The sequence below is a fragment of the Ailuropoda melanoleuca genome, chromosome 1 (genome assembly GCF_002007445.2).
Source record: "Ailuropoda melanoleuca isolate Jingjing chromosome 1, ASM200744v2, whole genome shotgun sequence".
In the NCBI taxonomy this organism is placed as follows: Eukaryota; Metazoa; Chordata; class Mammalia; order Carnivora; family Ursidae; genus Ailuropoda; species Ailuropoda melanoleuca.
In genome coordinates this window covers 171476024-171620202 of record NC_048218.1, presented here as the reverse complement: position 1 = coordinate 171620202, position 144179 = coordinate 171476024, and the positions used below count along the sequence as shown (strand labels likewise).

At 39.9% G+C, this 144179-nt stretch overlaps 2 protein-coding genes and 1 long non-coding RNA gene across 6 annotated transcripts in view; 1 reads left to right on the top strand and 2 right to left on the bottom strand.

Annotated features, from left to right (window-relative positions):
• The window catches only part of SEPTIN7 (septin 7), a 116302-nt gene extending 105691 nt beyond the window's left edge, over positions 1–10611 (bottom strand). Inside the window, exons 1-2 of one of the 3 annotated variants that reach the window (XM_011224199.3) lie at positions 10399–10611; positions 8964–8965 (exon numbers count right to left, since the gene is read on the bottom strand). In XM_011224199.3, the coding sequence (XP_011222501.1) occupies positions 8964–8965; positions 10399–10459 (63 nt within the window). In that variant the 5' untranslated portion in view covers positions 10460–10611. Of the gene's footprint in view, positions 1–8963; positions 8966–10270; positions 10311–10398 lie in introns of those variants that run through there. The other 2 variants (XM_034670436.1, XM_002918653.4) reach the window with 2 other exon arrangements.
• Positions 10612–66476: 55865 nt separating this feature from the next.
• On the bottom strand, positions 66477–96138 carry LOC117804179. Its single transcript, XR_004628506.1, has 3 exons — positions 95850–96138; positions 94443–94577; positions 66477–66760 (listed from the first exon to the last, which is right to left on the bottom strand). It is a non-coding gene; the product is annotated as an uncharacterized LOC117804179 (long non-coding RNA).
• A 223-nt stretch (positions 96139–96361) lies between these two features.
• On the top strand, positions 96362–125466 carry HERPUD2 (HERPUD family member 2). 2 transcript variants are annotated; one of them, XM_034670404.1, is made up of 9 exons: positions 96362–96505; positions 96682–97081; positions 106823–106900; positions 109923–110036; positions 112096–112250; positions 120109–120231; positions 122764–123087; positions 123811–123928; positions 124602–125466. In XM_034670404.1, the coding sequence occupies exons 2-9, from the start codon at positions 96935–96937 to the stop codon at positions 124761–124763; spliced, it is 1221 nt and encodes a 406-aa protein (XP_034526295.1). In that variant the 5' UTR covers positions 96362–96505; positions 96682–96934; the 3' UTR covers positions 124764–125466. The 2 variants fall into 2 exon arrangements, with proteins under 2 accessions (XP_034526295.1, XP_034526299.1); XM_034670408.1 differs by having other exon boundaries at positions 124575–124709.
• The last annotated feature ends 18713 nt before the right edge of the window (positions 125467–144179 follow it).

Below are 144179 nucleotides of genomic sequence, written 5' to 3'. Positions count from 1 at the left end.
AACTTTTGCAGTTCTTTTCTATTTGCACATTATTTTATATATCCACGGAAAAGGAATCATTTCCACTTAAATTTCTTTCCTTTTCACTCAGCATATCAATTCTACAGACTATAGATGGGAACCAGAAATGGAAATCTAACTCAATGTTTAACAGAATGCAGACCTTCAATAAAGAAATGAGCCAAGAAATAAAAACTGAGCAACTACAACACAGAGAATTTTAACAGTAAACTAGATAGCTACAGACTTCAAGGACAGAAGAAGGTAAGTACATCCATGAGAGCAGAAATATGTGAAAAGTTATACATTGTTAAAAAACAAGAACTACTCGCATTTGCGTTATTTAATAGCCCCATAACTCACAACATAAAATCAAATGTTCCTGATGGTGCGTTTAATAAGTTCAGTATATTCCACTGGAAGTAGGAAAGCTAATCAGTTTACACATAACAAATATCTCTCTCCAATAATGTAAGAAGTGTAAATTAAAACCAGTTTAAGGTACTAAATTAACAAATACCCTAGGAAAATAACGGGAAGGCAGAAGAGGTTTGTTTAAAAATATTATTTCAGGGGGCGCCTGGGTGGCACAGCGGTTAAGCATCTGCCTTCGGCTCAGGGCATGATCCCGACGTTATGGGATCGAGCCCCACATCAGGCTCCTCCGCTATGAGCCTGCTTCTTCCTCTCCCACTCCCCCTGCTTGTGTTCCCTCTCTCGCTGGCTGTCTCTATCTCTGTCGAATAAATAAATAAAATCTTTAAAAAAATAAAAAAATAAAAAAATAAAAATATTACTTCAAATACTACTTAAAATTCTAAAATATTGAAACTACACAATGTCTCAAAATAATAAAATGGCTACACAAATCAGCATATCAACATTAGAACACTATATACATATTAAAATAATCTGCATATAGACTAATATGCCAAAAACTATTTTAAATATTAAGTGAATAATACCCTGGTTTTGTATAAAATTTAAGAGTTTACAGAGTACTTTTACTTATATTACCTCATAACGTATAATTCACATCAGAGGTTATCAACTCTGGTTGTTCACCAAAATTATCTAAAATACTTAAAATGCAAATTTTTTTTTAAAGATTTATTTATTTATTTATTTGACAGAGAGACAGCCAGAGAGAGAAGGAACACAAGCAGGGGGAGTAGGAGAGAAAGAAGCAGGCTCCCAGCGGAGGTGCCCGATGCATCCCATAATGCCGGGACCACGCCCTTAGCCGAAGGCAGACACTCAAGGACTGAGCCACCCAGGCGTCCCTAAAATGCAAATTTCTGAGGCCCGCTTCACACCTAGTGAACTAATAAGCTTCCAAGGGTGTTAAGCATTGAAAGTGCTTTCAATGTCTGACCAGGGGTAAGAACCACTAACCACTAATATACCTCTAATTACAACCATGAAAAAATATGTAATTAAGAAAGAACACAAATTAACCTTCAGCAACTGAAATAATTTAATGCCTTTTTTTCCTCCTGGTTAATCTGTTTAAATTCATCATAAAAGCAACTAAGCATATCTATTAAAACTTTTTTAAAATTAAAAATGGTTCATTCATTACTGAAAAAAATTTCCTCATATAGATCACCTCACATCCCAGAATGCTACATGTAACAAATTTTTACAACGCTACATGTACTACCCTGGTTACCTTAATAATAGCACAAACAGAAAGCACTAAGAAAATTGCTATGAAAATTCTGCCTCCCCTTACACAAATAATGATCTCACGCAAAGTATTTACAGCACTCTCTAAAATTAACAGTACATACCAAAATATTCCTCAAGAAGAAAAGAACTCTAATTACAATCTGTATGAACAATTTGAACATTAAGGATACAACATGTTATTCATGTAAAGAAACACTAGCATGGCCCTTAGTGTGAAAGAGCTACTGCTATGAAATGTATCAGTAGAAATTTTAAGTAAACATCTCAGTATTACCTAAGAAATTGGTGACCTCAGTCTGTTTAACTTTGAAGGACACTGAAGTTTCACACAAATAATTTTATTCCAATTTCCTTCAACTCTGCTCACCAAGCCACAAATACCAAGTCTTAAAAAAACAGTATCAACAGGAGCGCCTGGGTGGCTCAATCGGTTAAGCGTCCAACTCTTGATTTCGGCTCAGGTCATGATCTCAGGGTTTTAAGATCCAGCCCTGCAATAGCTCTCCACTGGCTGTGGAGCCTGCTTAAGATTCTCTCTCTCCCTTTCCCTCTGTCCCTCTCCCTAACTCTAAAAAAAAAAAGTACCAACAAATTTACTGACCAAATTACAGTACAGCTTTTAATCAATATGGTAGATTCAGTTAGTAAATGTAAAAATTCAAAGCACAGATGAATAAATTCACAATCTTAAAATTTTTATTTTCCATCCTAAAGGTCTCTCCTAGTATTAAGACTACCAGCCATGCATACTTAGATGTTCTCTGGGCCTCTCAATTTCATGTTTTAAATTACCTATTTCAGTACCTACTAATCACCCATTTACTCAGGTTCAGATACTCTGGATTCAATTATCCCCCACCTACATCCCCTCACAACCATCCCCTACACTTCATGTCCTTTGCCACTACCCTAGTTCTGTCCTTCCTCTTTTTTTAAAAAAAAATTTTTTTAAAGATTGTATTTGTCCATTTAAGAGAGAGTGAGCATGAGCGGGGTGGGGGGAGGTCAGAGGGAGAAGCAGACCCCCCACTGAGCAGGGAGCCCAACATGGGGCTTGATCCCAGGACCCTGGGATCATGACCCAAGACAAAGGCAGACGCTTAACCGACTGAGTCACCCAGGTGCCCCTGTCCTTCATCTTTCAGTCCTAAGACTGCTATGTTAATGTCCCTCAATTCACTGGCCCCACCTTGGTGTTCTAGCTATCCCTACTGGAATTATCATCATGATGTTCACGGTTACCATCCTTCTCCTTTTAAAATACTTCAATAAAGATCTTTTTAAAAATCCTCAGCACAGGACACCAGATCTCTACTTAGCTGTCTAGCCTCATAAACTACCATGAGTTCTCAGCCTAGAATAAGTATCCTTCCTCCTCCTCTGCCTAATCACTCCTATCTACCTTTAAAAATTTACCTTTTCCAATTTAGAAAAGGTATCCTGCTCTGTATTTCCACTATATACACTACATACCTTTAAATCGTATCACAAATCATTCACTAAGTAAATGCCAGGTAGGGAAAAGTGAACAACAAACAGTTCTTGACTTCAAGAAACTTCAAAATGAAGGCAGAAAAGTAAATAGTCAATTGCCATATAGTCTGATAACTTTTTTTTTTTAAGGTTTATTCAGGAAGAGAGAGAAAAGGAGCACAAGTGGGAGGGGCAGAGAGAGGGAGAGAAAATCTCAAGTAGACTTGGAGATCAGCACAGAGCCCAACACAGGGCCGAATCCCATGACCCCGAGACCATGACCAGAGCGGAAACCAAGAGTAAGATGCTCAACTGAATAGGCCACCTAGGCACCTCATGATAACTTTTTTTTTTAAAGCTAACATCTGCTGATACGTGAGGCTAAAAACTTGCCACATTATCATCTAATTCTCACTTAATTATCCAATAACTTTATGATTCCCACTTTACAGAGAAGGAAGCAAAATTCTGTTATTTGCCCAAGATTCAGTTAAGATTTAGACATGGGAATCCAGGTCTAACTCCAGAACCTAAGCTTTTAATCACCTTCTATTTCGACTGTCACAGCATTTAACTCAGTATCCCCAGTGCCCACCACACAGCACAAGGCAAAAGACATGTTTGTTAAATGAATGAAATTGAGTGTTGAAGTCCTAAGCTAGTAATGACTTAACATCAATACTACAACTTCAGCTGATAATGTCTTAATGCTCAAGAGCTCTGATATACTAAGACATGGGAAATAATCAATGTTCCAAGATACTCACCATGTTATGGTTTATAATAGCAAAATCCTGAAAATGAATGTCTTACCAGAAAAGGACATGTTAAATCACAGACTACCTATAATGGAATTATACAGCTGTATAAAAGAGTAAGAATACTCTTCATGTACTGATATGGAATAACCTAAGATACACTAAGTGGGAAAAATTAAAAGGTGAGGAAGAATGTGCGTCTGATGCTACCATGAGTGGGGACAGGAGGAATATATGTTTTTCGCTTGTATATGTAGAAATCACTTCCACCTGGGGCTCCTGGGTGGCACAGTGGTTAAGCGTCTGCCTTCGGCTCAGGGCGTGATCCTGGCGTTATGGGATCGAGCCCCACATCAGGCTCCTCTGCTATGAGCCTGCTTCTTCCTCTCCCACTCCCCCTGCTTGTGTTCCCTCTCTCGCTGGCTGTCTCTATCTCTGTTGAATAAATAAAAATTAAAAAAAAAAAAAAGAAAGAAATCACTTCCACCAGAAAACATAAAAGAAACTGTTAAATAGGTTGCCCGAAGAGGAAATTGGGTTACTTGAGGATAGGAGTAGAAAGATTTCACTACATACCTCTTTTTAACCTTTAAGATTTCACTACATATCTCTTTTTAACCTTTTAAATTCTGAACCAAGTGACTGTATTACCTATTGGACAAATATAAACTCCCCCATAGAATAAAAAGCATTTTCAGAAATGAAAACACAAACACTATGTAACATCCATAGGGCCATGGGCCATAGCTTTCTTGATTGCTACTATTTTGCAGTGTCTGACACTTTGTTGGTAGTCAAGTATTTGTTACATTTACAAAAATCTTAAATTGCCACTGCAGGAATATTTCAAATATATTTTACAAAGTAAAACTGGAAAAAATGGTTTTAATCATTCTGAGAAACAATCAGGGCCTATCCCAAGCCTACTGTTTATGAAACTCTGGAAGACTACTACAATCTGTATGCTTTTAGAAGTACCAAGATGATCATTTTATTATTATTTCATGTTTTCTTCACATTTCAAATCTTTCACAATAAAGAAGTTAGGGGGAAAAGACTTTAAAAAGCTACCAGAAAAACCACTTTAAATGAGTTGACTGCATATGTATTATATCTCAATGAAGCTGTTTCTTTAAAAAAATTTTTTTTAAAAAAAACTCATCTATGGACATAAGAAATCAGACCAGTGGTTACCTGCAGCAGTAGAGGGATAACTGCACAGGGGCACAAGAAACTCTAGGGTGATGGAAATGTTACTTATCTTTTTAAAAAAAAGAAAAGAAAAGATTTATTTATTTATCTAAGAGAGAGAGAGAGCACGTGGGGTGGGGCGTGGGGGCAGACGCAGAGAATCTCAAGCAGACTCCCTGCTGAGCACAAAGCCCTATTCAGGGCTTGATCTCACAACCCTGTGATCATGACCTGAGCTGAAACCAAGAGTCAGACACTTAAAGGACTAAGGCACCCAGGAGCCCCAAAAATATTCTTTATCTTGATTGGAATAAAAGCTACAAGGTATATGTATTTGTCAAAATTTATTGAACTGAGCACTTAAACCCTGTGCATTTTATTGTATGAAGGCTATACCTTAATAAAGTTACTTAATTTGGAAAGCATTTAAAAGTGCAGATTCCTCGGCCCCTCTCACAGACTGTGAATCACCGCATGTGTGGTGGGAACTAATTAATGTGCATTTTTAACAAGAGGCTGTGGTTGACCCTCATGTATAAGGTTTATCAATTATACTTTGGAAAATATTAACCTAGCATGTTATGAATCCAGCAACTACTGGTCACGTTTTACAAAAATTCATGAATTAAATGATAAACTTACATACACATACACACACACACACACACACACACACACACACACACGCTACCTAGGTGATTCTGATTCCCAATTTTGGGAAGTATGGTGAGAGCTCTAAGAGGAAGAATTATGGACTAGATGGTTAAGAAAGACTTCTTTCTTCTCCATCTCCTATGATCCTTCAAAGGATTCTCCATCACCTGGCACAGTGGTTCTCAATCTGGGGTGATTCTCTCCCCCCGCAACCCCATGACATTTGGCAAGGTCTGCAAACATTTTTTTCTCACAACTGGCAAAGTGCTATTGGCATCTAGTAGGTAGAGGCCAGAGATGCTGGTAAACATTGTACAACGCAAAGGAAAGCCTCCCAAACAATTATAAAACTCCAAATTACAATAGTGCTAAGTTTGAGAAATTCTGACCTGGAGCCTCACCTCTCAAATGAAGCTACCAAAAGTACTCAGTTGTGGCCCCAGAGGTAAACAGAACAGAATTAATGTGTCACCTCTTCAGGGGAGTCAATTTTTACTTCCAGACTGGTGGGGTGCCTTACACCGCATATAAGGCAAATAAATAAAATGCAAATGTCACATGAATAACTACGATTTTTTTTTAATTCAAAATAATGTGAACAGGAGCAACTTCAGGCTTTACTCCCCAACCTCAGGGGATACTTATTTACTCTCCTCAGCCTACAAGTACTTTTGAAGTTAAGAAACACTTGCCTAAATAAAGTACATAAACTTTAGAATGACAGGCAAAACCTCATCTTTAGCTACCTTCACTTAGACTTTTAGGGCTATTACTTACTGCAGCATAGTCTAATACAATGCTATTTAAAGTGTGATGTGTGGACCAGTGAGCCAGTCTGAACTGTTTTATCTGTTTAAAGCAGTGAAGTATAGAAACTGAGGACACAGAAATGGAAATTTTTACAGCAAAATAAGTTTATGTCTGTTGGATTGAATAAAAAACTGGTACTATATTTCCCCTTCTTTAAATTCATCTTCATTTCTTAAAATTTTGCAGTACTTTTCGCAACAGTATCAGTCAACAGTGGATTGGAAATTTTAAAAGAAAAAGGAAAGAAAGAAAAGGTCCTTCATCAGTTTGAAAAGCAGTATTTGAAAAGCAGTAACCTAACTGTATCCTTACTGATACAACTAGTAAGTGGTAACACCAGGATTTAAACCCACGTCTGCCTGACACCAAAGCCCATATTCTTAATCAGTATACAATATTTGCTTGTTATCATTTTGAACTCAAATCCCTATATGTAATCCTACCTCTGGAGAGCTGGACTGCACCAGGCACAAATCAAAAGGACTTTCTGTATGTCTGGCCTAAAGCCTTCAACACTGAAACCAAACGAAGTTACCTCCTTGGCCCCCTTCCCCCAGGCACATGCCCAAAATTTGGCTCTCTTGATTTCTGACGATACAAATGGAGAAGACCAAAATAAAAAATAAAAAATAAAAAATAAAGGCCTAGAGCAGAGTCACTAAACAATACTATCTTCTTTTGGGATACATCCTGGTTTCTCTGGCTTTTAGAGATGATGACCTCCTCTCTCAAGGAGTAGGTCCCAGGTCTAACTACACTCCATGTATGGCATACAGAATAAATAAATTCAAGGTAAGAAAAAGCCACATGGACTTAATAGCTTTTAAAGTCCTCCCTTATCACACCCGGGTGGCTCAGTCAGTTAAGCGTCTGCTTTCAGCTCAGGTCATGATCCCAAGGTCCTGGGATCAAGCCCCCTGACAGGCTCCCTGCTCAGGGAGGAGTCGGCTTCTCCCTCTCCTCCCCTCTCATGCTCTCTGTCACTATCTTCTGTCTCTCTCAAATACATACATACATACATAAAATCTTAAAGTCCTCCTTTCTCAGACCAAGATCTCCACACTATACCATAATGTTTAAAGACCTCTGACTTGACCCATCCATACTGCACATCCCCGTGTTTTCCTATTTTTGACAATTCTTAATAAAAATATTATAACTCAACCCAATACACAATACATATAAAACCAAATTTAACCCCCCCCAAAATTCATGCTAAGTGCAATGTACTGCTATGTTCTCCTTCTTTCCTACGTTTTAAAAATTATTAGAAGTCCACAAAATTGATTTCAAGATCCACTAGTAGGCCTCAACCTGCAGTCTGCAAAACACTGCTGTAGAGACCAACAGTCTACATTTAACACTATTCTCTCATGTGGCAAACCTAACCCATAATCATGCTACCTTAAAATTCTACTCCTCAAAAACACATTTTTTTCTACATCATTTTCATGGCACAATAAACCTAGTGTCATTTACAGTCCAAAATTAGTTACAAGGAAAACACACACACACAAAAAAAAAAGTTAGTTTTGCCTCAAAATTCAGTAAAATACATAAATGTTAAATTTAAAATCTTTCAACCTCTAATAAAAAATTGAAGAGAGCTTATTAGCTCAAAATTTAAGACATGGTTCTCAGCTGGTGATTTAGTCATAGAACAGAACTCTACTGGCAATTCCCAGAATAGAATCTATAGTGGGTATGTGTATCATCAAATTAGAATAAGTCTGAAACCAACCTGCTTTACCATGATCTTCACTCTGACTAGTCTAGGTCATCTGATCACCCCCCATTATTGAGACCTTGGAAACCACAGATCTAACTCTTCCTCCTACCCAAGCTAGTGTGTGTGTGTGTGTGTGTGTGTGTGTGTTATTGTTGTCATTAACCCTCTACAATTGCTCTAGCTTCTGTCAGGAGTCCTACCTTGTGTTAGACTAGCTCAGAAGTTCTAGCATAGACTATTTTAAGATTATTTCTATGGGGAAATGCATAAAGGCAAACAACCAATTTTAAAACAAACTTCTGAAACAATCTATTGATAACACTACCTTTCATGTAGTTAACAGACTGAAAACCTTATCTACCAATCAAAACCGGAAACCAAAAATTCTTAACTAAATTACGAAAATATCCTTTTTGTAAATTAAAATCTACTTGACATAAACACAAAATAAATTTCTATTATCAGTTATGATCTTCAGTTTTGTAAGCCTAACAGTGTGTGTGGTATTTTTAATAATTGTATTAAGAAGAGTTGGCTCCACCATGTTGTCCCATCACAGAATGACACAATGCTACCACATAAACCATCTTATGTGACTTCCACATTTATTTCAGAGTTCCACTCAACCCTATCTCCTCTAGCCCCACCCACTGAACAGCTGGGTGGGATGAAAGATTGTTTCCTGCCCTCCCCCTGCCCCTTCACTTGCTATTTGGAGGAATAGGGATCCAGGAGCAGTAACTAGCTTAATAACTGTTTTTATCCTGCTAAGGCACCATCCTTCAGTCTATCAGGATTCCATAAATTTCATCCGTACCTGTACACCTAATGCCTAAAAAGTTTCCTCCTCAGCTTGCTTTTATATACTTGGGGAGAGGGAGACGACGATGACTGACTGACTATACTCATCACGTAAGTATGTAAAATAAGTAAAATGCTTTTCAATCTAGATTATCTGTTCATTTAGAATCTCAAGGGCACTCAAGAAGGTATTCTTCCATCAAAATAACAAAGCCAAAAGAAATCTTAAAGTTTAACTATAACCATAAACTCGCCAAGTTACTTCAGTAACTAAGCAAACACCTGGACGTCACAAATTCTTTCCCTACACTATATTAAAAAAAAAGAGAGAGAGATTTGAAACAGTGCACTCTCAAAATGTAACTTAGCAAATGGAAATGCGTTAGAAAAATCTCAGTTGCTTATTTCCTACTATACACACAGTATGAAATGGAACTCAGGAGTGGAAAATGTGAATGAAATGGCCTTATTCTTTTTCCAATACGTGGGGGAGGAAAGGAAATGAAAAGGTTTCTGAAGAGAATAACTGAGAATACTGAAATATTTTCAAAAACTAATCTCCTTAAACATCTCCAGTATTTCCAACTCCCTCCCTTTTCCAGCGACCCTTCCCACCCTTCGGAGAGGGGTGGGAGCGCCCTTCCCAGGCGTTCTCTTTCCCCTTTTTCCTAAAAATTAAGCCCAAACCAGCTCCTTAGCCTCCGCACTCAAGCCTCGCCCGCCATCCACCGGTCTTCGGGGCCGCGCCTGGGGAAAGGAAACCCCGAAAGGCTGGGAGGCGGAGCGAGGAGGCGACGCGGCTGCTGGAGTCTCTGCAGCCGCCGCCGCCTCCACCGCAGCTTCAGCCTGGTGCATCCTTCTTCCTCCCTCCCCGCCGCCGCCCTCCGGGGCTGGCCCACACAGCACCCTCACCCGGGCGCGCACACACGTCCCCACCCTCTTTGCCAGGCCCACTCCCCACGAGGGGAGCTCCACCGCGGATGCAGCTGCCGCCGACCGGAGGAAACAGGGCCTCGGAAGCCGACGGGCCGGGCGAAGACAACCCCGCTCAGGCCGCTTCGGCGGGGCGGGTGAGGCCTCGGCTCACGTCTCCCCGGCTCCCCCCCCCCCCCAAAAAAAAAAAAAAAAAAAAAGCCCCGGGCCCGCCGCCGGCCCACCCCACCTCCTTCGGCCGCAGCTCCCCGCATCGCCTGAGGGCGTTCCCCCAGCTTGGTCTGGCGGCCGCAGAGCCCCCCCCCCCAAGTCCGGAGCCGCCGACCTGAGCCGCAGCGGCCCAAAGCTGAGACTCACCCATGGTGCTGCTGTTGACGCTCCTCTCCTCAGCAGCAGCGGATCTCGCACTGACCGACATCCCCTCCCCCCTCCGCGACCAGCCCGGGCGCAGCGCAGCCCGCCGATTCTCCAAAGCCGCCTACGCCGGTTCCGCGGCGTAGCCGCCCGGCGTCGCTGCCCTGCTTACGCAGGCGACAGCAGGCGGACTCCTCCACTGGCTCTCGCCCGACTCCCGCTCCCTCCTCCGCCCCCGCCCCCTCAGACAAGGCTTCCGGGCCTAGCCGACACCAGCTTCGATCTCGCGAGATTACTCCCTCCCTGCCCCGCCGCCTCTCTCCATTTCGAACATGATTTCATTGGCATCAGCGCTCTTTTGCTACCCTGCTTTAGCCGCCATGTTTAAATTGGCGGAATTTGTCGCCTCTGGGGTCATGGATAGTCAGGCCTTTATGCGTGTTTCTTTAGCACTGCCTCTAAAGTTAAGCCGTGTTACATTTGTCGGTGAAAAGCCTGGGGACGATGAGAGGGAGTGGCCGGTGGGCTCCGAGGGTGGGGTTTTGCCCGAATTAAAGATGGCCTCTGTCAGTGCCTCCCCGCGCAATTTCACGTCAGGATTTTGGAGCTGCGGAAGCCGCCGGGTTGGCCTTAGCGCCTTCTTACGGAGTTGGCGTAAAGCGGAGAGGCGCGGTTAGCCGAGGCCAGAATGTGAAGCTGCGCTCTGGGCGGGGGCCTCGTCCAAGCCTCTATTCCCAGTTACTGACCTGGCGGCATGTGGATTCTAGTGGAGAGACACTTCGGGCAGGTGTCTATGCCTGCATCCATCCTCGTGTCCTCCTCAGCTTCCAGGACTCTCGGGGTGGAAAGTGAGATTAGGTCCTGGTTGCCCCGACATTCGCCTGGCGCTGTCACTTTCTGGTGGCCTGGCACAGCCAAGAGTTCGCCTGCTGCAGCTTCTACTGCGGACTCTTCGCGGTCACACTCGTGTTAACTCACCTTGTTGGTCCCTGGTTCCCTCCTGGTGGAGCTATACTCTAGTTGAGAAAATGAATGAACACACGTGAAACTATTGGACAACAGTGAAAGAGTAATTAAGGACTGAAATTATGTGGTGTCATATTGTAGCAATGAATGTCGCTTGGTCCTTGAGCCTCGCTCCAAATGCTTAGTAGACAAAGTAGCCTCACTTTGCTCAGAATAACCCATAGTCTTTGAACCTTTCTTGAAAACTAATGCCTGTCTTTGGTGTGTATAGTTGATGCACGTTATTATCTTTCGTGTTAAACTGCATGTTAATTAATTAAATATATTTAATATAGAATATTACATAATATATGTAATGTATAAATAATTATCATGAGTCTGTGCAAGAATATTCATAGCACCATTACTTATATTAGTGAAACAATCTAAATGTCCTCTTAGAGGAGAATGGATGAATAAGTTACACTATTGGTCAAATTGACATATACGGAATACCAAACAAGGGAAATTAATGAGCTAAATCTACTAGTATTGATTTAGCTAAAGTTCATTAACATGTTGAACAAAAAAAAGCAAGCTGCAAAACGATGTATGTGTTACATCATAAATAAAGGTTTAAAAACAAAAAACTGAGATCAAATTGGGAAAATCATGTAAGGAAATGATAGATAAATTCAGAATAGTGGTTACTTCCAGAGAAGAAGAAAAGGGAAAGTAATAGAGAGGGTTCATAAGTATCTATAATACTTTATTTTCTGCCAAAAGTGATCTGTTGAAAATGTGGCAAACCTTAAAGGTTAGGTGGAGGATACTTGGGTATTAAATTGTAATTATTTTCAACACTCTATTGTATACTTGAAATGTTTCCAAGTATTTTTTTTTTTTTTAACGAAGGAAATTTTATCTGAGGAAACAGCTTATTTTGTGTCTTGGTATCTACTGTTTCCTTAGTCTCCACTTGTACTGAATTACTCATAATGTCTTTTAACAACTCATCTGTCCAACCAATTGTTGTGTTAATTTTCTGAAACTTCGAAAGGGTTTATTTTAGGAAATTTCATTATATTTCTACCTTGAGAAGGCAATATAGGCGGGAATTTAAAAATGTGAGCTCTGAAATCAGACTGCCTGGGTTCTAATCTCAGCTCTACCATTTATGATGGATATATCCAAGGACGAGTTACTCAACCTTTCTGTAATCCAGTTCTTTCAGTTATAAATGGGAATAATACTTACCTAATGGAGTTTTTGTGAAAGTTGAATGTGCCCAGTCCATAATAAGTATGTAATGAATGTTACCTACATACAGCACATTTTAAAATATAAAATTATCCTGAATACTATTATTGTTTAATGTAATCTAATAGTCTGTAATGAAGAAAATCTTTGCCACCCATCTCTACTGATATATCTCTTTGAGGGGGATCTTTCAGTGGATATGAAAGAGGTGAATTTTGTTATTTTGCTCTCTGAAAATGGATAAATTCTTTTTATAAAAAATTCTCGTTTGCCTCAGGTTTGTTCATGCTCTCCAACAAACTGCCCCCCACACAGTAATAGCTTCACTCCTTTCCATTGAAAATTATGTGGAAGGTTGTAGGCAACGAGATGATGACAACCTATAGAACTTTCTCCATAAAGAGTTCTAACAGTGTTATATAATTGTGTGTGCACGTGCATGCATGCACATGTACACATGTGTATTATAAATTTTATGTTGGGGTGGAAAGAGTAAGAGAATTATTGTATTATTTTATGATCTCTACTGCACTGTCTGCAGTATTATATTTGCTAATAAAATATAATCTAGACCTTAACCTTAATTCAAAAACAGATTTTTAAAAAACTGATCTGGAATCCTAGATAGACAGTACAAATTGTTTTCTCTACATATTTACAGTGTCCAACCTTCAACAAGCCTTCAGCTTTGCCAAACAATACTTTCTTCCCCTAATTGGCTCTCTTTTTCACAACAGCCACTTCAGATTTTCTCCATTGTTTTCAAACCATTTCCCTCATTATGTGCAAAAAATAAAACCAGAGAGGAACTCCAGCAGCTTCCTACTTCCATATTCATAAGCCTACCTGCATCCACATTTATCCTTTCAAACATCACAATGAATCAGGTGTCCCCCCCAAATCTGAGGCACACATTTCTACATGTATCCCCTCTCTTTGTGCCTAGTCTCTGGATTCTGTCTCCTGCCTTCCCAGGAACTTTACTCAGTGGATTATTTATTCAATAAGCTTCTGGGTTCTGTCCCTACCACTCCACTGAAATTCTCAACAGGGTCACTAACAATCTCTTTGTTCAATTTAGTGGACCCATTTTCTTTTTATTTTCCCCACACAATTTTTAAAAATTTTAGTTCCAGTGTAGTTAACATACAATGTTATATTAGTTTCATGTGTACAATATAGTGATCCAACAATTCTATACATTATTCAGTGCTGATCATAAGTGTACTCTTAAGCTCCTTCACCTATTTTTTTCTAAGATTTTATTTGAGACAGAGAGAGAGAGAGAGACAGAGCACAAGCAGAGGGAGCAGCAGGCAGAGGCAGAAGCAGGCTCCTTGGTGAGCAAGGAGCCCTATGTAGGACTCGATCCCAGGACCCTGGGATCACGACCTGAGCCGAAGACAGATGCTTAACCGACTGAGCCACCCAGGCATCCCTACTTCACCTATTTCAGCCATTTCCCCACTCACCACCCCTCTGGTAACCATCAGTTTGTTAAAGAGTCCATTTTTTGTTTTGTCTCTTTTTTCTTCATTTGCTTTGTTTCTTTAATTCCACATATGAGTGAAATCATATGGTGCTTGTCTTTCTCCAACTTGTTTCACTTTGCATTATACTCCATAGATCCATCCATGTTGTTGCAAATGGCAAGATCTCATTCTTTTTATGGCTGAGTAATATTCCATTGTATATAGATACCACATCTCTTTGTCCATTCATCTGTTGATGGGCACTTGGGCTGCTTCCATACTTGGTTATTGTAAATAGTGGTGCAATAAACAGGGGTGTATAACTCTTTTTGAGTTAGCGTTTTCATATTCTTTGAACAAATACCCAGTAGTGGAATTACTGGATCATATCGTAGTTCTATTTTTAATATTTTGAGGAACGTCCATACTGTCTACTACAGGTGGCTGCCCCAGTTTACATTTCCACCAACAATGCATGAGGGTTCTTTTTTCTAGTGGACCCTTTTTCTTATTTTACTTGACATCTCTGTAGCATTTGATACTCCTGACCACAGCCTGCCACATTTACATTCTTCGATTTCTGAAACCCACTTACCTAGTCTTCCTTCTGGATCTCTGGCTTCTTTATTTTACCTTCCGGGACCTCCATCTTCTGTCGCTTAAATGTCCATGTACCTCAGCATTGTGTCCTGGTCAGTTCATTCCTATCTCACTTTTTATACTGTGGTGATCTCATTCACTTTCATGGCTTCAGTGACCATATATATGCTAATAACTCCTAAATATAAATTCTAGTCCAGTTCTCTCTCCTTACTACAAACCTGCATTTTGACTGCCTTCATAATGTCCTGATAGACAATGTATTGTACTTGGCATGTAACAAATGTCCTTCTAAATTCAGGAAGTCTACACAGTTGTCTTATGTCTCCATTGAGAGAAGGGAAATATGTGTCCTTGAAACATGTATCCTTAAAATTTCTTTATAAATGCAATTTTGTATTTATATTGATATTCCAAGATATCTCAAAACAATATAGCCCAAATTAAACTCCTCGTTTTCATTATACTTACTTTTATGTTCCCTATCTCTAAATGGTACCTGCATCAACTCAATTGCCTAACCCAGAAATGTGAGTATTATACTCAGCCCCACTGTCTCTCCCTCTCATCTCAGCCATCAGAAAGTCCTGTCCGTTTTTCCTTCTCATATGCCTCCAATCTCTCCATTTCTCTCCATTTCCACTACTACTGTTCTGGCTAGGCCAACATCATCTCCTGCCTCAATTCTCTGCAATAGCCTTTCTGCCCCATGCCTTGTTCAACTCCAGCCCATTCTTCATATTGTATCCAAAGTAATCTTTCTAAATGGTACCTATGTCAATCCCCTGTTTAAAGTCTTCAAACTTTCCCTCAGGAAACTTAAGTGATACAGTGTCTCATTTCTGGCCAGCCTACCATCCCTTGCTCTCTAAACTCTAGCAAGCCTTGCTGTTTTCTCTGTGGGGAACACTTTGTTCTCATTTTGCACTCGCTTTCCTCACCTGGCTTCTTAAAATCTCAGAATAGCCATCATTTTCTCTAAAAGCCTTTCCTGGTCTCCCAAGATTGAACAAGGTGCCCCCCTACCCCCATAGTATCTTGTATTTACCCCTAGGGTGGTACTAATAGCAAAGTACTGTAAATACATGTTTCTTCTATTGGAGTCAAAGGTCCTTAAGGGCAGGGACTCTTGTCTTAGTTCGTCCACGTATTCCCAGCACTTGTCACAGGGTATGGTATTCATTACCTCATTCAGCAAATATTTCCTGAGTCAAAACTGAGTACAAGGCTCTAGCACAGCGGTTGATATATGGAATGGGAAGCCCTTAGGGAGGTCTCTGAGATGCAAGGGTATCCATGAGGTCAAAATTATTTTAATTCGAGTACTAGGATTTTTTTTATCTTTTTCATTCTCATTCTCTCACAAGCATATAGTGGAGTTTTCCAGGGACTACGTGAAGTATGATAATTGTCACAAATCGAAAGCAAAAACACATAAATAATCCAGTACTGTCTAATATTAAGCCAGACATTTTGCAAAAGAGATTTGCAAAAATGTAAAACAACGATACTCTTCAAATTAATTTTTTGAAGGATACAGTAATTTTTCATAAAAACGTCTTAATTTATGTTAACATGTAATGAGTTTATTGTCATTTTTAAATGAATAAATAAATAATATTTTTAAACTTTCTGAATTTTAATTTCTAGTAGAGTAAGTATCGATAGATATATTCCACATAAAAACTTTCTGGGGTCCTCAATAATTTGTAAGAATGTAATGAGGTCCTTCTTAGGAGTCCTTAAAGTTTGGGATTGCTGCACTAACACATATTATATGTGTTCAATGTAGATGTGCTGAATAATTTATGAATGTCAGTTTGCCAAAATTCTGGCACACAGCTGCTTAATGTTTCTTAATCAAAGCTTCCCCCAAATGCCCAGAATTAATGTCTAAATAGGCACTCACACACACACACACACACACACATACACACAACACACACACATACACACAAACCAGGCTTAATATCTGAATATCTATAAGTGAAAGTATTCTTTAGGTGATTGTGCTTTGTAAACTAGGAAAATACCATTGTTTTGGTAATTGTCTATGATAAATATAGGCCAATTTTCTAGCTTTGGTGGTAGAACAAGGACTACTTTTAATATTCTGATGGTTGACTTGAAGATGAGAATATTTATAACCTGCCATTTCACGTCAATCTAATTTAATCTATATAACGGCTTTGTGAAATAGATACTACCTCCATTTCTTAAAGGAGGAAACCTATGTTTGGAGAATCGAGGTGATTTACTCAAGGTGTCAGAATTTGTGATAGCCTGAGGCACCTGGGTGGCTCAGTCGGTTGCACATGTGCCTTTGGCTCAGGTCATGATCCCGGGGTCCTGGGATCCAGCCCCACATCAGTCTCCCTACTCAGCCTGGAGTCTGCTTGTCCCTCTGCTCCTCCCTCTGTCCTACATCAGGCTCCCTGCAGAGAAAGAGTGGGGGGGAGGGTCAAAGGGAGAGGGAGAAGCAGGCTCCCTTGCTCCCCACAGCCTGCTTCTGCCTCTGCCCCTCTCCCCTCTCTCTCCCATTCTCTCAAATAAATGAATAAATAATCTTAAAAAGAAAGAATTTGTGAGAACCTGAGACATGGTTCAAAGGCTCATGCTTTTCCAATACACAAGACCTCGGGTAAAGAGATTTGTTCCTCTGTTGTCCTGAACCCTATCCTCATTTGCTAGACATTTGGTCTGGTGAAAGGGTTAGACGTTTTCTTTTTTCTTTCTTTTTTTTTTTTTTTAAGATTTTATTTATTTATTTGACAGAGAGAGAGAGACAGCCAGCGAGAGAGGGAACACAAGCAGGGGGAGTGGGAGAGGAAGAAGCAGGCTCCCAGTAGGGAGCCCAATGTGGGGCTCTGATCCCAGGACCCCGGGATCACGCCCTGAGCGGAAGGCAGCCGCTTAACGACTGAGCCACCCAGGTGCCCCAGGGTTAGATGTTTTCTTACAATTTCAGGTACTTCTACCTTTAATGCAAGAAGAAGGAGAAGTCAATGGTATTAGGTCTATATATGAAGGGTTTTCTTGAGGGCAAACTCAGAACATGACAGTAAAAATGAGATAGCACTTCTCATTATCGCCAAAACTTAGCAAACATGTCAGCTTAGATGGTAAGGTGGAGCTTGAGAGTTCAGTTGTATGTTTTGTGAAGTGGGTTAGGCAATTTGCAATATTCCCCATTAACAGTAATGTCCAAATATCCAAAAACACATGAGAGCTTTTTATTCCTCTCTTGAAGTTCAGTACAGGAGAACTGAGAAATGATTTGGAAAATATAGAGCCTTAACTAACTGAAACTTTATTTCTTGTGAAAATTACAGACATATAACTTATTCACAAAAGTTGAAACTAGTTTCATATGAATGATTATGGGAGTATATTTTGTTCAAATCAAACATAGAATATGAAACCTCATAATTCAAGATAGTCCTCAAAAGAAATATTCTGCCATCAACAAAACCCCATTTAAGTATCATGAAATACAAACACAGGGAATCAGGGTAAGTATGGTTTAAAATTTTGTACTTAACTTTTAAATATATGAAAACTAATATCCCCGTGTATTCTAGTGTTAAATGCTTGATTAAACAGCATAGATATTAGAGAAAAGTTCTGTTGAGATCAGCCTAACTAAAATAATTGACAATGTTAATGTTCTGCAAATCAAAGAGAATAGATATTGACAAGCCCTTTTATAGACTTAAGAATCCATATTGCACAGGAAGTCAAGTGACACTTGCAAGGTTATACAACTAATGAACACAAATTAGAAAACATCAAGCCTCATACTTCCTCTTCCTTTGTGAAAATCAAACTTCACCCCACAGAGGAAGAGAAGCCAAAAGACACAGTGGTAATAAAAAAACGAAAGAAGATAAAATGAAAGAACCATGCAACTTGAAGACCAGAGATTTAAACAAGCAGCAAAATAGCTGTTTAAACAGCAACTAGCTCCCATTCTTAAAATCTTTACCTTAGAAGGAGGAGTTTTTCTTTCTCCCACCAGCCAAGGAGGGAGTGGAGGAGAAAGCACAGAAATAAGATGTCTGAATCCAGACTGCCCCGGGAGGCCTAATTTATCTCCACTTATCAGCGGAGCCTCAAGGAATTTTCAGATTCCAGGGCTCTCCTGGAAGCTTCATTCCAATGCAGATGGGAGCCCCACTTCCCTCTGGGGAAGTCCCTGGGAAAAGACTGGCAGCACAGTTGCCTCTCGGTCTGCGAGAAGAGAGGAAACCATTTACCTGGAGGTTTTCTTGCCAATCAGCACCTTGTAGAGCCAATCGGTCTGATTACCATTGAAATACCATTGAGCACAATACTGGAGGAAAAATCCAAAGTGCATAAAAGAAAATCTATTGTGAGTGGAAAGAGCCATTGTTGCCAGCTCCCTTTGGCATTTCCCATCACTGAATCACAACCTGACTGATACAGGAAGTAAGGAAACAAGGTTCTATGAGAAACCAGTGCCANGAGTGGAAAGAGCCATTGTTGCCAGCTCCCTTTGGCATTTCCCATCACTGAATCACAACCTGACTGATACAGAAGTAAGGAAACAAGGTTCTATGAGAAACCAGTGCCATCAACAACTAGACTTAACACTCTGACTTTGGCAATGATTGAATGCCTCCTGCTGTATTAGAGGTTAGTGAAAGTGAATTGAATTGAACTTAAGTTCATGTAGATGGAACGGGGTAGGTTAGAACAAAGCTAACGTTTTAGCAAGCAGTAGGAACCTATTCTCTCCAAACCACTCTTCCTAGCAGAACGCTGAGTGAGTGACTATTTCCTGAAGGCGCACCTCAGAGACCTCATATCTAGGAAAACAGGAAATTCAGAGAGGAAGCAAATGCCTGTGCCAGACTAATGTGCTTACTTTATGTGGTGCAATTGCACTGGATTACCATGGAGACTGACCGGCGGTGGACAAATGCTCAGTAATAGTAAAAATAGTATGTCATTACTTCCTTCCTTTGTGAGACTCCCGACAGCTTAGACTCTTTCTACATTATACCTCTAATCATTTGACATTGTTTGGATCTTATTTTAGGGAAACACTTCGGCATCTGATAAAAAAAAATAGCATCTGTTTATGATTGTTGCCCATGATTGGATCCATTTCATGGGAGGAATCATGACTGAGATTGATTTATGGTTTTTAGTTAATACTCTTTTTTTCCCTGATTTGCTTCCAGAAATTTGGCAGCAAATGATAAAATTTTGCCAGTCAACCACTATAAACAGATAAACAGATTTTATGAAACCAAAATAATGGCCATCTTGAGCATCCAAAATGATAGTAATACAGCATTAAACTAGTGTTGAACTATGGATATTTCCCTCTGGAGTTCTATTCTAAAGGCTACATTTGTGTTCTAATAGAATCTAATACCTTAAGAGTTGGAAGTGACATTGTAACTCTAAACTGCTACCTACCAAATTCAAGTACTTGTTCAAATATTATTTTTTTCATGTCATGTATAAGATCATAGTACCAACTATTGAAATTATAAATGTTAGAATTTGAGTTACATGAAGCAGATGTATTATAGATGACAAAGTACTTTATAGCCCCATAGTTCACATATGGCATGGGTGTAACTCTTTCTTTCCCTCTTACAATTTATAACACATTAGTAAGCCAACCCTTCTGAAGTCCTTGTTTGTGATGAAAGTGTTCATTTAGGGGCGTCTGAGTGGCTCAGTCCTTGGGCGTCTGCCTTTGGCTCAGGTCATGAACCCAGGGTCCTGGGATCAAGCCCCATGCGTGTCAGGGCTCCCTGCAGGGAGCCTGCTTCTCCCTCTCCCACTCCCCCTGCTTGTGTTCCCTCTCTTGCTAGCTGTCTCTCTCTCTGTCAAATAAACAAATAAAATCTTAAAAAAAGAAAGTGTTCATTTAATTGCTTATTATTTCAAACTATGTTTTTGGTTTGAGCTAAATGTCAATGACATTTAAATGCTATCGACAAATGCAAGACCATTAAAATGGTTTCTCTTGTAAAAGTTAGCTGTTTTTGCAAATCTGTAAGCAAACATAATTATGAATTACTTTTGTTATGAAACTGCAGAGCCTGAGGATAGACTAAATCTTAGCCACCTTTTCGACTTGTACAAACCTAGCATAATGCCTTGCCCATTGTAGGCACCCAAATATTTTTCGGAAATAATTGCACATACCTGTAGGGATCATATGTGGCTTAGGAAATGGAATAGAATAGAAAAAAACAGCACCAAAAAAAGGGGGGACAAAAATAAAATAGAACTTGAGTGTTGCAATTAGGAAGCGATTATTATATTATCTTCATATTTGCTCCTTAATTTATCCCCAACGTCCACTGCACACACATACAAACACATTGCCGGGGGGACCCTTTTTTATACAATTTTCCTCCAGATTGCAAATGGCAGAGATTTCTGTGTTTGTTTGGTTGGTTTGGGGTTTTTTGTGCGTGTATTTTGTTTTTAGCATCACCATGAGGCTTTTGTGTTGGTTTGGTTTGGGTTGGGGTTTTTTGGCATTTCCCTGTCAAACGAGAGGCACATTTGACACTGCCATTGGCAAGGTTGGGCAGAGGGCAGGCCCACCTTTACTTCTCCCAGCCCAGCTCCTTCTTGCCCTTCTAGTTCCTTCTTGATTAGTGCTAGAAAAGAGGCAGGCCTGACTCGTGGCTTCCCAAGATGTACTAAACTCTTAGGCAAACGTAAGCACAAGCTTTCCGGAGCTATGGTGCTTAGGCAACCCACGTGAACATTGAAAAGAAACCAGGGAAGGAAGAGTGCCCAAAATAAAGTCCTCTTTTTCAATCACGGGCAGATCCTCTCCCTCTGCCTTTCCTCTTGACACCGACATGCAGCAGTCTCCTGCAAGAGGATCATTCCCTTTACAAGTAAAGAGAATTGCCGAAGGAAGAAAGAAATATTAGGAGACCTTGAGACCAATTATTCCATCTACTGCGGCTCTGTGATTCTGGGTGAGTCACTCTTCTTCGGGAAATCAAAGGAATGTCAAGTATGCGGAGGTTACTGAGGATGGCCGCGGAGCAGAATGCAGATCTTCCAGTAACTTCAAGCGGCCTTCCTGCTTCCTTCTTGCAGAAGCACACACCCCACATATAATGAAGGTTGAGGGAGGACAGCTGGTCAGGGAGAGGGAATGTGTTTCATGGAGTGCGATAACTACCCGGCCACTAAGTTGATGTAGAGTGATTTCATTATCTTCATCTAAAGATTTGACTAATGAATTTGAAGTAATCTACAAAGGGTGAGCTATTGACTGTCATCAATCAGAGGAAGAAATGTGAGAGAAAGGATATGGGAAAATTTTTCTTCTCAATATTTCCTAGTTCATATAATAAAAACCAAGGATAATTCAGTGGGGAAATACTTCAATCATTACTTCCTGTTATCTTAATGCCATGAGAATGAGGCACATCAACAACCAAATTATTCACAAACATCCCCAAATCCTAGAAATTCCTCAAGGTTCATATTAAGTGCCTCCTTATTAAATAAACTGCAATGAGCAAGGAGGGTAAGGGCAACGAAGGAAGAGACAGCGAGAGCATGGGATCAGGAAAGTAGGGAGCAGTGGCTGGAACAGCTTGCTTACACCACCTGGACCTCACCTCAAGCAGAAGGGCCACCAACGCTTTGAGAATAACGCCGCTGTATTAGCTTGCTGGGGCTGCCATAACCAAATACCACAGCTTGGGTAGCTTAACAACAGAAATGTATTTTCTCTCGGTTCTCTGGCTAGAAGTCCAAGATCCAGGTGTCAGCAGGCTTGGGTTCTCTCAAGATCTCTCTCCTCGGATTGTGGATAACTGCCTTCTCTCTGTGTCTTCACATCGTCCTTCCTCTGTGCGTTTTACATCCCCCGTGTCTTTTTGTGTGTCCAAACTCCCTCTTCTTATGAGGACACTAATCAGATTGGATTAGGGCCCACCCGAACGGCCTCATAAATTTCAGCACCCCCTTTAATGGCCCTATCTCCAAATATAGTCACATGCTGATGTACTAGGGGTTAGGGCTTCAACACAGGAATTTTGTGGGGACACAATTCAACCCATAACACTTTCTCTGCAACATGGCAGAGTTTAGTTAATATATGAACCCTTTAATGTGGCTATTCCTCACGAAGGTTATCCTAGAAAAATAACTAGTATATATGCCAAGATGGTATTTACGTAAGGATGTTCATTGCAGCACAGTTGAAACCACAAAAAATAGTAAATAACCTAATTTTCCATGGATAGGGTATTTGTATCATAAATTAAAGTCTGACTATACAAATAGAATACTAGATCTGGCAAGATGTCCAATACGTTACGTCAAAAACTCAAGTAACAGAATCCTGTGTATAGGGCAAGCTCTTGTTTAGAAATTTTATATTTGCACAGGCCTAGAAAAAGGTCTGGAAGGATATATTTTGAACTGTTAACAGTGGTTACCTCTAAGGTATGGGCTTTGGAGTAGGGGCTTTCACCTTTTATTTATACACTTACATCATTTCAATTTTTGCAGCAGATGTGTTTGCTCTTGTAATTAAAAATGAAATCATTAATTTTTTCATTATTCCTGAGGAATATGGGGTAGACAGGTTTAAAGCCTACAAAGTTTGATGAACATTGTGATAGATAATAAAAACTACCTACCTTTACTGAGCATCTATTATTTATGTGTTCAACAAATATTTCTGAGCCCCTGTGTCCCAGACATTGTTAGGCACTTTGCGTACATTACACCTAATTCTCACAAAACCTTTTCAAGGCAAGTGTTACTAATTTGATCTTATCAGTACAGAAAACAAGGCTCAAAGATGTCAAGTAATTTGTAAAAGCTGCAAAGTTGATCAGTAACAAGCCAGGTCTTTGGTCTACTTTATCATGCTGCCTTGTAAAATTACTTTCTTCAGTTGTGTACATAGGATACAGAAAATTACAAACCAGCTTGATGTTATCTTAGAACCACATTTCCAGGTCATCACTGTTTTCACTTAGCAAATAAATTACCACCTCTAAATCTAAGCTAAATCAATATCTATCTATATATCTATAACTATCTATCCATCCATCCATCCATCCATATTTCGTAACCACTAATCTCAAGTATTTGCCAGAACAATTTTGAACTTACAAGTGATTTTGATAAGTAGAGGAAAATTCCATGATTTGAGCTCTCGCTGTATAATGATCAGGGGGGTGGACCAGGAGGGCCACTCTTGTTTGTTTTGTTTATTGTAGGGTAGGGCAGGACCGGTGTGTGGAGTGCTAATAAAGCAGCTCCTAGCTCTATAACTTCAGTTATCAAAAGAAAGAGGCTCTGATGGATTATGCCCATTGATTACCGGCTCTGGGAGAAGCACACACATACGTATTGTTCCCTGTGAAAATGAGGACTTTGTACAGATAGGCTGGTACAGTGGTGTGAAAAGTACTTCAAGAGAATCTCTGAAGCGACGGGGCTCTTGATGACCTCATCTCCTGAAATTCCTATTATTTCTCTTCAGATAGCAATGGGATCAATTTGAATGTGCTACATACAGCCCATCTGCAAGTGTGATTAAGGAGAATTCAGCGTGTCTCCAAATCCTTCCTAGCTCCTGCCTCTGATACTAACTTCATTCCTCTAAACTCCTGCTCTTTGTTTAAAAGCAGTAGGTCCCCAAAGCACCATGCTTTCGTCTATCAGACATTACTTGGTGGGAATGCTGGTGAAGAGTCTGAGGACAATAGGCCCCTCCTCGGGGACTGGGGAAGAAACAAGTAAAATTGGGGGGCTTGGGGCGCAAAGACAAACCTGCCAATTTCCCTTTGTTTCCTGAGATGATGTAATTCTGGGAATAACCAGAACGTCAGTCACTGGAAGTTCATTTTACCCACTAATGAGTGGAGTGTAGTAATAGCAGCCTGATGCCTTCTGTGAGCGGAGCCTTATACTCACACGGTCTTCTGAGCTATCGCCCTCAGTGAGCCTGACAAGACTTTGCCCCAGTCCCTGTAAGTACCGCGGAGGGACAGAAAGAATATAGGCTTTCAGTCAGAATAGAGTTAGGTTCAACTACCACTCATCCACTTACCGGTCATCTGACCTAGGGCAAATCGACCTGTCTCCAAGGGCTGTCACGAGGATGAAATGAGATTATATAAGTAAAGAGCTTTGCACAGTGCCAGCTACACAACAAGGATCGACTGTGCAATCAGTCCTTTCTAGGCCCCTGTTGAGAACTCCACCAGGACCAGGGCCCAGGCTTGAACCTAAGCCCAGCGAGCCAAGTACTTCTCGATTTCCCAAATCCTGCCGAATCCTTTCTCTAGGCTTGCACCCTGTTTTCACATCCTTTCTGGCATCAGGATGCAACTTCAAACACACATCCTGTCTTCCTTACACTCACCAACTGCACTCCATGGATGGCAGTGCCAGCTTCAGTCAGCCTAGAGTCCGCTCTGGTCCCCTTAGATCCGTGATGAAGACCAGTGCTTCTCAATCCTTCCTGAGAGCTGCCCAGACCGGAACTCCTTAGTATGCAGAGCCTGGGGATCTGCATTTTTAAAAAGTTCCCCTCCCCTCACCTCAAGGGCCACATCACAAATTTTCAGCCATTCTTGCCTACGTGCAAACAAGTGTTTGCAGGATGCTGAGTTACTGAGACCTTGGCATCTACTCTGCAGACAGTGGGTGCTTAATAAATGTTTTTTAAGCAAACGAAGGCTTTTTGTCGAGTGTTACTTTTTTCCTTACAAAGATATTTAGCCATGGAGTTTTAAAATAACTTTAAAGTAACGGCACATGCTAGTTGTTCGATAAAGATTGGCTCCTGAATGATTAAAGCCTGTTTTCTTTTGGGATGGATTTTGGGAAGGCAGCTATTTGGGAGAATGTCCATGAGTACAGAAATTCCACGGAAGTAAATGAAATGACAGCGCATGAAAGAGTTTTATGAAGTGTGAAGGAGTATGTGGAATAATAATGATGGTGTATCATCTGAATCTCAGTGCCAGTACATTCTGATTTGTTCTGGAGTAAAAGAAACTAGGGTAAGCCACTTCTTGAAGGTTGTAGTGTATGTCAGCTGGAAGGAGAAAAGCAAGAAAGGTGTCTCATTACTCCCAGCTATATATGCACACTAAAGACACTTATCTCTCCTTTTTTTTTCTTATTCTCCCTTTTACTTTTTTATTATGAGAAATTTCAAACATATACCAAGTAGAGAGAAGTGTATAATAAATTCTCATTTCTGTCACAGAACTTAAACAACGATTAACATTTTGTCTATATTGGACTAACCTATGTGATACAACATAGTGCTTCCGAATTTACTTTAAAGATTGTTTGAAAAGAATGTGTAAATAAATGCTTTAGGACTAGGTCAACATTCTTTGGGAAGATGTAGAGATAGCATGTACTCCCAGAGCCCATTTACATATATTTTTCAACATCTGGCTAACAATTCCTCTTTGAGTTAGAGGATTACAACATCCTAAACTCTGCACAATCTCCTGGTGAGTGTATATAATAGAGTCACTGTACTTGTCTCTAAAAAAACAACTTATTTATTTTTAGAACTTTAGAAAATTGTGGCTGTGTCCCCATCTGGGGTACAAAGGCCCAGTGAGCCCAGTTTGCTGCTGTTCTTGAATTCGATGGCTCCAAATGTGCCACCACCAAGCTAGTCTAGGGACAATCCAGAGGGAGATGCGGTGAGATGGGCTGCAGGTCTGCAGGATTGTAGAAAGCACTTCTGGAGAAAGGATTATGACCAGGTTGGCTGGATGCTCTAAACTGTATTTCTTCCAATTGGGGAATTCAGCAACACTGGGGATTCTTTTTCTCGCATCTCATCAATTCACTCTTAAATACACAGAGCTGTTGTTCCAGACTTCTGCATGTCTGTTGGGTTTCTACACCTACCTCTGCCCTCTTTGCTACCTGCTTACAAGGAGCTGGAGGTCATGAATCCTATATAAATGAACCCTATATAAATTCCATTTTGTCGAAATTATTACCCATTCCCTTTATCTTCTTTCTAGTCTCTGAAGAATTTTCCTGATTTCCTTCTAAAGCCAGTGTTTGCATCTGTCCTTTCCTTGCTTCCCTCCCCCATGTCCTTCTTGACTTTACTCCCCGTCATCTTTCCTCTTCCATTTTCTGGGTCTCCTCCTTTCGCATTTCACCCCTTCACCCCCTTGATATGTAACACATCCTTTTCTCTCCTGGCCTACTACTCTCTCTTGATTCTAATTTTCTAATTTCTGGTTATGGTATTTCTGTCTCTCCTGCTTCTTCATCTACAGACTTTATCCACCTTGGTTTCTCCTTCTTGATGCTCAGCATCAGCCTATGCAAAGTCCTAAATTCAAAATCTCTTTGTAGACCTTCTGCTCAAACTGTTTTCAGCAGAATTTGATATTACTAGCCTTTCCTTACTAGAACTTTCATTTCCACCAGAGCCCATGGGACATTCTTCTGGCTTTCCTCCCTCTTGGACGGCTTCTGTTCGGTTTCCTTCCAGGGTTTTTTTTTTACCCCTTTCCTTTTCTCTTGAAACAAACTCTTCAAATATAAGCTTTCTGAAGATTCAGTTTCCAGCCCTCTGTTTTAATTCTTGACAATCTCTTGGTAATCTCATCCTACCTTACAGCTCTGTCTATCTAGCTCTCCCTTTTATGAGAATGACTCCCAGCCCTGCACCTTTACCCTCATCTCTCTTCCCCTAATCAGACCCTGTCCCTTACTATACTCTGAGCATCCCACACCGATGTGTTGCAGACACCTTAAACTCTGATCTAAATTAAACTCATTGCTTTTCACTCCTATGTCTTTGATCTTGGCTAATCAATCCAATGGTCTCCTTCCACCATTATCTTTCAAAATCAATCTTCTGTTCACTACCCTTCCTCAGAACTCATTAACTCTTGCTTGGACCACTCCTAAATGGTCTCCCTGCTTTCAGTTTGCTTTTCCTCTGTTTAGTGAGAAAATAGCAAATCAAATTTGTTACTTCACGTCTTAAAACTTTTGCATTTTGAAAGACTCTGTCCCATTCTTTGGCTCATTTAATGGTCTTTCCCCACCAATATCTTTAATATTGGCTTTTTGGACACTGCTAGAGTCATCTTCCAAAGGTTTAGATCTGGGAGTGTCCCTTTGGGCTCAAAGACTTTCCTTTGCTAACATTGCCTTCTATAGTCAAAGCCCTACATGATTTCGTCCAAATCCATTACTCTAGACTTATCACCAACTCAACTCTTGCAGCCTGGTCTGTGACGAGTCCTCCTGTGCTCAGTTGCTTTTTCTTAAACTATGTATTACCTCTGTCGGGTGCCCTTCCTTCCATATCAGCTTTTGTAAGTTACCTGTTCTTTAAAGCCCACTTCAAATCATTCTCCAAAATACTGTCTCCCCATCACCAAAGTCAGAACAAGAGCTTCCCCGTGTTATTAAATACTTGGTTGATATCTGTAACACAGAATTGTCCACGATCTTTCTTGTCCACACAGAATTGTCCACGATCCTCTCCGTTAGACCATACACTTAGATGAGAGGGACAGTCTAATTCATTTTTGTATCCAACCCAATGACCAAGGAGCACTCGCATGGTAGGTGATTTCTCATTTATTGAATTGTTGAGTTCTATAGCAAGAGTTGCCTTGATTTAATCCGTAGAATTAAGAATAAAATTTAGCTTATTTGGGAAAGCAAAATTTTGATCTTGTTTTCCTCAATGATTTGGTGTTTATTATAATTTTCCCATGTATATAGAACTTCTATAGTAGGAATTAGTCAATGGACAAAAAATTCATGATATTCATCATATAAAAGCAAGCCACTGACCAATACAACAAATAATCAGATGCTATAAGAATCACAGTGCAGATAAAAGAATGTATGCAAATAGCAGGGGAGTTTCTGATTGTAGTTAAAAGAAAGAATGTATGTGAAGTGCTCACTCTTTTCCTGGGACAGAGTAAGCACCAGGTAAATGTTACCTAATATTATTATACAGCAAATAAAGTAGCTGGGGGAAAAAATTTCCTTTATCCCATGTAGTCCACAATTTTATGTGATAGCTGATATTAACTTTGAAATGCATTCAGTTTTAAGTCAGTCAGAGATGTGTTTTTAGGATATTTCCAAAAGCAAGTAGCAAAAGAACAAGGCATGTGAGGAGATAGCATGATGTAATTAACCACGTGCACTATTGATGAGGACTTGGCTTCCCTCTGTACCACTTGATATTCAGTGAAATAAATAATGGTGATAATTGTCACATTCCTAACAAAGACATCTGCTAAACCAGGCAACTCAAGCAAAGCTGTTTGCTACTGACAGCTTGCTTCAAATTGTGAATGTTGCCATTAAGAAAAAATAGAGTTTCTGTATTTATCACATTACCTAATATGTTGTGTTGGCAATGCTTCATCTGGGGACCAAAAGACTTAGGCCTGATGATTAAATTCAACATTCAAACTTCTATATTTGCTTAGGAGACTATTACAAGATCTTTATTTTTTTGTTGTTGTTCAAATGTAAATGCAATATATCTACTTGATAAAAATTAAAAATCCAACAGTTAAGAATGGTATCAACTGAAGAGTAAAAGTCTACTCCGTTCTCCCTATCCCCCATTCCTCTTCTCTGGAGATGGTCTCTTGAATCACATACTATGTAAAAACTGTACTAAATCATACAAAATCAACCAACTCCATTTTATTTTATACATGACCTTGAATTTCAGAAAATCCCAGGGTTGCATGACGCCCAAAGACAAATCATTAACATCTTTTGATTTTTCTCTGTTTGTCAGTATCATCATAACAAAAAGCTCCATTTCAAGGTGATATTTTGAAGGGCCCAGAAGAATGAGAGCTTTACTGTTTATTCCCTCATCTGATGATTAATCACTAAGAAATATCTGAAACAGTTTCACTCTTAGACCAGGATGAGAAAAGTCTCTGACTCTGGACCCCCAAACTTCTGAGGGCCCTATTCTTGCCTTCCTGTGGCCATGCCCCTCCCCATGTGGTGAGGGGTCTGTGCTGCCAAGGCGACATGCCTTCTCAGAGCCTATACGCCCTCTACCAGACCATACTTGGGGCAGTCTGGACACAGGAATTCCAAGTTCACATGGGCCAAAGAACATCCGTGGCTTCTTCCCGATCTCTATCCTCACAAGACTGGGTAGGCCATGGGTTGGGACTACAAACCAGCTCTCCTCTTCCTTCCTGCTATTTTCTGGCACGGAACTCTGAACATCAGTCTGAGAAATCTAAACTCAGACCTAATCGTTCAGGTTGTTATGAAGATGCCAAGGTAGAAGGATTTAAATATTTGTTTAACAATTTGCTAGCTTGATTTATAACTTTAAAATATTTAGATATATACATGGTCACTTTATTATGTGCTTTTGCCCTGGACCCCCTCATATGTTAGAAGGCAGACCTGATTTAAGGATATTGTCATTGTGAACCTCGTTTAATTAAATGCCTTTCCATTTGGATTGGGTTTCTAACAGCTCTTTGAAATAAATGCAAAATGAATCTTACTCTTCAAATCACTATTTTTAAATGAATAATTTCCAATTTCCAATTATTCTGCCCCTCATATACCTGTTGTTGGAATATTCAGCGAAGAACTTCACTTTGTTAATCTCTCACTAGAGGTAGAACTTCACTTTGCTAATTTCTTTAGAAAAAACAAATTTTCATAGCTCACTCTTCACTTTATGGATTTGCCATTCTGCACTCCCCTCTATTTTTTCCTATCCATAAATTATCTCTCTTCCAATCAATCACACAAGTTTTTCAAAATAGAAACTTTGACTTAAATTTACCCTCACTTTCCAGAAAAAGGAACTGAGGATACTACAGAAGAAGGTGACATGATCTTTTAGGCAAAGCCATTCAGGAGTTTTGGTTCATCGAAGTTTGGTAGGCTCAAATCAGTTGGGTTTCCATTTTGTACTTTTTTTTTTTTTTAACGAATCCACAGAAACACAGGGTGTAGAAAGATTCATCATTCAGGAGGGGAGGTGGCTTCTCAACAATGATCACAGTTTACTCAGGAGTCCATCTCACTGTTTAGTCATCGAATGTCCTATAGGCAGCAGCTGACAAAATTAGTTAAATAGGGTATTCCAGTTCACGTCATTAACGTGTGTGCGTGTGCACATGTGTGTCTGTATTTTTTCTTTCCATTTTATTCTCCATCCCCTCTGCTTTTCCCACTCCACTCCTGACAGATGACCACTGTTATTAGGTACTTGTCTGTGCATGCAGGGTTTCTTAGACAAATACAAGTTCTTATACAACTAACTGCTTTTCTCACTAACAACCTTGGATGGAGATCTCTCCTTATTAGAGCTTCTCTGTGTTGCATAGAAAGCCAAACATTGTACGGCTATCCTATAAATTATTTTTATCAATAACTTTCATTTCTTAACAAGTCACATATTTTTTAAAAATTGTGAAGATGGCACAGAGAATTCCCTTATGCCCGTCTATTATAAACATTCTACTTTAGCTTGGTATAGCTGTTACAATTATTGAACCAGTACTGATACATTATTAACTAAAGTCTATACTTTGTTCGGATTTCTTTAGTTTTACTGTTTCTGTCTCAGGAGATCATATTACATTTAGTCATTATGTCTTCTGATGCTCCTTTTGGCTATGACAGTTTCTTAGACTTTCCTTGGTTTTGTTGACCTTGACAGTTTTGAGGAACACTGGTTAGGTATTTTGCAAAATGTCTTTCAACTGAGATTTATGTAATTTATTTTTGTACAAATACATTTTGTACTAAAAAGTCTTTTGATGAATGCTTGATTCCTTCCCCCCTCGCCGAAACATTGGCCACTACAAACAATGCTGCAGTGAGTGACAGTGCATGTCAGCCACTTCCTGTGGCTAGAATAAATCTCTAGAAGTGTCATTGGCAGGTTAAAGAGTAAATGTATTTGTAATTTTGACACTATTGGCAAATGCTTTCCACAAGGACTGTGTCAGTTTATACTGTATATATGGGAGTACATGTTTCTGGACAGCTTTGCCAACATGGTGTGTTCTAAAACTTTTCGGATTTTTTACCTGTCTGATAGAAGAAAATTGGTACCAGCATGGTTTAAAAGTTTTAATAACATTTATTATGACTGAAGGTGGAGAATTTTATGTACGTTATTGCTTATGAAAAAAAGATTCTTCCCTTTCATTGTATTTCCTAAGCATTTTTTTCATGTATATGAAAGCTATTGACTTCTGTACAATAATTTGATAAGGTACAGATAATTTCAGCTCAGTATCTCAGGGATGCTTGCCATGCACTTCCATGGTAGATCTATGCATATATCAACTCCTGTTCTCAAATGCCATAGTGGACAGCAGGTTGGTTTCTATTTAGACATAGTTACGTACTCCTAAGAAGCTGCTGTTAACCATCTCAAGGGTCGTCCAAGGAAGGTTCATTTCTGACTTCTTGTAAGAAGGTTGTTCTTAGTGTGCTTCCTTTGCATCCTATACTTTTTCTTTTTTTTAAATGTAGGCTCCACCCCTAGTGTCAAGAGTCGGATGCCCAACCCACTGAGCCACCCAGATGCCTCTGCCATCCTGTAATTTTTAAACTTATTGTCAGCAAGGAGCTGTGTTGGCCCATCATCCTTCCTGGAGAGCAGAGATCATCACCCAGGTGTAGAAAACTGACCTCAGCACTACCCCCATCTTTATCAGCAAGCCACAAAAATGTAGCTGTAATGTCTAAATGGAGGCATCCTCCAGGTTTTGCATTCATTCTGCAAACAAAGAGTGACACTTTATGATTGCTCTAGGAAGTAAACTAATTCTGAAAGATTTTCAAAGAAAGGATTGCTATCTACTTTTTCATTTTCATAGGGAACCCTCATATGTTTGGTAAGATCTTATTAAAGATCTCAAGAATAAGTTTTTCAAGCATAGGTGATAACAAAAATCACAGCTTCCAGGATCGGAGAAAATCACACAGTTCTTTCTTTTCTTCTGACTTCTGTAATTTCCTTCATTTCATAATTCAGCCATTTATTATAGGCCTACCGTGTTGTTAGATCCTGGGGAGAGCTCTGGGGATATAAACATGCTATGACACAGTCCTTATGTCCTCTATGTTTATAATTTAAATGAGAGAGACAGATTTGAAGAAAAATAATCATGAACTTATGTTTTAAGTGTTAAAAGAGGTATGCGCAATGGAGCATTACAGAGACTATAGATAATTCTATAGGGAGCTGGAGATGGGAGTGATAGGTAAGCAAGGAGGTAGGAGATTATAAGAGAAGAGATGACACTTAAGAAATGAGAAGACTGAGAGAGACTGAGCTATCTCTTCCTACCAGAGCCCTGATTCAGTTGATTCTTTTAGAATAGAGCCATCTTCCCCAGAGAATGACACCTTACTTTGGTCATTTGTGGGATGATTTTGGGTGGCATACTGATACGCCTTTAAATTGATTACTCAGAAAATTATTCTCTTTGAATCCTTCTGATTAAATTAAGGAAAAGGTCTGTTTGTTAACTGGTATCCTCTTTTACATCTTCTAACACTTGTATTACTTTTAAAATATAGAGATACTGGGCCTCAGGTTCAAAGCGTTCAGGAAGCAACAGCATTTAATAATTCTGTGTTATTTACATTGTATTTATTTTGAAGATTACTTTCTATTCCTGGCAAATGATGCTGGCTTTCCATTTGCACTTGCAATGTAAAGGTTTCAATTTATTCATTCGACCAATGCTTATTGAGTACTTTCTGTGTGCCAGGCACTGTTCAATGAACTTGTAGTACATCGGTGGATAAAACAAAAATCCCTGTCCTGAGGACCCTGTAGAATAGCTTGCTATTTTCTTTAATTATTGTTTTTTAAGTTTAAAATAAATGGGGTCAATTTTAAAGAAGCAGTAAGTAAATAACGATACAGGTGATAGCGTTAGGTACAAGGGGAAGGTAGTACGGAGGAGAGAGAGAGAGCGTGATCATGCGGGGCTGGGGAGGTGGGAGAGGGAGAGGGAGAATCTGAAGCCCAGCACAGAGCCCCACGCGGGGCTCGAGCTCATCACCCCAACAGCATGACCTGAGCCAAAATCAAGAGACAGAAGCTTCACTGACTGAGCCGCCCAGGCGCCCCAACATTAACATTTTACGTGACCATGGTACAATGTTCAAAACTAAGAAATGAACACCGGCATAATGCCATTATTAACTAATCTACAGACCTTACTTGGATTACCCTGTTTTCCCTAACATCCTTTTCTATGGTTTCATCCAGGCTCTCACATTGCATTTAACTGTCGGGTCTCCTTATTCTCCAATAATGTGGACCGTTCCCCAGTCTCTCTTTGTCTTTTGTGACTTCGGTACTTTTGAAGAGTACGAGTTAGCTTTTTGCAGAATGTGCTTCAAGTTTGCTACATCTGCTGTTTTCTCATGATTAAATTAAGTTTACGCATTTTTTTTAAAAACCAGAATACACAGAAGTGACATGGCCTTTGCAGGACATCATAATCCAGGGGTTCATGATGCTGACATCTTATTACTAGTGATGTTCACTCCCATCACTTGGTTAGGGGGCTATTTGTCAGGTTTCTCTACTGTAAAGTTGATGTTTTTACCTTTGTAATTAATAAATATTTGGGGAGATGCTTGGAAATTATGAAAATTTCTGTTTTTCTATTCCACTGATTTTAGCATCCACTGATGATCTTGCCTGCCACGAATATTACTGTGGTGTTCTGTTTTCAGTTTTCTATTTTTCTCATTTCTTCCATATTTATTAATTGGGATTTTTATGTGAGATAGACTGTCTCTTCTTTCCAATCTATTTTTAAATGTAATTATTTGTTCATATCAGTATGATTCATGGATATTTTTTTTATTCTATAGATTATAATCCAATGTTATTGTTATTTATTTTTTTGCTCAGATGTCTCAGCTTTGGCCAACTGGAGCTCTTTCTGGTTGGCCCCTATGTCCTTTTGACATGCTTCCATCGTTTTTTGAGTACTTCCTTACTTTTTTGGTGTCACAAGATGCTCCAGATTCACTTTGTATTTCCTGCCTCAGCCCTGGAGTTAACCGCTTCTCTAAAAAAACCTTAAGTAAAATCAAATCAAATCAAATCAAATCAAATCTTACAGTATGAACATTAAACATAGAAAAAATTTTAAACATAAAATTTTAATTCAAAAATTCAAAATTGTGTATATGTGTAGTTTTTTTCCTGGGAAAAGTGTCCACATGTTTCATCAGCTACTCATGAAGTTTGTAAACCAGAAGAGTTAAGAACTTTGACTGCACTTCCTGAATTCTCTGACAACCTGTTTACTCGGGAGTGGTTATTATTTGGATGTTTATTTGAAGGGCCATATTGGGGCAATTCTTACCTTGATGGAAAGAGAGCTGGGGCGCCTGGGTGGCACAGCGGTTGAGCGTCTGCCTTCGGCTTAGGGCGTGGTCCCAGCGTTGTGGGATCGAGCCCCACATCGGGCTCCTCCGCTGTGAGCCTGCTTCTTCCTCTCCCACTCCCCCTTTGTGTTCCCTCTCTCGCTGGCTGTCTCTCTCTCTGTCAAATAAATAAATAAAATCTTTAAAAAAAAAAAAAAGAGAGCTAAAAAATTTTTCTTATCATTTTTCAAACATTCACAAAAGTGCAACCCCTCTATGCCTATCACTCAGCTTTGAAAATGTTCAACATAAAGCCAATCTCATTTTATTAATAATCCCCAAACACACACATTCCCCTTTCAGTTACTTTAACAAAACCCAGCATCATTTCATTTCATTTGAGAATACTCGAGATTGCCATGTAACTAAATCTCAGTGTAATCCCAGTGTACCCTAGAGAACCAATTGTAAAGTCTATTATTCATTCAATTGTTTATTCATCAAAATTTTATGACATACTGAATATTGTATATTGTAAGGCACTATAAATAAGATTTTTAGTAACCTTAAGAAATTAAAATTTCACATCATTTGGTACCTTTTGAAGTTTTAAGATTTGGGCCATTAGATGCCTTGAAAATTGCTGAGGACCCAAAGTCAGGAGTCACTCTCAATTTCTCACCTCCTCCCTGTCAAAGCCATCATCAAGCCTAATCAGTCCAATCTTCAAAACATACCAAATCTCTCCATTTCTCTTCACCTCATCCAGCAGCTAGCTACCACTGGCTTTCTGTTGTGCTACCAATGAATCTTCCAAATGGTTTTTGTATTTCCACTCTTGTCTCTCTATATTCCAATGCCTGTCCAGGGAGATGTGAACAGAAACATTGAAAACAACAGAAATGCCCATTAACATAAGAATGGATAAATTGTGGGGTTTTTTTTAATATAAGAAAACACTAAACAGTCATTAAAAATTAATGAATAAGAACTCTCCATATCAGCCTGGATAAATCTCAAAAAAATATCATAGAGCAGGAAAAAAGCAAATTGTAGAAGAATATGTACAGTTTGGTACCATTCATGTCAAGTGTTTAAAATATGCAATGTCAATTAAAACTCAATAAAAAAATGTAAGGCTGTGTCACATATATTATTCATGGATATGTATGAGTGTGTGTGTGTTAAAAGCACAAAAAACATGTGGGAATTATAAACGTAAAATTCAGAATAGTGGTTATTTATTTTATTTTATTTTTTCTTTTTCAAGAGAGAGAGAGAGAGAGCATGTGAGTATGTGGTGGAGGGAAGGGGAAGGGCAGAGGGAGAAGGAGAGAGAGAATCTCAAGCAGGCTCCCCTCCCAGCACAGAGCCTAATGGAGGGCTCCATCTCCCGACCCTGAGATCAAGACCTGAACGAAATCAAGAGTCAGTGGCTTTACCGACTGAGCCACCCACACGCCCCAGAATAGGGGTTGGCTTTAAAGAGGAAAGGGAATAGGATAGATAGAGAAGGGTAACATGAGGATTTCAAGAATGCAATTTCTCGAGGTATTCATTTTATTGTTATCTATACATTCTTGTATGCCTGAAGTATTTTATAAATAAAAGAACATAAAAATCAGATCAAAGTCACATAAAATTCTCCAATGACTTCTCATTATTCTTTCAAAGAAATCCAAACCTCTTACCAAGACACAACAAGTTCTACATGATCTGGCCCTCACTGCCTCTCTAACCGCATCTCCTCCCCTCTCCCCATCAATCACCATGTTCTGACCTCACTGGCTTTTTTTCTGTTTCTTGAAGAAGTCAAGCTTGTTCCAACTGCAGGACCTTTGCACCAGCTGTCACTTCCACCCTTAGTATATTCTCCTGTATATCCATCCATTTGGCTTCTTCTCGTTATTCAAGTCTCAGCTTAAGCAAACTTTTCCTTGGCCATCTTATTTAAAGTGGTTCCCGCCTATTCGCTTTTCTCTACCCATCACGTGTCATTCCCTTAATGGCATTAATTACCCTCAAAGTTCTCTTCTTTATGTATTTATTGACTGACATTCCTATTAGAACGTAAGTTCCTTGTCTATTTTTCCCACTGCCGTATCCCTGGCAATTAAAAACAGTGCTTCATGCATAGGAGACACTTAATAAATACTTGTTGAATGAGTGAACTTTTTATTTTGAATAACAAGAAAAATCTCCCTTGCTTTCTGTTTGTAAAGGAAGAGAGCCTAGAAACTAAACTACTTTTTTGATTTCTTTTCCAGATGTTACAAGTTTTCCTTACAATCACTGTGTCAAGGGATAACAAATCCAATTTGTATATTGATGATAGGCACAGATATCAGCTCCTTTTCATTGTCCCTGATGTGGACTATAAAATTGGGAGGTGTGATTAGTCCGTCTGGACTTTAATGTACTGTCATGGACCCAATGCTGAGCCGTGTTGCACTATCTGATCCTTGCTCTAAAACACTAATCTGGAAGCACATAAATCATCAGTTCCTTCCTAGAACATAAAAGTAATCTCAAGGGCATTTTGTCACATTTCTACTGGTCATAAGTAGAATGAGGAATAATTATTAATATTGTAGAATGGTCTTAAGACATACAGTGCTGAGTGAATTCAACTTTGACCTTTTACAGCCCATGGAGATTCTTTTATCAGGAATGTTCCCTGGATTAGCACTGACTTCTCTGGGGAGTGGCTCTGCCCGGCAGAGGCTGCCCTGAGACAACACAGCTCACTCAATTAACTTTCCTCTGCAGGTTACTTCAAATTTTAATTTTTCTAATAAAGGTAATTTTTTTTCCTCGCTTGAATCCACGCTGCACATTTCTTGACTTCATCGCTTAATTCAATAGGAATCTTTAAAAAATCTTCCGAGGTGGATAAGTTTGATCTTTGGGTTCATATACGAACCCAAAACATATATGCTTTTTTTCTTCTTTCTGCCTCGGCCTAGCTCTCCAGCTAAGAAACAGAGCGTATGTCTTACATTAGAGAATCTTATCGGGCTCAGAAGATGTGCTCCCATTTCCTGTTCATACCACGCTTATGTGCTGCAGAGCTAAATTATAATCATCGCTGCTGTGCTATTTTTAAAATGCAGTTACAATTTGAGTTCCTGGCTCCCTTTTAGAACCAGGACCATACTGCCACTTTCTTCTCATTGGCGCTATTTTACAGTATTTATGGGGCTGAAAGAAGAAACATCTTTATGTTAACGTCCTTCTGGAAACTGATAAACCGGCTACCTTGCTGAGAAATTTATTCGGTAAAAGAGATGTACAAGAACTTTCTTTGAAAGCTGAATAAAGTGATTTGCTGGCCAAATTGCATTCATTTGTTTAATCGCAAAACGGGGGTGGTGGTGGGAGTTAATCTTTCAAGCTAATGAAGAAACAACCTTGTTTTGGATTTGAACAACCTTGATATAGCCTTCAAACCAAGTAAAGAGGGATTTGGCATATGTTACCTATTTACTCTGGGGAAAAAAGTGACTTGTAAAGTGCAGTTTGCTTATCTATTGTCTGTGGGAGTTGGTATTGGTTGGTTTTTTCTTGCTCGAAATATCTGATTTGGCTGCTTACAAGGACGGCATTAGCTAGGTAATTCTGCACCGTGTAGGTTCAAACATTACATGTTACTCGTTTTCACATGTGAACGTTTAGGGATAAGTAATGCTCAGAAGGGTCCTCCTCCTGGTTTCATAATTCAATTTAGAGGCAGAGTGCTCAAAGGAGAGAGGAGATCCAAGTCAGACCTAGAAAAGAAGCTTGCATTTCAGTTATTAATATTTCCATTTGACAGAAATTTTTATCGCTGAGAATATAAATGGGCGTAGATAAAAGGGTAGGGTCAGCAAGCCACGGAATAAATCTCTTTCAACTGTTGCCTGGAGAAGAGTTACTGACGTTGTTCTTCATATGTTACAATTCTAAGTTGCTCTTCAGAGCCCTAATTTTGGCATCAAGAAGTTGGATCATTTGGGTTCAAACATCTGTTGTTTCTGGATGGCTTTAAAATTCCATTGCAAGCTCAAAAATGCTCAAATTGCAAAGCATGTCCTTATGAGAAGCATCTACTTGGTGTATGTTTGTCCTTCTCGCTCACGAATCTTCCACAAACACTTCCTCCGGGCCTACAATTTCGGCTCTGCTTCTCTACATGCAGTAGTAACATAAAGTGTTTCTTTGACTAAGATTCAATTTGGGGCACGGAATGCCTTTCCCTGTTCAGTTTATTCTTTATGTGCTTGGAATGTGCTGGAATGTATGTAAAATACTTTTCAAAGTCCGGACTCGCTGTTTTTTTTTCCCCTCCTGGACTTGCCATTGCCTTACAGTTTCATTCCAATTTCTGTTAGAACTTTGCAAGTTCCAGCAAGATTTTTTTTTTTTTGGAGAAAGATAATTGCAATCAGATAACCCTTAAAGGGCGAAGGTGGTAGAAACAAACAGATTTTTTTCTGAGGAATGGTTGGATTACAGCTTTTTTTTTTTTTTACCACTCCATGCAGCACCCCAACTAAGAGATAGGATTGCAGGCAGAAAATGAGTTAGTAGAATAAATGCCTTCATATTGAAAAAACAGAGTCCCTGATGAACATGTGTTGAAGAGGGTCACATTATTGTGATGCTCCCACCAAATTACTGAACTCCTTACCTCTGCCATCTTCCAAAACGTTTAAATACGTTTTAAAGTCAAGATGGATAGACATTATGAAAAGTAGAATTTTAGTGGGGGAGACCACTCCCTTGCCAACGTGACTGGGGTTTGGAATCATTTTAAAACTTTTGGAGTTTAGACAATGCTTCAAAAACGAGTCTTGGCATTGATTTCCCCCCACACAGCCATGCATCTAAAGAAAACAATTTGGGGAATTTTTTTTTTTTATACAAACTCTGTGTTTTCTCTCAACTTGATAATGGTCACAAATTAATGCAGGGTGTACTACCCTGAGAACTACAGTATATGAAGTAAATGATTTATAGCAAACTAAAATAAACAAGAACAAGTCTTGGCCTTCAAAGGCCTTCCAGGATTAGCGGCTAATTCCTAAATTCTCAGTGTCTGTGCTATTCTGATAGTAAGAGCCACTGGGCCAGGATCAGGGCGCGGCTGCCATGTGGGTCATTAACTCTCATCTCTCCTGGCTCTTCTGACTCCTTTATCTCCAGATGCACAGAAGTTTTAAACCCACTCCGGCCACTGGCTTTCTGGACTTTAAACCCCTGAGTCTTAGCTCTGCTTTTCCACAGAAGTAATTGTGATGCTTGGAAGGCGGCCCGTCTCAGAGCATGATCTGTGGTTTCCTCTTTTCTCCAAGCTCTTTAAAAAAGCATCGCACGCAAATGAAAGGTTTGTTCTTTTTCAGAAATCCTTACTGCTCCTTACCTGTTGGACTGAGAAGACGATAGTAGACTGTGTTCTGCTCTTTATTATTCTATTTGTGAAGCTTTAAAAATCTTTGCTAGTAGATGCCAAGTGCCTTGCTGGGCTGTTTTCATCTTTTTCTTCTGCTGAGACGGCCCAGTGCTTGTCACTGGGAGCAGAAGGGTTGAGGCCCACTTCTGTTGGAAAGCTGGCTCTGCCATATACTACGAAGTGACAATTGGACTATTGTTTTAACCCCACTAAGCCTTGATGAAATAAACCTCTTAGCATGTGTTCTTTTTGCACGGAGGCATTACTCAAAATGTGAGCTATTAGAAGTACGTATATATGTGTTGCATCCAAGGAAGAATTTTAACTGCTGCTTGGCTAATCTTTTGATCTTCACAATTTCTGGAGCATGAGGAGTGTGTCTACAGAAGAACCCAAGCAAATCTCTGATGCAAATTATTTATATCGATTGCACATGTTTATACAAATTAGTCGACAAAATTTAAGTGACAGCCACTTCTAAACACTGCTTCTAAAATTAATAATTACCATTTTCCAATACAAGTACAAAATGCATGGACAACCCCAGCCCAAGCAGAGTCTGTGAGTCTGGGATGTGCTTAGCAGCTGGGCCGTGACCTTAGGCAATGGCCTGGTGGATGGAATATCAGACATCCTGCTTGGCCTTTAAAGCCGGGACTGGCAAGGCACTCTGGCATGACACTTCTCTAAATTATGGGCCTCTTGGAGAATGTGAGGAAAGCTATGCATAGATAAACATACGTGGTAGAAAAGGGAGAGAAAGACAGAGAGACACAGACAGAGAGAAGGAGGGAGAGAGAGGGAGAGAGAGAAGGGGAAAAAAAGAGAGAGAGAAGACAGAGTAGGAGGAGAGGAGTCAAGAAGCCAAAGTAGGAGCACGAACCAGAGAGAGGTAGTAAGATATCAGGCTCTGGATCCAAACTGAATAGGTTTTAAAATCCTCATTTGCAAACTGTGTGATTCTGGGTAAGTTACTCAACTTTTCTAAAAAAGAAGTTTCCTTATCTATAAAAAGGGGGGGGGAAGACCACTTATCTCAAAAAGCTTCTGTGAAGATAAACCAGATAATGCATTTAAAAGCAGGTAGTCGGGTGTTGGCTGGCTCAGTTGGTTGGGTGTCTGCCTTTGGCTCAGGTCATGATCCCGGGGTCCTCGAATCGAGCCCCACGTTGGGATCTCTGCATGGTGGGGAGCCTGCTTCTCTCTCTCCCCCTGCCTGCTGTTCCCCCTGTTTGTGCTCTCCCGCTCTGTCAAAGAAATAAATAGAATCTTTAAAAAAAGCAGGTAGTCCAGTGGCTGTACTTAGAGCTTTCTCACTTTATAACATACTGTAGACCCTTCCTCATATATGGTATTTGTGTTTATTTATTTACTTAGGTATTTGTTTAGTTAGAAAACGGCATCGCTAGAACCAAATGCATTCGGTCCCTTGTCAACCTGGAGAGACTGTCACTGCTATTTTTGTAAGAATAATTGCAGATAAGTGATCAGGGGAGGGGAGTGCTTTTTTCCTCTTCTAAAGGGGCCGACCATACCATTTTAAGAAATATTGAATTAATGGTTCAAACACCAAAATGAGAGTGGCAAATTTCATTCATTCTTTCATTCAACCAGATTTCACTAGGGTCCAGCTGAGCGCTGAGTTAGGTAGGCTCTGGAGTGTGCGGGGTGGAGGGGGACACATAGTGGGGGGACTAAATGGAGTCCCTGTCCTGGCCAACTCCAGGGATCTGCCTCCTTGCTCTGCCCTTCTGATTGGTAGGGGCAAGTTTCTTCTGTTGTACCAGAGTGCAATGCCAGGGCTTCCTAACTTGTTATATAGGCAGAGGGGGCAAGGAGATAGAAAAGGAGCCCCAAAGAAGATTCTGGGCTGCATTCCTGTCTCTTCTGTTCCAGTCCCACATGCTGACTCTGACTCACTGACATGCTTTATCCTTCAGTTCCCACGTCTGTAAAATGGAAGGATACTGATTGTGACTCCTTTTCTCCAGGGACTGTTAGGACTGGTAAAAATCAACAAGTTAGACTTGGTAAGCATTTTAATCTCACAATTGAAAAGCAAAGAAGGGGTTCAAAGTGTAATTCATATGTTCATTACATTTGGTAATTTGCTTTCAGATTATATTCTTCAAAACGGGCATGGATGTTTTCAATTTAATGATTAAACTCAACTACATATATTGACACCTATACAAAAAAGATAGAAAGACAATGAAGACTTCACCTTTGCCCCTCAGTTGGTAAACTGAACTACTTTCAGATTGTATTTGTGTGCTCCCAAAGGGACCTGTTTGTCTGATAGAATATATGAACATTTGTATCACGAATTGGATCCTTACCTCCTCTCCCGTGTACGCCCCAAAGAGGAGTTAGAAATAAATTCAATTCTCAGTGTCTGATTTTAGTCTAGTAAAAACTTCTGAATACAGGGTATATCCGACAGGAATATCATAGCCTATTTGCTAGCCAATAACTGGAGGAAAATGAGAGAGGGGAGAAAGGAGTGTGTAGAGAGGATGGTCTGTTGAGTCTTGGAGAACTACATTATCAGCAAGAACTCAGTAATATTTCCTTTTGTCATAGGCTCATCCAAGCTTTTACTGGGATTTGAAGCCTATGCTATTATTTATTATTTATTATTTTTTTAATTTTTAATTTTTTTTTTTTATTTTTAAAGACTATTTGAGAGAGAGCGAGAGAGACAGAGCACCAGCAGGGGGAAGAGGTAGAGAGGGAGGGACAAGCAGACTCCCCGCTGGGCTGGGAGCCCGACATGGGGCTGGATCCCAGGACCCGGACACTTACCTGACTGAACCACCCAGGCACCCCGGCCTACCCTATTATTTAAAGGTTGAAATCAGGATAGGAGGATAGAGCATTGTGTTTACTTTTAGCTCCAGTCTCTAATAAGGTTTAAACTGTTTAACTAGAGATAGTCTCCAGTGCGATACTTTCCCAACATTGCACTGGTGTGTTCCGAACCTCCGTGCGGGGTTACAGACCTAGTCCAGCTGGCTCCACGTTCCTCTGGGGCAGAGAAAGCTGAGATTGCAACATCACAAGCAGTTCAACCAATCATGATGTATAAACCTCAGCCCATTTATAGAATGAAAGCCTTCTGGTAGTAATGACACAAAAGATCCAAATAGGGAAGATCGCAAGGCTGCCAACTTCCCAAATCATCCGTGGCAACAGGGCCGCAGAACCTCTCTCTCCTTAGAAGTAAAATAGTTGCTCTAATGGTAACCAAATGCCCTCCTTCGGGACAGTATTTCAGGAAGGTGGAGTATACATGTATTGTACAAACACAGACCAGCCCTTCTTAGAAGACAATTATCAATAGCATGCTGGGAAGCGGGAACACAAAAAGATTTGAGTATTGTCTAGAAGACGATGTGACGAATCTCAGGAAAAGCAGTCAGGGTCCTGGCCTGGGATCCCTTATCCTGGCCACGAGATAGCACAGCCCATGTGAAGAGAGGACTGGTGAGCTTTCCAGCATAACATGGTATTTTATTTCACCATAGCAGACTGCTGGGAAATCTCTGGAGACCCTGGCAGCTGTGTCTCATCTTTAATATGAAGCCTGGGGGGAAGAGAAAAAGGGAGAGACTCATAATTCACCAGAGGCTCAGCCATAAGAAAGCCATTCTGAGTAACTGAATCAGACACAGAGGGGGAGCTGCTATTCCGTTCCTGAGTCAAGAATGCTTTTTGTCTCTCCTTCTCTCCTTATCGGCTGTGTCCTCATGAAAAGATCATTGATGGGTGGTGGAATGAGTGCATGAGAGCAAGCTTCTGTTTCTTTCCTTTTCTTCCCCCATTGCTGCTGTCCCGTAAAAAAGACACTTTGTTAAAGACTGAAACAGCAGATGCAGCTCAGATATTATCTGAAATAATTGGGGGGGGGTATTTTATCTTGACTTGGTCCAACACGTTTTAGTGTTGGAAATAGCTCTACTATGATGCAAATATCCTAGAAAGTGGAGAGACTCATACCAAAGAAGTACTTTATGTGTATCTTTAAAATAATGTAAGGTATGCAGATAATGTAAATGGAATGATTTCATGGAAAAAATGGACATAAAATGGCATCATGGGGGTTGCCTGGGTGGCTCAGCCGGTTAAGCTTCTGCCTTTGGCTCTGGTCATGATCCCAGGGTCCTGGGATCCAGTCCCACATCGGGCTCCCTGCTCAGCAGGGAGTCTGCTTCTCCTTTTCCATCTGCCCCTCTCCACCACTGGTGCTCTCTCTCTCTTAAATAAATAAATAAAAATATTTTTTAAAAAATGGCATCATGGGCTGGAGGGAAATAGGGGAGGCCTCCTGGAAGTGGTAGGATTAATAAAAAGTGCCCAGTAAAGTATGAGTGAAGGCCCGGAGCTAGGGATGGACTCAGCGGGTGTGAAAGTTAGAGTGAGAAGTAGATAGAAGACAAAGGTGGTGAGGTCCTGCAGAGACTAAAAACCAGGCTTAAGATTTTAGACTATTTCCATAACAATTAATTGCTATCCATGTTCATATCTGTGGAAAATGTTTTAAGTACAGATAGTAAACAAGAAAATCATTTACAGTCCCACTAGTCATAGAATAATGATGGTGAACATTCTAGTGCATTTTCTTTCCTTTTTTTGGGGGGGGGGATTTATTGTCTTAGTTGAGGTTCCCTAGAGGCAGGTCCTGAGACAAGGATTCAAGTGTAAGTAGTGTATTTAGGTGGGGATTCCAGGAAACGCTGACAGGGGAGCAGAAGTAGTAAGACAGGGAAGGAAAGGAAGCCCAAAAAAGGGCATGTTTCCAAGTCGAGTCTGTTGGAATGCAGTCATGCTGGGGACCTCGGAGCTGCCCTACGGAGGGATAAGGAGGCTAGGCACTTGGCCAGTAACTCTTGTTGGTTGAGAGTTGATTTGGGGGCCTTAACTCTCTACCTGGGTCGCCCTGGGCCTAAGCAGAGAGTTGCAGGTATCTGCAGTAAGAAGCCCTCAGTATCTAGTAAGAATAGGAGCGCTACAGGAATACATACAAATTGTATTTTTATTTATAAGATAGATTTCTGTGCATCGGGCTTTGTACTACATGTTTTGCTTGCATTAACTCATATAATTCTCACAGAAGCCCTGTAAAGTAGGTGATACTTTTATCCCCTGAGGGCTGGAGACTGGAATTTGGGGCTGATGGAAGTAGACACGAGAGTCATACTCCTGGAGATCAAATACATGAAGTCACAGAGATGATGCACTCTTCCAATGAGTTTTTTGGGTTTGTTTGTTGGCTTGTGTTGAGAGAGCACACATGCACAGGCTCGATCTCACCACCCTGAGATCATGACCTGAGCTGAAATCAAGAGTCAGACGCTAAACCAACTGAGCCATCCAGGCGCCCCTCTTCCAAAGACTTTTAATGACAGCCTATTTACTTGTCTCCTGTCTTCTGCCTATTTTCTCCTCTTTCTGTCAACAAAACTTTTTCTTTGCAATTATAAAAGTCTCCGTTTTCTGAAACGTTCGTTGGAAAACAAAGCAAGACCTTGAGACAGAAAGGATCTGTAATGGACACCTGTCAGCTGCGCCTGTCAGCATCCCCTCCCCCATCTTCTTTTGAAATGATGCCTTATCTGGTTTGGGGTAAGATGATCCACACCCTCTCCTTGTAGTTTTAAATGGGCTGCCAAACCAGTTCAGGGGTTCGAGATTCAGAGTGGCCAACCATAGTCTTCATCTACCCGGCCACAGTGATTGGCTAGAAATGTGTTTAGTTAGGCCTTGGGCTGAGCCAGTTAGTCTTTCCCTGGGACTTCACATCCAGCCTTGTAGAGGGAAGCTGGTGTCACTAGACTGAGATGGTACAACCAAGAACCGTCTGAACCATGCTCCATTTCCTCTCTGCAGCAAGGGAGAGCAGGCCCATCTGCAGCGCAGAGAGATGAAAAGAAAAGGAGAGTGAGCAAGCTGCTTGCATTGCTAAATGCCTGTAATCCTCCGAGGTCGGCTTCTCCTGGACTTCCCATTGCAAGAAGCAAATAAATAACACATCAATAAACAATAAGCCCACTCCTTCCCTCCACCCTCCCTTCTTTTTTTCTTTCATTTGTGTCTAGTTGTTTGTTTATGGCTAGTTTGAATTGGGTTTCAGTTTCTTGCAACCACAGAGTCTTGACTAATTCAGGACCAAGTACATTTTGACCAGGAAGTGTGTTTGTGACCCTTCATTCGTATGTTGGTGTAAGAGAGCAGGGGATGGAGAGAATCAAGTTATGACTGGACAGAGTGACCTTTTTCCATCCTTCACAACTTTACTTGCCTCCCTGATTCCCAGGTTGATTCCAACTCTCTGAGGCATGAAGGAGGCATCTGCCTTCAGGAAATATTGAATTGCAACAGCAACATAGAACCCGGTTTCCTATTGACTCCTGCCTTTGCCTGCAGCTATTGATGACATTCTTCAATCGGCAGTTAACTGATGGGGATGATCTGGTTTTTCCCTCCTACTCCTGCAACTCAAGGACATGGAGAACTCTGGTTTCAGGGGAACTAAACTGATGGTTCTGTGAATTCTAACCGTGGCTTGAGCAGATTTGGCTTGTGTGATCCTCCAAAGACTCAACGGATCTAAAATCTCAACATGCTATTATTAAACTGGAAGCTATAAGACAGCCTTGAAATCACAGCTGCCATTTATTAAACACCAAATGCTGGCATCGTACACTTGGGCTTTGTGTATTCTACCGTAATATAATCCTCACAGAATCCTGCAAGCCAGTTTGGTTCTCCAGGAAGAGGATGCTGAGAGTTATGAGGGCAAGCAAATGTTTTATTGGGGGGCGACATTTGTGAAAGAGAAAGGGGGAAAGCAGGGTTGGGCTGCTGGAGCTGCCAGGTGATGCAGCTGACAGAGACAATGTCTCCGTCGGATCAATGGCAGAGCTTCAGAGCCAGGACTGCCTCTTCAGAGTTCTCGTATTGGGTGAAAATGGCCGAGGCTTTGTACACCAGCTTTGCTCACTCCCTGGCTGGGGCTTGTCTGGAGAAGAGTGTGACCTCCGCTGGAAAGCTGAGGGAGGGTCTGAGGTGTCTCAGCTAGCCACATTCCTCCCATTTGGACAGGGAGTCCTTTCTTCAAGGGGGTATCCAAGCAGGACATTTCCATATCCGCCACGTCATACATCCCAAATCTTACAGTGGGGCATTGCTCTGGGCTATAAACTCCCCCCTCCCCNAAACCCCCCCCCCCCCCCCCCCCCCGTGAACCAACCAGGGAGTACCCTGAGATATTGGTTTGCAGGCCTCATCCGTCTGTCATTGCCATAAAATGGAGAATGCTCTAGAACAGCATCTCTCAGCCTTTTTTTTTCTATTATTGCTCATCTCCTCTCCCCATTCCTCATTTTTTAGACATTTTTTCCTAATTGCCCCCTCCACCATGAAAATTTAATAACATGGGTATACTGTCTATATGTTTATGTACATAAACATATGTATACCTTTACTTTGCACACAAAAAAGTAAGATTTTTTTTCATACCCCAAGAATTAATTTTCACTCCCTTGGGGACAATATCACCCCCACTAAAATGCATGCTCTATTAGAAGAGACAAGGGACATAACAACTAACTGGAATACATGGTCTAGGATTGAATCTTGGGTTGGATAAATCAGCAATAAAGGGTATTTGGGGGGCATGTGAGAAATTTTAATATGGACCAAACGGTTTTGTTAGGGGTAACAGTGCAGGAAAATGGTCTTATTTTTTGTAGATGTGTATAGAGGTAAAAAGCAAGAAAGAAATATTGGTTTGGTGAAGTGAAAAAACAAGAAAGAAATATTGGTGACATCTTCATTATTAATCAAATTTTCTTATATGCATAGGGCTTCCCTTCTTTGCCTGTCTTATATGTATCTCTGTTAAGAGTGCAGTTTGGCAATGGACATGGAATAACTGGCCTTTGTGGGGAAGCTCTGGCTTTGGAGCAGCTGGACAGTGTACCTTAGTGATGCTGATTCTCCTAAAAGTTAACTAAAATAACCTTAAAAGACAGCAGATTTTCTGAGAAGCATTGGATGAAACTGGTTTATAAAATTTTATATGATTTCTTTAAGATAAAATTTTATATGATTTCTTTAAGATGTGTTTCATTCATTGGGGAGTTAAAACCTATTTTGTCAAGTAGTGTCGTGGAATATTTCTCCCAGTTACAATCTACCATCATCTTATGATGAAAAATTTTAGATGACAACTGAAAATATGCAGGAAGTTACACAGTTTTAAGCAATTCTTTTGGGGGTTATGTAAGCAATATATTTACAGATTCCTGGGCTAAGATAATACATTTCAAGGAAAGGAGGCCCTCTCTTCTGAATCTCTTTGGTCTCTTTTCTTCCCAGAAGCCAGTGGCTAATTAGAGGCACAGGGTATCCCCAATAGGCTTCCAGGCAAGACGGCAGTCCTTTGCTTTTCTCAGTGAGAACCAAGCTTATTTTGATAATGTTTTCTTTTCTTTTTTCTCAGTGGTAGATTTCCACTGTCACACAGCCGTGAGCACATCAGTAGGACTCAAGAATCTTATATAAAGTTACAACTGCTTCCTGCAACTCTTCTCCCTGTGGTTTACCAACCCCACTCCTCAGGTTCCACAGACTCCCTTACTGCTTGTTGGTGGGTGAATGAGAAATCATTCCAAATGGCACAGAGATCACTTTTGTTATTTCCAATCAGTGTTAGATTAAAAAGTCCAACGTGAGGGGCTGTATGTTTTTTCAGACAGGATGAATCATTGGCATGTTGCTTTTTTGAAGGGTGTCTAAGTCACTTCACATAGCACGCCTTTAAACAAAAGCCCTCCCATAAGGCCGAAGCATCTGGCATAATATATGTTCTTCCAGATTTCTCGAGACTCTGAGCTTCCCAAGGCATGTTGTGCCCCACCTTTCAGGGTTTTTTTCCTACTTAATTTGCTGGCATGTCTCCCCGTCAGGTCCTGCATATCATTCTCATTACTGCTGACTCTGATTGTCTAGTCTTGGCCTAAGCTTGGAAAATTCCAAAGAGGAATGTTCTACTCGTTTTCAGGCCAGAAGTAAAATTCTAACAAGATCTGTTTGTTGCTCTCAGATGGAGTCTGGGACACTCGGGAGATGATGACAATCAGCTGTCGGGATTTAGACGGCTCCGTGCCTCAAATCTCAAGCCCTCACCTCACTCTTAACTCTAAGCCTACATTTCCAACTGTTCACTGAGCATGCTCTGAAAACCCACCGTAAAGTCAAACTCAAGATGTCCGAGCTGAGACTCCTATCTCTTCCCTATAATACTCCCTGCATGGGTTGCTGTACCTGAGTAAGCTTCCTGTAGGGCTATTTTGATCCTTTCACACCCACTTGCTCCACAGCGTTCAGTGGCTCACCATTGTCCCCTACATAAAATACAAATTCTTTTCCTGATGGCCTAGGTCCTGATACTCCAGGTAGATTGGTCCGTTTAGTACTGCCCAAGGAAGGCTTCTACTTGATTCTATCGGGTTTTTGGTCAAATGTTCCCACATTCTGGAATGTTTTGTCTACTTCTTTTCATTTATTTTTCCTACTGATATTTATATTGCTCTTCAAATTTAAACCAGAGGTCTGCGTGATTTTCCCCTCGTTTCCTTCCAGTCTCTGTTCCAATGTCACCATAAGGCTTTTCTTTAACACTCAAATTAATGTCACGAGTCACTCCCCCCACCCCCACCCCAACTTCTAATTCCCATTCCCTGCTTTATTTTTCTCTATAGCACTTAACACCAAGCATTATTTATTCATGCATTGTCCATCTGCCTCCACGGGGACAGGGATTTTGGTTAGTTTTGTTCATTGTTGTATCGTCAGCAACTAGATCAAGGACTGGCACATTAACAGGCACACGATAAATATTTATAGATTCAACCCGTGAATGAAGGAACTCTGAAACTACCTGAGGTTACATTGAAGCTTTACAGCGAGACAGTCTGGAAAGTTCTATCATTCCCAGTTTTGCAGATAAGAACACTGAAGCTCCAGGAAGTTAAGTAATTTCTCCCAAAATTTTATGCTAATAGGTGGTTAAAAATCAGAAGGGACTTAAACCCAGATCTTCTCATGTGAAAATCAGTACACTTTGCCCAATACTAGATTGCTTCTCCGGGTATTAGGGAGCAAATATATTTAGCTTAATCTGATTTAGGCATCATGAAGTAGGTACTGTTTGAGTGATTAATGAGAAGTACATCAAAGTGGAGAGAGGATGGCAGGATGGTGACCTTCCATATAAACTTCCCAGCCTACTACAGCCACAGGCTCTTTCCCTTGTGACCACTCATTCCCTTCTGTAATATTAATTTATTCAATAAACACTTACTAAATACCTGCTATGTGCCAAGCAACGTTTTGTACTCTGGAGCTGTAGTAGTGACTAAAACAGATTCCCTGTTTCCATGGAGCTTCCATTCCCTAAATATTTTGTGTGATATTGGGAGAAAACAGGGTATTTCAAATTTAGACAGTTCAGATTAGAGTTATGGCTTCATCATAGTCTAGCCAAGGGCCTTGGAAAGGTCATTTAAACTTTCTGAATCTCAATTTCCATATTTGGAATAGGAATACCCTCTCTCACCAAAATATGTCATGAGACTCAAATAAGACGAAAATATTTTGAACCATGAAGTAGTCGATGTGTTTTTGTTAAATCGAACATATACCGCTGAATGAAGACACACTATTATTTTGTGTATCATTAAGAAAGGAAAAAATCAGGCGCCTGGGTGGCTCAGTCCATTAAGCGTCTGCCTTCGGCTCAGGTCATGATCCCAGGGTCCAGGGCTCCCTGCTCAGTGAGGAGTCTGCTTCCCCCTCTACCCGCCCCCCTGCTCGTGCTCTCTCTATCTCTCATGCTCACTCTCATGCTCTCAAATAAATAAATAAAATCTTAAAAAGAGAGAGAAAGAAAAAAAAATCCCACCAATTATGACATGCCATTGATTGTAAGATCCGTCCCGATTTCAGAGGTGCCAAAATTTGGGGAAAAAATTATGCATCTTGGAATTGTTGAAATATGGCACAAAGAAGTTATTATTATCATTCTCTGTGGTACATGGCATATGGTACATGTTCAGAGAGAAATGGATTTAGCAAGATACATTGGAGTAGATCAATGAGACAAGTGTTAGAATATTTCCTAGAGATTTTCAAGGGTTTTTACATCTTTGGATGCTATTTTTTTTTTCCTGGATAAAATCATCACAGCCATTTCCTAAGTTACCAAATTTTGGATCCACAATCACCTATTTTCCCTTGAACAGAGCCACCATACTAGTCCCAGAACACTGCCTATAGACTATTATACATGAGAGAGAAATGAATTTCTTGCTCGCCTAAGAAATGAAGTCTCTGAGCCTTGTCCTTACACCACCTAATAGAAGCACATTGCATAGTGCCTCTTGATGAAAACTTGTATCAGGAAAAGTGGTGCTCTACCAGAACAATTTTTTGAACATCAGGGGTGCCTGGGTGGCTCAGTCGGTTGTCTGACTCTTGATCTCAGCTCAGGTCTTGATCTCAGGGTCATGATTTCAAGCCCTGCATTGGGTTCCACACTGGGCATGGAGCCTACTTAAAAAAAAAAAAAAATCTCATGGGCATTGCTAATCATGTAACTGAGCCTGTGCTCTCTCTCTCTCCCTTCCCTCCTCCTCCCTCTTCCTTCTTTCTCTTCTGCCCTCACCCTCTTTCTTTTGCTTTGGCTCTTAGGAAGCTCAAAGACAGATCTGTAAGTTCTTTTTTTTTTTTTTAAGATTTTATTTATTTATTCAACAGAGATAGAGACAGCCAGCGGGAGAGGGAACACAAGCAGGGGGAGTGGGAGAGGAAGAAGCAGGCTCATAGCGGAGGAGCCTGACGTGGGGCTATCCCATAACGCCGGGATCACACCCTGAGCCGAAGGCAGACGCTTAACCGCTGTGCCACCCAGGCGCCCCCAGATCTGTAAGTTCTTTAGGATGTTCTAACTTCAGTTTCATCCTTTTCGTCTGACCTGCATTTTTCTTTTCTCCTAAATCCTACCTATTTTTTCCAAAAATTTATTACAAAAATTTTCAAATATCTAAAAAGATGACAGAATTTTATAATTAAATCCGTATTCCCACCATCTGAATTCTATAATTAACTTTTTATTGTCCTTGTTTTATCACATATTATCTATGTATCCATCCCTCTTTCAATTTTTTCAAAGTAAATTGCATCTATACACTTTACCCCTAAACATTTTAGTATGTATATCATTACCTAAAACTCAATATTTGGTTATGATTTTTCTTCATTATTTATTAAGCTAAAATTTACATACAACAAAATGCACTCACCTCAAGTATACCATCCAATTATTTTTGACAAATGAACCCACTTGCATAATAAATCCTTATCAAGATATAGAATATTCCTATCAGGCCAGCAAGGTCAGCTATGTCCCTTCTTTCATCCCCACAACCTCAGAGGCAACTACTGTTCTGAAATTTTTCCATTTTCCCTGTTTTCCAACTTCACATAAATGGAATCAAACAGCAAGTATTCTTATATAAACCTTCTCTCACTCAGCACAATGTTTTAAAGATTCATCCACACTATTTTGCTATTAGAATTTGTATCTTTATATTGCCGATCAGTATTCCATTGTGTGAATATACCTCAGTTTGCTTAGCAAGCTGCTAGGAATGTTTTTGCACAAATCTCTTTGTGGAAATGCTTCCATAACTTTTGGCTGCATACCTAGGAGTGCAGTAGCCGGGTCATTGGGTAGATGCATGTTTAGTTTCATAAAAACCTGTCAGACCTTTTCCCAAAGTGGTTGTGTCACCAGCAGTGTTTGAGAGTTCAAGTTGTTCTATGTTCTCCCAACATTTAGTGTTGTCAGTCATTTTTATTTTAGCCACTCACATGAATAGTAGTTTCTCACTGTGTCTTTAATTTGTATGTCCCTGATGAATAATGATATTGAGAATCTTTTAAACTGCCTTTGAACCATTAATGCACCTTCCCTTGTGAAGTGTCTATTCAAGTCAATCCAAATTGAGTTGATTTCTTGGTTTTTGTTTTTTTTGTTTTTTAGGTATAGGAGTTCTTTACATATTCCAGTACTAATTCTTTGTCAGATATATGTTTTTACAAATATTTTATATCAGTCTTTGTATTGCTTCTGTGGTTAATTAACACTATCTGTTAAGGAGCAAAAGTTTTAAATTTTGGTATAACTGGATTTATTAATTTCTAAATGGTTCTTGCTTTTTGCCTCTTCTATAAGAAATCTTTGCTTATCCCTATTTGTGAAGATATTCTCCTCTTTTTTCTTCCAGAAGTTTGTTTTCACTTTTATATTTAGGTCTGTGAACCCTCTTGAATGAATTGTGTATAGTGTAAGGTATGAGTCAAGTTCATTGTCTTTCTATTTGGGTATGCAGTTCCAGTATCTACACTATTTTTTCCTTGTTATTTATTTTATTTTATTTTAATTTCAGTATAGTTAACATAAAATTTTTTGTATTATGTCCATCTTTATAAGACCCATCAAATATTTTTGGGGACAAGCAATAAACAGATTTCTGCCTAAAGATCAGAGAATACCGTCGTGTGTCCCTTTCAGCGCCATGATGGGTAACATTCCCCCAACATAGTCATATTTAAATATGATCCCCTATCCCTCCAATAAAAGGTGTCCTGTGCTCCCTTTAGCCCTGGCCTTGTTATTCACCTCCTGTCTCTTCAAAAGTGGTGAGAAGGCTGTTCTACCCTTACTTGCCCATGATGGTTAAGCTTGTTCCTACCTGATCTTTGGAGACAGGCCAGGAATATGCACAGGATTGTCTGCTGGGTCTGGAGTGATCTCAGTGGGTTTTTATTGGCCTCCAGGCTCATGGTCACCACTTTGGAGGGACATTTTTGCTAGGGAACTTTTTGAAGGTAAAGAAGTTCAACTGTGGTGAGATCTAGAGACAGAATAAAGCTGTGCTCTGGTCTTTTAGGTATAGCTGATTCTGCTTTCTCACTTCTGAACAGGTGCCTGTGGCCAAGAGGAGCCTCTCCTTTCTTCCCTTCTAAGTTATTCTCCCTGTCTTCCCCTCTTTGCTCAGCAAAGAGGATAGGCTTTGGGATCAGAACGTGTGTGTGTGTGTGTGTGTGTGTGTGTGTGTGTATTTATTTATAAAAATATTTTTTTCTGGTTATAAAAATATCATCAGCTCATTGTTACAAACTTCGATAATGCAAACAATGTATAAGAAAGCAAGTATGAACCAGCTCTAACCTAACCCCCAGGGATACACCATGGTGACATTTCTGGTCAACTCTGACGTGGAATCTCTGCTCTCTTACCAGCTTGACAGTTCTTGAGTGTCATCTACCACCGGGGAAATGGGGAGAATAAACTTCCTTCCCCGACAAGCTTTAAGACTGGAAGACAATGTACTTAAAATCTTTAGCACATAATAGATCCTCAATAAATCTACGCTCGCTAAATGATGCTGTTGAAGGGTATCGGAAGTGAGTGGGTGGTAGGGGAAAAAACTCTCAGTTCCTTTTCTCCCCCATTTTAAGTTCTGTTACTAAATTCCTTTAAATCAGGCAAAACCAGAGCGACAGAACAGAACAGTGGCTGCCAGGAGCTAAGGGTGAGGGAGGGATTGATTACAAGGGGCAAGTGGGAATTTGGGGATGATGAAGCTATTCCGTCTCTTGATTGTGGTGGTAACTACACACCCAAGTGATGTTTAAAACTCACAGAACTTTACACTAAGAAGGTAAATTTTATAGTATGTAAATTATACTTCAATAAACCCGACTCGTAAAAACGTTCCTTTAAAACCAATTCTTAAATTTCTTCATTGATTTTAAATGGATCCTTCTAGCTCCTCTCAGCCTTGTCCCTCCAGTTTATCTTTTTCCTAGACTCTTGAGACTTTTTACCTTCCTGATGGTACTCTGAATGCTTGTTTAGCCCTCCTTTCAATTGTCATACTGGCTTCTTTGTTCCCTGTCCCCAACTTTGCTGCATATTTTATTTGCCTCTTTTGAATCGACACTCTGTTGAGCTAGGCTCAGCTGTGCTTCACAAACAGAATGTATGGCTGTTTCACTCGTACTTTTTGTGCCAGTAGAGGTCTCATCAGGGCAGCTAATTAATTACAGTGAGTGAGATAAGAGAAAAGCTGATCCTGAGTCCTTGTGTCAACAGTTAAACAGAAATCCTTTAAATCTTCTAGATTGTTCCTTCCACTGTGAACAAAGGACTTGCAACAAGTTTTATGCTGCAAAATATGTTACAAAAAGTGTAACACAAGCTCACAGTGGAACTGGCTCTAGCTCTTTTCCAACCGAGTCAGCTGTTTGAGGTGTATGCCCGATCGTATATCCTGACTTTTCCAGGACAGTGTGGAGTTCTAACATTCCGTGCCAAGTTCTCTCCAAGACATTCATATTCTGTGGAAGAGACGATGTGTCTTGATTTTGGTTCGTAAAATACAGTTGCCAGACTCATACGTTAAATGTTTTCCTTTTGTTTTTTACCTATTTTTCCGTTCTGCAAGTATTTACTGTGCATCAACTACTGAGTGCCAGGATCTCCTGCAGACTCTGCAGAAACAGAAATAAATAACGTCATTCTTGAGAAGCTAATGTTGTTCAGTCTGGGGGATGAACCGGCTAACAAATGAGTTCAGTTTCTCATTTGTTGTCACAGGACAACAGCAAACAGGAAAAGGCCGGAGATAAGGCAAGTCTTGTACAATATAGTTTACTGAGAAAACTTTGAAACTTTATTGCATATGTGTATATATTTTAATTGCATAGATAACATAGAGTTGTTTTCCAACACTGCTGTTAGGAAGATTTCATTAGACAGCTACCTATAAAAATGTACTATTTACATAAATATATGCTATTGCATACATTTCTTTTTTTAATAGGAGAGATGGCACTGTATTCCCAGGGCTTTTGCTAGTATCACCTCTGGTTGGAAATCTTCCTCTGACTAGCTTGCCCACGCTGCAATCACTTCCAATAGTAGCTGGTGCGTCCAGAGTTCTGCCAAATGCCAGGTAATTTGCACACACCCCTTCTGTCCCTCATTAACTCCGTGCAGTAGGCATTGTTCTCCCAGTGTTACAGAGTGGGTGGAAAGTGGGTTGTAGAGAGGGCGAGTGACTCGCTAGAGACACCAGTTGACTGAGGTGGAGGGAAGATCTAATTTGTGTCTGCCTGACTGAAGGCAGTGTGTTCTTCTCCAAGCCACAGAGCCCTTCATTGTCGGGTGCTTTGAACTGAGTATCTGGCATGCATTTATTTCAATCTCTGTGGCTCCCGGAAAGGAAAGTGAGAAAGTGGGAAGTAATTAGGATGCAGCTACTGCCAAAGCAACCCCGTAATCCAATATTCTCGCTGCAGCCGCAGCCCTCCGTTTCATGCCAACCGGGCAATGTCTCGCCACACCTCAGAAACTTCTGGGGCTCCTGTTGGTTTTAGGCACACCAGCCCATTCCGATTTTTCCAACCCCATGTATCCATACTCTCTCCTGTCTTCTGCTGGAGCTGCCTCGGCCACACTGGGTTCTTTTTGTCTTTTTCTCCCTCCTACACTTTTCCCCCCTGGAGGCCTTTTTTCCTGCACCTCCTTTTGCCTAGGAGACTCCCACAAGCCCTGCCACCTTCTCACTCATCGGTTAATTTGCCTCTGGTTCTCAGTGCACTGTGGCCCCTCCTGAAAGTCTGTCCTGCCGCTCCAACCCTCTTCAAGTATGGTCACTGGTGCACCTGCCGCACTGCTTCACGGAGGCCATCACTGGGTTGGCGGTACGGATAGATGCAATCTGATTCTGTGATAATGTTTCCTCCAGGGGATGGTTCTAGAAAGGCAGGGATGCTGCAGCTTTTTTTGCTCGCCCTTATCCTGGCCCTTAGCATTGTGTGAATAAAGAATAGGCAGCCCCCAAAATTGTTGAAAGAACGAATCCTTCAGTCTTTCCTGTTAGAGCACTAGATTAGGATCACTGGTCCATATTCTCAGTGGGACCCTCTCTTGTCCTTGACTTGACTGATTATTTGATTATTTGTCTCTTCCCGTGAAGGCCCCCTACAGTCAGAGGTCATGGTTACTTTCCTTCCCATTGTGAGTTTAGCATGGTACCTGCATGGAGTATGCCCTTAATAAATTTTTGTTGAATAGACAAATTTGGGTCTTATTGACTTAAAGGGGAGTGAATCAGAAGTCTGAGAGTAAAGGCTATACACAGTGGCTCATTTTCTACTAATTCAAATGTGTATCAATTTAATAAACCATCTAGTAGTGTTATTAGCAGTTCCCAAGCAGAGTAAAACACTACTGCTGCAAACAATTCCCAAGGAAGCTTCACACCGGCCCAAAGCCCCTTCCTATGATGGAATCAGCTCTCTGGCCAGTGAAGGTAAATTGCTTCTGTTCCAGGCAGAGGCAGATTTTCCAGGAGAAGCTAAAGCTTCAGGAACCCCCATTCATAGCACACCCTCAAGGGCCTTGGGTGGGGTCCTAGCCACGTGTGTATGCACGGGGCCAGATATTTTTGTAAAATTAGCAAAAGTAAGATATTTTAAATCACAGTTAGTTAAGGTCCTGTGTTTCTCCACTCTGAATTCCCTTCTGTCACCTCATCGGGGATGAGAGTGGCCCTGGGTATTTTGGGACTCCAGATGAGGGAAAGCTGAGCCAGGGATGTGTTGAATTTGACTTTAGTGGAATATGTTCCTGTGATTTGCAGACATTTCTGTGTTACGTCATGTCTAGTTGGGTCATGATGCCTAGTTACATCATGGCCAGTGGTCCCACTGTCAGAATGACTTCTGGGAATCCCCCTATTGTCTACTGTGACCGTTTACCTGGGTTTGTGACACTGAGGTGGTAGCTGGTATCAATGAGTTTCCTTCTGAGAATCACACGCTTTGGTGCTGAAGGCTTTGGGGTTATTTGTGGTGGTTTCGCTATTATCCCTATACTTCTTGATTTCCTTGAGAACGGCCTTTTGATCTCTGCTCTCCTGGTCTAGCTGTGGTGGTGTCAGCCTCTAACTCCCTGCATCAGCGTCCTTTTAGGAATTGCCTGAAACACTGACAGGGGCTTCTCTTTTCATGGCTGAACTCTGACCCGGCTACAAAACTCTGCCTGTGTCCTCAGTACAACCTGCATGGCAGAGCCAGCTCTCTGGGCACCTTCTGTGCCTGTCGCCCCCACCTCTTGTCCCCCTGACGCGCCCTGTGGAACTGACAGGCCAGGAGGTGCACTGCTCTCTCCCCAAGATGCAACCGCCCCCCCAAACTCTGCCCTGGAGGACAGACCATTCATGAAAGAAAGTTAAGGCAGACAGCAGAGTGAACAGGAAGCAGAGAAAGAAGAAAAGGGCAGGAAGATGACAAGCAGGGTGATTGAGGAAGATGATGACGCAGGCAGTAGACGGACGATTGAGAGAGGGGCAGAAAGGAGAACAAAGCTGAGGTCCTCCCTCACCGGATACACCTGTGCGGCTTCAGGTCGTTGCGCACTCTTATCCAGTGCTGGTTTGTGCCAGGCGCCGAGGTCAGGACATGGTGTAATTTCTCTCTCACCTGGATCACTCCAGTAGCCTCCAAACTGGTTTCCCGGGAGTGAGCTATTCACATGCATGTCGGAGCCTGCCACTCCTCCGCTCTCCTGCGCTCTGACCTCATTTCCCTCCACTGTTCCCACCCTCAGCTGGTTTCAGCCAGACCCACTCCCTGTTCTTCAGACCTACTGACCTGCTTCTGCCTCAGGGCCTCGCTCGGGCTGTTCCCTCTGCCTGGAAGGCTGGCCCCCGAACATCCTCTTGCTGCTTATCTTGCATCTACCAAGTCACCTGCTCACTCAGGCCCTTCTGGTCATTCTATCTAAAATGGCATCTCTTCCAATGCTACCTAGCCCCTTTCCTTTCTAACATAATACGTATTCTTTTTATTTTTGTTATCTCTCTTCTTCCCCTAGAATGTAAGCTCTAGGGCAGGGATTTTTGTGTGTTCACTGTTGTATCTCTTTCCTCAAGAATGGTGCCTGGCACATAGTAGGGTCATTTGAAGTATGTGTCGAAAAAATGACCTCACAAGGTAGGTGCTCTTATGAAGCACATTTATAGAAGATAAAACTTGGGCTCACCAGGGTGAAATCACCTGCCCCAGATCACGTGGGGAAGTGAAACAGCAAGTGTTACACTCAGACCTGTCTCAGACGCCAGCGCTCATAAATGCTTCACTGCGATATCGTCTTCGTCTGATGACCAGCTGTGGAGCTCAGTGTAAGGAAACAGTTTCTCACAGCAGCCTTTCTTCATGTTTAGTCAGACCACAAGGCTCCAGGTGGCTTTCCTGAGTTGCAAGGTATTGACAGAGGGGTAAAGCACAAAGTCATAACGCATGGACTGTGTGGGGAAGTGAAAGAACAGCTCTCCGTCCATGTGCTTAAGAACAGGAACATGAACTTCCGGAGGCCAGCCTCGCCTGGGCTGTCTTGGAGTGGAAAGGGGCTGCCTTCTCAGAGCAGGATCACCTGCCGACAGGCCAAACACGTGCTTGGGGCGCTTGCAGAGCAGGGGCACATCAAGGAGAATAGCATCATCCGGGTCATGGTTGGCTATGTGATATTTTCAAAAACATACAGAAGGCGTTATTGTGGGAAAAGAGAACTGTTCAGGCCTTCCTTAGAAGCACGTTGTTGCAATATTAAATTATATGTGAAGAGCATCATTCACTTTTCGGTGCACCGTCTCTGAAGGTCAGCCTGGCCCTGCTGATCCTGACTGATGGGGCTGGTGGACTCATTTTATCCATCGTTTACTTTCGAACATGTTAGATGTATGCGTGGTTTCCATTACATAATGGAAGTAAAGGCAGCAAGAACAGGTGCTTTGTCAATCCTTGAGGGATAACAGTGGTGTTTCAGGGAAGTTTGGTTGAATGCTGTTATTTTAGAGTTGGACTCAGAGGTCTGAGGAGCTCCTATCCTTCTTTCTTTGCCTCCTGTCAAGTCATTTTCATGAGGTCTTCTCAGTCCATTTTCCCCAGCCCCCCCGCAAGCAATTACTCCCTTCCTCTTCTGTGCCACTGATATCATATTTATCCTGTATCACAATCCTTTGATTCACTTCAGAGCCCAGTGAGAGTTAGCACTCCTAGAAGTGCATGGCTCATTCTTTAGTGTATCTTGTGCATCTTTGTATCCAGCTCAGCTCCTGGAGAGCACTGAAGGGTCTGAAATTTTGCCAAAGGTAATTAAAACCAGGCTCTGGAGGCTGGAAGAGTTTTTAAGGAAAAGATCTTCTTGGGTGAATTCCTTCATAAGACATGCCAGGTGCCAATCATTGTTTATGAAACAGGTCATCTTGGAACAAGTGCTTCTAGACTTCCCTGTTTCTTGTTAGACTTCTGCTTGGCTACTCCGTGATGCAGCAGCAGTCCCAATGCCCACAGGAAGAGGAGGCATTGGTGCTAAACTGTCCCCCTGACACCTCTGTACCATGCCCCCCAAAACAAAAAAAATGACAAAAAAATAGGCTTGAGACCCTTTGGCTGTGGAGCCCATCACTTCACTTCTTTGTGTTTTGGTTCCTTATTCTATAAGAACCAGAAGTTGAAATAAGAGACTTCTGTGCCCTTCTGGTTCTAAAATTTCTGAGTCTTTGAGCCTCCTCATGGGTGATAATCAGCCCATAACACTCTCTTCCCACCTGTCTGCAGAGCAGGTCAGCCTGGTTATCTCAGAACACACCTGGACCCACACCAGACCTCTGACCTGCCACTCTGACATGCCTTTCCTTGGCTGGGAGTGCATTTCTCCTGTAACACCCCTGCCTTCTGCTGCTTTCCTCTGTAGTCTACTGCTGTAACCTCGATTCTGTGGATCAAGCCTGCTCTCAATGCCCATTTTAAGCAGATTTTATCCCTGCAAAAATGACAGGACAAATTTAGAACACTGCATATACCATGACGCTATTTATGTGCTTTATTTTAAACCACATATGCTGGGCTTTTGTCTGTTTGCTCTCAGATCTATTCTCTACCACCCTCTATCCTGGGTTTAACATCCCTGGGAACTGCTTTCCCCAGGCTCCCTTCCAGACCCAGCCAAAGAAAGCCAGTGATCGCACTCTGGAGAGAGAGGAAGGGAGAAGCCAGGTTATTGCTCCCCTTCTCTCTGTTTCAGATGGTGTTTGGCAGCAGCCTGTAGATTCTCCAGCCCCTGCCCTACAACCCTTTCTCCGTGATTCCAGCCCTAGCCTGGAAGTGCTGCAGTGGTTCCAGATCATTCCAGGTGGGCCCAGCACCAGGATAACACTGCCTTCTCCCTCGTCCCTCCAGCCCCAGGGTTGAGGGTGGTACCCTGCTATTGCCTGGTCTCTTAACTCTTCTCTCACCTGTGTTAAACAACCTCTCTAGTTTCTAGCACAGCTCCTGCCTCCTGATTGGACCCTGAATGTTTGCGTACCCCACATACCTGCATGAAAATATGAATATGTGTGTGAATAAACGTGTGTGAAGACACGCATATGAATGAAAGCACACAGAAGAGGATTTGGAAGTTGACATGTTAACAGTAGTTCTAGGACTGGGGAGAGGAATGGGGAGAGGGATGGTATGGAATTGTGAAGGAGAATTGTAGCTTTTTAAAAATAGCTTTATTGTGGCCTAGTTCACATGTATAAGACCATGACTTTCATATGTATGTGTATGTGTTCTTTGATTTTTTTTTTACAGTGAACAGGTATTCACATATTGCTTATATAATATTAAAAACATTTAAAAAATATTCAGAGCAGGAGGCAAAACACCCAGTGCCTTAGCTGAAGCCTTAAGCCACGTAGGGAGAGCTCTGCAGATGACACCAGCATTCACTCATGCAACAGATATTTTGTATTTACTATGTGCCAGGAACTGAGGGTTCATCAGTGAACAATATGGGCCCGATCCTTGCCCACATTACTGCAGTAATTAAATGCACAATTATGTCAGTATTAGTTAATTATGAAGAAGTAAACAGGGTGATGAAAGGCCTAACCTAGCCAGGGGAGGTTTCCCTGAGAAAGTGACTTACCAGCTGAAAGGTGAAGGATGAGTAGAGAAAGCTTCGTTGCTGGAGGGAAATGGACAGACAGAATGGGATGGTAAGCTGGGCTACCACTGAGGGCTTCCCTGGTTCCCGTTCTTAGGGAAACTGCTCTAACGATAGACAGAGTTTGCTAGAAGGTGTTTCTCACTGGAATCCACAGTGGGATGTCAGTCAACTGGAAGTGGGCAGAGATTGTGTGGGAGTGTCTCCTAGTACCATGGCCATGCCTCCCCCAGTGTTGGACCCATTATCTGCACCCCAGGTGGCTCTTTTTGGGAAGAAAGGAAGCCAATGCCATGTGTCTGTGGTAGTGACAAGCCTGGTTTGGAAGTGGCTTAAAACCTAAGGATACCCTGGGGTCATCAGTGGTACCAAAGGTACTCATGTCCATCAACACCCCATCCTCTGATGAAAACAACTGACATTTTCTGTCTTAAAGAGTGGCACGCAATATTCACAATAGCCAAAATATGGAAAGAGCCCAGATGTCCATCAACAGATGAATGGATAAAGAAGATATAGATACACAATGGAATATTACTCAGCCATCAAAAATAATGACATCTTGCCATTTGCAACGACATGGAGGGAACTAGAGGGTATCATGCTAAGTGAAATAAATCAGTCAGAGAAAGACAAATACCATATGTTTTCACTCACATATGAAATTAAAGAAACGAAACAGATGAGCATAGCGGAAGGGAAGGAAAAATAAAATAAGATAAAAACAGAGAGGGAGGCAAACCATAGGAGACACTTAACTCTAGGAAACAAACTGAGGGCTGCTGGAGGGTAGGTGGGTGGGGGGATGGGGTACCTGGGTGATGGGCATGAAGGAGGGCATGTCATGTAATGAGCACTGGGTGTTGTATACAACTGATGAATCATTAAATTCTACCCCTGAAACTAAAAATATACTATATGTTAACTAAATGGAATTTAAAGGAAAAATAAAAAAAAGAAAAATATATCTAAAAAAAAAAGTAGAGTGCCATGCCAATGCCGGGACAGTCCTCCGTCCATCCCCCATCCGCATTTCTACTCCTAAGCTCTTCTTGAAAAGAAATGCTGGATCTTGTGGTAATAAGGTATCCATGAAGCAAGTCTCATTCTTTCCAAGCTCTGTATGTTTCTCTTTTTGCATAACTTAATTCAAAATTTTTGCTTGTGTATTAATCTTTCCAATTCATAGGCATTTGGGGAAATGCCTATAATCTCTTTATTTTATTGTAAGTCACCAATCTCATTTTATTGTAAGCCACCAATTACTCCGTGAAATTAGGTTACTTATAAAGCAGCCCATTAACTGCAATTATAGTTTAGTTACAGCATGTCCAGTTCTCCCAGACTATGTAAAATCAGGCTACGTGTCCTTTTGATGTCCAAATTACAAAGGTAACGACGGGATCTCAGCTTGACCTCCGTGTCCTCCAGCTATTTCAGGGTGTGCCCAACAGGATGTGTCATTCGTGCTTCCACCCCAGCTGCCGCAACCACGCGGATCCACCGGGTCCTCTCCCTCCTGCTCTGGCTCCTCCGGGTCTGCTTCCCGCAGGGTCACTTGGAAAGAGTCAGTGCCGGAGCTGCCCATCATGAAAGCGATGCTGCTCGTGCCAAGTCCACGGTCTCCGCCCGTGCTGCCAAGCCCACCGGCCCTTAGCTGGTCAGAGCAGAGCAACGTTCCACAAACAAGCAGAGAACATGGCTTCTTGCCTCCCAGCTCTGTGCACGACACTTTATGCCCTGGGATCTGAAGTGACGATGTTTGGAACTGAGAATCATAAAGGTTTCTTCTGAATCGTTCCCCCACTTCCTGGCCCTCACCTCTCACCGCGGATGCTGAAAACCAAGTCCAACAAGCTAGGTGGGAAGAGAATCCATACCCTCCCTCATACCTTTTTGGTTCTCAGCCATCCCAGCAGCTACCCTTGGGTCTCCACTCCAGGTCACAGAACCAAAGTTCTGGATCACATCGGTAGAGGCAAGCAGATGCCACGCTGTCTGTGGGGGTGGTAGCTGTGCTGATGGCTGTCTGTGTTCACGGTCTAAAATTAGGCTCAGCCGACCAAAATATATTTTATGTAGTACTTAATAATCTTAATTCACTCCAACAGCTGAAATACCTAGTTTTAAATAGATTCTGAAGAGAAATACTCCCTGTCATAATGCCATCACCAAAAAAGACTGAACATACGTGCACATCTATATAAAAAAAGTCTGAAGAACTGCAAAGGTGAGAACCTGTTGATCATAGGAATGAAGCAAGAGCTCTGCCCCCACCTCATGTGTGGCTGGGGTGCGGAGCTGCGGTTTAAGAGCAAGGCCTGTGGTCTAGCAATGCTCTTGCCTGTGTGAGGCCCTGTTTCACTTCAAGACAGACTCCCCCTGTTTCCTGGTGAAACTAATAATACTGAGAACGGGCCAGGGTGGGACACTGACCTCTCAACACATTTAGAGTTCTTTCACTTTACACTCATTGCATCCCTTCCTGTAGGGGATTTTTGGAAACATTTTTAGAAGTATAAAACATATTCTTTAGAAGTTTACAATTTTAAGAGATTATGTTTTTGTGGGTATTATGCAACGTGAAATAAGTCAGACAGAGAAAGACAGACACTGTACAAGCTCACTTACATGTGGAGCCTAAAAAACAAACTCATGGAAAAGACTAGATTGGTGGCTACCAGGGATTGGGGGCGGGGGGGGGGAATGGAGGAAAATGTTCAAAGGGTATAAAATTCCAGTTTTAAGATGAATAAATTCTGGGAATGTATTGTATTGCATGGTGACTATAGTCAACAATACTGTATTGAATATTTGATAGTCGCTAAGAGAGAAGATTTTAAAAGTTCTCATATACAAAATTATGACTATGTCAGGGACATGCTAACTAACCTTGTGGTAATCATTTATATATATACATATACATATCATTATGTTGTATACTTTAAACTTACACAATGATATATGTCAATTATGTTTCTATAAAGCAGGAAAACATTTAATTTTTAGTGAGCCAGGCACTATTGAATTTACACTTAAGGATTATCTCACTTAATCCTTACATAATGTAAAAGCTACTACTGGCTTCATTTGTCTAATAAGGAAACCGAAACTTGGAGCTGTCAGTGACTTGCTCCAGCACACAGCAGAGTCGGCATTCAGACCTGGAGAGCCAGTTTCCAGAATCTTTGCTCCTACCCAATGCATCATTCCTCCCCACCTTCCCTAACGCCGAATACTTCCATTAAAAATCCTAGAACTGTTGCCAATCTAGTCATCTCATTCCCCTCAGTACATATTTGATCTGAACATCGTGAAGTCTGTAAGTTTATATATTTTCTTCATTGATTGGTAAGAATTTTACGAGCAGCCTCACCAAATTACAATGCCCCAGTTTCCTGAGTAGATATTTGTATTAAAAATCTTTAAATCCTTAAAGTGTAATAGAGCCTTTAAAATATCACTACTGGGGACACCTGGGTGGCTCAGTTGGTTAAGCGTCTGCTCTTGGCTGAGGTCATGATCCCAGGGTCCTGGGATCGAGTCCCACATTGGGCTCCTTGCTCAGTGGGGAGCCTGCTTCTCCCTCTGCCTGCTGCTCCCCCTGCTTGTGCTCTCTCTCTCTCTGACAAATAAATAAAATCTTAAAAAAAACAAATAAATAAAAAGAAAATATCACTACTGGCAATACCTACAGCCATTAGAATATAAATACAGACAGAGGAAGTTTTTACTAGATGATTAACTCAGATGTACAAGCATTTTAAGAGTTAGACTGTATTAACTACACATTATTTCTCTAAATTTGATAGTATAAAAGTCTGTTTCTAATAAAATAATACTAATAGTGAGAGATTGTGTCTCTGCAGGAAAAGCAAATTTTAAAAAGGCACGGCAATGCTCTGGTAATATTAGGACCTGTGTAAGTTGTCTGCCAGGGATCGGGGCTGTTAGATATGATATTAGGACTCCTACCAGCTGAAGAGACACATACAGCAGGGTGTTGAAGAGCTTGATGCTAGTGTTCAGATCCCAGTGTTGCCATTTACTAGCTCTGTGATATTGGGCAAATTCCTCAATCCGGCTAGATCTCCGCATCCTAATCTGAAAAATGAGGAGAACAACATTACCAGCTGTCATGGATTGAAGGTGTTCTCCCCAAGTTCATGTTGAAGTCCTAATCTCCAGTGTGGCTGTATTTAGGCACAAGGCCTCTGGAGAAGTACCGAAGGTTAAATGAGGTCCTAAGGGTGAGGCCCTGATCCAATAAGATTGGTGTCCTTGTAAAAAGAGACACCAGAGTGCTGGCTCACTTTCTCCTTCCGCAGCAGCACAGGTGAAAGGCCATGTGAGTACCCAGCAAGCAGGCGGCCCCACCTGCCACCCAACACAAGAGCTCTTCCCAGATACCAACCCTGCTGCTGGCCCCTTGATCTCTGGACTTCTAGTCTCTACAACTGTGAGAAAATAAATGTCTATTGCTTAAGCCATCCGTTTACAGTATTCTGTGACGGTCGTCTGTCGTCTGAGTGGACTAAGACACCTCCCTTGTAATGTTGTTGAAGGATTAGATGAGCCGATACACCTGAAGAGATTTGCACGGTGCCCGGCATTTGGGAGGCTCTGTATGAGGGCTAGTGGGCCTTGCTGACCCCAGATCAGTGGACTTGGGTTTTGAGAACTTGTGATGTTGTGCACAAATGTGGCATACACAATTGTACATGGGCACCCTGAGTTCTGGAAAACATATTCAAGAAAGTAATTTTAAATTAATCAAGTGGGAAGACATTTTTATTCTCAACTAAACTTGGTCAGGCAACAGTAAACATGCCAGCTGAGGTGAGGCCTGACATCTCATGCTGTCCTCCACCTCTCCTCAAAAGTTTGGCTTCACGTTAGTCTAAAATGTCTTCTTTCCCCTTACTCTCCCAAAAGAAACCTGAAATCAGCAATAAGTAAGTCGTTATGGGTCTCTGGGAAAAGAGAAAATGGAATAGGAAATGTCTGTGTAGATAAAAGAAGCCTGTAAACCATAGATGATGGTTGTAGTTTTAGGAATTCTAACATGAATGGCACCAAGTCAAAGTCTAGTTTTAAAATAACAGAGGCCAAATGCTTAAATATTAGTATTTAAATGTTTTTCCCCCTTTTAAAGTATTAAATTTATATAAAATTCTTTAGTCTTCAGAGAATTATTATGAAAGTCACCTTGGGATAAAAGAATCATTTTCTATGAAAGGTCAGAGACTCCTATGAAAAAGAGATAATTGCTTTTGATAAATCTTGAAGTATACTTTCAGTTCCCAAGTATACCTTTTACTGGGAAGGAGGAAGAAGAATTGGGGAAATGGGAGAGAGAGGGGCGATGATGAGAATAAAGAGGGAAAGGGAAAGGGAAAAAAGAAATGTAGAAGGAAGAAAAAGGAGGAAAAAAAATAGAAGCAGGGGAATAAAGAGGATTGTGAAAAATTTGGTTCTGTGGGTTTTGAGGGGCTATTTGTTAAGGTCATTTGTAAGGTTCTTTCAAGGGGAGAGGAACAACAGTCTTTCCCATCCTTTCAAAGTTTAGATGAGCTCACTATTTAGCTCACACAGCTTCCACAGCCCAGAACTTGGGAAGAACAGCCTTTGGCCTGCAAGACGGCAGGTCCTCCAGGTCTGCAGACGTAGCACTGAAGTCTAATTCCAGCGCCAAGATTTAGACCCTGTAAGTAATAGTCCCCCACCCCCACTCCTTACTCAAGAGCATGGTTAGAGAAGGTCTTCCTGAGTTGGGCGATTCCATCTTGCCCACCATTTCCTGCTCTAGGCCTGGGGTTCAGCAAGTGGACGCCCTGATAGAGGACCACAAATGCAGGGAGTATGACTGAGAATGACTGAAACAGCTATCTTCAGCTCCCTTCCTTTCTTCCTGAGGCCATGGTCCAGAAAGAATATACCCTTCTAGCCTTTTATAATTTGAAAGTACACACGGAAAATTTTGATTAATTAAATGAATATTTGCATGTATTATGTGAGAGGCATTGGGCATACAGATAGACCCTGGGGAAGATGTCTGAGTCTCTGCCTCCTTGAGGTTGACATTGCAAAGGGGGAGGGGAGGCAGTACAAGTCCGTCATTTGCCCCATATTTTGTACCCCTCCAACCACACCAAATATGGTCATGTCTTCAAATATACACACTGACTCCTTGTTCTGTCCTGAAATCTCACCAACTCCAGAAGTAAGCGGCTTTCCTTGTTGATCTTCATGTCCCTCAAACCCCACCTCCAGTTTCAAGGAATTTTATCTTACACAACAATTAAGCAAGGACTCCATGACAAATACCGCATTGGGTGCTATGCTCGTAGGTCAGAAATTTGGGGTAAATAAAAAAGGAAATCTCTGATGACCAGGAAGTCAATCATCTGAAAGGCAGCTGTTCATTTTCTCCCTTTTAAAATAATTTGATTTTAAAAAATAACCCTTATACATTATCTTACTTTAACTCAACCCTCACTCAAGCAAAACAAAACAAAGCAAAAAAATTGCTCACTTTAAACCCAGGACAGGCTCTTTAAAGACAAGGACAGCTCTGCCAGCTGCTGCCAGGAGGTTCATTCTCTGGGTTTCTGCTTTGGCACCCTCTTTCCCTTTCTCTCCTCCTAGTTCTGAGCTTCCCCAGGCTTGCATGGGAAGCTGGACTCATCATTCTCCTTGGTGTGGAATCAGGAATTGGCTGTAAAAGTATGTTCCTTCCAGTCCTTCCAGGCGCTGGAAAGTGCCTGCTCCATCTTCAGCACCTTCTGAGCTTGCCTCAGAATTTTCTAGGAGATTCAATGGCTGTGCTATTGAAAAATGCCTGGAATCTTCTAGGATAATTCTAACCCCACATTGTTGTGGCTCCTTGGTAATGGGTTGCCTATCCATTGCCCATCCACCCCTGGCTCTTACTCATTGGCGGAGTGCTGATTTTTTTCAGATGTAACCATCCCCACCATCAGGGACTCTATCTAGGTAAAATTATCCCCCTGGCCAGTGATTCATGTAGGGAAGTGCTTGTGACTTGATCCTGGTCAATAAAAGTAAGTGGGTGAAGCAAGTGGTAGAAAGACCCACAAATGTTTCCTTATTCTTAACATGAAACTTAGGAAAATGATACGGTATGGTATGATAGCAGCTATTTGCTAAGGAAGCTCACCTAAGGACAAAATTAACATGTGGCAGATGGCAGGGTAGAAAGATGGTGGGTCCTTCATTGATGATGGTGAGCTACTGTATCCAAGTGACCATGGGACTACCCTACTATAGACTTCTTATTATATAACATACTACATTTTCCTTATTGCTTAAGTCGGTTGGGTCAGCATTATCTGTTACTTATACCTGAAGGCTTCCTGATACACCTGCCTATGCCATTAATATGAACACCAAAGAATCTCAGCCGGTGGTCATAGGTAAGTTTTTGTTGACCATTTCTGTGCTTTCAGAAGGAGAAAAAGGTCAGGATGAGAAATTCGTGCCATGGACTTATTTATTTAATTATAAAATTTTTAAAGATAATTGTAGAGCCACATGTAGTTGGAAAAACTAACACAGGGAGACCTGGTATACCCTTCCGCCGGGTTTTCCCCAGTTGTGACATCTTTTTTTTTTTTTTTAAGATTTTATTTAGTTATTTGACTGAGATAGAGACAGCCAGCGAGAGAGGGAACACAAGCAGGGGGAGTGGGAGAGGAAGAAGGCAGGCTCATAGTGGACGAGCATGATGTGGGTCGATCCCATAACGCCGGGATCACGCCCTGAGCCGAAGGCAGATGCTTAACCGCTGTGCCACCCAGGCGCCCCTCCCCAGTTGGACATCTTACAAAGCTATAATACAATATCACAACCAGAAAACAGACATTGATCCACTCCACTGACCTTCAGATTTCACCAGTTTTACATGTCGTTTGTGTATGAGCCTATTTTGTTCAATGCAATTTTATCCCACGTGAAGGTCTGTGTATTCTGTAGTCAAGCTACAGAACAGTGGGGATTTATTTTTTCAAGAAACTTCTAAACTCTTTTACCCTTTTGGCATTTCTCACAGTGCTTTTCAAACAGTGTTCCTTGGAATCTTTGGAGTCTTACCCCTCCGCCTCACTTCAGTTGGAGGAGGTTACATATGTATATTTTATATTCTGAGCTTCATTATAAGCCTTCATCTGGGGAATACGTTTTTAGCTTAAAAACAAACAACAACAAAAAGGAACTGATAGTCTATGGTAAATATACCTTTGATATCCAAATAATAATACTTGGAATGCTGGAGTTCCATTAGGCTTTCTCAAGGCCCCTTCCAGCCCATTATTTCTTAAGTCCTTTTTTTTGTTTGTTTGTTTATTTGAGAGAGAGAGAGAGAGCACAAGCAGGGGGAGCATCAAAGGGAGAGGGAAAGGCAGAGGGAGAAGCAGACTCCCCACTGAGCAGGGAGCCCAACCTGGGGCTCAATCCCAGGACCTTGGGATCATGACCTGAGCCGAAGGCAGATTCTTAACCAACTGAACCACCCAGGTGCCTTATTTCTTATGTCTTAAAACAGCTCTGATTGTGTGACTAAACCAATGAAGACATGAAACAAACATGTATGTGATCAATGATTGTGGGAGGCTTAATGCAGGCATGGTCCACAGGAGCTGAGCACAGATGGAACCCTGGAGTTCCATGGCATGAACTCCTCACTCCTCTGCTGGGATGTTAGTGCTGACCCTCTGAAGCATTTCCCAGCTCCCTCCCTTGGCCAGATCCCACCAGAACACTAAATCCTTTGTGTCAAAGGACGGGATTTGTTCTGGAACAGGTGATTGCAGCATGGTGGTGACTAGTAGTACAGAAATTGGGAAGCATTGTTCTGTAAGACGGATGCTTTCATGCTTATCACGCGTCATGCAACACGGATCGTGATGAATTCCATGAAATCTCATAGGCTTTACCTGGGAAATTTATAAAGCAAGAATGAACAAGGAAACAGAAGAGATGGACCACGATTCTCTGCTGGACAAACTATGGGTGGACATTCCAGGGAAGGCCACTTGTTCCCTTGGCTGCTTTTTTTATGGGACAAGAGTGAGAATGACCTAGATGGTGGGGGGCTAATCAAATTCTTGGATATCATCCAGTCAGGGGTTAGATATGTCTTTATGGGAGTTGCCTGGGAAAACCAGTTGTCCGGCACCCGATGACCTTGGTTCTATGGAAGGGAGAAACTGGTTCCATTAGAAGTTTGGGTGCAGTCCCTTCTGTAGGAAGCGAGGAGCCCAGGTCCCAGCTGGCTTGTCCCAAACAAAACAGAATGAGGTCAGTTTTTGACAATCCTGCTTGTGGCACTGTGAGTCTTATTCATCTCTATATCCCCAGCACTTAGCACAGAGCCTGGCAAATGATGGGTACATGAGCAATGCCTGATGGGTTAATGGATAAATACACTTTGGTGCCAACTGAAAACAACGGATTTTGTTCTCGCTGATGAAACAAGAGGAGGGCAAGTAAGAAACGCTGTTGCCCCCATGCTCTGCCTCTGCTTTGGTAAAACCTCTTTGAAGAATCCCTAACTTTATGAGAAGGCTGCCGGGCTGCAGCCAGGTCTACTTCTACTGAATTTCTATCATTTCCCTGCAGTTCTGGCAAAAAGGACCGTGGGATCTGGATCTGAGTGTCTGGGATCTGAGACACCGAGTAAAGGAAGTCTCCACAGGCGGCAGTGGCTCTGGAATTTCCCACAGCCACTCCTCCAACAAGCTTTGTAAATCTTCAGTACTTTGCTTGAATTAGATGCAAGCATAATGGGAAGTAAGCCACTGTTTGTGAAATGTTTATGAAAACAACTTGAAAATTTACATCCCTAAAACAGTTTTCTGTAGGACAGTGTTTTCTAATCTCTTCCCCACTGAAAACCCCTTTTAATGTGATTCCCCCCCACAGAATCCCTGCTTTGAACAGCAGTAAACACACATATTTGTTAAATAACAATGAATTTATCTTCCCAAAAGGAAATCGAGGAATCGAGATTTTTTTTTTTCCTAACTAAAAGTCATCCTTGAGGCTTCGAGTAAACAATTACTTTCAAGCTTCCTGAAAAACTGAAAGTAGCTGGAGGAATTCTCCCCTGCCCCCTCGGACTATGGTTATTACTCTCTGAAACTGCGAAGCTTCTAGGTTTGACAGTAGTGTTCCGGATGGCACCAGAAGATAGCTCAAAATTAACATAAGCCTGTGACTTGTAGGTCTTTTGCTATCAGTTATGCCTGGTAACGAGTGCTCCACTGTGGGAGTTATTCCTGCCCCAAGTTCTCCCTGTCTACGTGTCCTGCTGGTGGTGAGATTTTTGTCTGCCAAGTAGGCAGAGGCCTGACTTTTGCCCTGGATTTCTGTTAACGTGATACCTCGATGTTCAAAAAGCAAACTGAAATATCCGATGACTTTTACCTAAGGAGCTGTCCCTTTGAGATGTAGAATAAGTCACCGGTCTCCCTAGATGAACCTCTCTTGTGGTACAAAGTTAGTACTTTAGGATGGGGAAAAAAATTCTCGAGTAAGAACATAATAGAACAGTAAGAAACACCATTTTTCTCAAAGAAAAAAATAATTTTTATTATCTTCATAAATTACCATAGCAATTTTTGGGGGGAAAGATTAAATAGGAGCTTGGAAATCTGACCTTGGCTGGTGTAAGGATAGAGAGAATCTGGTAGTTCTTAATTTCCCATTTAGGTTCTCAGTGTTCCAGGAAGCAGTTTGCTCAAGTTTCTTTTCTCCATTTAGCTCTCCTGAATGCCCAGCTTCAGTGCCTGGGCATTGCTGCCAAGGATCCTGCTGGCATATTCAGCTGCCATTCAAGGAAACAGCCCTCCACACCGCCTCGCACTTGGAAGTCTGTCTTACAGCATAAAACAGGTGGAAGGACATTCTGCCTTTAGAGCTCTACTGGCATGTCTTGCTACTTCTATTGCTCAATGCCAAGAATGACAAAAATCTTTTGTGTATGTTTGGGGGTGGGAAAGACCAGATAGTACCGTGAATAGCAGTTAACTGGCTAGGCAAGATTCCCAGGCAGCTGTTGTAACTCAGGCGGCAATAACTCTAACACTTGGCTCTGTTGCTAGGATGGATTGATTGATAGAAACTTCGGATAAATCATGTAAAAAATTATGCTCCTGTAATATGTTGAATATATCACTGATCAACTCAAAAGCTGAATATTTGTTAGTATCATATTGAGGAAGTACAATGAGCATGTTCATCAACTAGGGTTGTGTTCACACTTCCATTTCCATTCTAAATATTTTCTATTTTCAGTAAAGTCACTGGCATCTGTTGGTAAAAATTTGAACTGACCCAAGATTTGCAATCTGTAGCTACAATTGAGACAGGATTACCTTTTTTCTATGCTGACAATCTTATTTACACTAAGAAGTTAGTTAACTTCACAATGGAACTATAAGTTCTAACTTGTGAATTTGCCAATCGTTGGTTCTTAAAGACTTCAACCTATAGGTTTAATTTTTAGTTTTGACACATAGATGTGCACGTACATAAATGTTCTTTTATTTTTTGTGTAAGGAGAAAGATTATGTTAGTGTTCAAATCGTATTTACACTAAATTAAATTTACACTTTAGTGTAAGATAAAAATGTGACTAGTTGAAATAAATTATTTCTGGAAAATGAATTCTCCACATAAAGTTACATGCATCTCAACATTGTCTAGTTAAATCTCCTCAAGATTCCCTAGACCTTATTAATGAGCATCAGTTTTAAAAATAGTTGCATGGTGGGGCGCCTGGGTGGCTCAGTTGTTTGAGTGTCTGACTCTTGATTTTGGGTCAGGTCATGACCTCAGGGTCGTGAGACTGAGCAGGGCCCAGCATGGAGCCTGCTTAAAATTCTCTCTCTGCCTTTCCCTTTGCTTCTCCCCACTGCTTGTGAGCGTGTGTACTCGGTCTCTAAAAATAAATACATACATACATACATACATACATATATACATACATACATGATAGTTGCATGGTTTTGCCTTCATCATTTCCTTTTTGTTGAACACATCCGGACCAACAATAAGGGATACAATTGCCCCCATTTCAGAACGGGTTTAGCATGGGCATTATTGATACAGTTAATGATCCTGTATCACCAGCAAAGCACAGAATTCAAATTGACCTTGACCTCAAGTGACTTAACATTTTAATTCAGCTATTTGACCACAGCTGGAAAACTGGACACATAGTAACAGCCATCCAGCCTGCCCTGTGTCTGTTTATCCTGGCCACTCACTACCTTGGCATATCTATTAGGTCTCTTCTACTTTCTCATATTTGCCTCAACCTCCCTGATCCAAGCCCAACATGGCCTCAGTTGTGGTACCGGCCAAGCTGGTTTGTTCTGCCCGGCAGCTGCCATTCACCTGTGCCAGCCTCTTTGTCGTTCCTGGTACCTGATCTGCCCAGCAGCCTCTGCTGGTTTTGCCGGCTGCTTCCCACGCTCTGCCCCAACAGCTCCAGTGGTGGGTTCCTCCACCATCACGTTTTCTCTGACGCACTCGGTTTCTGCCTGTGTTGGCAGCTATCGGCTCAGCTGCTGGCACTTGTATGCGCCCACGTACTGATAAAGCCAAAGCACACGGTAAACTCTTGGCTCTACCACACTGATTTTGGTCCTTCCCCCAACCTGCTCGACGTGGTTCTGGCACTTGATCTTTCTGGGATTCTATTCTTGGCTTTCTACTTCTTCTTTGAGAATTCTGACCCCCTTGCTGCCCCCTCCTTCCTGCTCTCAGAACTTACAGTAGTGGTGATGCCTCCTGCTTCACAAGTTGCCTTCTCATTAATGCCTGCAAGCGGGCCAGCCCGGCAGGTCCCCAGGCCTGGCCCAGATTCACTTGGATACTCTTGCTACCACCTGCTTATCTACCCTCCACAATTGCAGCATTTCTTGGACAGGTTGGTAGTATTGCCTCTGTTCACCTGCCTAGGGTTTAAGGCAAAATATGCCTACAGATCAGAGCAGATGCGGCTAAATGTAAGTGGGAAAAGTGAAACTTACTGAGACGAAGGAGTTATGGGAAAGGAGGTGGGATGCGAGAATCTAAGCGCAGTTATTAGTAGGAGTAAGAACGAAGAGCAGTGAAATGGAAGGCTGTGGGAGTGAGGAGGCATGAGAAGGAGATTGTGAGTATTAAGAGAGCTATCCTTGACCATGAAATCCTACCCATTCAGAGCCCTGACATCTGACTAGTAGCATGCCCTACACACTTAATGGACACACTTTAGTAGGCCAATCCTTTTTAATCAATCAATGTCCTAGAAGATTTAATGAGAATAAAATGAAGAAAGGACGTTCCCGTATTCCTTAACTGTAACTTGTAAATTCTCTGGGAGTAAGGCTGTTATGTAGAGCAGTAAAGGAAATCTGCAGCTTTAGCACGAGTTTTTAACGTAATTTTATCATATCCCCAAGAAATGATATAATTGGTGTTTGAGTGCAAAAATCTTGGAAAAAAATGGACTAAACCATTATGTAATGAGGATGATCTTCCACAAAAGTAGATGGTTTCTTTCTGAAACAAGAGAAAATAGGGCAATTCCCCGTAGGAATAAGTGAGGAATTCTCCTACACTAAAAAGGAGTGGAAAACAGGCTGTTGAAAGGCAAATCATCATTATAATCCAGTATTCATGAAAATTTACATTTTTTAAACAGAGTATTGGTGGACAAGTTATAAGATACTTTGGCAATCATCAAGATTTATTTTCACACTTTTAGCACTTGTGTTGTTTCTATTCCTGGTCACACTTTTTAAATTTACTTCAAGGTAAATGGTGGTTTAAAAGGATCTTCTCATGTCTCTTTTGAAATTGTGGACAGGAGCTAGTAAGAGTGGGAGGAGGAGGGAGATAGAGGAGTGGCATTTTTGTGTTATCATAAAGCTTCCAGTGTTATAAGATTACATTTTTGATTATGCCCAGCCATTTTCCAGACTGATAGTTACTTATATCTGCAATTAGAAATTCAAAAATCCTCTAACATGACTTATTTTATTTTTCTGATAAAGGATTGAGGGAGGATTCTGCAGGTTGCAGCTTTCATAAAAGACCTTACTCTTGTATTTGAAGGGTCCAGGAAAAATAATTGAAACTGCCAAATAATCTGCAGGTGATTCTAATACCATACACTCCCATCTGCAGTCCTTACAATTTGTCTACATATATAGAGAGTCCCTACAGCGTGCTCCTGAATCTGCATGATGAGATGGATCACGGAAGTGGATCCTATTTCCCCCCAAGAGCAGTGGCATAATTGGGGCAGGGGCCTATAACCAAGGACTCAGAATTACTAAACAGATTATAGATGTGAACAAAGTGTGTCATGAAGTCAAAATTGTAACTCTATACCTACATACTAATTTAAATAAATATACTCTATGTCCTAAAAAAATGGGTATTCATACATTATGCAGTTTCCTTATCAAAATACTGTAATACAATTTTATTTCAGACAGAAAATGAAATTCTACTAAAGCATATGACTTAAAATAAGTTTTAAGCCTTTATAATTTTTATTTAACTATTTCACAGATCACTGAAATTAACGCCAAGAGGAACGGTCCAACTGATTCATTTTACAGATGAGAGATAAGAGAGACCAGAGGAGTTAGACAAAGCCGAAGACAGTAGAGTCGGGACTAGACTGTGAGACCACTAACTCCTAGGGACAAGAACTCTCTGCTTTACCGTACAGCCCAACAAATCCACAATGCATTTATTGGTGTTCATCACACACAGAAAAACTTTTGGGGTATTAATTACTTGAATAGCTCAGGTCATCTTTAGAAACTATATGAAAAAGTCTGAAAACAGACCATTTTTCTTAATCTGTTTCTCCATGGTAAACAGGTAAGAATAAAATCATGGCTGTTTCAAAAATTGTTTGCAATTCCTCATTCTCTCTACTAAATGGTGACTTCTGTAAGCCAAACTGCCTAATGAATAAGCACAATCAGAGTGAACTGAGCTGCAGGTCTAAATTACAACAAACAAAGACTGATGGTGAATGTAGCAAAATGGATAAATCATTTATCTATTTTTTTTAATTTTTAAGATTTTTTAAAGATTTTTTATTTATTTATTCGACAGAGATAGAGACAGCCAGAGAGAAAGGGAACACAAGCAGGGGGAGTGGGAGAGGAAGAAGCAGGCTTCATAGCAGAGGAGCCTGATGTGGGGCTCGATCCCATAACGCCGGGATCACGCCCTGAGCCGAAGGCAGACGCTTAACCGCTGTGCCACCCAGGCGCCCCTAAGATTTTTTAAATGTATTTATTTGAGAGAGAGAGGGAGAGAGGAGAGCGTGAGAGAGAGCATGAGCAGGGGGGATAGGGAGAAGCAGACTCCCTGCTAAGCCGGAAGCCCGATGTGGGCCTGGATCCCAGGACCCCAAGATCGTGACCTGAGCTGACTGGCAGATGCTTAACTGACTGAGCCCCCCAGGCACTCCTATCTCTCTATTTTTAATTTCAGCATAATTAACACACAGTGAGTGTTGTATTGGTTTCAGGCGTACAATATAGTGACTTCACAATTCTCTACATTACTCAGAGCTCATCACAGTAACTGTGCTCTTAATCCCCTTCACCTATTTCACCCATCTTCCCACCCACCTTCCCTCTAGTAACCATCAGTTTATTCACTGTAGTTAAGAGTTTGTTTTTTGGTTTGTTTCTCTTCTTCGTTTGCTAATTTTGTTTAATTCCACATATGAATGAAATCATATGACATTTGTCTTTCTCTGACTGACTTACCTCACTTAGGATAATACCCTCTCCATCCATGTTGTTGCAAATGGCAAGATTTCATTTTTTTTTTACAGCTGACTAATATTCTCAAAATGAGTAAATCTTAAAAATACAATGTTAAGTAAAAAAAACAAATTGCAGAAGGCTATATACAATATGGTGCTATTTTTAAGGAAAGGTTAAAATGTTCATTTATACATATTTTATTTAGGAATACATGCATATGTACCTATCAAACTATAAAAACATGCATGGGATTATAAACACCAAATTCATGGTAGTGGTTACTTAAACGGAAGGATGATGGGCAGAGGGGATGGTACCAGGAATTTCTTCTGTATCTAAAATATTTTAGTTGTATTAAAAAATTCTTAGGAAAATGCTCAGGCAAATAAGGAAAATGTTAAAATTTGTCTTGGCTGTGTAACGGGCACCTGGAAGTTCATTCTATGATTCTTTATAATTTTCTATATCCTGGAAACATCTCATTATTAAAAAGAAATAACAATGGACTCAAGTTGCAGCAAGAGGAAACTGAATATTTGCACAAATACATGAGACATTTAGGAATATTTAAATACATTTTTGATCTAAAACTTTGTTGACAAAAGTCTATTTATGGATGAAGAATGTTCTAGATTTAGCCCCATTTAAGAGTTGTAATTCAAATATAAACTGGTGTCCCATGGGATTCAGCCACTGCAAAGTTTCATTCAAAAAAATATTAAGTCTAATCCTAGAAGATCTGGGAAATAATGAAGCCTCTGGGGTGGGTGTGGTTGCTGCCATTTGGCTCCCACACTATGCAAATATGCTTGCTCTTGACTGGGGAGATAGTACTATTGACACATGCGACCGCCCGCAAAGGGATTTGACCCACCCTTGGGATGTATAGCATGACTGGGCTTCTAGGGTTTTGTGTGCATTTATCTTCTCTGGGTAGGACGATAGCTGTGATTTACTCTCTCCCTGATCACCAGATTCCTTAGTCCTCTCCCCTTCTGCAGAGAACTCTATGAATTACACAAGATTAAATCATTCCCAAACCTGGGATCCAAGATTCTACATTACTTCTATTTCCTTATCTATTTGAATATGTTTTAAATGGTGTATTCTCTAAATCATGACTGTATTTTTTTCCTGATAAGGTGAACTTGTTATTTAATTTCTACTTTCTCCCTTGGAGTTCTGTAGTCTACACCAAGTTCTGTTTTTAGTTACTCTATTTATAGTGTGTAGAATCAAAAATATGTTCTCTTTCTAATTTCACTGCTGTTTGAATTCAAATGTTTTTTTTTCTATCTGATCCTATCATTCATTAGTTTTCCCAAGCAGTAAATCAGTTATACAGCTCATTTATTAAATAGCAGTGATTACTAAATCAAATATTCATGTAATTGTGTTCACATTTAGGGGCATCTGAAACTTTGAACCATTGATGTTAGATTTCTAGAATTCCTTTCCTCTGAGGAATGATTCAGGGCTAAAGCAGAATTTTTAAAACAATGACTCTCATTCAAAAATTATATGCTCAACCTAGCAAATGAAAAGGGACAGCAAAAAAAGAGAAAGATGGGGATAGGAAATTGAAAAGGAACCAAGAACACAGAAGAAAGTGATAGCGTTGGGGTTGAAAAATTAGACTAAAAGAAAGCAGGATGGAGAAAAAGCTCATCATAAATGCATGAAATGCAAATATAATGGCATCAAGAAATAAAAATTGAGGTCAGGTTTCTAAATTATGATTAGACCCAATGTGTACATCTGTGATTCCAGGGAGATTTGGCCTTAAGGATCCCTCCTTACTCAGAGGCTAATTCTGCATCTCTGGGGTTATTTCTGTCTTCTTTCACGAGTCCTTACCAGAACACAATGACATTTTTTAGAGGCAGAAGCTACCTTTCCAAAAGAGGTAGCTTTCTACCTTTCCCAAAGAAGATAGTAAGTTCCTGTCTAGTGGTCACTGTTCTTGTTTTTATTGGAATTATTTTATTACAGGACTCTGAAAATGATAGCTATGAAAGTAGCTAAGATGTCACAAATGAAGAATTTTTGGTTCTGATTAAAAAATTGGAATAGGAAATGATGACAAGTTACGGAAGAAAAAAAAAGCTTTCCCCTTCCTTTCCTTGGAAAATCAAATGCCCAGTTATCAAAGAATACAAGAAAATACTGCATACACGAGCAGAACTGTTTCTAAATAAAATGTTGAGAATGTAAATGCTGCATCAGTTCCTAATTAAGCATTCTGTAAATAAAGCCTTACTCTTCATCTTTGGTTTTATTGGAAACTTCCACCGGCAGAGAGAGCAAATGGAGTGAAACAGTAGAGCCACCCAGTGGCTAATGTGGTTAACCGCAGCAATAGTGCATTTCATGGTTCATTCTGTTTCCTGTTCTACAAATGAGTATATTTCCTCATGAAAATATGACATTAAGTACCTCTAAGAAGAAAATTTAATAATGTGATAGTAAATATGAAATCCGTAACTCCGCTCTCAAATTAGGTCTTCATCTAAAAGACTGAAGAATTTGTGAGCAAGCAAATTTTTAAAATAAAAATATCATTTAATCCTGCCTACTTTCTAAAGAGTGGTTTTTTAAACCACCAAAGTAGGTTCCTTTTTTAGTACCAGTTTTGATTTTAGAAAATATTCCTTATAGAGATTAAAACTTAAAACATGAAATTAACTTAAAGCCTCACGTTGTCTGACTCCATCCAGATTGTCAATAAACAAAATACATTAATATTTTAAGATATAAGGTGTTTTTTTGTAAGATTTTATTTATTTATTTGTCAGAGAGAGAGCGAGAGCACGCACAAGCAGGAGGAGTGCCAGGCAAAGGGAAAGGGAGGAGCAGACCCCCCACTGAGCAGAGAGCCCAACATGGGGCCCCATCCCAGGACCCTGGGATCACAACCCCAGCTGAAGGCAGATGCTTAACCGACTGAGCCATCCAGGCACCCCAAAATATAAGGGTTTATGAAAAGAACTGGTTGTCCTTGTAAAATGTATATTTTACTTAAAAATAAGAAAGGCCAAAACTGAGAATAATGCCAACAAGGCTTGCTGCTGAATCAAAGGACAAGTGAGCTTTTACAAGTTAAAAATAACTTTTTTCTTATCAAAATAGTAAAACAAATTTATTTAGAAAAATTAGAAAACACGGATAGGCAGAAAGAAGTAAAATATTCACTACAATTCCACTATTGATATTTTGGTTAACATATTTCCACAAATTGTTCTTCATATAGGGATTATGTAATTTTTAAGTGAAAGGGGATTTTACCAAACATAATTTTTGTAGTTTGTTTTTCACCTTATGCCATGAACCACTTCTATCTCAGGACATATTTACTTATACGTAATTCAAAGAAGCTGTATAGTATTCCAGTGTATAGTTATGTTATGCTTTATTTAACAAAACCCTTACCTTAGTATTGGATTTTTAGTTCTCATTTTTTGCTGTTTTATATATATTTTTAAAGATTTTATTTATTCATTTGAGAGAGAGACAGTGAGGAGACAGAGAGAGCACAAGCAGGGGGAAAGGCAGAGGGAGAGGGAGAAGCCGGCTTCTTGCTGAGCTGGGAGCCCAACATGGGGCTCGATCCCAGGACCTGGAGATCATGACCTGAGCCAGGGGCAGACGCTTAACCATCTGAGCCACCCAGGTGCCCTCATTTTTTGCTATTATAAACAATGATCTAGAATCATTCCTGTATCCTTTTTAACGGATACCTATTTGGTATACTTTGCAACCATTTTTAAATTGTGAAATATAACATAAAATAGAGAAAAAATACATTCGATTTACATACTTTAAGTTATAAACAACAGTGTATCTACCACCCAAGTCAAGAAATAGAACATTACTGGCCCTCAGAATACATCCTACCCCTTCCCGATTACAGTCCTCTTTTAAAATTTTGATATGCATTTTCAAATTGCGCCCCCAGAAATGTGGAATTCATTTACACTCCTGCACACAGTATGTCAGGTGTCCACAGTAACTGCAATCCGTTGGTCTATGAACCCAATAATAAAAACTCAGATGGAATTACATCACACGTCACATTGGCAATGCTTACATTGTATGTTTGATTCCTCTACAGTATTTGGAAATTTAACTCAGGTTTGAATTTCAGCTCACTTCTACTGTGATATTTCATACACAAATCTTGGGCCTTTACTAACCTCTGAGGGAAGCCCGACCCACCCAAGTAGGAGTCTAACACAAGTGCAACACAGTTTGGGTTCAGGAATGGGCTGTAGTTCAGAACATTTTCTCAGTTTCGTGTCCTTTCCCTTGGGTTGATCACTTCTCAGTGTCAGACTGATACAGTGCTGGACTTTGAAGTGGCTTTAAGATGAAAAGGGCCCATGAAAGGAAGACAGCCTCCTTTTATTGCTATGGTCTCTGGATCTCCAAACCATATGTGTGAATATATATAGATGTATAGTGTGTGTGTGTGTATACACACATACCTCATACACTTAGAATTCACTTCTCTTTGTCAATCTGTATATATCAGTTGAATAGGAAGTTAATCTTTTTCTATAGAAAAAAAGTCTGATACCTGTTTGGGCTGGCTTTGGTAATTAAAATATAAAGGAGTGAAATAAAAGAGTGAAATCTGTAGCTCCAAGATTTTTATGAAAATATACTTTAAGCACGGTAATGACAAAAGTGTATTGAAATTAACACATTTTCAATTTCCCTTTCTGATTCTGGTGGATTAACAAGTTGCTTCCAAGAGAAAAAAAAATGGATATAATTATTTGATGTCTTGGTTTAGGCTTCTTTTGTGATTACCCTGTGATAATAAGTGAATGACTCTAATAACTGAGTAGCTAAAAACGACATAATAGTTTTATCTGAAAATAAAGCTATTTATAAAATGTCAGGAATAATATATTTTTGTAACTATTTAAACTCACGATGAAAAACTTTTGATGTCAACTTAAAAATGCATGAGGGGTTTTACAGTTTAAAAAAATTATTTTGGAGATGTAAGAACAAAAGTTTTTGAGGATTACTATTTTAGGCCCTAAGACCCACCTGTAGCCAAGTGAAGTCAGAAGATGATGCCTTCTTCCTTCTCCTTCTTTCTCTTTCCTTCCTCTTTTCCCTTCCCTTTTCCTTTCCTCTCCTTCCCCTCTTTCTTCTTCCTGTCTTTCTCCTCCTCCCCCTTTTCCTTCTTCCCCTTCCTCCCCTCTTCCTCCCTCTTCGTCATCATCATCAAGCAATTCTCATTTATTGAGGGCTTACTATGTGCCAGGCACTGAACTATGCAGTCTGCATGCCTTATCTCTTTTAATCCTCACAGCACCCATGAGTAGAAATTATTATTACTATTTTATATTCAAAGGTACTGACACTTTTAGAGGTTAACTCACTTGCCCAAGATCATATAGGCACTAAGTGATAGAGCCACATCTGAGCACAGGCTGGTCTGACTCCAGAGCCTAAGCTCTTAACACCATCTACTTTGTTGCACAATAGTGCCATGGGAATAGAGAGCATGTATTGGCTAGCCTTTCCTTCCACATGCGTATTTTCTCTGGGGACTAGGTGAATGGACAGAATTCAAGGGTCCCAGGCAGCTCTTACATCCTTTTCTCCAAAGACTAGTAATCTTAACGGGGGAAAAAGATTTTTATGAAATCTCAGTTGCTCAGTCGGTTAAGCATCCGTCTTCAGTTTAGGTCATGATTCCAGGGTCCTGGGATCAAGTCCCGCATTAGGCTCCCTGCTCAACCCCCCCCCCCCCCCCCCCCCCCCCCCCCCCCCCCCCCCCCCCCCCCGCCCAGCTCATGAGCTCTCTCTCTCTCTTTCAAAAATACATAACATATTTTTAAAAAATAAAGGGGGAAAATGAATTCCTAGTATAAGGGGAGTATCTGAAGGTGCTCAGATGTCCCTACTCTCCCGAAAATTCTGCCTTTCTTACTCCTTTCTGATTGTCCTCAATTAAAAACAAACCAACTTTAAAGAAGATAGGAATTTGAATCCTGGGTCTTAATTTGAATTTTCAGTTTGTTTTCAACTCTGCTAACTGAAACTAGGTTTTGATAGGAAACAGTTAGAAAGAACATTAGGTCACTGGACAGTGGAGGGTAGGTCTGAGAGAAAGGAGAAAGAAGGATGCAGTAAAGGGGAGATAAGAGAGAAAGTAAAATTTCTTACTTCATAATCTTAAATAGGGTCAAGTTTAAATATACATTATAAATTTAAAGAAGTTTAAAAACAATATAGGTCATGTATACAATGGATATGTTGTTTTTGTCTACCAATAGCCCCTCTCCAAAACCATGACTCTAAGGAGGGCTGTCAGTCAAAGTGCCTGGTGCCTCACCCCCCTTCATCAACATGTGACCAAGATGGACCAATAAGAATACTACATCTTCATGGGCATAATGATTGGTCCAGGGTAGGCATCAGAGCCAAGGAAGGATAATCAGAATCTTTCAGTGAGATCTGATATATGGAAGTCATAAGTCTTAAAGATGTAGGCCATCTTTTCTACTGTGAGAATGCCCACTAAGGAATGATACCAATATATCATTGGGTAAGCAAAGAATGGGAAAGAGAACTGATTTCAGCCATGCCTTTTTGACAGTTAGCTAGTATCACTTGCAAGAAAATAGACAAAATGGCATATTTTCAGATAGTTTCAAAATGTTGATGACTACACATTTTGTATCTACAGCTGAACTAAAGCAAGTTAGCAATAAAATAATGGCAAATTCTTACTTTCATTTCAAACTTTACTTCAATTGATTTAAAAATATAATGGCCAATGAATATTAAGAGTGACAAAATGTTCAGTTCCTTTGACTTAGTAATCATTTTCCTAGCAATATGTTTCAACAATAAGGGCTAAGCATACCAAGATACTTAGAGGAGTATTATTTTTAACAATGAAAAATTACGAACTCACCTATCACTTGAGAAACAACTAAATAAAACTATGGCATGTTAGTATAGTATTATATTTTGAAACTCCAGCACCGATAATATGATTTTGTAAAATAAAAAAGTAATCAAATAGAAATAAAAAGAATTTACAAAACACTTTTAAGTGAAAAAAGACATTTCTAAAATAGTGTATATATACTATTTTTACAACCTTATAAAATTATACGCATGCATGAATTCATTATAAATATGCATACATACATAATGAAAATTGGATGACATTATAACAAATAATGATAGTTGCTAACAGTGAGATTATAAAAATCACACTAAAATTTCTTATAAAGTTAAAAAAATAAGTTTTTAATAAAAAAATCATAGCTTTTTTTCTATGATATTTCTATAAAATGGCAATCTAAAAATGGTTTCTGTTAATAAGAAGTCAAGATGAAACCACGTTTCCAAATGGAGGCTTCTAAAGGAATTTTGAAAAAACTGGAGCAAAGATCACGTCTCACATGAATCTGAGAAAAAGTACCAAACTATGCAGAACACTCACTTCCTTCTTTAAGTTTATTTATTTTCATTAATTCCTTGGCATCCTCACAAACGTGGGTGGTTTATAGGGAGTGCCTCAAACTTTTCCCTTCCTGAAGCATTACTCTATAAGCTGTACTTCGGATAAGAGTAAATAGAAGATTGTTGTGTTAACCAAGGAATGGCTTTCACAGACACAAAATAAAAAGGCTACAAGCATATAATAATTATAGGAGATTCCAGTTACATGTAAAATAACAAATAACAGATTAAAATATTGAGTTTGGCAGGGGAGTTATCAGAAAAACGCCTGTGGTCTGGCCAATCATTAAATGACAGAAGGAAGTGTGTAAGAGATAAGAATTAGGTATAATGCTGAAATTCCTGTGGTTGTTTTCTCTGTTTTTCTGGGTAGATAACAAACAAGTTTAGAGTTAATCAGGGATGCTGCTTTTAGCTTCCACAGATTCTCAGCAGATGTATGAAGAGTCATGTCCCCCCATCACTTCAAACTTTGTGTCTGTGACAATTCTGTAGTCTTTCTGCTAATCTCATAGTGTATCTCCTTACTGACCCAGATATCTATCCTGTAATTCTACCAGACATCTACTGTCTATTATCATACACATGAAAGAGCATGTGGATAGTTACACAAAAATCCTACAGAATCAGAAGCTAGAAGTGGTATTAAATAGGAACAAATAGGGAATGCCATAAAATTAATGGACTTTGGATCAACGGCTCTATCAATTATTAACTGAGTGACTTTGGGCAAATTACTTAGCTTCTCTACAGATCTTTTCCCTTCTCTGTAAAATGAGTGCTATCATTTAGTTGATAATATTTATTGTTATTATGCAATAGGAATTGTGCTGGGTATAGTGATAAAAAATGATTACAGTGTATTATCTAGCCTCAGGGAGCTTGCAGTCTAGGGAAAGAGACACTTATCAAGAGATAATTGTCACATGGTAAATGTGATAGATTTCACATGGAAGCACAAAGAAAGCATCTAAGAATGGGGAAAGTTTGAAAATGGGGCTCAGCATTTATCTTGAGGGGATTCAAAGAGATCACTGTAAAAAAGCATCTAGCACACTCCACGTTTGTAATACGCATTCTGGTAATGGTAAGTTGCTTTATTTTCATTCTTAAGTGATTTTAGTTACAAACTCCTGCAACAGAACTGAGCATTTTGCCCTGGGAAACATCAAAGTTGTGAAACATAAATCCCTTTAGGGAGATAAAATCCTGCATTCTTTAAGAATGAGTGTTACATAGACTATACTCAAGAAGCTGTCCTATTACTCTCTAAAGCCTGGAATTTAACAAATTTTCTTAGTTAAAGCTAGTTTGCTGTTTCAAAGACTCCACCTAGTTGACAAACCACAGGGAGTCATGAAGAGAAATACATAAAGAAGCTAAGAAGGGTAAAAAATATGAACTCAGCCAAGATTTTTCTCAAGAACTATGTCCTTTCCCCCGTCACTTTTTTTTTTAAAAGATTTATTTATTTATTTAGAGAGAGAGGGTGTGTGGGTGTGAGCCGGGGGAGGGGCAGAGGGAGAGATAGACAAGCAGACTCCCTGCTGAGCCCGAGATCAGGACCTGAGCCAAAATCAAAAGGCAGATGCTTAACTGATGGAGCTACCCAAGCACCCCTCCCCTAACCACTTTCATAGCTATTTAAAAACTGTTCTACATGTTTTTGGAACTACTTTTCAAGATAAGAAATATAAAATCTTTGGAGTATGAAAATGCATAGAATGAATGAATGAAAGAATGAGTGAATGAAATGGGTTTCTAGTGTGCAGTGTTTGAAATACTTGACTTAGCTGCCATTCTCTCTTTCCTTTACTCTCTTCAGTCAAACTAATCAATTATTCTGCTGATCCTAGATCTGGCCTCAGAATCTTAACACAATTAACTAGGAGGCCACTACCAACAGAATGAAATTGCCGTACTTGCTGGAATTGAAATAGGAGGGATGGTAGAGAGTGTGAAGAAAGGGGTTGAGGTTGTCCTTAAGAATGGCACAGTGAAAAACAGGCATTAGTAAGGGGGAGGTAGGCATGCATGCCTGGTAGTGTGGGGTCCATCTTCTTAGCTCCCTAGTGGCTGAACTGAAAAGTCTCAATTGGGCCTGGGGAAAGGCAGTGGATGGGGTTTTAATGAACATATAATCTGGGGAAATGTGAGGAAATGTTGGGAAAGGCCGAGGAAAGGAATAATCATGTCAAATTACTGTTTGCCTTTTGCAAATTGCCCCCAGCCCACTTTGATATAACAGATCACATATGTTCCCTCCTTTTCCTCTTCCACTTTTGGCTGAGGCATGAACTGGCTGGGGTTTAGAAGGGCCTGGGGTACCCCCTTACGTATTGTGTCTTATAGTCACTTACGTGATTCTTATTTTTTCCTACTAAACTGCAAACTCCTCAAAGGCGAGTACGTCTTGCTATTCTTCCTGTCCTCTTTAATAGGGACTAGCACAATTATTATTATGTAAAAGGTGGACATTAAGTATCTTTGCAGTTGAGCTAAGAATCCACATGCCTCTGTGCATATAATGGCCTCTGATTCGAAACATACTGTGTCCTAGAAAACACTCCCATCCTTTCAGGGTGCTGTCTCCCATCTGGCACTGTAACTAGGGAGCTCATCTCAGTGGCAGCATCCCTTTCAGCCATACTTGGTCTACAAATGAGAGCAACCACAGAGCTTTACAAGCATGTGGGTGCTCCCCTCACTAATGTGTTTCTCAATACCTTAGTGAAGTGAGTGCTTTCTGGGTCTTCTCATGGAATGTTGGAGGGGGTAGGTGGGTGTGTAGGTGTGTAGGTAACACATGATAGAGTTTAACATTCCTATCTCCTTAGGCCCTTGGGTTCCTTTATCTATGTCATGCCAGGAAAGCTCTGGTATTTCAGCTGTATTAAATGTAGGTCATGGTTGAGTCCAAGTTTCAGTCAATCAATCAATAAATTGTGAGAGCCACCTCTAGTTTTATGAATTAGCACATTAACTCTGGAATCTCTAGTTAAGTACACTCATATTCAATAATTTGTCCCAATCTAGTGTTATATTTCATGCTTCTCAGTCTAACACTCTTAGAATATACTGCCATACATGTTCCCAATTTCTGCTGATAAAGGTTACCAAAGGCATGCCATTATTTTGGTAAGTAAGCGATTTCCTCCTGTGTCATGGTGTGTACCTGTCCTCATGAAACATGCTGAGATTTAACCCTAGTTGTAGGTCTAGGGCATACACTAGGCAATAGGGGATGGTTATGGTGGGTCTTGAGGAGAATAAACATCCTCTTTTTTGAAGGACTCTGCCCCAGAGGAGGTTATCACAGAATTTTTAAGGAATAAGGCTAGTCTCCTGAGGGCAGGCTACTTTCACTGAGGAACCTTAGAGTGATATGTAGTTTCAAGACTATCAGCTTCATCTGGGTTTAAGCAGATGTCCCCATTCCAACTTCAGGATCCCCTTCTTTTCCATTCAATACCCTAACTTTTAAGTGAAAAATTTGATGGGACTGTGGATTCAATTATTGCTATAATTTAGTAACTCTTAAAATTTTGTGCTTGATTTTCATCAATATCATCCCTGTGTCTGTAAGAATTAAAAGATTCTTCTACAGCTATCATGGAAGCATTCTGGTCTTATAGTGTGACTGGATCTGAGAGTTCAAAGATGAGCTTGTCATTTTCTTTCGATAAGTGCTAAAGTGCACTCAGAAGAATCTGTCCTGTATCACCGTCCTGATGGGCATCTTAACTGCCATAATGGTCAAGTGCAGCAACACTTGAGCAATCTCTTGCTACAGTTGGTATGTCATCACAATCAACCACAAGTGATAGTTTAATTGTAATGCCCTTATCTCTTTTCCTACTGGGAGGAGCTCAGCCATAGACCATGACCAAAGCAATTCTTTTTTTTTTTTTAAAGATTTTATTTATTTATTTGACAGAGAGACAGCCAGCGAGAGAGGGAAAACAGCAAGGGGAGTGGGAGAGGAAGAAGCAGGCTCCCAGCGGAGGAGCCTGATGTGGGACTCGATCCCGAAACGCTGGGATCACGCCCTGAGCCGAAGGCAGACGCTAAACGACTGAGCTACCCAGGCACCCCAATGACCAAAGCAATTCTTAAATTCTTTGTACGTTTATCTCCTGGGACCACTACTGATGCCAATTCTGTATATCAGGGTCCAATCAAGAGAGAAATCAAACAATATTTTGAACATGGAAGGTTAAATATGAAGAATTATTCCTTATAACAGGGAATTGGAATGATAAAAAGAGGGTTAGTAGGAGCAAAGAGAATTCTAAAGAATATAGGAAAATCGGATATAGGGCTCATCTGACTGCTCTTAGGCCTAAGACTGGCCCTTGTTAAAGAAGTCCAGTGACTATGGCTCATTTGAGTTCAGAGGGGTTTGCTGAAAGTGCAAGGCTGCCTAAGGGGTGTGATGGGCAGCTGTTTCTGGAGGGTGATGTATTGGTGGTGCTCCACCGTGAAGCCACTTGGGAAGCTGTTCATGAGGGTTGCCTGCAAAGTTGCCTGAGAGGGCTCCTAGAGAATTTGCTCATGGGGAATGCTACACAGCGTGGGCCTCCAGGTGCTGCGGCAACCTGGAGCTGCAGAAGCCGTGTGTGCTGCTAGAGCCTATCTAAAGGAACATATGACAGTACACAGGTAGATGGCTCTTCTTCCTCCAGTGTCCCTCCAGTGCCCTCTACTGACAAAGCTTAGTTTCATGACAGCTAGAGAAGGAGAAATATTTACAGGATTTATCGCTATTATCGTGAAACAGGCAGTGAAGAGTATTTTTGGACTTTTGAGGCAAAAATTTGATAATTGGTTCAAAAACTCATTTCCTTTAACTGGAAAAACCTTACAATGAGGACTGGATTTTACTGGGGGCTCTGGAAGGCATTACAAATGGCCCCTTGGAGGAGGTGATAAAAAACATGGACTCTCCCTCTGGATAAATGCACACATGTACTGAAGGGCACAGTTCTGCAGATGATTCAAGGTATATCTCTGAACCCAGATTAAAAGATTAGGCCATGGGTAAGGCCTAATGACCATTCCCCAGGTTCAATTTAGTGATTATTCTTAACTTTATTTGAATGTAGAATAGCAAATGTAATATCCCCAAATTCAACTATATTTGCTTTTAGTAACAAAAATAAACATTTATAAACATTTGAGAAATAGAGCCAATAGTGCTAAGGATGGTTCTAATTTGGGGGGAGAGGAAATTGATGAAGGATCTCTGGGGAGAGAGAGAAAGAATATCAGAGGAAAGACAAGCAGTTGTGAGACTATGATTGGGATTTGGACTTGGATGGTTGTATATAGAAGGAATGGGGTGTCAATTATGATCTGTTATGCTTTGATAAGGTACATTATGGTAGCTGGTTTCTAATATGAGACCAATTGTCCTTACCTCCTGGTATTCATGCTTGTAAGTATTCTCCTCCCACATTGACTCAGGGCTGGTTTCCCTGACCAATACAGCACCATGGAAGTGATATGGTGTGATTTCTGAGTTGAAAGGCATTCCTGCTTTTGCCTTTGTCTCTTGGACCTCTCATTCTGGGGGAATCCTGCTGCCATGTTGTGAGGACACTCAAGCAGTGCCATGAAAGGACCGACATGGGGAGGAAGTGAGATTTCACACTAATAACCAGACCAGCTTGTCAGCCTTACAAGTGAGCCACTTTGGAAGAAGGACCTCCAGTCAGTCCCAACATGGCCTTCAGATAACTGAATGCCAGCTAAAATCTTGGCTACAATTTCATGAGAGACTCAAACCAAAACCACTAGCTAGCCTTCTCAAAATTCTGACCCACAGTTTGATGTATATTATTTTGCAGCAATAGACAATCCATACATTTAGGTCAAAATTCTCTAAAGAGTGAAAAGTATAAGGGATTTGCCCCTCCCTGCTTCTCTGGTCACCTAAAGAAGTCTGTGAGATGTTATTTGGCTACAATTTTCTCCAAGGACTGTCATGAGTAAGTCACTAGACTGAATTATCAGAGAGAGACTTCAGTCTTAACCAAATGGTCACTCCAAGTATTGACTAGATAGTTTCTGAAAAGCAGAAATCCAACTGCTAAACTTATGAAGATTTCTACTAATACACAAATTAATAAAAATACAGATATGTTCTTATGAAGACTATTCTAGGGAAATCATGTGTCTAAATGCTTACTGCAGTCACCATAATCGATGAGGGATATACAAACTACTGTGTCCAAAGGTTAGTCAGTATTCTGGGTGATCTGGAAACTATTCTTAAGGATGACTGAAGGATCTGGGCCTTTTTAGTCTGGAGAAATCACAGAGAGCATTTATTCATTTGAAGGGCTGGCATGTGGTATAAGAGTAAACATATTTTAGAGTCATCAAGAGGAGAAAATTTGCCTAATGACAAATACTAGGAAGCAGATTTTAATTTGCTTATAATCACCAAGGCTGTTTCACAACAGGTCATGCTGTAGTGAAAACAAGAGTGTTACTTCTCCTTGGAAGGGTTCAGGCCAAAGTTGGCTGACTGCCCTTCAGAGATATGGTGATTCTGGAAGTAATTGGAAAACTGATCTAGAGAACCTCTAAGATGATGTTCCTGAAAGTCTTCTCCTCCTGAATGTGTCTTGGTATGTGTGAATATCTTTAAATAAGAAAGTTCAGTGTAGTGGGAAGAGCTTCCATTATAGAGGAGTCAGAACTAGCTGTGTGACTTTGGGCAAGACATTTAGTATTTCTGCACTTTGCTGTCCTCACTACCTCTCAGGGCTGTTCTGAGAACTCATTAGATGACACATTCCTTAAATCACCCATTTGGCATTTAATGCATGTGTGGTTTTCTTCCTTCCATTTCCACAATATGGTTTATAATCAAACATCTGGGACCCATTAAGATTTTGAAAGTGTAGTGTTGAAACGAGCTAATTTTCCTAGGCTTCAAGTGTAGGATTTCATTGTTTTGAAACAATGAACTTGATTAAGATTTGATTAGATACTTTGTGGCACGGCATCTTAAAAAAAAAAAAAGACAAGTTTGGTGTAAGTAGAAATAGAAGGAATCAGAAACCAGATGGCCAACATCATGTTTGAAATTTGCAACTGCAAGATCATCACTTGACTAAAGTCTTTCCTCTCAAGATTATTTTAAAAAAACAACAAAATACCAAAACACTACAAACTATATTATTCGACATCGTAAGTATTTTACCTTCCTGGAAGATACTCTAAATTTCAGTTAAGAAAAGTTCAGTAACAAGCACTTTATTTTCTTTAGATTCTTAGAAGAAACTGGAATCTCACAGAACAAGCCAATATATGCTTTTCTAGCTATCCTCCTTTCCAACCCAAAGATGAAAAAATTGGAAAACGTCCCACAAATACTGGCAATCAACTTATATGGTTTACAAATAATTTTCTTTCAGTTTTGTTTTACTTTGTTAACAAAGCTACTTCACGGGCAGAAGTCACCCTGAACTACTGAATTAGCTACTAGGATTATGTGTGCTGAATAGTTAATATTGTTCAAGTAGATTTAGTCTTCACCACCACAAATCCTTTATTATCTATTAGCATCACACCCTTAAGTATTCTCATTGGAGGCTGTCTTTAATCAATGAATGGTAACTGAGATGTGCAACTGTTCTTTCACATTTCCATTTATCGGTAACATGTACAATGATCTAAATAGGCAGCTCAGTGCCCACAGCAGCCTTTAAATAACTGCAATCTTGTGTCTCCTCAATGCTAACAATTTTTTCTACCCCAAATTCTACGGTAAACACTATCCCATATTTTGGGGACTACCCTTTCATACGTTGTTCTTTTTTTTTTTTTTTTTTTAAAGATTTTATTTATTCAACAGAGATAGAGACAGCCAGCGAGAGAGGGAACACAAGCAGGGGGAGTGGGAGAGGAAGAAGCAGGCTCATAGAAGAAGAGCCCGATGTGGGGCTCGATCCCACAACGCCAGGATCATGCCCTGAGCCGAAGGCAGACGCCCAACCGCTGTGCCACCCAGGCGCCCCTCATACGTTGTTCTATACACACATATACTTAACAAAAATGGGATCACATTCCAGTATCATTTATTATGCCAAATTCATTTCTAGGCACTTAAATCAGGTGGCTGTGAAATTTTTAAAAAAATCATTTTTGTCTGTATCATCTTTATACCCATATAGTTCAATCTCTTGAATGTTCGTTACCTTTTTAAATGTTTTTGTCCATACTACTGAACCTCTGCTTTAAATAGTGAAATGCACAGTGAAATGCACATTCTGCCTTAATATTAGTAATTATTAATGTATATCTCACTAAAAATGTACAGTGCCAAGTGAGATGACCACATCAGTCTGAGTCACAAGCATAAGTGACAAGAGTTGTAGGGTTAGGTGGTTGTGGCTGTAGAAACTTCCTGGCTCAAAGAGGAAATGGACAAAAAAAAGTCTTAGGGCAGACAGCTTAGGACTTACATGGTTGCACAATGATGCCATAAAGGATCTAGCCTCTTTCAATTGTTCTCCTCTGCCATCCTTGGAACGAAGGCCTCTGTTCTGTTTGTTGCTTCAGCACTGAACTATGGCTGCTGCACCTCTGGCATCATAGTCCTCAAGAAAAATAGGTGTAGGACAGGATGAGCTCTGGCCTGCAGAATATGTCCTTCTAAAAGCTTCTTGAAAGGGCCAGTAGTAACTTCAACTTTTGTCTTACTGGCTGGAACTGCGTCAAACGTCTACCCCTAGATGTATAGGAGTCTGAAAAAGTAGTTTTAGCTAGAATTAAGTTAAAGTTCCTTTAGGATAGGGGCACCTGGGTGGCACAGCGGTTAAGCGTCTGCCTTCAGCTCAGGGCGTGATCCCGGCGTGAGGGGATCGAGCCCCACATCAGGCTCCTCTGCTATGAGCCTGCTTCTTCCTCTCCCACTCCCCCTGCTTGTGTTCCCTCTCTCGCTGGCTGTCTCTATCTCTGTCGAATAAATAAATAAAATCTTTAATAAAAAAAAAAAAGTTCCATTAGGATGACTAAATGCTAGGTAGAAAGAGAACCAGAGTCTGCTACAGAAAACCTGAGTCGTAGCAAGCTGTCCTCAGTACAAGACAAATAATAAAGGGGGCCTCATTCTTATTTCTGAAGGGCATTTAGAGGGTATGGCTCAGATATGGCAGATGTCCTACCACAAAGAAGGAGATGAAAGTGAGGGTGTAAGGGATCCTGCTGCCTTAGCTATATAGAGGAAGAATTTCTTTCTCCTTGGTCACTAACTCAATGGTAGCTAACCTTCACTAGCCCTTCTGAAGGCGAAAGGGAAAAGGACTAGCTCTCCATATTATCTGCTTGCCTTCTGTAAGTGGAACCCCGTGAAAATGCACGTCTAACTTTAACCTGCTGTACTGACCCCCAAACCCGTGCAGAAAATGGAGAATAAGTCAGTTTTGGGCAGTGGACATAACCTTTGAGTTCTATGCCTAAGCTGTAAAACAGAAAAATAACACTGCCATCCTTCTTCATCTCCCACTGAACTAAACACACAGTAGGGGCTCAGTGAACACTTGCCAACTTCTGTGAAGACTAAGGGTTAAGAGATGGAAATCAACATTTCAGAGACTGTCATATGCCTGAACTGTACCGGATGGCTTACATACGTCTCATTTGGTCCTCAACACATTACCGTTTGGAAAACTAAACTGTGGCTCAGAAAGGATAGCCAGGGTCACACGGAGAATAGAGGCTGACTTCAGGTTTCACCGAAAGCCTTTGCTCCTTACGCAGTGTACCCCACGGTCTCCCCTCCGCCAAAGCTGCTGGTACCGTGCTCTGTAGACAGTCGACACAAGACATTTGGGGCGGAAGTTTGACTCAGCATCTGGAAGGACACTAACTTTTGCAGAGAAACTCCTAGGGTGGAAGAACACTTCTCGATCTTCAGGGTGTGGCCAAAAGAGGATGTGCTAGCGCCAGGTCAGCTAGTGGTGAGGCCTGAGCGCGGCTGGGGGACGGGGCCGAGCGAGCGGTCAGGCCAGGTGGGCTCCAGCACAGCCCAGCGGCTTCGGGGTGACCCAGAACTCAGCCGGCGGTCCCCCCTGCAGTCGGGGCGCTGCTGGCGGCTCCGGCTGGACCGCCAGAGCCGGGCGCCGGGGCGGGCCCCGCGTGACGCACTTCCGTCCTGCGCCTTCCGGCTTAAAGGGGACCCAGACCTCCCTCATAACAACAAAACCAGCGCGCTCGCGCCCGGCGCCTGGGCTTCTAGTCCCCGCCCTCCTGCCACCTGCCGCCGCCTCGGCCGTGCCCGGCCCTGCGCCGCGCTGCCGTGTCCTGCCCAAGGGGGTCAGGCGGAGATCGGGCCGCGCCCTTTGGCCAACTTCTCTGGAGGCCAGCGCGCCGCCTCGCGAGACCCGGGGCCGGGCCGTGGCTGTCGCCGCCGCCGAGCAGCAGGAAGGGAGCGGCCGCCGCGGAGGACGCCCGGCAGGATTGTGCGGCGGGCGGCCCTGCCCGGGCGCGGAGGGCGGCGGTGGCGGGCCCCAAGGCCTTCTTTCAGGTACCCCTGCCCCGGCGGGTCGCCCTGAGCGGCTCGGCCCCTTCTCTGGCCCGCTTGGCAGGGCCGTCGCGTAGGGGCCTTGTTGCGTTTCAGCTTGGGGGTCGCGGTAGGGGCGGGGCGGTGACTCCCTCCCTTATCATTGCTTTCTCTCTCTTCCTCCCGGCTTCTCTCCGCAGTCCGGAGCCAGGCGGAGCCCGGACCTGGCGGGGAAAGCTGCACCCACGGCCGGGTCCCCGGACCCCGCCGCCGCCACTGTCCATCATCCTTGGTACCGGCAATGGCCTTTGTATCGCCCGATGCACTGGTGACTGACTTGGACACGGAATATTAAGAACCTACTTGCTGCCGTCCCTGTACCCGGCGCGCCGGCAGTTACCACCTCTGCTCATTTGGGCTGCTCCTCTTGACTCCGTTCAGCTTGGGGGCACCATGGACCAAAATGGGATGGAGATTCCTGTGACCCTCATCATTAAAGCACCGAATCAGAAATACAGTGACCAGACTATTAGCTGCTTCTTGAACTGGACCGTGGCGAAACTGAAAACGCATCTATCTAACGTGTACCCTAGCAAACCAGTAAGTGTCTGAAAGCTGGGCGCAGCTGCTCTGGCCAGCAACTTTTCGTGCCATGCACTCCCGTCTCTTGTTCATCCCCTCCCCTCTTGAATCAAATAGGTCTCTTGCTAGACTGCGAAGTATTTTGAGTTCCATGGTGTGTGTGTGTCTCTTGAGTGTCTCATCCATCATTAATATCTTCCTCATGAGGTTCAGTTAATTAGTAAGAGTACTGTGTACAAAAATATAAAGGGACATAAGAATTGACAGGTATAAAGAAAGACCATTTTCATTGGACTTAAGTCATCAGCCTAATATGGGAGAGACAGATGGATCCTTAAAAAAAAAAAAGATAAACACTGCAACCTATATTAAAGCTTTTATTGCTTTAGTTAGGTGTTGAGACTTCTAGAAGAACCACAGAAATAGGGCAGTTATTGCAAAAACAGGAGGTTTAGAAATACAACTCTTAGGGGCGCCTGGGTGGCACAGCGGTTAGGCGTCTGCCTTCGGCTCAGGGCGTGATCCCGGCGTTCCGGGATCGAGCCCCACGTCAGGCTCCTCTGCTGAGAGCCTGCTTCTTCCTCTCCCACTCCCCCTGCTTGTGTTCCCTCTCTCACTGACTGTCTCTATCTCTGTNAAAAAAAACAAAAAAATCTTTAAAAAAAAAAAAAGAAAAAAAAAAAAGAAATACAACTCTTAGTTGGCCTTATTTGTTTGTCAGTACTTTCGATACAAATATTTTTAGTAGAGGAAATAAAAACTCTAAGGTATTTAAGTACTTGGAACAAACTAGATGGAACTCTCATTTTTTTTTTTCAGATCTTTTGTTTGAAAGTTAAGATTTACACAGGGGGTAACAGATTTGTTTAAAATTTTTATGCTTTACAGAAGATTTCCTATTGCATACGATTTATTTTATGCATTTTCAAAGTGGAAAATAGCTTTTCAAAATAGTCAGAATTGAAAGTCATAAACTTCATGGTACTGTTCATACCATAGCCAGAATACCATTCCTAAGTATATAAGTATATACTTGAGCACATATCTAAGTGTGTGTCTATATATATATAAGTATACATATATATATACACACATATAAGTATATATATGAATATATATGTGTTTATATGTATACATTTAGATGTGTGCTCAAGTATGTGCTTATGTGAGATCTTTATATTGTATGATTAACCAAAAGGGACTTGGTTTGCATTATGATAGACCAAGAGTTACCACTTTTCTAAAACTTTCTCTTTTTCAAAAATTATCTAAGAGAAGAGTGGTGTGAAACCCATTTACCTTACCTGCACCCAGAGGAAGCCAGCTTTTGGCAGGAGTTCTGCCCTCCTAGTACTAATCTCTAGTACCCATGTAGATCAGTTGGCTGCTTGAGGACAGATCAGTTGCAAACTTTTCTACACCCTATCTCCCTAACCCACCTGCTGCTCATACACACACTTCCAGGTTTAACTGTGGCAAACCTGACTTTCCTCTTCTCTTCCAGCAAGTCATCTCCAAGTGAATTTTTTTTTTTTTTTTTTTTTTTTTAGTTTTTATTCATTTATTTGACAGAGCACACACAAGCAGAGGGTGCTGCAGAGGGAGAGGGAGAAGCAAACTCCCCACTGAGCAGGGAGCCCAACGTGGGGCTGGATCCCAGGACCCTGGGATCATGACCCGAGCTGAAGGCAGATGCTTAACCCACTGAGCCACCTAGGCAACCCTCCAAGTGAATTGTAATAATGAAGTTTATTTCTAGGTTAATGAGAGTTGGTAGAACTGGGGGTGATGTTGTCTTAGAACTTCACTGAAAACTTCCTGTGGTTATTAGATTTGACAGGCTTACAGTCTAACTTATCACGAGAGAACTGATTCGAAGTGTTTTAGTTGTTGACTGTTTCATGATACCCCATAGGTAGTCTTCAGTATAGGAATTGGAGTACTGAAAGTTAACTTTATAAGATGGTTATTCAGAACAGAGAGCATATTGTAATATAGGCAATATTATATTAACATATTATGAAGGAAGTTTGGGTTCTTATGCACGCCCACAAAGACTGCGTAACACTAATTCTATGTTTAGGTGTCTTAAGTGCTATTTGGTGTTTAACAGAGATTATTTCTTATGTCTGATTCTTTGTACATCTGCCTGGTGCAGGTGGATGATTTGGAAGCAGAGTACGGTTCCAGTGCCTTATAGAAACAGATATTCTCCAGTAAGGAGTAGAAAAGTTGATGCTCTGGTCAGTACCGCTCTAATAGGGTCCGATGGGCCAAGGGTGGGTGGAGGGCCTTGGTCCCTGTGGGCAGTGACTTCTAGGAAAGTAGGAGCTGATAGAGGGAGATTTGAAGTTGTCCTTTTAGGATCTCTAAAATAGGTCACATGTCTACTGCTGTTAACAGAATTCTGGCTAAACTCTGCAAGAGTGTTTATGGTCTTAAGATTCTAGCTTGATGGTCAGATACTGATTTGACTTAATCACAGATAATCTCCACATGGGTATTTTAAATTCAGTTTTCCATCTATCAATAAACCCACAGCAAATATACGCTTTCCCACAAAAGCATATTTTCTTGGGCTTCATTTATTTATTTAATTAGGATTTTATTGACCTGGCATTTGCTGACTGTATGCCAAGTATGAAGGTGATGATGATTCCTTTGCTCTTATGAAGCTTAGGTCTAGTGGGGGATACAGATATGTAAGTAAAAATCTGTAATATTATGTGACTGGTGTTAAACAAGAGGGATGTACTGAATACTGTGGGGGCTTAGGGTGGGAATGGTCAGCTCTGAAGGGGAGGTAAGGGAATGTGTAGCTGTTTTAAGAAAAGGTTCACAGGGACATTTTTCTTAAAGAGTTGGTAACAGTTTTAAGCAGACAAGATAATAGCTGCTTTTTTTTTTTAACCTATTATTTCAGAGAATGTTGCTCTGATGATTCTTAATTTAATATAGCACTGTGTAAAAAGATTATAGATTCATAATGGGCTGTGGAGGGGAAGGTGTTTTCCAGTTAGGAAATAGGGCAGTTGCCATATTTATGCAAAACTTTACAGTGCCATCACTAAAAACCTCAGATGTGGTATCGAACTCTTTTGTAGTTTTGTTTAACTTTGAGTGGTATTGATAATTGGTTTAGGATTTGGTGTAGGAACTGGAAAGTGCATCAGTTCATGTTGATAGTATATATAGATAATTGTGAATTATGTTCTGATATGACATTTGTGATTACTTCATGACTTAAGATTTTCAGATCCTGAAATTGGCCTGTAGTGTGAAATAATTATTCTGTAATTTGGGTAATTGCCCCTGGGATGTGAAGGTACCTGTCAAGAAGGCCACTTTTACTTGAGTAGTTTCAGACTCTGATCTAGTTTAGGTTTATTTGCTAGAGATGTAAATATCAAAATAGTTGAATTTAGTGTTATTTAGTGGGATAGACTATCCTAGAGAAAACTTAAAAAGTAAGGCTCTCTAAATCTGATTAGGCATCTTTTCCATTATTGCTTCTTTCTTATTGTCTATTCTCATACACAAAAAATAACTAAGATGGACCTGACTCACCGTGAATTCAGTTTTGAGGGCAAACTATTCTGGGGCTTGCCTTGGCTCCTCGTTTTTCATTCTGAGGTCAGAATGCCTGTTGAATGTATCCTTTCGTTCTGGGTAGATTTCCTTTGTCTGGGTGCTTTGTACTGTTAAACTAAAGCAGTCAATTCCATTACTTACATCTTCTAGTTCTCCTGCTTGGCTAGGGAGGTTTGTTCTGCTTTCAAATTGCTCCTCTGCTCTGCGATTCTGTTAGAATTAAAGAAATAGGAATAGAACCAGTTGTATAGGTTTTTTTCTGAGAATATAACATTCCATAACCAAATTACCTACAGTTCAGATGGAAGTCTTAATTTCATTAGCAGTGGAAGTAGCTTGAATAATATAATTTGAGGTTTATATCTGCCTCATTTTTGTAATTCCCTGTTACCTTACTAAGGCAGGTCATTTTTAAAACTTAAGTATCTCAGAAGTGTTGACTTAAGGGGCTTAAATAATCCATACACATAAATAATTTTTGTTTTATAAGACTCGTCTTTAAAATTTTAGTGCATATGTTCAAGGGGTTTTCATGTCACATAGCAATATAGTTCGTATTTTTAAAACTTCGAACAGAGGTTATTATTAAATCGAGTGTGAAGATTGATGAAAAGCTATGTTTTGAATGAGTGTTGACTAAATTTGTTTTATTTAACTCCCGTGTTTTATTTCATCATGCATCAGTCTTTTTAAAGTAGGATTTTTCTAGAACTTTACGTTTCTCACTTCTACATAACAAACAGTGATTTCATGGTCTCAAATGCTTTTATTTAACTGTCATAGTTGGTGCTCAAATTTTAAACTTCCATTTACTAAGTGGTTGCCATGTATATTAGGCATTCTACTAAGTACTTTATGTTTTATCACATTTATTCCTCACAGACACCTTATGTTGTAGGTTTTATTTATTAGCTCTGTTTTATAGATAAGGAAACTGAGGCTTGACGATAGAACTCCTTAAGTAGTAGAATTGGAATTTGAACCCAGGTTGGTCTGACTTTGAAGCCTCAGTGCTTAAACCATTAATTCATATTGTATATAATGGTTATATGTAATAAGATGAAGAAAGGCATTTAGGCACCTGGCCATCTTAGCTGTATACTTACAAACTAAAAAGAAGTGAACTATAAAAAGAGGTGTATGTGTTTAGATGGTTTGTCATTTAAAGGCTGTAGATGAATGGATAACATAGCCTTAATAGTGTTCTAATGCGTGTCATGTTAGTGTGTGCTATTTCTGTTTATTTTGATAAATTTTCGGGAAGATATGGGAACCTAATATATATATTTTTTAAAGATTTTATTTATTTATTTATTTGACAGAGATAGAGACAGCCAGCGAGAGAGGGAACATAAGCAGGGGGAGTGGGAGAGGAAGAAACAGGCTCATAGTGGAGGAGCCTGATGTGGGGCTGATCACGCCCTGAGCCTAAGGCAGACGCTTAACCGCTGTGCCACCCAGGCGCCCCATGGGGAACCTAATATCTTAAGACCTCAGAGCACATTGCTTTGCTTTATCTTTTCATATCCTTGCTTGTTTGTATGAACCATAGCAGTCCTGTATTTTGGCATTCTCTGTTGTACGTATACCTGATTTGCAAATGGCCCGTGATTGGAAACATTTAAGCAGAGGATGTCCCTTTGGAGTTCTAGAGGAACTTATTTTTTAAGTTCCTGTATGCTAGTTTTGTTTACTGTTGTTGCAAGGAGGTAAGAGGTAGAGGCAGTTTGGGTAAACCACGCTTCCATTTACAGTGCTTCTGAATTCTCTGGGGCTTTAAATTGGGTGAATTTAGTGGGAGTGGGAGGAAGGTTTGTTGCAGTACAAATTCATAGAATTCATTTCCCACAGAAACGATACGTTGTATACCTTCTGGGAACCACCTCTTTAAAGCTATTTGACACTTGTGACTGAGCTATATGTAAGTATGGAAATACTAATGATTACCACTTTCAAGGGACTTGAATTCTAGTTCTTCGAACTAACATATACTTTGAAGATTTTTAACTAAGCTATTTGATTATGTTGATGTCAGATATATTAAGAACGTGATTTTTTTAAGCCATCCATAATGAGAGACTGTATTTAGTTCCTCATATACAAAATTTATTATTTATTATTATTAATTTATTATATTAATTGCACAAATAATTTATTATTTATTTATTTATTAATCTGTTAATCTCACATACAAATTTAATCACCAACAAGGTGAATTTCTAGAAATATGAATCTGTTGTTGATTTTGTAAACTCAGCTATAGGACTCTTGTGAATATTTTAAATGCATTAGGGATGCATAGTATTTTGTCTGTTTTTGATACCTGATTAAACATTAAACAAGCCAGATACTTTAGATAGTATATGTAAACCTTTTAGAAAGAAAAAATCTCCCCAGTTTATGGTTTATTTTTGCATATTATACTAGCTGATGAGCTTCCCTCACCTTGGTTTTTAGCAACGTCTGTTAAGTGGGTGGCAGAATTTTGGGGGCCAATTAGTTATTTATTTGGAGTGGACTTGTTCTGTCTCTGGGCTCCTCAGAGTACCATCAGGATGTTTCTAACTTGGTAATTTAGCTGCCTCTGCTCTACCATATAATACCAGGTACCATGTATCACTAGGCTTTGTTTAGTGGTGAGCAGTAGAGGCAGTGAGAGTAGCGTTATCTGATAGGATTTGCTGACTGCTGGATGTAGGGTGTGAGCAACAGGAAAAATGGTGGTGGTGGTAACATAGATGGTCAAATATATATGTATCTATGTAGCCAATGTCTTAACAGTGGACTTTTAATTGGCAATTTAATTAGTACTTTGTTTTAGATTTACCAATCCTGAGCCTTCTGGATTTTTATATTGAAAGGGTACCACGTGATTTTTTTTTTTAATTGAGAGAAAAACGAACTTTTCTTGTGTTAAGCTACTGAGATTATGGAGTTTGTTATAGGAGGTAGCATTACTTAACCTAACTAATACAGAAATGGATTTTCACTCAAGATAAACGATGCGTTATTAGCAGGTGTGGATAAATAAAATTGTGTCACTTTTATAAGTGAAATTGAATTTGAATTGAGATCTCAAAGTCTGTATTTTTCGTAATACTCTAGTTTATGTTCCAAAACAGCTAGTTGAAAGTTCAACCAGCTGATTACTGTGTTGTCTGTTATCATGTCTAACTACTGGTTTTCCAGATATTTAAATTAATTTATTGATATTTAAAGTGAAGAGGCAATTATTTTAGCAACATAGAAAAATTTTCAGATCTTCTCACCTAAGTTAGGCCCATGAAAATTCCTTTTTCTCTGGTTTTCAATCACAGTAAAATTAAAGAATTCCTTTCTCCTTTTAAAATTTCTGATTATTTGAAGGCATTTGAATATTTAATTTCAAGAAACAATTTTATTGAACCTATAAATCACATACTGTAAAACTTGCTCTTTAACATGTACAACTCAGTGGTTCTTAGTTAATTCACAAAATTGTGCAGTTATTATGACTGTCTAATTTCAGAACATTTTTGTTACCTCAGAAAAGAAAACGTATACTCACTAGTAGTCCCTTTCCATTCTTGGTAACTACTGATCTACTTTCTGTCTATGGATTTGCCTATTCTGGAAATTTCATATAAATGGCATCATAGTATATGTGGTCTTTTTTTTTTTTTTTTTGTCTAGCCCCTTTCACTTAGTATAATGTTTACAAGGTTCACCCACATTATAGCATGTATGCGTTCTTCATTGCTTTTTATGGCCGACTAATATTTATCATATGTATTTATCATATTTTGTTTATTCATTCATCAGTTGATTGACATTGGGGTTGTTTTTACTTTTTGGCTATTGTGACTAATATTGTTTTGGACATTCTTATGCAAGTTATTGTGTGGACTTATATTTTCAGTTTTCTTTGGTATATACCTAGGAGTGGAAGGAATTGGGTATATCCTGAGACATTGGGTAACTTTTTTTTAAATTTATTTATTTTAGAGAGAGAGCATGAACAGGGGGAAGGGCAGAGGGAGAGGGAGAGAGAATCTCAAGCAGCCTCTGTGATGAGCGTAGAGCCCTCCGCGGGGCTCGATTTCATGACCCTGAGATTGTAACCTGAGCCAAAACCAAGAGTCTCCTGCTTAACCGCCTGAGCCACCTAGGTATCACCCATCGGGTAACTCTTTGTTTAACTCTCTGAAGAACTGCCAGACTTTTTCATAGAGGCTGTTCCATTTTATATTCCTACCAGCAGTGTGTGAGGGTTCCAATTTCTCCACATTCTCATCCATACTTGTTTTTGCTTTATGTACTTTGTGGGGGGCATGCCATGTAATTTTGTTATATTATTGTATTCTGCCTTTTTGAAAATTAATATTCCCTTGTTGTGGAAAGATAAAAGTTTATTCAAAGTTGACTCAGTTGATATTTATTTTGTTGACTGTGGTAACATTGCAGTTATTTGGGGAAAAAAAAACCCCAAAAAACCTGTTCCAGATACATTCTGTTTTCACAGGCAAAAAAAAATGATGTGTGATATTTGTTTTAAAACTCTCTTTCCCCTCAAAAAGGCAATGGAGGATAGATGAAACAAGAATAGCAAAATACTGATAATTGTTAGAGTTGAATATTTGGGAGTTCTTGAAGATGGTACCTCGGGGTTCATTTTATTCTCTCCACCTTGGGTATGTTTGAGAATTTTCATAGTAAAGTAAAAAAAAGTCATAAAACTGATGTCCTTTATACAGAATGTTATGACATAGAATTATCTATTAAGTGTTTGGACTGATGGAAAAATGATAGTTTATGATGACTGTAGTATTTATCAAAGAAACTTTTTTAGTTTCCAGCTAAATTAATAAGTATATTATGGAAACTTATAAAGCATTATAGAATTCATTTTGTCCAAGGGTTAAATCAATTATTATCTACTAAGCTTTTATCTTATGTTATATAATTCACTATTCATTCCCCACTCAATATTTATATTATTGATTGAAATTTCAAGATCTGTGATATGTATTAAAAAAACACCTCCTGTGTTGATTTGGTTGTTTATATACAGGAATTTGAACTTGTGCATTTTAGGAATGGCATGCTCAAAAATAGTTCCAGAGAAGCTAGATTATTCCTAACAGCTAAGTATCTTGGAAAGACAGCTATACCTTTCTCTTCATCTTGGGTACCTAAGAAACCCTGAACCACAGATCTTATTCAGTATGATAGTTTCTATTATGATTACTTTTAATATAAGACCCTTTTTAGTAGCCATGCTGAATACATACTTCTGTTTGAAAATTGTTACAGTTGTTGCTTGGATTTGGCATATTTAACGATTGTTGATATAGCTAATATTTAATTGTTTTAATAGAATTCGTGGAACATCTGCCTATTTAGGAGGTCTTATGGGGGCCGTAAATAAATACTTTGATCTTAAATACTTTAATACTAGCAGTGTGAGCACTTAGCAGATTTATCATACGTACAAAATAGGGCAGAAGTAACCAGAACGTATTTCCTATTCTTGGTTTCATATAGAGATGGAAGCTGAATCTCTGTGTACTTGAGTTGATTTTTCTTTAGTCTTGTGTTTTTGAAAAATGTATAGAGGTATTTGCAGGAATAATAAAAACTAGAATAGTTACATAAAACTGTAACTAAATCCAAATTGCTCTTGAATTAAAACCAATAAATTGTTCTGTATGATGTTAGTAAAGAAGAAAATAAATCTTGTGTGTTCTTTTTGGTTATAAATACTGACAAAACAATTTGAAATAACCGTGGTGACCTTGAAGTTTTATCCCGTTGTTGACTATTACTACTAGAAGGCCAGCCATCTTCTCATTTATAGTGTTAAAGGTTTTTAATGATAGTCACACATGCATTGCATTATGGCTTAAAAGGCAAACTTCCAGTTTACCTTTTTTCCCTTGTTTTTTAAAAAAATGGTAATTACCTGTATTTTATTATATCTACCTATCTGTATTTTATTATAGACTACCATTTGCTGAGCTCTTAATGTCTTAAGTAGAATTTGGGGAAAAAATTCTTAAATTATGTCAGTTTTCTGCTTATCTGTGCCTAAAGGACGTTTTACTTTACTCATATTTAGGCATGTTATTCCCAACTTCCAGTTTGTATAATTAGAAAAAGTTGAATTCTTTTCTTTGTCCCATTTCTTAGTTGACGAAGGATCAGAGATTGGTGTATTCGGGCAGACTGCTTCCCGATCATCTGCAGCTGAAAGACATTCTCAGAAAAGTAAGCTTTTCTAACCACTGTTTGATACCAGATACATTCAGAGTGTGAAAAGAGATATGTTCTGAAGTCTTATCGATATCCAACTAGTTCCATTTTTAGATACTTAAAATCAACCGTTTTGGGTAGCATAACAGCTAAACATGAATTAGAGAGTAAGGAACCTAATGATAGATTCTAGTTAGTTTAGGTAATAGTTTTGTATATCCATCTGATAGCTAAATATGAAATAGGATTATGTGGTTCTGTCCAGGTATTTGTCATCCTATGTAAGAAAGCAGTATTGACTTATCAGTAGTGCAGGAGTAGAGTATTCAAGTAGTGGTGAAGGATTTTCATTGATAATCTCTTCTCTCTTAAATCCCCTTTTGACCAAACTGCATGATGTTTTAATACAAGTTGCTTGAGGTAGGAGTTTAATTTCAGAACAGGAAATGAAAGGAAGTCTCATTGGTTGATCAGTTGGCAAACTTTGAATGCTGGTGCTAAGAGCTAAAATATATTTCAACGTGGTTTTTTGACAGTTAGCTTGAATTCTAGTTATTATAATGGCAGCTCTTAGCTCATGTTCATTTGTGAAATTATAGAACTTTTCTGCATTTGAGATGCTTTTTATTTGTGAATATAGCGAATCAAATACCTAGCTTTTATGTTTCTCCTTAACTCTTTGACTTAACTCTTAATGTTCTTTTGGATATCCCTAATCTGATTTAGAAGATCTATATCCTCTCCTCTATGTTTATGGTCACCTGTGGCAAACTTTAAAAAAATCATATACTGGTATTTTTCTTCTGTTTAGATAGTTGAAATTTTAGCTTTGCCAGTGGTGACTTCTTGCTGTCATTTTCATTTTAATCAGGTAGTTTCAGGTTGCCAAAGTGGTTTAACAACCTCTCTTCCGTGTCCCCCCCCCCAATAGTGGAATTGCAGCAGATTTTTTTCCCCCTTTTTTTTTTTTTTTTTTTTTTTTTTTTTAAGTTAGCCCTTAGGCCCGATGTGGGGCTTGAATTCATGACCCTGAGATCAAGAGTCTCATGCTCTACTTCATGACCCAGCCAGGTGCCCTGATAGACTTGAGTCTTCGGAGCAGTTTTAGGTTCACAGCACAATTGAGCAGAAGGTATAGAGATTCCCCATATACCCTATGTCTCTACACATGCCTAGGCTACCCCACTAACAAAATTCCACATCAGAGTGGTATATTTGTTACAACTGACATTGTACACAGTGTATTTATTACACTGATGCAGCATTATCATCAAAAGTCCATAGTTTACATTAGGGTTCACTCTTGGTGTGGTATAATTTATGGGTTTTCACAAATAAATAATGACAATGTATCCACCATTATAATATCCTGAAGAATGGTTTCACTACGCTAGAAATCCTCTGTGCTTCACCTGTTCATCTTTCCCCCTGTGTTTGTGCTTAAAAACATTTCTGCTATATGCTCTTTGAAATACAAATTTATTTATAATTTTAATCTAAGGATGGCTAGAGTATGCATATGAATATTTTTTAAAAGGTTTTTGCTCCCATAAATGATTTCTGACCAGAAGAGTTAAAATAAAAATGCTTCAGAGGACTGTTGTGCCCTTTATATAAAACATTTTGAACACTATGTTTATATTTTGAACAGATCTTGAAAGCGTTTTTGTTAAAGTCAGTGTACTCCTTTATTTTTTTTTAGGTAGATGCTGCCATTAGCTTTACCTGTTTAGTTATAAAATGTTTTGCAGAAACATTCTCCAAAGGTGAATGAAAACTATTAATTGTGATTAATATGACCTTTGAAACTAAGTTTCTAAGGATAAACATCTTATACTTGGATGCTTTTTAGTATTCTGTATTCTGAAGCTAAGAGGACATTAAATCAGGTGTGCTTTCTACCTACCTTCCAAGTATAGCTCATGTCATGCTGTCTCTGGGAATGCTTTTTCTCTAGCATTCTAACCCTATTAACTTGTTAAGCAATTGTAATTTGTGCTTCTCAGTTTTGTGCAAAAGACTTTTTTATATATTCCCTAATTGTGCTTTATTGTGGTGTTCTGATATTTTAACAATATCATGAGTCTCTTTAGGTGAGGGGCTGACTCTTACCCTTTTTTGGGTTCACCTCAGAATTAAGCACAATTCTGGATTAATGAGAGGCAGTTGATAAATTCTTAGTTTCTGGTAGCTTTGTTTCTCTTTCTCACAACTGGGAATCTTTCTTTTCTTCCTGCCCCCTTTTCTTTATCATTCTGTTGTTTTCTTTTTTCTTTTTTTAAGTTACTGAGCCATCTTTTGTTCTTCTCCCCCTCCTTTATTTTCTCTCCTTTCTTCATCTTATATACTAGCTTAATGCCTAGTAGATTCATGAAATCACTAAGCTTAAATGCCATTCCTAATCCTTACTAGAATATTTTCCTTTAGTCGTAGTTGTAAATTTATGTGGAAACACATGGAATATGTACAGAATGTAGTTCAAACATACACTTTAAATCTGCGTATAATTGTTATAGGTAAAACTAGTTTTTGAATTTAAAAAAACCTATACATCACCTTGCTAAAATTAAGGCAAATGAGAGTAGGTGCAGTTGAGTTTCTTTATTATGGCTGCAAAGTCTCAAGTAATGGAAGTATTTTCACTACTCAAAGTTTGTAGGCCTAAGGTTCAATGTGACTATTAGTTTTGATATTAAGGTGCTAGATGTCTTTATGTGGAAGTAGTAGGTTGCACTGATGCAATTTCGCAGCAACTGCTTGCTTCAAGACTCCTTGATATACAGAGTAATTTTTCATATAGTAGGTACTGCATATTTAGATGGTTTTCTAAGCATGGAGAGTATATTGAATTCAGAAGGGCCCCAGATGCTAAAAGGGTAAATTACCATACCTTCAAATGGCAATAATTTATTGCTAATAAATTGCTATGCTAAAAAGGAACTTAAAATTTGAGTAAAATATTTCAGCTTAGCTACTGACTTTTTGAACTATACATTTTCCAGTACTACCCTTTCAATGTAATCTTCTTTAATTTTAGCAAGATGAGTATCATATGGTTCATCTAGTATGTACTTCTCGGACTCCTCCCAGTTCTCCAAAATCCAGCACCACTAGAGAAAGTCATGAAGCATTGGCATCCAGCAGCAATTCTGTGAGTTGTTTGGGGAGGAGTAAATGTTGAAGTTTTCTGATTATCCTTTTAAGTGAAAAACAGAACAATTGGAGCTTGTGGGTTGTGAGATTGTGTTTAGAACAGCTTGAGTTAGTCATTTAAACTTTTTTTTTTTTTTTAAGAGATCCAGTGCACAGTGTTATCTCTGGAAGCTTGAGTTATTTGCTATATGGATCGAAGATCCAATCTTCAGGGGTTAAATACTAAAATACTCAGAAAACAGAGTGATGATATGATTACCTAATTTAAAATCTAGGACCAGTAAAGTTTCAAAAATATTAAAGGTACTTGATATACTGTATTTTATTCAAGGTGGATTAAATTATTTAAAATTTGAATATGCTAATTCTTCTTGAAGTAGATTGCTTGGTCAAGAATTTTTAAAATCAGTGGATTTGGGCATACATTTCAACTTCAGGAGGAAAAATTACTTCACCTACTCAGTTCTTTCAGACTTGGGTATTCATTTTTTCCTTCTTATTTTTCTATCTGCCTAAAATTGTTTTGGGAATTTTTAAAATGTTGAATTTTTCAACTTAGACATACTCATACAAGTTTTAAAGACAAATTCTTTATGTGAAATTATTTTTGGTTTCCCATTAAATTTTTATATGATACCTTTGGTGGTGAGAGAAAAGGATTGGATGATTGGAAGGTTGCTTTAAACCTCTTGGGCAAAGAACTTACATACTGCTAAGTATACTTTCCTACTTGTTAAGAATCTAGCCAAAACTTGAAGGAGGGGATGGATGGCAGAGGTGATAACTAGTTGAAGGATCTTTCAGTTATTACTATTTTACTGCTTCTTTAAGAAATTATATCCTTCAGTTGCTATGTTTAGTTAGTATGGCTTCAGTGGTAAGTATTTTCAGCACTAGCTATGGGAATTTATCTTTCAGTAAACTGAAGTTTGGTTTATCAGTAAACCCAAGGGTCTTTCTATGTTTCCTACCTTTCATAAGAAGGGACAAAACTTTGGCATTGGCACAGAGTTTAGGATATAGTCTTTGGACACAGTTGTGTTGCTTCAGTTTTTGTTAAGAAAGACCTCTCCTGACTTGTCTCGTGGTTCCTCAGCCATGATTTCATGTCATTACTATATATATTCAGTTTTTGCAGGCTGTGTTATGAAAATATGAAAGTATCAAGGGAAAATTAAGCTGAATTACCCTTCATTTTTTTATGGCTGAGAAATTTCAATGGGATTTGAGATGTCTTAAAAATCTAGTCATGAAAGAGTTATCTAATAAGGTCAGAAAAAATTAGTTCTAGCAAAATTAGGCTGTGCTGCCAAATAGCTATGCCTTTCTTCTGTTACTTTTTAAAAAAAAATGACTACCATATTATGCTGGTCCATTTAATGAGAAATTTTGACAAAAAGGAAGCCTTTACCAGTTTATGTCCCTAAAAATCAGACTCCCTAGACTGATTAGGTAGACACCTACTTTATGTGGAATAACCTCTTAAAAAAAGCTTTGTTAGTTTTGCAAAAGACCGCTGTCCTAGGCAGGCAACTTTTACATAGCAGGACTTAGGAAGATAGACATACAAAAAGACAGCCAGTCAATAGGAAGGCAGTACAGGCAAAATGTGATTTTAATGAAGTTGGAAGGAAGTTAAAATTATATTGTGTCTGGCTATTTAATATATCAAATGTAATTATGTTTTAAATTTACATAAAACGTGTGACAAACTATTTTCAAACAGCAACAAATTGGGGTGGTCTTCAAGTGGTTATATTTTTAAAGTTATTGAATCTGTGAGTTAATGACATCATCAGAACATGAGACTTTTAAAATCTTGATTGGTATCTTGTTCATTTTGTAAAAAAACATATTTTTGATTTTCTGAACTCTTAATCTCATCAGAATTAAAATACCGGCCTAATATTGCTGGACACAAGATTCAAATCAGTATATTTCTAAAATTCATTTTTTGCAAAGGGATTTCATAAATGCATTTTTAACACTGTGTCTCTAATCTCATGATTGCAATGAATTAAATCTCCTTGAAGAAATAATTACATTTTTGTTTGTAGAGTTCAGATCAGTCAGGATCAACAACTCCATCATCCAGTCAAGAAACCTTGTCTTTAGCTGCCAGTTCTTCCTCAGAAGGATTGAGGCAACGTACCCTTCCACAAGCACAAACCGACCCAGCACAGAGTCATCAGTTCCCCTATGTAATGCAAGGGTGAGTGAAATCCTAGTTGTGGGCCTTTTAAAAATCTGTTACTCCTGACTTTCAGGGTAGCCCCTCTGCAATAATCAAAGTATATTGGAAATTTATTCATATTCTTCCTTATACATTTTGAGAATTAGGGGATTAAGTAGAGCAGTGCTTTTGAAAGCTGGCCATACCTCAGGATCATCTAGGGCAGTGCTTTTCAGTCTGTAATGTTTGCACTAATCACTCGGGGAACTTGTTAAGCTACAAGTCTGATTCAGTAAGTCTGATGGGCCTGAGATTCTGCATTTCCAACAAGCTCCCAGGTGATGCTGATGCTTCTGAGGCTTTGACCACACTTTGAATAGCAAGGCTCTGGGTAACTACAAAAAATTTTTTTAGTCAGTTTCACTATGGATCTACTCAAATTAGCTTTCTGGGAGGCAGATGGGTAAGGGAGGGTGTTCTTGGAAGAGTTAAGGCCCAATATTCTGTTTTGAAAAACTTCCATAGGTGTTTCTGATCAGCCAGGCGTGGTAACAACTGAGGTAGGGTAAAACTGTGGTGTAGTTTAAAGATATGTTCACCGCTGCATGTTATCTAGAGTCTTTGTTAGAGAAGTTTACTCAAGAGGCTTGCTATGGCTACGTTATAATTAGCAAATATAGCAGACTTCTTGGATTAGGCAGTTCTAGGGGGAAATGCAGCCAACAGCCACAGCACATCCTTCAGACACCTCAAAGAGTAGGATCCTGGAGAATACGGTTTGGACCTGGGTAATGTATGAAACCAAGGTATTTAACTGGGGTACTATTATTTGTTATTGGAGTAAAGGAAACATGAGTAATAGATAGTGAGATCGTTTTGTATTTACAGCATGCTGTGGTCCTGCTGTGTGTGGAAGTGCTCCAGATCTGTGATCGTGAGGCTAGAAATAAGGAAATAGCTAGGACCTCAGAATGGTAGAAGCGACATAACCAAGGAGTAGCCGTTGACGGCCATGTTAAACAGGATAGAATAAACATTCAGATACTTTTTACTTAGAGCTTTAGACTTAATTCACTTCTTTTTCTTTTATATTGAATTATATTTGACGTAGAACATTATGTAATTAAGGTGTACAGCAAAACTCAATTTTTAATGTTGAAGAACAAAGCTGAATATATGGCCAAATATAAGGAAACTCATTGTCTTCTATTCCTTGAATGTGAAATTTTTTCTGTAAAAGTAAGTATTTACATAAGGCTAATGGTAGGTTTTTATGAAGAACCTATGAAACTGTTTTTGTTTTTAGAAAATGATTATTGTGAACCAAAACTTAGTAATGTTCACAGGGTTTACGTCATGGAATAGTAGCTTAAAATATTTTCTGTCTTACGACAGTAATTCATTTCCTCTCTTTTTTTGCAGAATAAGACAGTTTCAGTTCCTGTCAATTTATACAGTGATTTTACTTATTTGGTGATAGTGCTGGAAAGTATAATGAGTATAATGCATATAATAATCCTGGAAGAATATATAATGACATGTTAATAATGAAAATAAGATTTTTAACTCTCATACTGAATGTATTTTATAATAAAGCTTATAAGTTGGAGGTCTTCAGAATAATACCGTAGATATCTTGGGAAAAGACTAATAATTTCTCTTAATAATTTCTAGTGAGGAAATCAACATGAGATGAAAGCGTTCAGCTCTTAACAATGTATTAAACAGATCAGAAAAATGTGAAATAGTGTTTATTTTGCCAAATGTAAGTATTAAAATGATGAACAATCAAATCTTTAAAGATATTACAGCTTTACTTAGGGAATATATTACTAGATGAGTCATGTTTGGTGTCCGATCGGGAAGGTGGTACAGTGTGGTGACTGTACAGATTCTGCTGGCTTGCCTTGGTTCGGATCTATCTTCTGACTAGCTTGGGCAAGTCTTTTCCCTGCTTTGCTTCAGTTTGCTCATTATCTGGAGATAGTAGTACTTATGCAGGGTTCCAGTGTGGATTAAGAGAGTTCATGTATGTAAAGTGTTTAATGATGTGTTAGCAATTACTTACAAATTCATTCATACTTACAAGAGAATGTTGTACATTGATTCTGCAAATGAATTTGAATGAATGAAGCTAGTACTAGGTGCTGGAAAATACATGTATTTGGGAAGAGCACTTTCTGATATACAAAGCAATTTACTGAAAGTTTAATAGATTATTCAGTTTAATAATGAATATAATTTAACTTAATCTCATAGGTGTAATTTTTTACTAACGAAGATTTTAAATCTATCTTTAAGTAGATTTTGTTTAATATAGGCTTTAGCCGTAAATGTGCAAGAGCAGTGATTTAGTGACCTTGCTGAACTCACCCAATGAAATGTAAGCTCTGCATTCCTTTTTCAAAATTCAGTACAGCTCACATTTAACTAGTCACATATTTTTCCCCATGTAGGTTAGTGTTCTCAGTCTTTAGTGAGCTTGTTAAAACTGCTAAATCCTGGTCTCTACTCCTGAGATTTTGAATCACTAAGTTTGGGGTGGTGCTCAGGAATTTGCCAACTTATTACTCTGGGAACCTCACTTTGAGAAATCTATACAGGTGATTATTTGCCTATATCTAGGTCTTGAGGAAATATGAGAAGACCAAAGCAGTACACGTACACATTGGCTGTCTATAATGTCACATTTATAAATCCTGACTGTTTTGGACTCAGTCTGTTGCGGTGTCACATTTATTTACTTTAACTCCAAAAATTACTGGTTGGGTTATAGAATACCCACTATTGTGTACATCAGTTTTTCCCCCTGAAATACTAACAGCTTTTTTTTTTTTTTTTAAAGATTTTATTTATTTATTTAACAGAGAGAGACAGCCAGCGTGAGAGGGAACACAAGCAGGGGGAGTGGGAGAGAAAGAAGCAGGCTCCCAACAGAAGAGCCTGACGTGGGGCTCGATCCCAGAACTCCGGGATCATGCCCTGAGCCGAAGGCAGATGCTTAACGACTGAGCCACTCAGGTGCCCCTAACAGCTTTGTTTTTTAATTAACAAAAATAAAACCTACTCATTGTACCCTTCCATATTGCCTGGTTTTTTTAAAAAGTAAAAATTGCAGGGGCGACTGGGTGGCTTTGTTGGTTAAGTGTCTGACTCTTGATTTCATCTCAGGTCATGATATTTGGGTTGTGAGATCGAGCCTTTTGAAGTGTCTGACTCTTGATTTCGGCTCGGGTCATGATATTAGGGTTGTGAGATGGAACCCTTCATCAGGCTTCATGCTGAGCGAGGAGCCTGTTTAATATTCTCCCTCCCTCCCCACCCCCCCAAAAGTAAAAATTGCTTACAGCTCACCACCTAGAAATAACTATTACTAATATTTTTGTAATATCCTTTCACTTTTCTAAGTAAACTTTTTAAAAAAATATAATTTAGCCAGGACATATTTCCAGTTCAAATATAAATCTACCACATTTAAAGTCTTAAGTCACAGGGCACTCTGGATGAATTCTTATATTCACACTAATGTTTTTTAGACTTTTGTTCAACATTCGGGTGATTTAGCTCTGGAGTGGAGGTGGGAGTGGGGAATAAAGAGCAGGGAGAAAGACCATTAGAGGCAGTGCCCAAACAGCAAAATAAAAGCCCTGCAGCTAACCAGGAAGTTCAAAGACCAATTATTATTATTTGAACATGAACATGCTTACAAGGCCTTTAATCCCTTTCCCACCACCCCAAGCAGCTTATTGAAATATTCCCTCCGCATATGTGGAGTTCTCCTGAGAGAAGATCCAAAAAGTACAAGTTTCTCCACTTGTTTATGTTCTGGTAATGCCTTAGTTTAACATACTGGTTGGCTACCCCTGAGCCGTCTTCTGTACCCATTTCTTGTTGGAAACAGCCTTTGTTCCACACTTTGCCAATCATATTCTTATTATGCACCACCCAGTTCAAAGCCCTTCTTTCCAGGGAGACTACTTTGATGCATGCAGGACATTTTCTCTTCCCAGCTTTATCTCTGTGTGTCTCAGCATCTGGTGTCCATATATTTAAAAAAGTTTATGATTTTTCGTTTTGTGGATATGCCAGTTTGCTCACTCTTCTATTGATGAAGAATGTCTTTAGTTGGTCTTACTCCACAATGACCTCAAAATCTCAGTGGCTTACAACAACGTGCTTCATTTTTCTTGTTCAAGTCTTGTTAGTCACTCAGGACAGCTCTGCTTCAGGCTGTAGGTTGAGTTCTGGTCTGTTTCATGTTTCTCACTCTTTGAACTAGAAACTCTCTAGGACAGATTCTTATGACAAATGACAGGAACAGAAGAGGGGAAGCTAACCCCTGAACACATTTACAACCTCTGCATGTGTCACATGCACATTAGCCAAAATAAGTCACATGGCCATGCTCAATAGCACTGAGGTATTGGCAAGTTACCAGTGGTGTGCTGGTAAATGCTTACCAACTGGCTTTTTGCGGGGGAGGGGGATGAATAAAGTGATTTGTAGCAGTTGCTGATTTCTCTGGTATTAAGTACTTTCACCATGGCTGATTTCAAGATACCAAGGGTTGGCTCACAAAATTCCTGAACTTGAGCAGTTAAGTCTGTGAGCCAATATTCGCTAGCAGAAGCCAGCTTTGCCACTGTATGCCAGACAGTATGCATGTATAATCCTGTTAGAGAAGAGTGAAGAATTGGGACAATATTCTATTATAAATGTTTGGGTTGTTTAATTTCTTCCCACTAAACTTCACTACAATCAATATTCTTAAATACTTACGTGTTAGCAGTTATTCTTTTAGGATAAGTTGTAAGAAGGAGAATTCCTGGGTCAAAGTGTTTCTTAAGACTTTTTGAGACTCTTAAAGACTATTGCAAAATTGCAGTGAAGAAAAGTTGTACCAGTTTGTTCTCACAATAACAGTTGTTAAAGAGTCTGATTCCCCATACAAATATGTACTTGCCAGTGTGATAAATTGGAATGTTCCTGTTTTAATTTGAGTCACGATAAAGAGACATTCTTTTTGTTTTGTTTTGTGAAATACTTATTTGTTGGTGTGTTGCTACTTTTGAAAATTCATTTGTGACAGTTCTCTATCCAAAAGAATATTAATAATACTAATAAAGCACTTGGTACAAGCTAAGCATTGTGTTAAGCACGTACACGTGCTATAATTCAGTGCTATACATTGACTTTTACATTGACTCTGTGGTCTAGGTACTATTTTCTCCCATTTTATAGACAAGAAGGAGGCTTAAAGGCTCCTAGCTTACCTAACTTCACAGAAGTGGTCAGCAGCAGAACTAGAATTCAAATCCATATCTGACTTGAAAGTCTGTGTTCTTAACAATCTTGTTGAAGTGACTCTCTGTTTTGTCATTTGTTTTAGTAGGTTGACATTTGTATTTGACTTCATTTATAATGGTGTTTCTTTCTCCTCTGCCCTCCCATTTAAAACTTTTTTCTAGTCAGATCTGGTCAGATTTAAGTGACTGAGTAAGGAAATCTGTTTCTATGAGAACCTTATGACTTTTTTCAGTAAAAGTTTACCTTATAATTTGCTATATGCCGGGCACTGAAGACAGGAAATGAATTATGTACTTGCCCTCGATGGAAGTAGGCCAGATAGACAAATTACCATCTGCTGATATGCTATCATGGTCTTGAAAAAAGTTTTGCAGGAGCCTAGAGAAGGAAGTGACTGTCTCTGCTTAGAAGAGTGGGGAGGGCTTCATAGGTGGTAATGTTTGAGCTGATTTTAAGGGGAGTTCAGCAGGTTGACCAAAGCAAGTGTGGAGAGTCTTGAGAAGGCATATTCTGGGAGCAAGGCGGGGATTCCTTGCAGTTGCTGCATATTTGTATAGAGTGGTAAGGGAAATGGGGCAGACTTCATAGGTTTTTTTTGAAAGAATTTGTTCCTGAATTTTGAATATTCCAGTTCCTTTTATCTTCTTTCCTTTGTAATTCTTAACTTTAAAAAATGTACTAATGAGTGTATTTTTGTATAGCTTTTGAGTATTTGTTTGTGAATGTAAGTCTTTCAAGTTCTTGGTTTTTGTTACGATCTCTGTTGCACTCAACCATTTCTATGTGTTCCTGTGAATTTCCCTCACCCCTTTTTTCTGTTGTTTAGTTTTTATCAAATAGTACTAACTGGTATAGTCTATCTGAAAAGGAAAAAAAAAGCTGTTAGAACTTGTGTCATCAAGTGATTTCCTCCCACAGGTATATAACAGCAGTTTCCTCACCAAATTTGCTTATACTTTTTAAACATTCACAAGTACAGAAAATATTATAATGAACCCCCATTTACCTAACACCCAGCTTCAACAACTGTTAACCATTCTTTATTCTTCTTTATTCCCTCTTGTTCCTCCTTCTTTCCCTAGACATCCTATCATTTCATCTGTAAATACTGGATATCTGTAAAGGATATGACAGATATGCACTATAAGAAAATCTTAATCAAAATACCAGTAGAATACTCAGAAATTCTTTACTATCATCAAGTACTCTATTCGTATTCAGTTTTTCCTCATTATCTCAAATGTCTTTTTATAGTTGTCTTGATTGAATCAATATTCAGAGAGGTTCACAGATTACATTTGGTTGATGTTTCTTAAAGCTTTTCTGATCCTTTACTCCCGCCTCCCCCTCTTTTTTTTTTTTTTACAGATTTTAATAATGTTTATTTTTTATTTTATAGCTAGTAACTGCTATGTTTTTAACAATATTGCTAATATAAAATATCGTTTAGGTAGGACAGAGATGTGAATTTTTTCCCCATATTTTGTATTTTTTTAATTCTCAGAAGCAGAATTACTTGGGCAGTTGGGTAAAGTGAACATTTTTAAAGGTATTTAATTTTGTAAAATCATTTTTTAAAGCCTTATTCCAGTTCGTCCTGTTAGCAGTGAAATCAATTATTGCCAATTGTACATTAACAGTCTTTGCAATATCATATTAAAAATTCATGAATTTGTTAATGATTTTTGTCTCATTCTGGTTAGACCCAGCTTATATCAGCTAAAGATAAAATTCATGTAATATGAAGAAAAGGAAAGTTAGCAAATACACAATTCTGCATTTATTCATATGTTTATCCCTGAAGTTGTCTTGATATATGTGAATTTCTAGAAATCTCACATTACACAGTTTGGAGTTGTATTCAGATTTAGGGTTAAGGGACAGTAAAAATAAAAATAGCCTACATTTATTGAGTACAGACTAACAATCTTATGAGGGAGATTCTATTATTAGCCCCATTTTAGAGGTGAGGAAACTGAGTCATAGAGAACTTAAATATGACCTTTCACAAATTTAATTGAGTTAATAGGCATTTAACCTACTTTAAAAATGCATGTATAAATATGTTCTGCCAATCTTGGTTTTTTAACTAAAAAAAATTTTACTGATTTCTATAATGTTTTTTATTTTATAGCTAATAGATGCTATGTTTTTAATAATATTACTAATATAAAATATCATTTTGGTAGGTTCCCCATGCCTCAAAATATTTTGTCATTAAGTTTATTTTAGGTCTTTTGGTTCTTAAGGAGAATGTACTTAAAACATAATTAAAAGTATTTTTGGCCTTTTCTGCTGAAATGAGAAGATAGGAAAATGTTCAGGCTTGCCACACATTCTGTGGGTGATTTGCTTTATTTTCTTATTAAAATTGGACTGAAATGTTAGTTGTTCTATATATTTGGGGCCTGGGTCATCTTATGTAAGCCATAATATTTTATTTGAAGAATGTTGAAAATAAGTATTTTTCTTTTCAGTTTGATTTAGTATATTTTATCAACGGATGGCTTACACTTAAGAAATGAAAATTCCGAGAAACACTTTCAACTTCTATAGCATGAAAGGACATTTCTTTATCTCTTTATTGCAGAAATGTGGATAACCAGCTTCCGGGGCAAGCTATTCCAGCTGGATTCCCAGTATACCCCGCTTTTAGCCCCCTGCAGATGCTGTGGTGGCAGCAGATGTATGCTCATCAGTATTACAGGCAATAGTAAGTGAATCTGAGTTCGGTTTTTTTGCTTAGTGTGCCACTTGCTTTATTTTCTTTTTCATCCTTGGTGAGTTGGTTTGGGATTTCATTTACTGATGTATTTTATTGGTTTTTAAAAATTACTGTGAGAATGAATTTGCCAACATTTCAGCAGATACTTTCTTTTAAATTATTTGGCTAAAGAGAAAAGCATTCACATCCAGTTCACATTAGCTAAACCTATTCTCTGTTTCTCCCTCTCTCCCCTAATTACATTTAGCATTGAGATGCTTTCTGTAACATTTTATCTACTTAAGAGGAGAAAATTTAGGAATGTTTCATTGGAAGGCAGCACATCTACATGAAGAGATAGGACACTGAATGAAGGGGAATCCCATGTCAGGGAGATTTGTGTTGACATAGGGCTAATATGCTTTCTGGACTGTCAGCATTTTAGTAAGTCTTGCTTCTGGTCAGCATGGATCTTAGCACCGAGCACAGCTTCTCGGCCTTCATTCTTCTGGATTTTTATGCATTCATTTAACATTTCTAGCTTCTCTTTAATGTTCTCTTGTTTCTGTGATTTTGTTATCCTCTTCATTCTTTCTGTTTTTCTGATCACTCATTTTGTGTCCTTGATGGCTCATTTTTTCCCTTCTTCTAAATGGTAACATTGCTGTTTAGTTAGACAGATATCTGTGTTCTTGCTGTGTACCTTACGACAGTCTGGTAAGGAAGACAGGATTCCATCCTGGACCAGTCCTCTTGGATTTCTTTCTTGTGTGGCCTTAGTCGTTAGCTCTCTGTGGATGACCTCTATTCTTTATCTCCTGTACTTCATCCTGGTTGCTGGCAGATTTCCATAGGGAAATTTGCCTTTCCTCTAAATTCAGGATGTTCAGATTCGACACCACTGTCCTCTTAAAAGTGTTCTCTTTCCTGACTTCTTTGTTAGTGACATAGTCTCCGCTTGTTCATCCTCCCTGAACCCAGCAGTTAACCAAGATGGTTAATATGTTGTTTCTAACTTTTGTTCTTCCCCTATATCTTACTTTCAGTATTTCGCCCAGATCTTTTCTCATTTTGGACCTACTTTACTGCAGTTGTTCTTTCTCCTTTTAGACTCTTTTATTATATTTCATCCTGCTGCCTGGTTAATGTGCTTAACACAAAGTTGAGCCAGTCATCCTCCCAAATATCTGATGGTTGCCTACAGGGTGAAGGCTGTATCCATATTCTTACTCCAGACCTTACCCCATAAAGCTGATGTGCTTTATGAACCTCATATCCTAATGTTCTCTTGCATGATCCCTTGGCTGCAAACAGGCTATTCGTGCCTTACCTATTGCTGTGGTAAGAGTTACTATCTGAGTGACTGCTTTGTGCTTAGTGCTATGCTAGATGCTAGATGCTTTACACCCCTTGTCTCATTTATAACCTCCTGAGAACTGTGTAAGGTAAGTGGGGCTTACTGTAGTTTGCTACTAAATCACACAATATTATGTACATTATTTAACTTCTGAGCCTCAGGTTCTCTCCTTTAATGAAATAACTCACCTATGAATCAGAATATCTGTGAGGTAGGAAGTGTTTTGGAAACTTAAAAGCCCCCTACAGATACAAGGTATAAGCATACTAAATTAAATAGGCTTTTGTAGCCTGGGAAACTTCTGTTTTATTTTTTTTGCTATGTGGATTTTTAAACATTTTATTGTAGAAAAATTTCAGCATGTGAAAAGATAGAATAGTGAAATGAATCCCTGTGTACTCATCACCCAGCCTCAACATTTATCAAATCATGGCATTCTTGTTCTAGAACTTGCCCCTCCTGTGCTGGATAATTTAAAGCAAATCCCAGATATATTATCATTTTACTGGGAGCCTCATATAGGAAAATTTATTCTTTCAAGCAATCCAATTATAAGCAAACTTCGGGATCACATGTCTTCATAGGTTTACGAGTACCTATTCCAGTGGTTCCCAGATGGAGTTCCCAAAAGTCAGGATTGGGGTTGAAGAGTTGTTATCTGAGATCTAGTTAATATCTTAAAACACAAATACAAATTATTTATCACTGACAGTGGACACACAGGGTAATGATCAATGTACATTTTTAGGCATATTTTTCAAAACATGGCTCTAAGGGAGAGGTGGAAGCTGTGGCGGTAGTCATCCCATGTAGAAAAACAAAGGGGACCATTAGTGAAAAGATTTGGAAAAATATTTGGTCATTACCTTATAAAGTAATTTAATGAAGAGAGAAAAGATAGTGATTAGCACGGCCTTCTTATCTCTTCCACCTCTCCCCTGCCATCTTAGACTGTGAGGCTAAGGGAGCGTCCATTCCTCAGCTACTCACTCCTACCATCAGTCTTGGCTCCACTTTTCCACTGGGATTCGTGCTTACCTAAGAAATGTGGTACGGGAGTTGTGATATTCCTTGTTAGGTTTATGAAAAATACATATAACTCCCAAGGACATTTTGCAAAATACAATAGAGTATATAATAAAGTTTTTTTTTCTTTTTAATATTTATTTTGGTGACTATTTCAGTCAAGCTGCAGTTTCAGCTCAAGCCACATCAAATGCCAACCCAGCCCAGCCTGGTGCTTCACAGCCTCTAAATCTGGCACATGTTCCTGGAGAAGAACCCCCACCAGCTCCAAACCTAGTGGCCCAAGAAAATCGACCCATGAATGAGAATGTTCAAATGAATGCACAGGGAGGTCCAGTGCTAAATGAAGAAGACTTCAATCGAGACTGGCTAGACTGGATGTACACGTTTTCACGAGCTGCAATTCTCCTTAGCATTGTATACTTCTATTCTTCTTTTAGTCGGTTTATCATGGTAATGGGAGCCATGCTACTGGTTTATTTGTGAGTGTTGCTTGTTAACATTTTGTGGTTTCTTTTAATTACTTTCTAAAACTGTTCAGCACAGAATTTGGCATATAGTAGTCTGTCATGACTGTTGAGTGAAGGAATAGGAGTTTTGGACTCCAGGTATCTAGTACCAAAAGCAAAGTAGGTTATGTTGAGTAAGAACGTTTATCGGAACTGTCTATGAGCAGATTTTTCTTTTACCGTCTTTTGTAAAAATTATTAATACATTTAGATGTGCTCTATCAATTATTTAGAACTTGAAGTGTGTGATGCACTATTGCATAAGGATGTTCTTTTTAGTTACAGTTATCAATAGTAAGACCTATAGGAATAGGGTGGACTTTTTTTCCTAAGTAGACATTTTCTTGCCCCCTTTACCCAAAGAGGCAAAGAAATATGTAGTTGAATTTCAATCTGAAAAATCACAGAAAAGATGTTATGACTCTTAATATGTTAGGACATTAAGATAGCTAAATTAGATATTAAGATATCTAGCATAGAGCTGGTAAAGCCTATGATAGATTTTTAGACTTAAGACAATTCCTGTTTTGCTGTCATTGCTTTGAGAGGGGCAGTTCTTGGCCCAAAGTAGAAAATTTGGTCTTTTTATTTATTATAGTTGAAACAATTTTTCTGTCGTAGGACACTAATGTTTTACAGCATTACAAATAAAAACAGTGGTGACTTCTTTTCTTTTCTCTTTATTTTACTGAACAGACACCAAGCTGGATGGTTTCCTTTTAGGCAAGAAGGAGGTCAGCAACAGGCTCCCAACAATAATGCCGAAGTTAACAATGACGGGCAAAATGCAAACAACCTAGAACTTGAAGAAATGGTATGCTAATGAAGCTTTTGTATACTTCAAAAATAGATGTTCCTCAGCAGTGTAAGAAACCAATATGATAAAAGAATCTTGGAGCATTCCACAAGTTTTTGTGGAATGGCACATGAGGGAAAGTTAACATATAAATTGTGTGATTTTATCTGGGAGAACTTAGAATATAATACTGAGTCAGTCACATATTTGAGTTAAGCAGGGGGCTCTTGGGTGGCTAAGTGTCCGACGCTTGATTTTGGCTCATGTTATGATCTCAGGGTCGTGAGATAGAGCCCTGCGTCGGGCTTTGCACTCAGTGGGGAGCCTGCTTAGGCTTCTCTCTCTCTCCCTCTCCTCCTCCCTACTGTACGCACATGCATTCTCTCTCAAAAACCCCCCAAAAAACAAAAAGAATTAAGCAGGAAGATACCTGAAAATAGCCCAGAAAGAAAATTATGCACCTGGTGAGAATTTATTGAATTAAATTGGCAGTTATCCCTTCGGACTTGAACACTGAGGAATTTATCAATTTTGGATTTAACAAAGATTTCTAATGACCTGATATGTACCACTTCCTTATTACATGCTCATATTCCTTTTCTGTAGGAAAGAATTTAATTCTTTTTTCTGTCATGAGTTAATGCTAACTGTTCAAATCCCTTAGGAGTATGTTTCTTGCTTTGTTTGAAAGGAGCGTCTTATGGATGATGGGCTTGAAGACGAGAGTGGAGAAGATGCAGGTGAAGATGCCAGTGCGGTTCAAAGGCCTGGATTAATGGCATCAGCTTGGTCTTTCATTACCACGTTCTTTACTTCACTGATACCAGAGGGGCCTCCCCAGGTTGCCAATTAGACCTGAAAAACTGTGCCAGCTACAAAGGAGGGTCTGACTTTGGGAAAGTGTTTTAAATAACAGTGCAATTTCAAAAAAAATTTATTACTTTCTTTTCATCATCATGTACAGAGGTGTTTTTTCTTTAAGTTTCTCATGCATATGAATATTTTAAGCACAAATGGACTACTAAATGTGTGATTTCTTTTTTAAGATCCTAACAGAACATAGTATAACAATATTGGTCTTCCAGGTTTTGTTAATTTCAATTATGTGTATTATATCAAGGCAGATCTATTTGTGTGTCTTATTTCTTTAAAGAGCTGCTTCACATATAAATGTCTATAGCCAATAGCCCAGCCCTTCAGTGTATAATTTGAATAAATATATCTATTTTCTGTGAATTATCCTGAAAGTTTTAAACAGAATGACCTCATAGTTTTTAATAAAGAATATTATTTACCTAAAATGTGCTAGCAGCATCTTGCCCAGCCATAAAGCAATAAATTTCTCAATAATCTTAATTTTGACATTTGGATAAATAATGGAAACTTTCTATTTTAAGGGCATGTATCCCATCAATTGGAATTAGTACCTTAAAAAAAAGGCAGCTCTTCAATGGAATTAATAGTGATATAAATGTTTGATACAGGCAGTACTTTTATAAAATATGCTGGAAATTGCTCCCTGTGATTTTTTTAAATAAAAGGTCAATTATGGTAAACTGTCTTATGGTATATTTGTTCAGACCCTTCAGTAATGTACCCATTACATGTAAAAATTGATGTAAATTTCAGTAGTTGTTAGGAAAGGTTACCGAAGTCTTCAAGGTCATTTTCACCTCTTTGTGTTCCAGGTGGGTATCTCTTAGTTCTCAGTCTGAAACCTTGATAGTCTATTTAAAAATCCCTGTGAAAGCCAATTTAGTATTTTATAAGAAAGGAGTAGTTTCTCAAAGGGTAGATAAAAATTAAAATTGGACAAATGAGGATGGGAGAATTTTATGTGCAAGAACTTTATCTCGCATGAAATGTTTTGTAAAGTTATATGTGGTACTGATCTGATAATATATGATTAGATAATAGAACAAAATAGAAGATTAAGAAAACATTTATAAATGATTTTCTAAGTTGTTTATTTATAATGATAAAAGTGACATTTCAAGGGGTAAATGGTTAACCCTTTGAAAAGTAAAATTAGGTTTCTGTTTATAGATGTCAATCAAGAGATCATGATTCAATATGAGCAACTGAACATTCAAATACTAACAGAAAATACAGACAAATACTTCTATAATATTGGGGTGACAAAATGCCTTTATGGCAGAATCCCTAAAAGAAAAGGTTGCTATCTATATAATATTTTGACATACATAATTAAAAAGGCAAACAATTAGGGGAAAAAAGATAAAAAAGATAACTAAGTCTTAAATTTTGTTAAAAGAAGATAATATCCCAGTAGGAAATGGGCAAGGATACTCTCTAGTCAGCTTGGGCTGGGTGGCTTACACGACAAACATTTATTTCTCACAGTTTTTGAGGCTGAGAAATCTAAGATCAAGGTGCTGGCAGATTCTGTGTCTGGTGAGGGCCCTCCTCCTGGCTTGTAGATGGCCATCTTGCTATATTCTGACACAGCAGAGAACACAGCAGAAGCAAGCTCTCTGCCATGTCTTCTTACAAGGGCACTGATCCTATTCATGAGGGCTCTGCCCTCATGCCCTAATTACCTCCCAAAGACCCCACCTCCTAATACTATCACATTGGGGGTTGGGATTTCAACATGAATTTGGGGGGGACACACACAAACATGTCTGTAACAGATACAAATATGGGCAATAAATATGAAACATGTAATGAGTCCCAAGTTAAAACTATCAAATTGTTAAGATAATAATAGTGTAGGTGAAGCTATAGGGGAATATAAAATAGTATATAGCCTTTCCAGCAAGTATCAAATTTTCAAAGTGTGCACAGAATCATTCAGTGTCATCCTATTGTTTCTGGAATAAAGATCAGATTCCTTAACATGTTTACAAAGTTCTGAAAGGTTGGATCCTTCCACCCTCTCAATCTGTGCTCATCATTAATGCCTCTTTTTTAGCTAGGCTGGTCTTCCAATTCTAGTATTCTCTCCTTCCAGCCCCAGGACTTTTAAAATTGTTATTCTTTTTGCTTGCATCACAGTCTCTTCCTTTTTTTTTTTTTTCCCTTGTTAACACTTACTAATCATTCATGAGATCTCAGCTAATGGCCAGTTCTGTAGAGGAGCTTTTCCCTGGTAGCACTGTTCTTTGCAGATTACATCATTGCAGTTTACGTTTATTTCCTTTTGTCTCTCCCACAGGATATGAGGGCTATGAGGTTGGGGACATATTTATGCTCATTGTTATATCCCCAGTCCTAGAAGAGTGCCCAGTAATTAGTTCGATACTGAATGAGTGATTGAAAATGTGCATAACCTTTGAATCAGCAAGAGTTAGAAAGGGTATGGTGCATGTGTGAGATTTAGCTTTTAAGATAGTCATTGCATTGTTTTAACAGGAAAGAATTAGAACTGATAGATGTTCAACAGGGTGAGCTATAGTACATTTGTATATTGTTTGGGTCATGATTAGGGATGGCTTGTTTCAGGGCTGATAGAATGAGTGCATCCAGAGGGAGGGTCTGGATTTTAACCTGAAAGCTAAATAAATAAACTGTCAAAGCTGCAAGAAATGCTTCATGGGTCATATCCTAAACCAGAATGGGTGGGTAGGGTAAGAATGCAGAGATAATTATGAGACAGATTGGTCTTTCTTCTGTTGGGAGCTAGAGATGGGAGAATTGGAGCCACAGAATTCATAGAGGGAATAGCATTGTAGAGGACACCCATGTGGAGGAAATGAACAGGTCTCTATCCTAGTCGCAGACTGGGGCTAACGAGAAAAATGCTAGTCATAGACACCCCCTCTGAAGGGGTGTGGCTAAGGATTCTAAGAACACTGGAATGTGTTGCTGGATTTTAATGATTTTCCCTACATTATTAATTCCCTCATGTTAGGCTTGATTTTGGTCTGTCTTTGTGAAAACCTACAGCCCAGTGTCAGCTGTGCTTTAGAGGATTAAGGGAGGAACTGTGTCCATACTGGGGCCAGATGGTGCCTAGGGGGCTGTGGTAGCTTAGAGATGGTTTCCAGATGGCAAAAGAGCAGCCCAGAAGCCCAGACACTGGTCTTTAGGCCAAATGCTGACTAGCGACAGGATGGATTTGTGGGATATAAACACTTCCTAGGACTTCTGTTCCTTCCACATCACAATAAAGACTAGAATTTGTACAGACAAACAGTATGGGCGAGAGGGTCAGATTTTGTCAGGTGGGTAAAAGGAAGGGGTGATCCTCAGGACTGGAGAGTTGGAGACCATTCTCGCCATCGTTTGATGACACATTGTTCAATGCCATCATTCATCATTATTCTTACTGGTTTTTCTGGCTCCATCATCACTATTGAAATTTGGCTTTTCAAATGAGGGGAGAAAATACTGTGTTTGGATCCTCAGTTCTGCAATTACAGTGGCTGTTTTTGCTTCACTGTGGAAAGACTAAGGTGTGCTGGTTTATAGATCAGCTTTCTGTAAGTCTGGTATAAGTCAGACTGTCAGGCCTGTCATATCTGGAATTGCATTGTTGGGTCTGCAGAACTGCACCAGGCTCTGGTATGTGGTGTTCTCAACCACAGAGTCTTTCCTGGGAGTCCCAATGTGGCTGGACTCACCTCCCCATGTGGCATCATGTGCTCTAACTGTAACCTGGGAAAGTGAAATAAACTGGCTGCATGGTGAGTACAAAGCATGCTTCTGGTATTTTATATCTTACATAAATATAATTTGGATGTTTCAGTACTTCAACAATTAAAAGTACTTTAAACATTTTTTTGAAATTTTTTACGTGGTAGGAACATTGAACACGAGATCTACTCTATTAGCAGATTTTTAAGTATACAATATGGTAGCATTTAAAAACATTTAAGACATTTAAAATGCTTCTTGAATTTATGTGTTGTGAAGCAATGTAAGCCTTTTATTAAAATACTATGGAATATTTGAAATAAAGGCTTTTCTTATAAAGAGAGCCCAGAATAATGAGTTCGGGTTCTTGTTCCTTAGCACCTGGAGCTTCTCTGTGTCCAGGAGTCATAGTAAGCAGAAAGCTTTTCCCAGCACAATGACAGCTCAGCTCTAATATGGGGAGGACAGCAAAAGATCTGTCTCCCTTTTCCAGAGCAAACAGTGGTGGTTACTGTCTCTCATTATACTTGGATACACCCTCGAGGTCATAGTCCAGGAGGGCTATTTCTTGAGTCTTTTTGCAAAGCTTACTTCCTTGATCCTGCTGCTAAATTCTGACTCTCTTACTCCAATTGATCTACTTTCCAAAAAGAACATACCAATACATGTGTAAACTATTTCATGCGGTACAGTGAGCCATTCTATCCAAGGGTTCCAAAGCCATAGGAAAATTGGAAAAATTAAGATCTGTGTTGGGTCTTTATCAGTTACCACTCCTCACAGAGAGTGCATTGGAGAAAAGCAGCTGTTTTGTGTTAATTTATGTAATTAATAATACAAATTATTATAGTACTTTGAAAACTTGCTACATTTGAATAACATTTGAATATTTGCAACATTCCTGGCTCTGTGCTCTACCTGCATCTAAAAAAAAAAAAATCCTTAAAACAAGTCAAGGTGGGTGCTACTGTTACTTCTGTTTTTTCTAGATGAGGACAATAAGACTCAAAGAAGTTAAATAGCTCACCTAAGTCACATAGCTAGTAAGTGACAGAGTCAAGATTTGAACTTGTCTATTTTACATCAGAACTTGAACTCTTTAAAATTAATTATTCAAGTAAGGCACGTGGAGACTTCAGCTTCCAGCAATGGGTGATTAGCCTGTTTTGCACCAATCCTTCCGCTGAGAAAACTAGAAAAATTAGAGCACGTGTATCTATTAAGACATCAGAGAGCTATCAAGAAAGCAAAGGCCAGTTTTCCAGACATATGCGACCTACATTTGGTGCCACTTTTTCCCACCTCAAAGCCTTGTTCATTCAAGCGTAGTGGCTGGGAAGCTGCGCAAAAATTTTGGGGAGACTCATAGGTAACAAAAACTAAAGTCCACGATGCACCGAGTGGAAGTGCTTTTGAACACCCCAGGCTTTCTATTGGGACCCAAAAGGGCTACCTACCCCTCCAGTACACAAACTGGAAACCGGCCTGTTCTCACAGGGACTGAAGCCCAGTCTCAAATCACCTCAGCCCCTAACTGAATGTAGGAATTTGCACCAAACCTAGTAACAGCCAGAAGGAAAAATAAATGCCCACGAAGGAAAATAACATCAGGCGTTTCTCAAATTTCTCTATAGTTGTTTTGAAGTCTTTTCATGAATTAAAGTTAACTAAGAATACAGAAACCTAAGATTTGACTAAAATGAGAAAGAGAATAAAAACAGACCCTCAGAAAATTCAGATATTCAGCCTTATCTGACAGACCTTAACAATAGCTAGGATTAGAATGTTCAAGGAATTAAAGGTTCCGGTCCAAGATGGCGGCCTAGGGAGGCGCCAAATTTCACCTACTTACAGAGCAGCTCCTCCTGAGGCCGAACTGAGGCCCACTCAACAGGTTCGGCACAAAAAACAGAGAAGGCAAAAGAGAACAGCAAGAGAGCCAGAGACAAGGTAAGGAGGGAACCCCACGCCGACAGCGCCGCGAGCGGCAACGAGGAGGGCTAGTCCTGAGGAACTGGGAGCAGACGCCTCTGTCCAGGGGCACAGGGAAAAAGGAGTTTAAAAGAGCGACTAGCATAGAAAAGTCCACTCTAGGACACTCTAGAAAAGTCCACTCTAGGCGGGGGAGCCGCTGGAATTCTCTGGCGTGGGAGGGGGTCTGCGGGTCCGCTTTCTTTCTCCACCTTGAAAGCGCAGAGCGGTGCACGGGCCGGGCGCCCTAACCCGCCTGCCGCCTCCGTGAGCCCCGGTGCGCGGCCTGCACCTGCACCAGCCCCAGCCCCAGCCCCAGCCCCAGCCCCAGCCGTCTTCTAGGGCGGCCCCAGGGCGCTGCACACTGGGACGCCCCTGAGTAGTGCTCACTATGGCTCCAGCCTTCCTGCCCAGGTGACGGGGGCGCCAGGCACCCTGGCATGCTCCAGCCCCACACCACTTCGTCTTCAGGTGGCTTGTTAGAGCAACCCCTGCACAGAGCGCTCAAGAACCTTCCCGCTGACGTCTCCTTCCGATCTAGCTTTCCTGCCAGGGTGCCCCTAGAACCACGTGCTTGGGAGCCCCTAGCCCGTGCCTACATCAGTTCCAGACACCTTGTCAGGGCGCCGCCTGTGCGGAGCATCCCGGAACACTCCCACCTGCACTGGCTTTGGCTCCTGTCGTCAGGCCAGAGCACTCCCTCAGCAGAGCACCCCGGCACACCCTGGCTTGCACCCATTTCAGCTTCAGTTGTCCCAGGTCGCCTTCAGTGTGGAGAGCCCCAGAGCAACCCCCTTGCAACCACTTCGGCTTCAGCTATCTTGCTAGGGCAAATTTTGTGCAAAGCTCAGGGACTTGTGCCCACCTTAGCCTTAGCCCTGAGCAGAGTGCCCAGTATTCTCTGGTCTGGGCCCTGCCTTGGCTCCAGTCACCCCTCTAGGGTACCCTCTGTGTGAAGAGTCCTAGAATACCCACTTACACTCATTTCAGCTTCAGCTATCTTGCCAAAGTGCCTTCCGTGCATTGAGCCCTGGATTCCCCTGACTGGTACCCACTTTAGTTTCAGCTATCCTGCCAGAGCACCCTCTGTGCAGAAGGTCCAGGGACCTCTCAGCCTACACACTGCCTCAGCTCCAGCTGCCCCACCAGGGTACCCCCTGCAGAGAGTGCCCCACAGCCCCTGGCTTGCACCCATTTCTGCTTCAACTGCCCTGCCAGGGTGTCCCGCGTGCAGAGTGCCCCGGGATACCCTGGCTTGTACCCACTTCAGCTTTAGTTGTTTTGCCTGTTCCCACTGTGCAGAAAGGCCCAGGACCTCCTGGCCTATCCCCTGGCTCAGTTCGAGCTAGCCTGCCAGGGCAGCCTCTACATAGAGAGCCCCAGAACACCCTAGATAATACCCACTTCAGCTTCAGCTATTGTGCCAAGGTGCTGTATGTGTGTAGAGCCTCAGAACACCCCGGCTTGCACTCACTTTAGCCTTAGCTGCCCTATCAGGGCACCTGCTGCATGGAGAGCCCTGGGACCTGGGGAGAAGAGTGGAAGAACTCAGTGAGACTTTCAGTAAAGAGATAGAAAATATAAAAAAGAATCAGAATTGAAGACTACAAAACTGAAATAAAAAGTACACCAGAAGGAATCAAGAGCAGATTAGCAGACGTAGAGGAATGAATTAGCAATCTGAAAGACAGGGTAGTGAAAAGCACCCAAGGTAAATAACAAAAAGTGAAAAGAATAAAAAACATGAGGATAGGTTAAGGGATCTCTTAGACAACCGCAAGTGAACAAACATTCACATTATAGGGGTCCCAGAAAGAGAAGAAAGAGAAAAAAGGGCAGAAAACTATTATTTGAAGGAATTATTTGAAGGAATAACTGAAAATTTCCCTAACCTAGGTAAGAAAACCATCAATGAAACAAAAGACAATCTACTGAATGGGAGAAGATATTTGCAAATCATATATCTGATAAGGGGTTAATATCCTAATATATAAAGAACTCATACAACACAACACTAAAAAAAGTCCAGTTATAAAGTGGGCAGAGGACTTGAATAGACGTATTTCCAAAGAAGACATCCAGATGGCCAACAGGCACATGAAAAGATGTTTGACATCACTAATCATCAGGGAAATACAAATCAAAATCATATTGAGCTATCACCTCATTCCTGTCAGGATGGCTAAAATAAAAACCACAAGAAACAACAACTGTTGGTGAGGATGTGGAGAAAAAGGAACCCTGGTGCACTCCTGGAGGGAATGCAAATTGGTGTGGCCACTATGGAAAACAGTATGGAGCCTCCTCAAAAAATTAAAATTAGAAATACCAAATGATCCAATAATTCCACTATTGAGTATTTATTGAAAGAGAATGGAAACACTAATTTGAAAAGATATATGCAATGTTTATTGCAACATTATTTATAATAGTGAAGATATGGAAGCAACAAAGTGTCCATTGATAGACAAAAGGATATGGAACACACACACACACACACACACACACACACACACGAATATTATGCAGCCATAAAAAGGATGAAATCTTGCCATTTGTGACAACATGGATGGACCCAGAGTCTATTATGCTAAGTGAAATAAGTCAGACTGAGAAAGATATATGATTTCCGTTATACATGGAATCTAAAAAGACATGAATAAGCAAACAAGAAGCAGAATCAGACCTATAAATACAGAGAACAAACTGATGGTTACCAAAGTGGAGGTGGGGAGAGGAATGGGCAAAATGAGTGAAGGGGAGAGGGAGACACAGGCTTCCAGTTATAGAATGAATAAATCACAAGGATAAATGTACAGCAATGGGAAGATAGTCAATGGTATTGTACAAATGCGTGGTGACAGATGGTAGCTATACTGTGGTGAGCAGAGTGTAATGTATAGAGAAGTGGAACCACTCTGTTGTACACCTGAAACTAATGTAACATTGCATGTCAACTATACTCAAAAACATTTAAAAACAAATAAAATAAAAAAATATTCAAGGAATTAAATGACAAGAAGGGGGAATTTCAGCAGAGACCTGGAAATCATGTAAAAAGGAAATTCTAGAAATGAAAAATAATATAGCTAAAATTTAAAAATCAGTAGATGGCTTTGATGGTCACAGTTTAAAAGAGAATTAGTGAACCCAAAGCTCAGCAAATATCCAGACCGTTGAAGAGGGAACGGGGGAGAATAGAGCAGACACAATGTTTGAAGACACAATGGCTAAGAGTTTTCCAAAATTGATGAAAGATATTGAGCTACAGATGTAAGAAATGCTATTAACCTCCTAGCAAGATAAAATTACTTTCTAGTAAAACTGAAAAAAAGGACAAATTTTAAAAGTAGCCAGACGAAAACTTTCGAGGAAGCAACAGTAAGTAAGCCTAATAGGTGATATTTTCAAAGAGCTTAAAGAAAACAACAGCCAACCTGGGAGACTATATGCAACACAAATATCCCTCAAAAAGTCATTTTCAGGCAAATGAAGATAGACTTTGTCACCATTTGAAAGTACCAAAGGTACCAAAAGAAAATACTAGTGCGTGTTAGAGCTAAGGAGAATGGTCACAGATCACTTGGAGGTGCAGAAAGGAATCGAACAGCAATGGAAGGGTAAATATGTGTATAAATCTAAAAAGATAATGCCATAAAATAGGAATTTGATGCTTCATGGAGTCTTACATGTGTAACGAACTACAGAAGTAGCCTATATGTCTGATGGGAGGTAAATGGAATTGAATATCCCGAGGTCCTTAAATTGTCTTGGAAATGGAAATGTTGAGGGCACTAATTTATATTAGGAATTAATAAAGCAGGGTGCATATTTTAATTTCTATGGTATTTACTAAAAGAATAATTAAAATGTAAACCAAACATATGATGGAAGGGGAATATGACATTTTAAAAATTCAAAAGAAGGCAAGAAAGGAGAAAAAAGGAGCATAGCACAGATGGGAACAAATGGAGCAAACAGTAAGAAGGTAGAGTTAAGCCTGAATGCTTCAATATTTATACATCATGCATAAGTGGACTAAATATTACAATTAAAAGACAATATTGCCAGCCTGGATAAAGAACAAAACCTAATTCTATGAGACTTAAAAACAACAAACCTGAAGTATAGGATATGGGAAGGTTGAAAGTAAAATAGTGGAAAAAGCCTTGCCATGCAATTATGAACCAAGAGGAAGCTGGTGTATTTGGTATCCAAAGCAGACATTAAGGTAAGAAGCATTCCTGGAGTAAGAGGGATATTTCATAGTGATGGAAGTTTCACTTTACAAGGAAGGTGCAGCTCTCTGAGGGGTTTGGGTTGTTTATGAAGCCCAGATAGGCTGCCCAGGCCCTGCTGCATCGTGGTCTGGCCCAGGAAACTAACAGTCAAGAAGGACCAGACTCAAAGTAACTATCTGAAGATGGAGTGCAGGGGAGTGTGTGTGTGTGTGTGTGTGTGTGTGTGTGTGTGTGTGTGTGTTTTACGGGAAAACACAAGGGATGGAGTAGCAGCATTTGAAAGGACAAGAAACATAACATGTAACATTTTCTTTTTATAAATCAAATAAATGCTGGCTCTGGGCCTCCCCACTCCCAGCCCTGCATTTTTGGGTCAGCAACATTAAGAAATATTATTAATAATAGATCACACTTTTCAAATGTTGACTCATCTAAGTTCCTTGCATGTATTCTTTTAATTTTCACAACCCCAGGATGTAGGTATGTTTATTACCGTTTCTATTTTGCAGATGGAAAAATCAGCAGTCAGCAGAGCTGGTATTCAAAACAAGGCAGTTGCCTGTCACAGCCTCTGCTCTAAGCACTATTCAGTATGGCTTCTGGATTTTACAATGTGTCTGGCTTTTTGGATAAATGTTATCATACCTCTCATGAACTGTCTCTTCCATTTCAATAACTCAAGGTTGTCATGGAAATTGTGCATAAGGGGATAGAGAGGAGCATGAAAGGGAATACATATTTATTGGGGGCCTATTGTGAACCCATTGCTCATTGAGGTCTGTTATAACAACATTAAATGTAACTACTATTAGCCTCACTTTCAATATGAGGCAAATAAGGGTCAGCAACATTCAGAGGCTGAACAAACCACCTTGAAGACGAACAGAGAAGGGATTCTCTCCTGGTCCATCTGACTCCAAAATGTCTCTGCCCAATAAACCACATTGGCTTGTCATCTTATGAAATGAGCCAACTGATTAAATCTTGGCATGTTACTTCTTCAAGGTTGTCAACCTCTGCTAAATAACTAGTTTTATGCCCGCAATAACAGGGACCACAGAGACAGGGATAGCATTGTTGCACTTTCTTATTTCAGCACTAGATGGTGATGTCCCACCGCATACCTCTGCTGCTGTGAGTCCTAGAGGACAGTTGCTCAGAGCTTGGAGGCCCTGCGGGGCAGGATGTTATTGCATGGTGCACTGGGTGTTATACACAACTTATGAATCATCGAACTTTACGTCAAAAACCAGGGATGTACTGTATGGTGACTAACATAATATAATTAAAAAAAATATTCTTTTTTTTTTAAAGATTTTATTTATTTATCTGACAGAGAGACAGCCAGTGAGAGAGGGAACACAAGCAGGGGGAGTGGGAGAGGAAGAAGCCAGGCTCCCAGTGGAGGAGCCCGATGTGGGACTTGATCCCGGAACGCCAGGATCACGCCCTGAGCCGAAGGCAGACGCTTAACGACTGCGCTACCCAGGCACCCCCAAAAAATATTATTAAAAAAAAAAGGATGTTACTTCACAGTAGCATGAGAAAGCATGAGAGAGAGGAACCCCTCTCTTGGCCCTGACAGTCTGATCTTTATGCTCACTGGGGGGAAGGCTGGAGCCCGTGGCCCCCAGGCAGCTCCAGGATGCACGGTACTGACAGCCTGCCCCTCTCTCAGACAGTTTTGGGTTGAACTTCACCAAGCCCTGGTGAGTGGCCTTGGGCACGCACTTACCCACAGTGGGGCCCCCCTACCTCAGAAGTTCCTGCAAATGAGGTGAGGTTTGTGGGCATCTAGGAACTTGGCACTGGGGTAGAGGCTCAGGAGAACTTCGATTTAAAAACTCAGTTTGTCTGTAATCCTTGTGCAGGACAGTCCTGCCCCTTTCAGCCACTTCCTTATCCTCCTCTTGCTCCTTCTGGGGATTTGCTTGAGGTGAGAGAATCATCTCAGATAAGAACACATATCATGGCTCTTCCCTGATGTGCTGGCAACGGTCTGAAGAACTGCCTTCAATAAAACTGTTTTGGGGAGATTGCCATAAACTCCATGGGTTTAACTGTTTTAAACCCTGTTCAAAAGTGTTAAGGACATGAAAGACAAAGAGAGAGGAACTGGCCCAGACTGGAGACGTGGCAACTAAATGCAAAGTGTGATCCTGGACCAGAAAAAGGGCATTAGTGGGGCACTTGGTGACATATGAAGATAGTTTGTAGATTAATTAATAGTATTCCTTCAAAGTTAATGTCTTGATTTGATCACTGTACTACAGCTATGTAAAATGTTAACATTTAGGGAAGCTGGGTGAAGGGTGTACTAGTTTTGCAGTTTGTTGCCTGGATTATTTCAAAATTGAAGATTCAATAGGAAAAAAAATCTAGAAAAACATGACCTTAATATTATGGAATATTTCAAACATACAGAAAAATACAGAGGATAACCACCACTTGTGCAGATGCCTCAAGAGTGCCGTGGGGGGTGTCAGAGAGGTGAGTGGCTCCTGAGGGAGCTAAGCATTGTTGTCTCACTCTCTTCCTGTGTCCAGAGTTGACTCCTGGTGGTTGAACCAGACCGTTATTTTTCAGGCGAGGGTCATTTAAATTTTTGACAGCTTCTACTTTGGACAAACTCACAGAAAACCCACCAATAAGATGACAGTTTTTGGTAGTGAGATAACACCCTCTGCCTCATGCCTTACATCACAGTTCCCTTGGGAGACACTTTTCTTCAGTCCTCAGCTCTTATTACAGGGGTTTAATTATTACTGTTTAAAACTCAAGCACTTAGATAAAAGTGGCCATGATTGCTTGATGTTTCTTTTGATCTTTTCCTTTAGCTTCTTTAACTTGAAAAAATAAATGTTTAATTTTAGAACAGTTTTAGATTTACAGAAAAAATTGCAAAGATAGTGCAGAGAGTTCCTATGTACCCTGTACGCAGGTTCCCCCATTATTAGTAGCTGACGCTAGTATGGTACATTTATTGCAATTAATAAACCAATATTAATATGTTGTTATTCACTAAAACCCATACTTTATTCAGATTTCCTTAATATTTACCTAATGTCCCTTTTCTATTACAGAAAATGAGATATCACATTATAATTATTAGGCTGTGATAGTTTCTTAGACTTCACTTGTTTTTGATGACCTTGACAGTTGGGGGAGTACTGGTCAGGTATTTTGTAGGGTGTCCCTCATTTGGCATTTGTCTGATGTTTTTCTCATTAGACTAGGGTTATGTGTGTTTTGGGGGATGATCACAGAGGTAAGTTGCCCTTTTCTTCACATCATATCAAGAGTACATACTATCAACATGACTTGTCACTCTTGACGTTAACTGTGATCACCTGGTTGAGGTAGTGTTTGTCAGACTTCTTCACTGTAAAGCTACTCCCTTTCCGTACTGTGCTCTTCGTAAGGAAGTCACCATGTACAGCTCACACTTGAATAGTAGGGAATTCTGCCCTACCACTTTGTAGATGGAGTATCTACGTAAATTATTTAGAATTCTTCCACATGGAAGATTTGTCTCTTCTCTCCCATTTATCTTTCCAATCATTTATTTATGTCCGTTGGCCTCATGGATCTTTACCTAGTTTATACTTTGGGTTTTAATCCAATACTACTTTATTTTGTTGCTCAAATTGTTCCAGCTTTGGCCATTGTGAGTGCCTTTAGTTGGCTCTTGTGTCCCTTTGACATATTCCCATCACTGGGATTTTTTTCTTTTCTTTCTTCCCTTATCTCCTGGCGTAACAAGGTGCTGCAGGCTCAACTTGTGAACGTCCTGCCCCACCCCTACAATCAGCTATTTCTCCCAGGAGTTCTTGGGAGATAGTTACTTCCTTGATTACAGTTAGAATTTTCTCATGAGGGAGGTTTGCTGAGGGACAGACGGAGCCAGTAGTATATGTTATCATGAAAATTAATTGTATCTTTCCTTCTAGATTTTACATATGGAAGGCAGTAATTTTTTAAAAAATGATGAAAGAAGGAGTGCATCTGAGAATTCAATCAACAATAGGCTGTCTAGAATGAATATGATTTTGTGTACTTTCTCACACAATTAGGTTTGTGCTTCCCAGGCAATTTTTTTTTTTTAACTATAAAGAAAAGCAAGGGAGTGATTACCACGAAAGTCAGGAAGGGGTTGTCTCTTGGGGAAGGGTGCTGTTGCGGAGGCTGTATGCGATGGGCAGCACCATTGGGGTATAGAGAGAGGCTGCATCTGCCAACCTCCTTTACGGTAAAGTTGAGGCCATGTGGCAGTTCTCACAAAGAAAGCAGAGATGTGTCGCTTCTTGAGAAAGGCAGTTAAAAGCAGATGTGAGTTCTCCATGCTGTCTCTTTTCTTTGTCATACTTGACTAGAGGCAGAAAAAAAAGTCCAAATGGCAAAATTGTAAAATGGAAACGCCCCAAAATTACATCAAGGAGAGTTCCTTAGGCTGCATGGGCTGTGATGTGAATGGAATATAACGGTATGTGTCTGTATATGCATTTTAAGCTAATGAGATTATGAGATCTGTCTGTAGGTGCTACAATATACGAAGGGGGCTTCTAAGGTATTCATAATATTCTATTCCTTAAACTAGGTGATGGGTACATGAGTGTTAATTTTATTATTATTCTTTATACTGCATATATGTTATATATTTTTCTGAATGTAAGATGCCTTTCACAATAAACATGTAAAGTCACCAACTGTACATTGTTGACCACCTTGAATTGAAAGTTAATTGATCCTGTTAATTTGAATAGGATAAGTAGGAGTATAAATTGGAGTAGTGTTTTGGGAAAGTCTTTCACAATATATCTCAACAACCTAAACATTATCCTTTAATTCAGTAGTTACACTTCTAAGAGTTGAACCTATAGAAAATAATTCTAAATATTGGAAAAGTTTTATGCAGAAAGATGTTGCTCATTGCAGTATCATTAATAATAATGAAAAATGGAAAGAAAAGAACATGGTTTGTTAAAGTAGAGTGTGTCCACCCAATGGAATGTCACTCAGCTTTTCTAAATGATGGTTGTAAAGCCTATTCGTAACCTTAAAAATGCATATGATATGCTAGATGAATAAAGGACAGAATACAAAATCTTGTCTATTGAACAAATATAGTTATATTAAAAAACTGTGAAACAAAAAGCCCTGTGTCTAGTATCTGCCAAGTCCGTCTTATGTCTAAGTGTTCTTTAGACCATTACTGTGAACAACGATAGTTTAGGCATCATCCAATGTGTATATCTTATGTTTAGGAGGAAAATAGATGTAGTATGTGTTTGAAGTTGGAGATGAGATCCTTTCCTTCTTCTAGAGTAGTTAGAAAAATTCAGACATGGATTTGATAAATCTCATTCAATTCAGCAATACAGCTGGAAGAATCAAACCCATTTGTGTGTGAAGCTGGAGGAGGGAAGAGTGGAAAGGCAGGGTTGTGAAGGGGTTAGGGACAAGGTTCATTATGGTCCCATGGCTAGAACTGTAACAGATGGCAGCATTCAGCTCTTTGTCAAATGAGTGGAAGATGACCTCTAAAATTTCTCCCATTGTGTTTATGACCTTGCATTCCATCATCTGAAAAGAAATTATAAGGCTTTATTATGTTTTTTTTTTTTCCCGAAGGCTTTTCGACCATCAAGATTTTCCCATGAAGACAGAAGACTCATGGATGAAAACGCTGAGTTTCTAAGAAGATGGCTAAGCATATCTACCCTGCTCCCCTTGTTTCCCACTGGAAGAGCAAACTACCCTTCCTTACCATGGTAAGTTTAGTTCTTCACTATCTATTGTTTACTCTCTCATTTAAGCCACTGTGTTCTGAAACAGTAAGACATTTGACCACTTCTCAAAGGGCTTTAAATGCCTTCCAACTCTTCCTCTTTGGAAGGCTGCCAGGGTGATGGAATCTCAGATCACAGACACAGATAAGATGGACAAAGAAAGAAAGATACAAGAAGGAGGTAAAAATGTCCATAATGAACTCACGCATCTCAAGGAAACCTCTAATCTAATGAGAATGGATTTTGTTGAGAAGATTATACATGAACAATTAATTATTCATGGCAGAGACGTCATTAGGATTTCATTTTGTTTAAAGGCCTCTAAGTGACTCAGGCAATTGGGTTAAGCTGAGGAAGAATTTCAAGAATGAGACAAGGGAAAGCTTTTCATTATATTGACTTTTCATAATATTTTCGAGATAGTTATTATGACTTGGCACATAAATTACACTCCAACTAAAAACGTCCAATTGTTTGCCTGGGCAAGAGTCTCCGTATGGGTGGATCATGGACCAGAATGGTGAGATGGAAACAGACTGGCAGAGATTGCTGAAAGGTTTAGGAGATTTATTCCAGAATTCTGTAATAATTCACTTTGGCTTTTTGGTTACTTTGGGAGTGTGAGGAGTCTCCTTGAAGTGATGATGAGATTTGTACAACCTGTGATATTTACACTCAATGATTTTTTCCTCAAGGCCATATGGGAGGTGAGCACCTGTTCATTTATAATAAGTGTGAAGTAAGATATTTTAACAAATATCTGGAGTATTATAAGCCCTATTGTCTGCTTATCTTAAAGGCAAACATCAGAAATTAGTGTCAGGTTGAGATTTTAATGTGGGATTGATTATAAGCATAGAGTTTGACATATAGGGTAAATTTATAGAGAGGCATTGCATACAGGATCAACTTCAATGGGTACTTAAGAAATATTAGTTGAATTAATTCAAGAATTTTTGTCTACTTTGTTTATAATTGAAGCACCCAGGACAGTACCTTGCACATAGTAGGTGCTCAATAAGTATTAGTTGTTGAAAAATTTTGAGGTTGAAATAGTAAATCAGGGCATGTCTGTGTGGGGAACATCATGCTAACCTGGGCTGGTGGTTACAGGGAAGGGTTGGTAAAAGGGATAGCCTCCTCTCTGTTTGGGGACTAAATAGCCCTGTAATGCCTTTAGGATAATGAAGTGTTAGGGTTAGCACCTAGGCTTGCAGGGTGGAGTGGTAAAGAAAGAGGCACAGATGTGGAGTAGGAAGCCCTGGGCATGAAGTTTTAGCTGGGTCCTGGGCCAACAACCACAGCGGGGGCAGCAGCCACTATAGGCAAAGATCTGTGTGTTGTAATAGGAGGGGAAGAATCAATAAATAATAAATGCAACAAATAAGTGAATTATATACTAGAAGGTAGTAAGTGCTATAGAAAAAATATTAAAATAGTGATATGCCTAGTATGACTTTGCTTACAAATTACTTCCCACATTTTCAGAAACTTGTCAAGTGGAAAAACAAGGTACTCCCTTATCTTTATACATTTCCAGTGACAAATTATTATAACCGCGGCTTAACTGATGATGATATCAAGCCAAAATGTCTATGGCTTTTATACAATGGTAGCTCTAATTTTTCAGCAGCAGAGAAGTTCTCGGAGTGGCTCCCTTATTTGAATATCACAATGAACAATGTTCTGTATGTGTTTATCTATCTCAGCCTCTCTGTACCTCTGTGTAACACAGAGTGGCAAGATGGCATGTTGCCTTCTTAGTTTGACACATACCACAGCCAGAATTCCATGGCACCGTTTACACATTTTACAGTTAAATGTTTAGGCCTTGAGAACAGGCCTTCCTCTCTTGAAATCAAATACTTTGCTTTCAACACTGCTTCCTTCATGCAGGGTGAAGAGAAGTCTCACCCCTGAGGTGGGCCCCAGGGCCCTGGCCCTGAGTGAATCATAAGCACTGGATGAAGCTGGGGCTGGGGTCAAAGGAAATGTTTCTTCTGCGAGCTTCATTCGCAGTCAAATGGAGAGAATTTTTTTTTCCTACCAACCAGTCACATCAGAGGGTATGGGAAGGGAGACTGTTGTTTGTGATGGGGTCTCAAGACTGTTCTACACTGACCTGGTTTCTTTTAGCTTATTAGTAATGCCTCAAAAGTCCTAAAAATTTTTAGGAGTCTGGCACCCAGTAGTTTATGATAAAGATTTGGGCTTTTGTTTTCTTGATCCTTTGTTGTGAAAAATAGAATTAGTCGGAGCTGCCTTTCTTCCTTTATCTCTATCCTATATAATCCTTCCCACCTTCCATGTTTTAGAATGAAGTTAGCTATAGTTTTTTTTCTCCTTTACTCATTCAAATCGAGGAAGCACATTAGTCAGAGGCCTGAACACTAAAGCTCTTTTCTCTGAACCACAGTGGGATAAGCTAGAAGTTCCATGCATTGTTTCCTTCACCAATGGCATTCCATTATTGCCGGAAAGAAAACATGTGATGATAAACCTGGATGGAAGGGGGATCAGTGCAGTATGGATTCTTCGGAAATGTGTGAGTGGTGTGCATTAGATGCTGGTTCCTATCTTGTGACCCTTCTGCTCATATGTACTACAAGTGAGTCACCTACAGAGGTGCCAGGTGAGGGAAGGGGGAGACCTCAGCCAGTGGCTCCAAATGCCACTTCCACATTCAGATTACTATTAGGCATGGGGTCAAAGGTTATCTTCTAACTACTGAGACTCTTCAATCTGTGGGAAAAAAAGGAAAATTAATCAAAAAACAATGGTGTAGTTTTAATTTCTCCTCAGAAAAATGATGTCAGTCAAACATATCTTTAAGCCAGGCTGACCTGTCCAAACACCATGAGAGCAGTTGGCAAATAGGCATACAGTGGGTGTGTTAACTGAATGAGTTCAATTTTTGGATGCTTAATTCTAGCTCCATCCCAGTTATACTTGGCTTCTGCCACTGGCTTGGTCTCACAGCGTCAGCCCTACTTTTGCTGCATGGATTTTGTGTTTGAACTTTGTTCCCTCAATTTTGACTCCCAGATGGCCTAAGAACTTGAGTTCTGGCCTTCTTCCTCTCCCGATTACTTCATGTAGACTGAACCTGGGGTCTGAGTCTCAAATACCCACCAGGGCTCTGGTCAGGCCTCCTTATTTGCCTGAATATTTGGATTTCAAACAATAAGAGCAATGCTGATTCCCAACCACCATGACTACGGTCATCATTGAAGGTATTTGGAGTGTGCTGATAAGTCTTGTTCATTATCTGCAGCCTGAGGCTGCAGACTCCAGCCTTCTTTTGAAGTTTGAAAACCAACCTTTAGGTCAGAAGGGTCATCATTTTCTTAGAAGTGCGATCAAAATTTTCTTACCCCCTGTGGTAGGCAGAATAATGGCTCTCCAAAAATGTCCACAGCTGAATTCCCAGAACCTCTGACTATGTTATGTTATATAGCAAGGGAGAATTAAGATTGCAGAAAGAATTAAGTTGCCAGTCAGCTGACCTTAAAATTGGGACATTATTCTGGGTTATGGAAGTGAGCTTGATGCAATTATAAGGGTCCTTTAAAGTGGAAGAGGGAGGCAGAAGAGGAGGTCAGAATCACAAAGAGTTGAAATTAATGAGCTACTGGCTTTGAAGATGGGGGAAAAAGGCCACTGGGTCAA

Excerpts from the sequence above, each read along its gene's own strand:
- HERPUD2 (XM_034670404.1), top strand. The coding sequence starts at position 96,935 with ATGGACCAAAATGGGATGGAGATTCCTGTGACCCTCATCATTAAAGCA. Across the intron at positions 106,901-109,922 it reads TGAAAGACATTCTCAGAAAA|CAAGATGAGTATCATATGGT; the intron begins GTAAGCTTTTCT and ends CTTTAATTTTAG. Across the intron at positions 123,929-124,601 it reads ACCTAGAACTTGAAGAAATG|GAGCGTCTTATGGATGATGG; the intron begins GTATGCTAATGA and ends TTTGTTTGAAAG.